This window comes from Bubalus kerabau, chromosome 1, assembly GCF_029407905.1.
Source record: "Bubalus kerabau isolate K-KA32 ecotype Philippines breed swamp buffalo chromosome 1, PCC_UOA_SB_1v2, whole genome shotgun sequence".
Classification (NCBI taxonomy): domain Eukaryota; kingdom Metazoa; phylum Chordata; class Mammalia; order Artiodactyla; family Bovidae; genus Bubalus; species Bubalus kerabau.
Genome location: NC_073624.1, coordinates 200,463,957 through 200,608,135, shown reverse-complemented (window position 1 = coordinate 200,608,135; position 144,179 = coordinate 200,463,957). Strand labels below are relative to the sequence as shown.

General features: G+C 36.8%; 1 protein-coding gene and 1 long non-coding RNA gene across 2 annotated transcripts; both read left to right on the top strand.

Moving 5' to 3' along the window:
* Positions 1 to 79,310: 79,310 nt before the first annotated feature.
* SRFBP1 (serum response factor binding protein 1) lies at positions 79,311 to 140,809 on the top strand. Its single transcript, XM_055549795.1, has 8 exons — positions 79,311 to 79,576; positions 92,360 to 92,448; positions 93,464 to 93,536; positions 116,114 to 116,185; positions 131,043 to 131,124; positions 132,114 to 132,825; positions 134,322 to 134,359; positions 139,506 to 140,809. Exons 1-8 carry the CDS (start codon positions 79,541 to 79,543, stop codon positions 139,688 to 139,690), a joined length of 1,287 nt encoding a protein of 428 aa, XP_055405770.1. The 5' UTR covers positions 79,311 to 79,540; the 3' UTR covers positions 139,691 to 140,809.
* On the top strand, positions 94,073 to 99,953 carry LOC129629670 (uncharacterized). The gene is made up of 2 exons (XR_008703309.1): positions 94,073 to 94,649; positions 99,614 to 99,953. It is a non-coding gene; the product is annotated as an uncharacterized LOC129629670 (long non-coding RNA).
* Positions 140,810 to 144,179: the final 3,370 nt, after the last annotated feature.

The following is a 144,179-nucleotide window of genomic DNA, read 5'->3' as shown; positions in this document are numbered from 1 at the left end:
GTTGCTGTCATCTTTTTTCTAAAGTTTTGTGTTCTCAAGCAGTGTTATCCAGAACTCTTAACTTGCCTAGCTCACTGGAGTCACTGGGAAATACAGACTGGGTCTGCCAACAACCCCTAGCCAGGCTATATCATCAAGTTCAGTGGCCGCTTTAAAAGTAGAAAGTACTTCCAAACATTTTTATTAAGTCCCTGGCAGAGATTGCATGATCTTGGTGACAATTCAATTATAACCCTCTTAAATCATTTCAGGTAGGTTCAGTGGTCTTATCCCATGTGAAATACTGAGGGGAAATACCATTTCTCTTCTCTAATAGGAATTAAATAGCAAGCTGGCATAACTTCTACACAGTAAAATACTTTTCAAAAATTTTTACAAACATCACATGTTAAATTCCTTTGTTCTAGTATGTATAATATTTTAACAGATTTTAGCAGATTTTACCAAGGAAAAATAGTATGGTAAACTCCTTTGTTTCCCATGAGAAAAATAAACTAATATGTCATCTTATTAAAGTGACCAGAGATTTTTCTGAAGTTCTCCTATAGAGCTATAGATCATTACAAATAAAATGCAAAATATTAGTTCACTGAAGAACACACTGAAGGAGAAACAGTTCTTCATTTTTACCCCAGCTGCCCAATTCAGGCCATAAAGGTTCATGATTGTACAATCTCAACAGCTTCCAAGCAAGTCTGATGGCTTTCAATTATTCTTCACATGCTAATAATCTCCCACATCACCATTTTTATTTCTAAAAATGCAGCTTTAAGAATATTATTCACCCACTTAGATTTTTCTCAACTACTCCCTCTTATCTATGGGATGAATTTCAACTTCTTAGTGGAGTATTTTAGACCACTGTTTGACCTAGGTCTAATTCATCTTTCCAGTTACATTCTCTTTCATTTTCCACTAAATGTATCAAGCTGAACAACTCACACTTCTCCAGGAAAAAAAAAAAATCTAATTTCAAGTTTATTCTTTTTTATAACACGCTTATTTGGAAATTATGGGATTTGTGCTGGAGATAACTTTTCAAGTCACGTGACTTTGGGTCACAAAATAAGTCTAGAAGGCAAGTATAAACAAATCATATGTTTGAATATTCATAAGGCAGGAACACCAAAATTTTGTAAGAGTGAGAGAACATGATCCAGTTGCTAGAAGAGTCTAGGATGAATAGAGACACGGGTGAAGTCTAGAAATGCTTGGCAGATGGGAGATTAGTGATACAGTGAAGCAACTAATCTGGGTCAGGAAGATCCCATGGAGAAGGGCATGGCAACCCAGTCCAGTATTCTTGCCTGGAGATTTCCATGGACAGAGGAGCCTGGGAGGCTATAGTCCATAGGATCTCAAAGAGTTGGACACAACTGAAGAAACTTAGCGCGCACGTACGCATGAAGCAACTAATGGTCAAGGGAAGGACAAGAACAAGTTCTGGGGCAGAAATAAAAGAAGAAAGCTTTGAGATTAAAGACATGCGATCTTTCAACTTGAGCGGTTGTAGGTGATGACACGTTCCAAATGCTAAGTAGAAATTGATGAACTGGAACAGATTTCTAAGATTTTCAAACTAGAGAAAGTCAAAGGATCATAAGGCTAGAGTTTTGAGAAGGTCAAACAGATCAAATGACCCAAGCAAAGGCAGAGGATGGAATGAAAAGGAAAATTTTGTCTTAACTGCTAAGTTCAGTTCAGTTCAGTTGTGTCCAACTCTTTGCAACCCCATGAATCCCAGCACACCAGGCCTCCCTGTCCATCACCAACTCCTGGAGTTCACTCAGACTCACATCCATCAAGTCAGTGATGCCATCCAGCCATCTCATCCTCTGTCGTCCCCTTCTCCTCCTGCCCTCAATCTTAACTGCTTAAGTCCTTCCTGAATATAGAGGATGTCTCTTGAAGAGGGTGAGAAAGTTCATTTTGAAAAAGTATAAATTATATGATTAGACGACATGGACCTCAGCTTACTGAACAACCTGAAACCAAGCAGAAATTAATTTAATTTAATTTCTGTAGCTAAAATACATCTTAAGAGGTTTACTATTTAAAAATGATCCCTCAAAAATGTACCCACAGAGTTTATTTGTATTTTTATAGTGGATTAAAAATGAAAGATACATTTTTAAGCAAACAATGGCTGGAAAAAGGCATCTTCTGGACAAAATATGCAAAGTGTGAGGCTTTAAATTTATTAATAACTATATACAACTCCGCACAGTAAAAAACGATTGCTTGTAATGTTAAGATAACTAAGCATTTAGCTTCTTGACAAGATATAAAAGGTATCAATAAAAGTGATTGGCAGATTTCAAAAGAGATAAGAAAGAGAATGCCAACCCCTGCTATCTGAGTCAAATTTTTTCTCAAGGGTCTTTTTTAACAAGAGGGTCACTGATGACACTCAGCCTTACTCCAGGCTTTGAGTGTGCCTACCCAAAGAGACAGGAATAGATTTTTATTAGGCATATATTAAATAAACTGAAAATATTCTAGATTGTATGTCAAAGAAAAGAAAGGTGTCATAAATCATTATGTTACAAGAAAGAAAAATGTAACACAATGAAGTTTCCTGGAACACATGAATGTGATGTGTTTGGGAACTCCCTCACTGTGGCCAGTAGAATGCTCTTGGGGAAGATTTCTAGACCTGCAATTGAAGCACAATGTATATACAAGATAAGAGGAGGCTGTAAATGTCAAAGCAAGGGATTCATACATATTCAGCCAATGAAAAATGAACCAAATTTCCTAAAGTCAGAATTTTTGTACAGATGTATTTATGAACACTGCCAAGTTAATTAATACATACTGTCAAAAGTTATTACATGAGACTTCTCAGACTGGTTCTATGCTAATAAAAGGTGAAAATACAAGATGAAGTTTACCCTTCCTGGCTCCTAAAATAACAGTCAATGTAATCCACAAAGCTGAGCACACAGTAAATACTCAACACATGGTTCTTAAATTTTAAATGAGTTTTAGTAATGTAATGTAAAATAAGTATGTATGCATAAAAATTTACCTTATAACCCTAAGCACTATGTTGTCCAATAGTTTAACCTTTCCCTACTCTAGTAGCTTACAAGGATGTATGATTAGAATTTATCTCCTCTCTTTTCTTCTATTAGGTTCACTAATAAGCAGAGAAATAGCAAAACAAAATAAAAAGTGGATGGGATGACGGGCCAAAGGAAAAGTCAGTAAATAACAAAGAAGCAAGTCACAAAAATGAATAATCATTCCTTTAATAATATAAGTTGATTATTCAGTATTATGGATAATCACACTTTCAAAACCATTTAGCAGTGAAAACCATTTGCAATCAGCTATCACTTGAATAATCCTAAAGGGCTCACATCTCAATTGCCTCTAATTGTACTTATTACAGCCAAACTAATGCATGTATTACACAGGACTGGAGCCTTCCCTTAATGTCAAGGATAAGACAGGGGTACATGACAGTGCATCCAGTGTTAAATACTTTTGGGAGGCAATAAAAAGTGGATATATGCATAGACTCAGAAGCCAGACATCCTGGGTCAAAGCCTGACTCCACCACTAGCAGGCTGTCTGAACTTAGGCAAAGTTTCTTAATCACTCTTGCCTGAGGTTCTCATCTAAAAAATGTGGATTAAAAAGTGTCTTCCCATAAAGTATGCATAAATTTATATATGTTAAACACTTACAGAGGTATTAAAAACATGATAAAAGTCAACAAAGGTTAACAATTAGAATTAGCTATGTTAACAAATGATAAAGAATTTCCAGAGCAGGAATTAATCACCTTTCTATGTAACAAGGGGTGGGAGTCAGGAAAAACTTCAAAGCAGATATAATGATTATATCTAAAGTTTTGCTATGAAGTAAAATGGAGAAAAGCAACTCAGGATGGGAAAAGCAGAACAAACAAGTTTGAGTCTCTCTCAAACTTTAAAAACCTTCAAGAGCTCAAACTGTCTGAAGTTTGGTGGCATTTGAGATCCTTTCTTAACTCCAGCCCAACCTCCAAGTATCTAGGTTCATTCTGCACCATGACAAGTCTTCTCCCCACTCTTGGAATACAAGTACCTTCCTGTCCCTTTGGGCTTCTGTCATAATTCAGTTGGTAAAGAATCTGCCTACAATGCAGGAGTCTGCCTGCAATGCAGGAGACCTGGGTTCAATTCCTGGGTCTGAAAGATCCCCTGGAGAAGGAAATGGCAACCCACTGCAGTATTCTTGCCTGGAAAAACCCACGGACATAGGAGCCTGGCAGGCTATAGTCCATGGGGTCGGAAGAGTGGGACATGACTTAGAGACTAAACCACTATATATATATATATATCCAGGAGGAGGGCATGGCAACCCACTCCAGTATTCACTTTGGGCAGCATTATAAAGGCTACTCAAGGTGAACGTGAGATAATTGTAGCAGCCAAATTCATGAAAAGATAGTGTACTTATGAGGCTATCATTGCTAGTAATTTAACATATTAGACACCAAGCTAGGAACTTTATACAAAGCATTTCTAAATTTTCTAGCACAAGTAATAAGCTTCTGGAAGAAAGAAAGGTGTTTAGTGAGAAAGATAACAGGAAAGTTAAATTCAGAGCTTTAGTAGGTTTGAAGTGCATATGAGACATCCATTTGGAAAGATCAAACTGGCATGTAGAAATAGAGCTTCAATCTTAGCAGAGCGACTAACCTGAAGTGAGATTTTCAAGATATCAAGCTTTGTGTGATAGCTGAGAATAAGGAAAGAAAGTTACACACAGGGAAAATATATAAAGGATTAAGAGAAAGAGAAGGAAAATCTTCTGTTAAAGATATTGGATTAAGTCTTTCAGTTCAGTTCAGTTCAGTCGCTCAGTCATGTCTGACTCTTTGCAACCCCATGAACTGCAGCACGCCAGGCCTCCCTGTCCATCATCAACTCCCGGAGTCCACCCAAACCCATGTCCATTGATCAGTGATGCCATCCAACCATTTCATCCTCTGTCGTCCCCTTCTCCTCCTGCCCTCAATCTTTCCCAGCATCAAGGTCTTTTCAAATGAGTCAGCTCTCCACATCAGGTGGCCAAAGTATTGGAGTTTCGGCTTCAACATCAGCCCTTCCAATGAACACCCAGGACTGATCTCCTTTAAGATGGACTGGTTGGATCTCCTTGCAGTCCAAGGGACTCTCAAGAGTCTTCTCCAACACCACAGTTCAAAAGCATCAATTCTTCAGCACTCAGCTTTCTTTATAGTCCAATTCTCACATCCATACATGACCACTGGAAAAACCATAGCCTTGACTAGATGGACCTTTGTTGGCAAAGTAATGTCTCTGCTTTTGAAAATGCTATCTAGGTGGGTCATAACTTTCCTTCCAAGGAGTAAGCGTATTTTAATTTCATGGCTGCAGTCACCATCTGCAGTGATTTTGGAGCCCAGAAAAATAAAGTCAGCCACTCTTTCCACTGTTTCCCTATCAATTTGCCATGAAGTGATGGGACCGGATGCCATGATCTTCGTTTTCTGAATGTTGAGCTTTAAGCCAACTTTTTCACTCTCCTCTTTCACTTTCATCAAGAGGCTCTTTAGTTCTTCACTTTCTGCCATAAGGGTAGTGTCATCTGCATATCTGAGGTTATTCATATTTCTCCCGGCAATCTTGATTCGAGGTTGTGCTTCCTCCAGCCCAGCGTTTCTCATGATGTACTCTGCATAGAAGTTAAATAAGAACAGTGACAATATACAGCCTTGACGTACTCCTTTTCCTATTTGGAACCAGTCTGCTGTTCCGTGTCCAGTTCTGACTGTTGCTTCCTGACTTGCATACAGGTTTCTCAAGAGGCAGGTCAGGTGGTCTGGTATTCCCATCTCTTGAAGAATTTTCCACAGTTTGTTGTGATCCACACAGTCAAACTTTGGCATAGTCAATAAAGCAGGAATAGATGTTTTTCTGGAACTCTCTTGCTTGTTCGATGATCCAGCGGATGTTGGCAATTTGATCTCTGGTTCCTCTGCCTTTTCTAAAACCAACTTGAACATCTGGAAGTTCACAGTTCACCTATTGCTGAAGCCTGGCTTGGGGAATTTTGAGCATTACTTTACTTAAGTCTTTAGTCGTTGAACAAACAACAACTTTATGTAACAGAAAGGATGGCAGAGGATAAGATGGTTAAATAGTATCACCAACTCAATGGACATGAATCTGAGCAAACTCTGGGAGATAGTGAAGGACAGGGAATAATCACATGCTGAAGTCCATGGGGTTGCAAAGAATCTGACACAACTTAGAGACTAACAATAACAACAACTATATTCTCAGTAGTGAAATGCTTTGAAAACATGCAAAACATTGTTTAAATTTACCACTCTCTCACAGAATTCTTTGTCCATCAAACTCTCTCTACAAGAAAAAGGCAAGAATAGCAATAATAGCCATAGATTAAAATTCTGTGATGCAAAATAGGAGCTCTGCAAAATTACTGGTAAAGCTGATCATAGATTCAGCTCTCCCTATTTTCCCTCCAGAGCATTATATAGTGAAGTGATTGCATCTGTTGACACAATGTGCGTCTGTCCCTCCTCGGGAGTGAATAGAACCCAAATCAATTCACACTGTTGCCTTAATAGCTCTAAAATTATAATTGCTATTTAATCACTATTAAATTGGACTTGGCCTTGATTTCTTGGCAAGTTTTATTTCATTGGAAGTTAACTAAATTTCTTTCTTTTTTTATTATTTTCTATCAAAGATTTCTTTCTAAAATGACAATATGCAAAGTATCATTTTTAAAAATAAAATTATGACTACAGTGTAAGGAAAGTAGCATTATAGTTAAGCACCCTTTTTCACTTAACTGAAAGAATGTTATCATTCAGCATCATAAGCATCTAAGACAAGTGCAATAGTAATGAAAATCTTTCCCAAGTACAAATTCCCTTTTGCAAGGCAAAATCAACTTCACTAACATGTAATATGCAAATTATGAAACTGAAATATATCTCACATTTGTGCTTAAAGTATATACAATTTCTGCTTTAAAAAACACATGTGTTGCTACTAGCTTTCTTGGTAACCACATTCTTACAGCCAGCATAGAGAAAGAATTATACTGTGCTGTACTGAACTAAATCACTTCAGTCGTGTTCAACTCTTTGCAACCCCATGAATTGTAGCCTGCCAGGCTCCTCTGTCCATGGGATTCCCCAGGCAAGACTACTGGAATGGATTTCCACACCCTTCAGAACAGGCTAATTCGAAGGTAGGTACCTCAGAAAAAGTGTTGAGAAAGTGTTGAATTTACTGAACGGATAGGCCCCCACCCAGGGTGCCTCAGACCCCCCTGTAGGACAGACAGGGCGAGTAGTGGTGAGAAGTCTTAAAGGGGCTTGAGAGAAAACCCGGTTTTTATTGAAAGTGTCAAAGGGGTTTGAGAGAAAACCCAGTTTCTAGAGTTAAAAAAGGTTGAAAGAAACCAGATTCTTGAGAACTGAAAACTAAATCTTTTTCTATACTTAATTTCCTTGACATGGGTAACTCTGAATCAAATGAAAGACAGCTCTTTATAGGAGTAATTTTGCAGTTATTAAGTAAGAGAGGAATCAAAGTTAAAAAATCTACCATTCAATCATTTTTTTCATTTGTACAAGAATAGTGTCCTTGGTTTCCCAAAGAGGGTACTGTTAATTTAGATACTTGGGTGAAGGTAAAAAAACAACTAAAAACTTATCCTATAAATATGATTAAAAATGTTCTGGACCCCTGTCATGAGGCTGTTGGATAGCCCATGGGAGAGGCTATAGCGGTGGATGGTAGTGGGTCTCCACCTTCTGCGCAGATCATATTTTCTGCCATTGACGAAGAAAAGGAGGGAGACTGTGCTCTGCCTCCCGAGGAGTGAAAGGGCTTACAGGACGCTGCGGCCGGGCGCCCTGGCGAGCCCCCTCCCCCTCTACACAAATCTTTAAAAATTTATCCAACAATTTCTGATTTAAGGCGACTACCCCACCTCCGCTTGCACCTCCCAGGGCCTAGGAATTCCCCAGTTTACATCCAAAGCCTCCCAGACCATTTCCTAAGGCTGAAAAAGGTAAAAAAATTTTCTTTTAAACAAAGGAGCTTTTAAAGAATACACAATATACAGAGCCTGCTCCTTGCAGAAAAACCCCTCGGGGGGGCCTCACCCAAGCCAAAAAAAAAAAAGAGAGAGAGAGAGAGAGAGAGAAATAAAAAGAAAAAAGTGAAAAAGAAAAAGAAAAAAGGAAAGAAAAATAATCGTAATAGAAAAGGATTCTACAAATAAAAAATGTTTCTCTTATGACCAAGCAGAACGGTAAGGGGATTTAGCAACAGTATTAACCCCTGACGTGCTGGTTGCCCGATTCCAATGGGAGTGGCTGGCCCCCTGCCTGAGGGCATTGTAAGATTTGTGCTGGGGCATAGCTCGCTTTCTTTAAAAAAAAGAAAGAAAGAAAGAAAAGAAAATTTCGGTGGTGCATGGTGTAGTAGATTCTGATTATATTGAGAAATTAAAGGTTTTGATCTCACCACCTACTAAAACTGTGCAAATTAATAAAGGTCAAAGAGTAACACAGCTTTTGCTTTTAGCTTACTATCAGACAAGAAAAACCTTGACTTCTCAAGCTAAGAGCCACAGAGCGTTTAGATCTAGTGATCTAGCTTTTGGGGCACAGGAAATTACAGCTTCTAGGCCTTTAAAAATTTTTTTTTTAATTCAAGAAAATAAAATGTCAAGGCTATTAGACACAGGAACAGACGTCTCTTAACATTGCTGGGAAAGACTGACCCAGCTCCTGACCAACACATACTACTGAAAATGAGTTGGTGGGATTAGAGAAAGTGGTATGTGGGGTGGGAATGCTGTAGAGAAAAGGTGAGGGAGAGTTTAAAACCTTGAAGAGTAGTGAGTTCCCCGTTGCTGGAAGTATTCAAGCAAAGATTAGATGGTTGCTTGTCATCTAAAAAGCTATAGACCAAATTTAGGTTATAAAACGATAACTGGAGAAGCTTATAAAGATGTTGTGCAACACCTCTTTACTTGCTTCTCATATTTAGGTCTGCTAAAAGTTTTGAAAACTGATAATGCCCCTTTGAAGCTGCGGAGAGATTGTTTACTAACTTTAAATAATTTCCAAAAATTATTAGGGTACATTAATTGGATACGCCCACATTTAAAACTGACTACTGCAGATTTAAAGCCTTTGTTTGATTGCTTAAAAAGCAATCCTAATTCCAGTTCTAAGAGAAAGTTGACTAATGAGACAGAGTCGGCTCTTGTTAAAGTAGATGAGACTTTAAATGATCAGTTAATTAGGATTAATATTACCAGAAGATGAGATTAAATTATTCTTCCCACAAAACATACACCTACAGGGTGCTTGTGACAAAAAGGCCCATTGGTTCCATCTACCAGTGACCCCAAGAAAAATAGTTTTATCTTATCCCAGCTTGGTGGCACAATTAATTATAAAAGGAGGAAAAAAGAAGTGTGGAACTTTTTAGAAAAGAAGTAGCGAATATAATAATTCCATTCAATAAGGATCAACTACAAGTCTTCTACAAAATAGTGATGATTGGCAAGTTGCCCTGATAGATTTCACGGGTCAAATTTTGTTTCATTTGCCCTCAAGCCCCCACAGTAGTTAAAAGTTCAAAAATGTTAGATTGGCAGTTTGAGGATACCTGTGGAACTTTCCAACCCTATGTAGTTCCTACGCTCCCCTTTACCCTATGGGGGAGGGATGTGCTGTCTCAAATAGGCGATACTCAGAGAAGGGTTTTCTCAATTTCTGAGTTATCAACAGGCGGTACAATTAACAATACTTTATATATTGTTATAAATACATAATATAAATATATTTGCCTAATTAGTTTGCCTCATTAGGTATGGGTATAAATAAAACATAATAAAGGTATACCTAATTCTATTTATAGATCTATACTTAATTAATTTGTATATAAATTAATATGTATACTATATATGCATAGTATATATATACTTGTATATATTTAAATATATAAGTATAATATATAAGTATAATTAAATATATATTGCAGTAATATAATGTGTGTGTGGCTGATATTAATTGGTATGGATTGATGTGCTGTGATGATATATGTTCTATATACTGTATAATTATATATGTGTGACATGTATTATTGCAGTACATTGGCTTGTGTTGGTTGGTATTAGCTGTGTACGTGTTGTATTGCTGTAACATATATTAATTAATATATTAATTATAAAGATTAATTCAAGTATATTGATTTATATATATGTCAATAAGTTTATACTTGTTGCCATATATAAATACATTTTGCATTTAGGTATATCTGTATACCAAAATGAGATAAGGAGGTTATACATTTGTTATTTAAATTTATACAGAGACCTAAACTAAACATTAGACCTAAATTAACATGTCTCTAAATTTATGTTGTTAAAATGTATATTTTAAAAATTTAAAAAATTAAATTGACAACTGCTTGACAATTCCTTTGCCATAAAACCCCCATAGGTGTAATTGGGGTGGCCAGACAAAAAATTGGTTTTATGGCAAAACGGCCCCCTAGAGTGGGTCCATCTTCCCGCTCAAACTAAAAAAGTAGCGGCTTCTTATCCAGGATTGATAGCTACTTTGATATTAAAGGAAAAAAGCGGAGCATTGAATTATTTGGTAAAAAGCCATCAGAAATTGTAATTCCATATAATAAGGAACAGCCTGATGCTCTTCTAATGTTTAAAAATTGACAGATTGCTATAAAAAACTATTTTGGTTACATTTTTACATCATTTACCTTCACATGTTCACTTGTACAGGGGAAGCAATTAAAGATGTAATACAACATCTCTTTACTTGTTTTTCATATTTGGGCCTACCAAAAGCTCTGAAAACTGACAATGCTCCTGCTTACACTTCTAAGTCTTTTCAGGAATTCTGTGTAAAGTTTCAAATTAAACATAATACAGGCATCCCTTATAATCCCCAGGGACAAGCCATTGTGGAAAGAGAACATCAAACATTAAAAATCCAAATTCAAAAAATTAAAGGAAGGGGAATTTAAGTATAGTTCTCCCCATCAAATCTTGCAACATGCTCTTTTCGTAATAAATATTTTAAATACTAATTCAGCCGGGACTACCGCAATGCTTCACCATTTGTGTCCGGAGCAATTGAATGCAAAACCATTAGTCAAATAGAAGGACCTCCTCTCAGGACAATGGAAGGGTCCTGACCCATTATTAACTAGCGGTCGAGGATGCGCTTGTATTTTTCCACAGGATGCAGATTCTCCAATTTAGATCCAGGACAGGCTGATTTGCCATGTTGCAGTCCCCCAGACATCCGGTTCCCCCATTGCTTCTATCACAAAAGAGGAGCCCGCCAGAAGGGGAGGCAAGATAAACATCGAGATCCCGGCGAGACTGACGGGGCTGCTGCAGCGCGAACTCCATCCAGAAAATAATTCTACTTATTCTGTTTTGGCTTGTCTACCCTCTCCTTATGTTTTTCTCTTTACCAATGATTCTGGAAAACTTAATGTACGTATGACTTCCACTGGTGGACCCAATGTAGTGACTTGTGAACAATGCATGCTCTCATCTTGTTTAAACCCTCAATATAATGTTTGCTTCTTTGTAGTATTACAACGTCCACCTTATCTTATGATGTAACCACTTACTGATATGATAATTTTGGTCTTGCTGTATTACAACAACTACAGGATTTAATGCGATCGCGACAGTTTGTAGGCTTGCTTATCCTAGGAATAGCAGCTTTAATAACCACAATTGCTTCTGTTACTGTGGCAGCAATATCATTGACTCAACAAGTGCATACTGCCCAATATGTTGATACCGTGTCTAAAAATGTTTCTCTAACTCTAGCAACACAGGAAGCTATAGATAGGAAATTAGAGATGAGAGTAGATGCCTTAGAAGAGGCAATAATGCATACTGGGACTGATTACAGGCTTTAAAAGTGAAAATGGCTCTGTCTTGCCACGCTGATTACCGGTGGATATGCATGACATCTTTAAAGGTAAACGAGACAGATTATGAATGGGAAAAAATAAAAAATCATATCTCAGGTGTTTGGAACAGCTCTGACATTGGCCTGGACTTAGGGAAACTTCATAATCAAATATACACCCTGGAACACGCTCGACTGGATTTTACCGCCGCTGGAACAGCTAATGACTTTTTTCACACCTTCTCTAACTTTATTTCTGGAAAAAACATTCTGTCTAATCTTCTCATAAGCATTCTTCCTTGTATTGTCAGGATTCTTTGGCAGAACATTCAGAAGCTCACAACTGAGCTGCATCTGGCTGTTTTAAGAAATAAAAAAGGGGGAGATGCCGGGAGCAGAAGCTCCACCCCTGGCAAAGGTCATGAGAAAGGAGGCTCGGCATACACAAAGGCAGGATCGAGCCTCAGGAGTCCCCCTGGAAATTCTCGAGCATCTGTCCCCAAAACCAGAGTCTGCCTACTTTCTGCTTTGTGCTCTCACCTACACCTCTGACTTTCCGGGGGGCTGTCCCCCACTACCTCTCTCTGAAAAAAGAGTTAACTTACAGCTCCAGTTAATAATTCCTGGGTGTGACAGTGTTTCAACCTACAAACTCCTTTGGAAGTCCTCTAGCCTGCCTGAATAGGTTTTTCCGGCCACATGTGATTGTTCAGAGCCTCCCAACTGTGAGAGGAATGAGATGTTCTAAACTAATCTGTTCTAAACAGATTCCTTTGAGCAGTTAAAAGATTGATTAGAAATTGTATTGATGAAGGGTTTTTCACTTGTTGGGCCAATGTTTGCTGCTAAGTTTCCATATCCCTTACCTGCTGTGTCCCTGGCAGTGTATTGATTAATATAATTGGTGTAAGTAGTAGCTTTAATGTTTGTAATCTTGGACCCTTGAGTTAATTCTTTTTCTTGTTACAGCCCACCACACCTTTGCCCTATAGAAAAGCAACTTTAATGCTTTTGGAGGGTGGCGCCTGACTAATCACCTTTAGAGAAAAATAAGTTTTCTGAAGAAAGGGTCTTAAAATGTTAACAGGCCTCTGGGCCAGAAGATGATGCAAATCACCTAAACTTTTGCATATGATAAGTTTGCAGGAAGAAAGCCTGGCTTACTGCATGACTCTACCCCTTTCCCCCATTATCCTCTATGCATAACGTACAGTATAAAAACTACTTTGGAAAATAAAGTGCGGGCCTTGTTCACCGAAACTTGGTCTCCCCATGTCGTTCTTTCTCTCACCTTCTGGCTGAATTATTTCAGCCTCTTTTCTCCACTGAATTTCCTCACTGAGCTATCCTTATTCTATTACTCTTTATATCCTTAATTAACGTTTAATTAAGCAGTTGTTTCCTGATCCTCACAGACGCCATCCCTGCTTCAAATTCCCTGGATCCACCGGGGCTGGACCCCAGCACTGGAGGATCTTCCCAACCCAGGGATCAAACCTATGTCTCCTATGTCTCCTGCACTGGCAGGTGGGTTCTTTACTGCTAGCGCCACCTGGGAAGCAAATAAGAAAAAAGAAAAATTGTGGTTTGATTGTGGTTTTCTGATATCTATTTAGGAGTAGTGAATCACATACATGTGTTAATTTGTTTTAGAATTAAGAGAGCTTTTTAATGGCATTAAACAATAAAGAGTTAAACTGTAATCTTGACTGAATCTTTCTAACTTCTAGCCCTCAGTTTTCTCAACTATAAAATAATTTACTCTAAATTAATTTTGAAAACTTTTCTAGATCTAATATTTCAGTATGACACAGTAGTAAGATGTCCTATTATGGGAGAAGTTTTAGATCACATTTGGAATAGGACACAAGACTACTCTCAAATGAACCAACCAACAAAGTAAAAACAGTGGCCTACTATGAGAATTCTATGCACAGAGGAGACTGGCGGGTTACAGTCCATGAGGTTGCAAAGAGATGGATACGACTGAGCCACTAAACACACACACACACACAAGAGCAACATGATGCCAAATCACAACCCACCCACACAGCAAGATTGCAGTCCCCAAGCTTCCCTGAGGTAGGCAGAAAAGAGCTGAACCATTCACAGTCTTAATTCTTCAGTTCCAATAATTATTATATGCATTGGTTGACAAGACTTGTACCAAAACAAGTATTTGTCAATCAAGGAATATTTTAAAGCACATTTTCCTAATTATAAAAGGTAAAGGAGCATTTTACCTTCTTTTCTATAATCCAAGACAACTAAAAGAAATGTTATAACTTTCTTTCCACTATGAACATTTTGGATTTTTTCACACCAAAACTTTACCGACAGTTGTGGTTTAAAAGGTTTGGTATATCTCCCATGAGGAGACTGGAGTTCTGCTAATAAAACTTTCCTGCATGTGTCACTGACACATGCAACTGAAGCACTTGGGAGATAATTCTGTATTTAAGAGACAGAAGAAGTTGAACTAAAATATGCATATTGAGAAGCACTAGATGGTAAATTATTTGCCCAGATTCTGTAGCTAGAAAACTGGAATTAGCTAGTGCCCTGGGCACTGTACATTAAAGTTTTAATATAAAAATTCTGCTTATGATTTTGCCCTGATGACTTCTTGTCACTCATATGCCCAAAAAAGGCCATATGGAAAAGCACACTAGGGCACGGGTGATAAGTAATTAACTATATCTCACTTAAAATCATTTTATCATACACGGCAGAAACTCTGACTCCCAATGACATTAACTTACTTAAAATGAATAATACATGGCAAGGAATGGATCCCTGAAGTTCAGAAAAAGGATTTGACTCTTTATCAGTGCAGACAAGGTAAGAGCAGTTCTCCTTCAAGAGTTGAGTTCCTAGTCCTAGATAGATGAGGCACAGAATAATTACACATAACTCCCAAAAGATCAAGGACATTAATTATGTTGCCTCATAAAAGATCAAGACTGCAGGAAGTGATTACAGCATTTAGCAATTGTCTCTAAATGTTCCTGCAAGGGATTTGATTAAATTTTTATGATATTCTGCAAGTTTTCTTCTCATTCATGTATTTGGAAAAAATTGCTGACTATATAATGGGCTAATGGGAAGATGAAAATAAAGGAGGGAATCATTTTCATTCCTTTCTATTAAAATAACTCCATCAATTTCTTAAGTATGTAATATATTACTTCATCATTAAATACCTAGTATATTCATTTAAATAACATCAAGATTATTTTTTAATGGGCAACTACTAAGCAAAATCAAACTGAATACTAATCTCAGTTATAAAGTAGCGTGTTATCTTTGAATACTGCATTGGCAAGTTTAAGCATATCTTAGACAAGAATTTGAAGATTTCTGGAATGAATATTTTATAACGCTCACTTTGGTGTTTTAATATATCTTAACAGTTTACAAAGTGCTACATGATATGCCAGCAAATTTGGAAAACTCAACAGTAGCCACAGGACTGGAAAAGGTCAGTTTGCATTCCAATCCCAAAGAAAGGCAATGCTCAAACTACTGCACAATTGCACTCATCTCACATGCTAGCAAAGTAATGCTCAAAATTCTCCAAGCCAGGCTTCAACAGTACGTGACCCATGAAGTTCCAAATGTTCAAGCTAGATTTAGAAAAGGCAGAGAAACCAGAGATCAAATTGTCAACATCCGCTGGATCATAGAAAAAGCAAGAGAGTTCCAGAAAAACATCTATTTCTGCTTTATTGAATAGGCCAACCTTTGACTGGGTGGATCACAACAAACTGGAAAATTCTTTAAGAGATGGGAATGCCAGACCACCTGACCTGCCTCTTGAGAAACCTGTATGCAGGTCAGGAAGCAACAGTTAGAACTGGACATGGAACAACAGACTGGTTCCAAAGAGGAAAGGGAGTAAGTCAAGGCTGTATATTGTCACCCTCCTTATTTAACTTATATGCAGAGTACATCATGAGAAACACTGGGCTGAATGAAGCACAAGCTAGAATCAAGATTGCCGGGAGAAATATCAATAACCTCAGATATGCAGATGACACCACCCTCATGGCAGAAAGCGAAGACAAACTAAAGAGCCTCTTGATGAAAGTGAAAGAGGAGAGTGAAAAAGTTGGCTTAAAACTCAACATTCAGCTCCTGGAGGACAGGGACCGCCTCTACTAAAAATAAAAAAGTACCTCCCCTGTCTCGCACAGTGTCCCAGGACCCTGCGGGGCGGTGGAGGCGCACCAAAAAAAAAAAAAACTCAACATTCAAAAAACTAAGATCATGGCATCTAGTCCCATTAGTTCATGGTAAGTAGATGGGGAAACAATGAAAACAGTGAAAGACTTTTATTTTGGGAGGCTCCAAAATCACTGCAGACGGTGACTGCAGCGAAAAGCTATGACCAAACTAGACAGCATATTAAAAAACAGAGACATTACTTTGCCAACAAAGGTCCATCTAGTCAAAGCTAGGGTTTTTCCAGCAGTCAGGTATGGATGTGAGAGTTGGACTATACAGAAAGCTGAGTGCTGAAGAATTGATGCTTTTGAACTGTGGTGTTGCAGTTCAAAAGCAGTCTTCTACTCTTGAGAGTCCCTTGGACTGAAAGGAGGCCCAACCAGTCCATCCTAAAGAAAATCAATACTGAATATTCATTGGAAGGACTGGTGCTGAAGCTGAAACTCCAATACTTTGGCCCTGATGCAAATAACTAACTCTTTTGAAAAGACCCTGATGCTGGGAAAAATTAAAGGTGGGAGGAGAAGGCAACGACAGAGGATGAGATGATTGGATAGCATCACCAACTCAATGGACATGAGTTTATGTAAGCTCTGGGAGGTGGTGATAGACAGGGAATCCTGGCATGCTTCAGTCCATGGGATCACAAAGAGTCAGACACGACTGAGCAACTGAACTGAACTGAACCATACCTCCTAGCTATCTCCTGGTCCTCATGAATAAGCTAAACTCAATGCAGAAGTTAAGACTCACTCTTTCAGCTTCATACCATCCAGTGCTTCAACAACAGTTCAACCCAGTTGGTTATGGAATATACAAGTTAACAGTACATATAAATAGGATGAATTTATTACATTGCTGTGTCCTGAAGAAAGGTATGACACATGACATAAGGCAGAACATGATGTTAGGCAGTGTAGAGCAAACCCAGATATGAGGTCTACAGAGAAGCTTATTAATATCACACAGCACCTAGTACCCAGGTTAATAGCTGTTAGCTCATCATCACTAGAAACTATCATCAGAAATTCTAATGTTTACTTAGAAAACTTTTCTTTTTTCATTTCAAGGTAAAACAGAAAGAATGGTTGTGCTTTCCTATCATCAGGTATATTGTTTGAATGTAAAAATATTAACACACTGGTAGTTAACTCATTAAGCACCAATATGTAAAAAGAAAATTTATTATTAGAAAAAGATACATTTTGTGTGATCATATTCCCCCACTCTAAACTGATATTGTTTTAGTAGAGATTGAGAAGTGACAAATAATAATTATTTCTTTTTGAGCATTTGGACACATATCATATCCAGCTTTGATTCATTATGGCTGAGTTTTAGTACAATTATGTAACTAATTTTCTTTATCGGAAAAAAATTAGAGAATGAGGCTTTAGTCAAACAAACAAACTGTCTTGGGGTTAGGTAAACAATTTCCTTTAAATTGGATCAACGAAATATCTTAAAAGGTCTTCCTCTTATAGCCTCAATTGTACAGATATCTGTACAGATACTGTATCTTCTCTCTTTAGAGACAGTTATCCTCCATCTCGGGCTTCCCTGGTGACTCAGATAGTAAAGAATCTACCTGCAATGCGGGAGACATGGGTTCTATTCCAGGGTTGTTAAGACCCCTGAAGGAGGCGTAACAACCCACTCCGATGTTCTTGCCTGGAGAATTCCCTGTGCAGAGGAGCCTGGAAGGCTACAGCCCTTGGGTCACAAAGAGTCGGACGTGACTGAGTGACTAAGTACAGCATAGCATAACAAAGGTAAAGTCAATCTGGTATATTACCCGCAGAGGGTTAATCTAAAGAAGTTAATCGCAGAGATTAACCTCAAATATCAGTGGCTGAAACTCCCCTAGAGAGCTGGTTACAAGGACAGTTTCTGGGTTTTACCCCGAGAGATTCTAATTCAGTAGATGTGGGGTTGGATTCAGGAATTTGGTTTTAATCTGTCCTTCAAGTTGCTGATTATTTGGGGCACACTTTGAGAAATATTTTTATTAAAAGCTAGAAACACCTGGGTAATTCATACATTACCTATCTATTTATACTATCCACATAATTGCGTAGGTTAAGACTTGTTGATATATATTAAAATTATGGAAAATTTTTGTAGAAAGCATGGTAACCTATTCAATGTTTTAAGGCTTCAGCTTTCTTGTTTCCCTCTCATCTTGTGTGTGTGTGTGTGTGTGTGTGTGTGTGTGTGTGTACACACACTAATTGTTTATTTATTGTCCCATTTAACACTTTTTAACTTTAATTTTAACTTTCAAAATTATTAATAAGGAGCTTTGTGCTTTAAGAGGAACATCTGGTTTTGTGAAATGTTTGGGTATAGCTGACTTCCTATTAATCCCAATTGAAGTGACCCAGAAAGTACAATATAAAATGTAAAAATATGCATTGGAATGTAGGAAAAAGCACACTTATTAAATCTGAAAACTTCAAAAAGCCACTGTTACATAGTGGGAAGATGGAAATAGGCCAAGAATTGTATGTACAAAACATGACAATTTAAGTGAAATGAATAAATTCATGGAAACAGAATTTACAAAGATTGGCTTAAGAAAAAATAGAATTCTGAATAGTCCTGTGTTTATGAAATAATTGAATGTATAATGAAACATTTTTAAACAAAGAAAGCTTCTGGCACAAAAGACATTACCAATCAACTAAGAATATTTTAACAAGAGATCAAATATATTTCAGTCAATCATTTTCAGAACAGAAAATGAGACCACTTGAATTCACAATACTAGCATAACTTTGATAGCAATCACTGAAAGTCCCATTAAGAAATGAAATTTATAGGCAAATCTCTCCCAAGAATGTAGGTACAAACATCTTAAACAGTGTATTAGTGAACTGATAAGACACAAAATGTGGGGGAAATGACAATGCTGCATTTATTTCAGGAATGCAAGGTTATTTTAACATTTGAATTTAGGTGTTTCATAACATTAATATTCTAAAGGGGAAAATTACATGATCATCCTAACTACCCATTCATAATAAAAATTAGTGGAATTAAGAGGATAAAGACCATTGCTAATATAATAAGGAGAATCCTATGTAGAAAGAAATCTACATTGTACTTAAAGGGAAATACTGAAAGCTTTCCCTCAAGAAATTGGCAATGAATGTGATTATTGCTCTTTCTAGACTGTAATGAAGATTGCAACCAGTGCCATAACATAAAAAAATAAATGACTGGAAAAGGAGTAATCTGTAGTTATTCACAGATAGATCCAATAGACAATTGTGCACACAGAAAATTTAAAAGAATTTCCAGAATGACTATGAGAAGTAATATGTAAATTGTGGCTAAGAATTAGAAGGTCAATGTTTAAAAAATCAATTTATTTCTGAATAATGCCAACAATGAAAATTTTAAAAATGTTAAGTGTTATTTTACATAGCATTCAACATAACAAATATCTAAGAACAAATCTAACAAAATATGCATCAGATCTTATAAAATTATAAAACATTAATGAGAAAGATTAAAGAAGACCTAAATAATTGGAACTATATATCATATTAGTGACTTCAGACTTCATATTGTAAAGATTTTGGTTTTCTTCAAAGGTAATATAGATTAAATTCTGCACTCATAAAACTCCCAATAAAATTTTTCTGGAAATATTGCAGTTCAGTTCAGTTCAGTTCAGTCGCTCAGTCGTGTCAGACTCTTTGCGACCCCAAGAATTGCAGCACGCCAGGCCTCCCTGTCCATCACCAACTCCCGGAGTTCACTCAGACTCACGTCCATCGAGTCAGTGATGCCATCCAGCCATCTCATCCTCTGTCGTCCCCTTCTCCTCCTGCCCGCAATCCCTCCCAGCATCAGGGTCTTTTCCAATGAGTCAGCTCTTCTCATGAAGTGGCCAAAGTATTGGAATAAAGCAAGGAACCATGAACAGCTCTCTCAGATATCTCAACCAGAGTTTCAAGAGAGGACTAAACTCTAATGCCCTAAAAGTTCCATTTCATGAGTTATTAATAACTTCTCTCCTGTGCATTTAGAATGGTAACATATTTGAGAGAATTGATAAAATTTTTACTCAAATTATTTTTTTCCCTCTATTCAGATGAGGACATGAATTGAGAAAGTCTGGCAGACAGTTTTGAAGAAACAGAACAAGGAATGATATCAGCAGATAATAAGATTAGTTCTGAAACCACAGAAATTAAATCAGGGAGGGTGCTGCAGGGAGAGATAAACAGGCTAATACAATAAAACAGAATGCCCTGAAACAAGCTTGTGCATTTATTGACCATTAAGGTATAACAGAGATGCCGCTGAAGAATAGTAGAAAAGAATGATCTATAAATTCTGCTGGGTTAATTGGATGTCTATATATATCTTGTCTAAGGATAGTTATAGACAGATGATGATGATGATGCTAGATACATAGATAATTTTACCCCTATTTTTCTTTGTTGACCAAAATCAATTCTACATGGTGTGTACATCTAAAGGTACAAGGTCAAAACAATAATACTTGTAGTAAATAACACTAAGAGAATACCATAATTAACTTGGGATAGTTTTTAACAGAACTCAAAATTAACATGAATGGAAATTTTAATAAATTAAGCTACATTAAAATTAGACAGTCATATTCATCCAAAAAAAAAAAACAACCCCCACTAAAAGTGTGAAAATACAAGCCACTGACAGGATATCTGCAATAAATATATACAACTACAAAAGGGTCTGTAACACATGAAGAGATGTGTATTCCCTTTAAGACAGAACTCACCCATTACTAAGAGTATGGGTAGCTGTCAGCTTTCAGCTATTAATACCTTCAGAGTCTCCTTCAGCTTGTGAACTGAGATCATGCTTTTTTCAGCGTCATACTGACCAAGAATGCAGTAGCTCAGGTCATGTTCTTCTTGGGATGCATGTGTGTGTGTGTGTGTGTGTGTGTGTGTCTGTGTGTGTTAGTCGTTCAGTGGTGAGGTCCCTATCTAATGACTTTACAAGGTGTTACTCTTTAATAAAACTCACATGTTTCACTCTGGGTATCTGCTTCCCCAGAACACAAACTGTGATGAATTCATGAACGAACTACACAGGGAATTTATAGAAGTCAATAAGAAAAGAACAATTACTTTTTTAAGAGGCAAACTCATTTTAAAGTGGGCAAAAATATGAATAGGCATTTCATGGAGTAGGGAAAGGGGACACATGCACTGTTGGTGGGAATATACATTGGTACACCACTGTGGAAAACAGTACAGAGGTGTCCCCAAAAACTAAAAGTAGCACTACCATATGACCCAGCAGTTCCACTCCTGGCTGTATATCTGAAAAAATGGAAAACATGAATTCAAAAAGATGCACACATGCCTGTTCATGGCAGCATTATTTACAGTTGCCGAGATACAGAAGCAACCTAAATGCCCATCAGTTCACTAGCCTTCTAATATTTCTCATCAGCAAAAATGTAATCTCAACTATATTTTGTTAAATGCTAATATTTCTAGGTTTTAAAATATACTTTTTTAATCATTAGTAATGATTAAAGAAATCATATCTTACCTAAAGAATCTTCTATAGTCTGTGAGAGACATAATCAGCTATGAATCGCTGATAGGTGAGGAACCAGAAGAGAAAACAAATGAAATAGAAATTATCATAAAAATGATTATGTTCTTAGCAGATTCATTTGCACCTCTCAGAAATTTAATTTTTTTCAGATTTTCTAAAGATTCTGTAAATAACTTGAAAATCCAGGCATTTATACCATTTATTGATCACAATATTTATCCTGATATAGTATCATACCTAGCAATGCTGTAGAGATTTTAACATAATTTGCAATGACAGCCCAATCTTGTTTTACAGCTTTTTAAACTAGAGATTTATAGATTTTCTAGAATATAGAAATATAGGTTTCTATATTTATACTAGATAATTACTTTTCAGGAGAATCCAGTTTTCATTGATATTATGCTGTACATTTTAATGTTACATGAAACTAAATTAAAAGATATTGTTTTCATTTACATAGGAATAGTCTGACATTATCAACAATAAAATTTAAATAAAGGATGGGCATATGCCTTTTTGAAGTTGAAAGTCATATTTCGCTAGATCATTTTAAATGTTTCAGTTTCTTAAAAACAAAGGAGGAATATGTCTGTCAGATTTAAATGCAAATATAGAACATTATGTTCAAATGATCCCTGAGCATTCTCCTTACAAAATACTAGAAGATATATGTATATATCTCTCTCCTATTAGCATCAATTAAATTCGTAGGCTATTTCGTTGATGACTTAGAAATGTCAGACTTGTTGAAAATAAAAAACCCTTTGAAAATCAGTAAGTCTGACAATATAAACAACTGGGTATCCTGGACCAGGAGGAAGTAGTGTATAATCATGTCAATAAAGTTGTAATCAAAGATTATGTTACATACATAATTATATATTCTTAGGTTGCTGCAAAAGTGATTGTGGTTTTACATTGTTGAACTTTGTCATTTGATATTGGAATACATTTTAAACAAATTTGGCTATATTATACATCATTTCAATGCATATTTCTCACTTTATTTTTTTGCTAATGACATATTACTTGTTATTTATTTTATACTTATTTTGTGCTACATGTGCAAAGTCACTTCAGTCATGTCCAACTCTTTGCCACCTTATGGACTGCAACCTGCCAGGCTCCTCCAACCATGGGATTTTTCCAAGCAAGAATACTAGAGTGGGTTGCCATGTCCTCCTCCAGGGGATCTTCCCAACCCAGGGATCAAACTCATGCCTCTTATTCTCCTGCACTGGTAGATTCTTTACCATTAACACCACCAGAGAAGCCCTTGAGCCTAGTCATAATGATTTAAAATTCATCATTAGAAACCGCAATTACTTTTGTATCAACCTAATATATACTACATACTGTATATAGTGATATTTAAGAGACTAGAATTTTCTGAAGTCATGGAGAGGTTGGCATTCTAGATCAAGGAAAATTAATGTGCAAATAAATGGTATAGTCTAGAAAATCTAGGCAATTCTAGATTGCTGCATTAAGTCTGGGATGGTATTCTTTGATTTTTCTAGGAAATAATAACTACAGTGTCAGTGAAAGAGCTGTTCATGTGTTTGACTGTGAGTGCTGGACTGGCTAGGAAAACAATGGTCTTCAGGAGACAGCCACTGAAGTGTGAGATAACGAACAACTTGATACTGTGTCTGAGAGTTAACACATCAGGTTTACACTTGGCTGAATTTGAAGAAATAAATTAATACTCACTTTAAAAATATAGAGTTATTTTTTTTCTTTCATGTAAAGCAAGTCCAGAAATAGACAGTCCAGAGCTGATAAGAACAGTCTAAGAATCAGGGAACCAGTCTCCTACTCTCTTGTCCTTCAATCATCTTCAACTCATGCTTTCCTTCTGATGGTTCAAAATGGTCCAGGTACCACATTTGTTGTCAAGCCAGGAAGAAGTAGGAAACAGAGCAATCTCTTGCCCCAACTCCCTTTAAGGACAGTTTTACACAAACTTTTGCTTATCTCTTATTGATCAGAACTGTCATTTGGCTAAGAGATAAGAAAATCTAGAAAAAAGTATTTCTTCGGGGACTTCCTTGGTGGTGCAGTGGATGAGAATCCACCTGCCAAAGCAGAGGATACAGGTTTGACCCCTGGTCTGGGAAGATTCCACTTGCCGCAGAGTAACTAAGCCCATGAGACTCTGTGCCGACAGCTATTGAAGTCTGTGCACCCTAGAGCCTTATTTACTCTGCAACAATAGAAGCCACTGCAATGAGAAGCCTGAGCAGCTCAAAGAAGACTAATCCAACTCACCACAACTAGAGAAAGCACATGCAGCAACAAAGATCCAGTGCAGCCAAAAATAAAATTAATTAAAAATATTTCTTCTAGATACTTATGTTTACCACAAGTCATGGGTTTTATGCTTAAGGTGAAGGAGAAAAGTATTGGTTGCTAGGTAACTAGCAATCTTTTCTATGTTAGTATTTAGCATTTTAGAGATAGAGCCTTTCTGGATGATGATAATGTTCAGGAGTCTGCTAGTCATCCTAGAGAGGTGGGATGAGGTGTGGGGTGGGAGGGAGGTTCAAGAGGGAGGAGACAGATTTAGGCTCAAGTGGTAAAGACTCCGCCTGCAATGCGGAAGACCTGGGTTCGATCCCGGGGTAGGGAAGATCCCCTGGAGGAGGGCATGGCAACTCACTCCAGTGTCCTTGCCTGAAGAACCCCATGGACAGAGGAGCTTGGCAGGCTACAATTCATGGGGTTGCAATGAGTCAGACATGACTGAGAGACTAAGCACAGCACAGCACATGGCAGAAATCAACACAAGACTACAAATAAATTATCTTCCAATTAAAAATAATTTTAAAAAAGAAATTACCTACGATAATAGTAGGATTTGCAAAGAATAGGTACCAAATCCATTTCAATATCCCCACTGAATTTTGGGAGAAAACTGAATGTCGAGTAATAACTTCATAATCATAGAGTGTGAATTTTCACTGGTAGGGTGATTGTGTAACAGGATAAGAGAATCATGATATAAAGTTAGTAGGCTTTTAACTTTATCCCTCCAAGTCAGGGATGCAGAAGGTAGGGAAAATTAAGAACTATGAACAACACTTGTAGTGAAAGAGTGTAGTTCTACAGCTTTGAGTTTTAATTACAACTTTGTCATTCACAAATTTTGTGATTATTGGCAAGGAACAAAACCATGTTGTTTCCTTGTTTATGAATTGGGAATAATTTCTATCTCAAAAGTGTATGGTAAATATTAAACAAAATAACATTAAAACATTGCTGGACTCATAGATTCTCAAAAACTAACCACATGCTCTCCTAAATCCTACATTCTCCAATCTTTCTGTAACAGGAGGGTATTTTTGTTTTATTTTGAGATTATAGACTTTTCTAGAAAATTTTAGGACAGAAAAGAAGAGTACCATAGATTGAAAATACATTAAATAAACTTCAGTTATGAAGGTTTATATTAGACATAATTTATAATGAATGGGGACCCTCTGTTAGGTCATAAGTATAAAAAACAAGCCACTTGTTTATCTTAGTACTCTGTACTAGACATTAGGGGAGAGGATGCTGTGTGTCTCAATGCCAGGCATGAAAAATAAGCAAATATCCTCCCAGGATGCCACTTTGCTAAAAGCCTACCATATGTCCACAGAGCAGTGAAGCATTAACAGCACATCTCATTTTATATCTCCACTTGACAAGCCCAGTGTAAAAGCAAGGGTGAGTTTACACTACACACACTTATCTAATTTCCATTACCGCTAATCATGTGCGCACAGCAGCAAGACCAGAGCTCTTCAGAATGAGGCTTACTTTTTAAGAGACAGATTATGAAAGTCAGTGAACTTTCACATTTCTTACATTAATTAGCACTTTATATAACTGTGGATATATTATTTCATAACCTTAACTGTTAGTTGTGGCCACATACCCTCTACATGCTTTCAAAAAATAACATCATTTTTAATCTATTGCCTGGCAGGACCTGTAGACAGTTTGTCTTCATGAAAAACCCCCCAAGCCATTTTCTGAATTGCAGAGTAGAAACACTGTCTTAAGGCGAAGATGCACCAGTGAAAGGAATGAAATATTTACATAAAAAGAAAAACCGTCCACTATGTTTCTATTTGAATTTTACTAAACTAGAGCATGCCCTTTTTTAAAGGAGATAAGGAAACTTTAAACAGCCTTCCAAGTGATTTTCTCTTTTGATCTTTCTGATAATACAAGGAAGTACTTATGAAATTCTTCAGCCAAAACAGCACAATGCCTGACATTATAGGATACGCTACAAACACATTTCTCTGTGCAATTTCCCCCAGGATTTTTATAAGGCAAACAAAAGTGAAATTGAATAACTTTTTTCAGTATTTCACCCTGGATTATATCTTTTTAAAGCGTTTAAGAGTACAGAATATTGGAAAGGAAGTGTATTTTGATAAGATATGAGAACACATTGTCAAAACTACAGAGTTTCACATCATCCCTATATTAAACCAACTAGAGTGTATTATTTCCACCAAATCTGCCTATATTTTAGAGAAACCCATTTTCCTGTGGAATATCCCATAGTAAAAATTTCTTCCACACCACTATACAGGTAGCAAAATAAGCCAAAATCCAATACTTGGAGATATATAGAGTTTACATTTACCTCTTTATCCCTAATTGACTGAATATACCATCTTAATGTTATCCAAGTCCCAATTCAACTGACAATCTCTGAAAACTGCTAATGTTACTCTGCTTTCTGCCAAATGATCTTTCGTTAGATTTCCAGTCTGTGGAAGTTCTTCTTGAGGTTTCATATTTTCAGCCTCTCCTTTTAAAATTGTATCATCAGGGGTGTTTGAAGCATTTCTATGGAGGGAAAACTCTGCCAAATGTTGCCTTTAAAGAAAATTTTCATAAGAGTGTGCTCTCAATCAAGTGAAGCATGATTACTACATTCAGTTCACAGGGAGGGTAAATAAGTGCCACAGGGGAAAGAGGATAGACACAGGTTCAAGTTCATGCACAGTAAGGCTTGAACAACTTTTCTTTATAGCGTTGTCCTTATTCTCTTCAATTACACATGATTTCATCTCCATCATCCTCCAAATGGAAAAATATCAAAGACAAAAACAACATGCTTTCTCTTATTTAGCTGGTTAAGTCTTTCTATTACTGTCACCAAATGATTGTATGGAAATCTCAATTCAAAAGCAGGTTAATTGTGAATATAAAACTGACCCCAAAACTTCAATTAATTATAGCAGTTGAACTTTTTCTTTAAAAGATTCAGAAGATGCACTCCTAAATACTGAGAGAACATCTCTATTTATTTGGCCCCCTATGTCCACCCAAAGTGGGCTCCAAAAGCTGCTCCAAGCTAAAATTAAAACCCTCTAATCTGCTAGGGGACAGACACATAAGGATCTTGTAAATGGTGGGGGAGGGGGGTATTTCCTGGAACAGCATTAGGACTATTCCTAGAACTGTCCAGCAAAGCATTCTCCTATCACAGTCAATAAAAACAAGACCAGGAGCTGACTGTGGCTCAGACCATGACCTCCTTATTGCCAAATTCAGACTTAAATTGAAGAAGGTAGGGAAAACCACTAGACCATTCAGGTATGACCTAAATCAAATCCCTTATGATTATACAGTGGAAGTGAGAAATAGATTTAAGGGACTAGATCTGATAGATAGAGTGCCTGATGAACTATGGAATGAGGTTCATGACATTGTACAGGAGACAGGGATCAAGACCATTCCCATAGAAAAGAAATGCAAAAAAGCAAAATGGCTGTCTGGGGAGGCCTTACAAATAGCTGTGAAAAGAAGAGAAGCGAAAAGCAAAGGAGAAAGGAAAGATATAAACATCTGAATGCAGAGTTCCAAAGAATAGCAAGAAGAGATAAGAAAGCCTTCCTCAGCGATCAATGCAAAGAAATAGAGGGAAACAACAGAATGGGAAAGACTAGGGATCTCGTCAAGAAAATCAGAGATACCAAAGGAATATTTCATGCAAAGATGAGCTCGATAAAGGACAGAAATGGTATGGACCTAACAGAAGCAGAAGATATTAAGAAGAGATGGCAAGAATACACAGAAGAACTGTACAGAAAAGATCTTCACGACCCAGATAATCATGATGGTGTGATCACTGACCTAGAGCCAGACATCCTGGAATGTGAAGTCAAGTGGGCCTTAGAAAGCATCACTACGAACAAAGCTAGTGGAGGTGATGGAATTCCAGTTGAGCTATTTCAAATCCTGAAAGATGATGCTGTGAAAGTGCTGCATTCAATATGCCAGCAAATTTGGAAAACTCAGCAGCGGCCACAGGACTGGAAAAGGTCAGTTTTCATTCCAATCCCAAAGAAAGGCAATGCCAAAGAATGCTCAAACTACTGCACAATTGCACTTCTCACACGCTATCAATAACCTCCGATATGCAGATGACACCACCCTTATGGCAGAAAGTGAAGAGGAACTAAAAAGCCTCTTGATGAAAGTGAAAGTGGAGAGTGAAAAAATTGGCTTAAAGATTAACATTCAGAAAACGAAGAGCATGGCATCCGGTCCCATCACTTCATGGGAAATAGATGGGGAAACAGTGGAAACAGTGTCAGACTTTATTTTTCTGGGCTCCAAAATCACTGCAGATGGTGACTGCAGCCATGAAATTAAAAGACGCTTACTCCTTGGAAGGAAAGTTATGACCAACCTAGATAGCATTCAAAAGCAGAGGCATTACTTTTCCAACAAAGGTCCGGCTAGTCAAGGCTATGGTTTTTCCTGTGGTCATGTATGGATGTGAGAGTTGGACTGTGAAGAAGGCTGAGCACCAAAGAATTGATGCTTTTGAACTGTGGTGTTGGAGAAGACTCTTGAGAGTCCCTTGGACTGCAAGGAGATCCAACCAGTCCATTCTGAAGGAGATCAGCCCTGGAATTTCTTTGGAGGGAATGATGTTGAAGCTGAAACTCCAGTACTTTGGCCACCTCATGTGCAGAGTTGCCTCATTGGAAAAGACTCTGATGCTGGGAGGGATTCAGGGCAGGAGGAGAAGGGGACGACAGAGGATGAGATGGCTGGATGGCATCACTGACTCGATGGACGTGAGTCTCGGTGAACTCCGGGAGTTGGTGATGGACAGGGAGGCCTGGCGTGCTGCAATTCATGGGATCGCAAAGAGTCGGACACGACTGAGGGATTGATCTTATCTGATCCAATAACTGAGAGTCAATTCACTAAACTTCCACAGTTGACAAAATGTTAATGCAGGTTGAATGAACATGTTAACTCTATCCATATTACAGGGTGAGTGGAATAAGACTTTCCAGTCTTATTATGAATGAATAAAACACAATTGTGGACTAGCAAGACATTCTTCTTAAATTGTAAAAGTGCAAAATAAAATAATTTTAAGAGGCCTGGAATTGGTTCAACTGGCTGGTTATTATAGACAGAGTGGGATTAGCTGTTGCTTCTTTTTAAATGAATTAAGTAAACACTCCTTAATTGTTCGGGGTCACAAATTAAGCTTCTGGAAGAAGAGTAAACAAGCCACTATATATCGTGTAAAGATGCTTCATTAAAGGGACAGGCAAGCTACCTGGTTTTACCCTACCCTTTGACTCATATTACTGAACCAGAGAGCTGCCAGCCTCTCCCTTGGGGGATAGCCATTAAACTGCTGGCTAAGTGGCAGGAAGTACACTATAAATAATCTTTCCTACATACTTCTTCCCTGTCTCTTTAACAACCCTAGAGTGTTAATAATTTTGGGAAACAAGAAAACAGGAAAAAAATGTTTAAAAATTAATGTGATACCTAAAAATATAATTTATATTTCATTCATATAAGCAGATTTGCAGAAAAAAAACTACAGTTTTTTTTCCTCTACTTTTGTATTAAATGAAATCTGTCACATGAATTTATTCATCCTGTCTACCTATTAGATATTACTGCTTCTTTAAAAAAAAAAAAAAAAGCATTTACTTAGCTGAGGTTCACAAACCCCATTCACGTCTCAGCAAAAGTTTAAAAGTTTATCCTTTTGTGTGAGTCTTGTAATTCTTTTTTTTTTTTTTTTTTTTTTTGGCCATCCCCTTGTGGGTTGAGGGATCTCAGTTTCCTCATCAGAAGTCAAACCCATGCTCTCTGCAGTGGAAGCACAGAGTTCTTACCCCTGGACAGTCAGCAAATTCCCTGTGTCCAGAAATTCTGACACTGGCTTCAGACAACCAAAGCCTGGAAGTCACTTTTGCCACTCCACTTAACCCTTACATCTAACACCAACCTTCCTTCCATTTCCACTGAGGTTACTCTCGTTCAGACTTCTCGAAGTTTCAGTAACACCTCCACTGTAACTTCTCTGACTGATTCCTCACAAACACATTGTTTACATTCATAAAAGAGTAGCTTTTTCTTGTCCTGCTTCCAGTACACCCCCGGCTCAAATGACTTCAACAATTACTGAACATCAAAATGAAGTTCAAGTACCTTGGTAAGTATTCATTAAAGGCATTCAAATCCAGACTCTGTCTGACCCCAACTTCTCCCATGCTTTTTCCCACTGCTTCCCCTCAAATCATGCCATGATTCTGACAATTAGATGGCTCTCTTGGATCTGCCCTGGAAACTCTCCTTCTTTTGCTGAGTCCACTGTATTCACTGCCAAGATTTTTACCTGAGGTCAACATCCCCAATAATGCCATAAACTAATCCCTTGCCAGTTCAACCTAGTAACCTAGCTCCTTTAGATCTCTGCTCAGATTCCATCTTCTCAGGGAACACTTTGTTAAAAATTCAGAGTAGTTTAGGTCTTCTACTTCATATTCTCCTGACAGTGTGTTTCTCCTTTGTGGTGTTCATAAGCATGTATGATTAAATACTTGCATAATTACTGGTCCACCTCTGTTTCTGCTACAAGACAGAAAGCTCCATGAAGGTAAAGACTGGTATCTATTTTTTCTCTATATTAATAGCACCTGGGGATGCAATCATTCCCCCTTCTTACTTCCTATGTGCAAAGTTTCTATTCCTATGCTAATGCACAACTGTGCTAAGTCACTTCAGTTGTGTCCAGTTCTTTGCAACCCAATGGACTGTAACTCACCAGGCTCCTCTGTCCATGGGATTCTCCAGGCAAGAATACTGGAGTGGGTTTCCATGCCCTCCTCCAGGGGATATTCCCTACCCAGGGATCAAACCCACTTCTCTTAAAGTCTCCTGCATTGTCAGGTGGGTTCTGAACTACTAGAGCCGCTGCCTCACTTCTCTTGTCACTGCAGTAATATGCCATGATAATGTGTATACGTATCTTATCTGCAGCTTTCTTGCTCTGTTTACCTTTGTCTCATTGCAGCACCTTGCACAAATCTGTGCAGCTAGCATTCAATCTTTGTTCAATCTACCGGAGTGGAAAAATTATAAAATGAGTGTTTTTACACACTGTAAAACCCATATGTAAGAGTTGACCTTTGACAGATTGGGATTATTAGCTCTGACTTCAGATAATCAGTATAAATTCTTGTCTAAGTGAGAATAAATGAAGTCTACATTTTTTGCCATTTCAATAAAGGGAAGGTCTTAAACCCTAAACTAACCATTTCTAAGTAAATTCATTTTTATTTTTATTGTGTTTACCCTCCAAATAGAGTTTATTTCACATTTGTGTAGTTCAAATTCTTTTCATTCAAAGTCAATTAAACTCTTTTTGGCATGTAAATGTACTAGGCTTCTTCACAGAGAAATATGTCAGTTTGCTAAAAGGCCAAATTTTTTTCAGCAACATGCAGGTCTTCTCATGTCAAATCACCCCAGCCAGCTTTTCTTGAGGCTTGGCAAAGTGCCAGCAGCTCTAGAATTTCCACAGAAACTCACCAATTTCTACTGGAAATACAGCATCATGATTCAGTGTGTACCTATGGGACTAGTCTTAAATGTACAATTTCATAATAAGTGTACTATTTTATTTAAAGCCTATGTCCATTTGGATTGGCTTGAATGGAAGCTAATGTAGACTGCATGGAACATATTCTTGTACCACCAACTGATGGTGCTGCCAGATGGGTCAAGACAGACCTCATATTACTACACTTAGAGACAAATTTTCATATCGCTTTAGAAACAAAAATTAGACAACCATTTTTCCCTAACTTCAGGAATAATTCACAGATATAATTGTACATATTTAAAGTGGGCAGCAAAGTTATTTGATGTACACTGTGGAATGACTACCAATATTGAGATAATACATCTTTCTTCACATAGTTAACGTGTGTGTGTGTGTGTGCGTGTGCGCGTGTTTGGTGAGAATGCTTAAGCTCTACTGTCAAGTATACAATGCCATATTATTAACTACCATTACCATGGTAGGTCCTCATTAGATCCTCATAACTTATTCTTATAATTGGAAGTTTGTGTTGTTGTTGTTCAGTTGCTAAGTCATGTCTGCCTCTTCTCGACCCCATGGCCTGCAGTATGCAAGGCTTCCCTGTCCTTCACCATCTCCCGGAGTTTGCCCAAGTTCATGTCGACTAAATCAGTGATGCCATCCAACTGTCTCATTCTCTGTAGCCCTCTCCTCCTTCTGCCTTCAATTTTTCCAAGCACCGGGTCTTTTCTAGTGAATCAGCTGTTCGCATCAGGTGGCCAAAGTATTGGAGCTTCAGCACCAGTCCTTCCAAAGAACATTCAGTGTTGATTTCCTTTAGGATTGACTGGTTTGATCTCCTTGCTGTCCAAGGTACTTCCCAGCACCACAATTTGAAAGCATCAATACTTCAGTGCTCTTCCTTCTTTGTTGTCCTGTTCTCACATCTGGACATGACTACTAGAAAAACCATAGCTTTGATTATACATACCTTTGTCAGCAAAGTGATGTCTTTGCGTTTTAACACACTGTCTGGGTTTGATGACAAAGAAGCTTTCCTGCCAAGAAGCAATTGTCTTCTAACTTCATGGCTGCAGTCACCATCCACAGTGATTTTAGAGCCCAAGAATAGGAAATCTGTCACTGCTTCCACCTTTTCCCCTTCTATTTGCCATGAAGTGATGGGACCATATGCCATGATCTTAGTTTTTCTAATACTGAGTTTTAAGCTGGTTTTTTCACTCTCGTCCTTCACCCTCATCAAGAGGCTCTTTAGTTCCTCTTTGCTTTCTACCATTAGAGCGGTATCATCTGCATATCTGGAAGTTTTTAACCCTTTGACTACATCTCCCCATTTCACCCTCTTCCCAGCTCCTGGCAGCTCTCTCTGTTTCTATGAAGGTAGCTTTTTAAAAAAGATTACACATATAAGTGATACCATATGATCCTGTCTGTCTCTGTCTGGCTTATTTCACTTAGCATAATGTCCTCCAAGTTTATCCATGTTATCACAGACAAGGGCGGAATTTTCTTCCTTATAATGGCTTACTAATATTCTATTTTATATACACACACACACACACACACACATCACATTTTTTTTAATCTATTCATTTGTCAAAGGGCATTTAGGTTGTATCCGTATATTGACTATTGTGAATAATGCTGCAATGTGTGCAACACATAATGCAACATGTGTGTGCTGATATTTCTTCAAAATACAGATTTAATTTCCTTCAGAGGCAATCATTCTTTATTCTTCTCCAAACAACAACCTTGTAAAGAGGGTTGTATGTTTACTAACAAAGAATTGGCTCTCTATTACACCTTGAAACAAACTGCTTATTCAAAGTTCAAATTTCAAATAATTTGTTAATAACAATTGTTTCAGAACCATCCAAGGGGCTTCCCTGGTGGCTCAGATGGTAACGAATCTGCCTGCAAAGCAGGAAAACCATCCGAGTGTGAACCAGGATCTATCGCATGTATAATTTCATGATAACTGTCTTCTCTTATAAATAAATGAAAGTCTACTATTTCTTGAGAAGGAGTTTTCCTGATTTGCATCAACAAATAATATATAGTAAATCATCTTATAAAATGCGTAGTTTCTCTCATTCTTTTCTACCTAATAAAATCCTTTGTAAAAGAAAAAGAAAATTGATCAGTGCTGTGTGCATTCACTAAAGACTACTGCTGCTGCTGCTGAGTCACTTTAGTCATGCCCGGCTCTGCCTGACCCCATAGACGGCCGCCCACCAGGCTCCCCCGTCCCTGGGATTCTCTAGGCAAGAACACTGGAGTGGGTTGCCATTTCCTTCTCCAGTGCGTGAAAGTGAAAAGTGAAAGTGAAGTTACTCAGTCGTGCCCAACTCAGCGACCCCATGGACTGTAGCCTACCAGGCTCCTCCATCCATGGGATTTTCCAGGCAACCAAGTTCAAAAAAGAAAGAAAGGAGAGCTATGCAGAGATGTAGGCAGTGTCCTGCTCATAGTGATTATCTTTCCTATCCTTCTATCCTTCACCTGCCTCTTCAATCAGACTGCCCAAAGCAGTGCCCAATTAGGATATGTGATTTCTATTCAAGACAATTCTTTTTATTTAATGTGCTTATTTTGATAATAATCTAAGATTTTATACACAAGAATATTCCAGATAGCTGCCTTATACTTAAGAGTAGCTTTATCATTTCAACAATTTTGCATTTGTCTATACTATCACAGTGAAACTAAACAGCTTCATTTGTTGAAGCTAATGACAAAAGCACAGATGTGGACTTAATATACAAATATTTTCATGCCAAATGAAGGTTAGATGGTTATCACTAAAGTTTCTGAAAGCAATGGTTATGAAGTTGTCTCAGTGAAGAAACATGAAGGAGATTTTGAGGTAGCTCTGAGCATATGGTGATATAGACATCCCAAACTTAAAGGAAACTGCCTTGTAGCAGCTGGTTTCATATTTATGTTTTGAGCAATGATTAAGTGTCAGTAAACAAGGTCATCTGTCACAGGCAAGCAATGTTTTAAGATAAAAATATTATGTTCTCTTTTAGTTTTGTTTGCATTTGATTGGTAAGATAATTTTGAAGATTACACAGGAGGGTAGTATGGAAATTATGGGAAACTACTCTCCACCCTTAGCTACCAGTTGACAGCCCCATTGGGAAGGAAAACAGAAACACAGTATTACTGTACTATTACATGTAATTTTCCATGTTGTTTTAAACCAAGAAACAAAAAATAGTGATCACGTTTCTATCCTTCCTCATCCAACAAACTTATAAAAGGAAGTAGTATATTTCTTATAAGCATAAAATGTTTGAACATTTTAAAATATTTAAAATCATGTTGAAGTGAAATAATTTTAAACTACTCTGAGGAGAGCTGTGATCATCTTTTTATTATTTAAGAGGCCATCCATGTCTCAACTTTGAGAAACACTGTTCTTATATACCCAGCATCCATTGTCCTGTAATTGACTAAAAATTACTCTTTTCACTCTTGCCTTGAAAAACCATTCCTCTACTCCATGTGGTTCTAGGAGAACTATAAATCATGCTGCTATTTTTCCCTTATCCTAGGTATGGGCACATAACTCACATTGGAACAATCAAAATTCTCTCTCCTAGGAATGTGAATATTGGATGGCGACATATAAAAGTTAGAAGACAGAACTGAGTTATTTCCAAGGAAAATGATTATGGGTCCTCACTGCCAAGATCACTGGAGAAACAGTGGGTTTCTGTTCTTTCCCAAAGCCTATGTTTTTGAACATTCATTTTCCGTTATGAGTAATGCATTATGTGTCCTTTAAATTCCTTTTGTTTGTTGCTTAAGTTAATCAAAGTCAGTTTCCATTGGTCACCACCAAGAATCCTAATTGATTTGCTAACCTAAACAAAACAAATCCAAACTTACGCAAACATCATAAAACCAAAAAGCATTAAAGAGTTGAGAAAAGGAATATAAAAGAAGAAAACAAGACTGTGCATAATATTTTTTTCCTTTCTTTGAGTTTGGATCCACTTAGTAATATATTTTAAAACTGGCATGTAGTCAGCTCTATATCACATATGACTAAGCATTTCTTGAAAGTAAGACCAAAATCTTTGTCATGGTCTCTCTAGCCTCTCACAAAATGCTTGGCATACATACTAGGTAGTCAATAAATATGTTCTGAACTGACAAAAGTTCACAGATATATGAATATGTCAACAAACACAGAGCTTTTAAAATTCGTTGAGTTTATTGTAGAGAGACACAAATGAGTTTTCCAGTTCCTAGAGAATGTTCTTTAGAAAGGTAATTATTGCTATCATGAACATCCTTCACTCAACAATAAGCTCCTTTAAGTTAGAAAAGTTTCTATTTTTATATTTCCAGAACTCTAAAAGTGACTGGTACATAGCTGTCATCCAATAACTGTTTAATAAATTAATGTATATCAAAATTAGATACAACACTCTAGAATCTGCATGATATAAATTAATGTGACTTGATTTTGTAGACACTATTTGTATCTTACTCTGCTGCTGCTGCTGCTGATGCTAAGTCACTTCAGTAGTGTCCGACTCTGTACAACCCCGTAGATGGCAGCCCAACAGGCTCCCCTGTCCCTGGGATTTTCCAGGCAAGAACACTGGAGTGGGTTGTCATTTCCTTCTCCAATGCATGAAAGTGAAAAGTGAAAGTGAAGTCGCTCAGTTGTGTCCGACTCTTCCTGACCCCATGGTCTGCAGCCTACCAGGCTCCTCCGTCCATGGGATTTTCCAGGCAAGAGTACTGGAGTAGGGTGCCATTGCCTTCTCCGATCTTACTCTAGTTTATACCTAATATTCTGCCCAAACTATCTGTATTACTCTTACAAAATTCTCTCCTTAAAGCTATCATGTGTGTCATGGAGTAGCACCAGTTCTTCCAATTATCTAACAATAGCTAGGTTTGTTGAGGTCTGAGAGCACTATTAAATTGATTAGTAGTGCTTATTTCTGTCAGAAGTACTGCCATTATCAACATCTTTATTAAGATATTCTCAGTCCTTTTTGCTGAACCAAAACTTTTGTGACCTAGGTTACTCTTTCACAGAGCTTTAAGAGCCAGCTAGCCTTAACACTTATCTGTAATCTATCTGTTTCTCACTATCCTGATCCAAATGGGCCACCTTGATGAGATGCTCCACTGAGTGGAGACTTGGTCTTTTACATGTTCCACTTAAAAATGGATGTTGGTATCACTAATTATTAGAGAAAACAAATCAAAACTACAATGATTTATCACCTCATACTGGTCAGGATGGCCATCATCAAAAAGTCTACAAAAATAAATGCTGGAGAGGGTGAGGAGAAAATAGAACCCTCATAAACTTTTGGTTGGAATATAAATCAGTACAGCCCCTAAGGAGAACAGTATGAAGCTTCCTTAAAAAATTAAAAATAGAGTTACCATATGATCCAGTGATCCCACTCCTGGGCCTATCTCTGGAAAAAAACTGTAATTTGAAAAGACACATGCATCCCAATGTATATTGTAGCACTATTTATATTAGTTAAGACTTGGAAGCAACCCAAGTATCCACTGACAGAGGTATGGATAAAGAAGATGTGGTACACATATACAACTAAATATTACTAGCCATTTTAAAAAAAGAAGGAAATAAAGTTATTTGCAGCAACATGGATGGACCTAGAGGTTATCATACTGAGTGAAGAAAGCCAGAAAGAGAAAGATAAATATCAGATGAAATTGCTTATATGTGGAATCTAAAAAATTGATACAAATGGACTTATTTACAAAGCAGAAATAGACTCGCAGACATAGAAAACAAATTTCTGGTTACCGAAGGGTAAAGGGATGGAGGTGCTTTCACATATTAGGAGTTCAATATATGAATTAATGAATGAATAGATAGATGGATGGATGAAAAAATAACATTGTTCTAATACTGGTGGCTTTTTAATTATTGAACAGCATATATGGTAGATATTATTCTACAGATATAAAAAACCTCTGGAATACCAAGATTCTTGGTATTCCAGAGGTTTTTTATATCTGTAGAATAATATACCTCTTGGTATCATTACAATTGTATTCAAGAGGATTTTATGTCTGTACAATAATATTTACCAAATGTGCCATTTTATCATTAAAACACCACCAGTAACAGAGCAATCTGTGATTTTATTCTGGGTTTCCTGGTGGCTCATTCATTCATCCTTCCATCCATCCATCCATTCATCCATTCAAGTGAAGGAAAGAAATCCAGCCACATCCTTTCCTCTTAAAAGAGGACTACATGCAAGATCTATTTTTTCTGTGGTTCTTCAGTTCAGTTCAGTCGCTCAGTCGTGCCTGACCCTCAGCGACCCCATAGACTGCAGCCTTCCAGGCTCCTCCATCCATGGGATTTGCCAGGCAAGAGTATTGGAGTGAGGTGCCATCGCCTTCTCCGATTATAAGGAAAAGGCTGAAACATTACTTAGTTTTTATTTTCTATTTAAAAGTTATTTCAAAAAATATTAAGTAAATACTAGGAGCGTGGTAAGTGGACAGGTCAAAACTTATAACTCTATAAGAATTACCTAAGGTTGAAAAACAGGTATTTTAAAATAATTGAAAGTTGACTATGCTCCAAAGAAGTATCAAGATTAGGTCAACCTAAATTACTATAACCAATTCATAGTTGTTATTGAAGCTTAAAAAATTGAATAATTTGGTTCCATATTAGAGGATAATATCTTCAGGCATATCTCAAAGTTAAAGTTTTATTCAATGTGACATTATAAGCATTATCTTTTGCAAATCAAGCAAAAAAATAAAATATGTAACTTTTTAAATCATGTATAATATTTACAGATTTTTCTCCCACTCAACTATGTATTTTACTCTGTAAAGAGAAAAATACCAAGACCCTGAAAAAACTTATAAATGCTTCTTAAAAGGCTTTCTAGAAATTTATTTGAGACAGAAATATTAGGAACCATGTAAAAGAAAGTAAAACTGAGAGTAGATTCCATTCTTGATGCTACACTGTAATAAGAATATGACAAAAGGCAGGTTCCATTTAATAGGTACAAAGGTAAACGTAGTAGAATTAATTTCTGTAAGTCAGATTAGGTGAAGTTCTTATTTTGCCCACCCTCAGCTCCTTCAAATTCTGTGAATTTGTGAGTTTTTTAAATTTAGTAGAGGAAAATTAATAACATTAATTTTTAAAAATAAAATTCCTAAAACATGAATTATTTCTCATGAACTGTTTTTATTTTGGACATAAGCTTTCACTTTGAGACATTCTTTTCAGGGAAAAATGCAAAGTTATAAATACTATGAATATAAAGCAAATATAGACTATATTAAATTGTTCCAGATGCAAGAGCTTCAACGCCAAAACCCAAGAGGAGTGTACTCTGTGCTTCAGTTGTTCATTCATGTCCGATTCTTTGCGACCTCACAGACTGTACCCCACCAGGCTCTTTTGCCCATGGGATTTTCCAGACAGAAATACTTGAGTGGGTGCCGAGGTCCTGCCCCGGCTGATCCAGGGTATTCGAAGGGGAGACGGCTAGGCGACTATTTCAAATGTTAATTAGAGATATAAAGAGTAATAAAAAGAGGATAGCTCAGTAGGAAAATTCAGTGGAGAAAAGAAGCTGAGTGGCTTGGTTTACGCGAAAAATCAATATAACCCGTGACACCAGGTTAGCTCTGACCACGGAGGCCACAGGCACCCTCTTGAATAGCGGAGGTGCCCCACCTTAGACACCTTCTCAAGTGGGTCTTAGAAGCCCAGGCAAATAAATGGTTGCAGAGGATATCCAGATGGATACTCAGCTGGAGGTTGAGGGGAAGAATGACACGGGGAGACCAAGCTTTGGTGAGCAAGGCCCGTAGCTTTATTTTCAACAGGGGCTTTTATACCCTAAGTTACACATAGAGGATAATAGGGGATGCAAAGTCAGCAGTCTTTGATGCTTATCAAAAACCAGGGTTTCTTTCCTGCAAATGTATCGTATACAAATGGTTTAGGTGATTTACATCATCTTCTGGCCAGAAGGCCTATTAACATTTTATGACTCTTGACAAGGACTTATCAACAAAGACTTGTTTTCTCTAAGAGTAATTATTTTAAGGTTTGGCGCCATCTTTCGAAGATAAAATTGCATTCCTATAGGGCGGATGTGAATGGGTTTACAACAAAGGAAAGAATTTATTACCTTAAGGGTCTAAAGTTACTAACACCAAGGCCACTACTTATTTTTCTACATACCAACTATATTAATTAATACACATTCAAGGATACAATACAGGGGATGTGAAAACTTGGCAACAAGCATTGGCTCATCAATGAAATCTTTTACTAGTTTTATTTTGACAGTTTCTAACTCTCTGAGAGGCTCTAAGCTATTTGAATATCTTAAGCTTCCCGTGCCTCTCGAGGCTGGGAGACTGTAAACAATCCTATGCATAGCTGTAGGAGTCCGGGTAAACTTGTCAGGCGAGTTAGAGAGCCATCTGAGGGGTTTGGATTTAAACACTCCTAATTACCCAGGAACTTAATTAATTGGAGCTGTAAATTAGCTTTTTGACAGAGAGAGCGAGATGGTGGTGGGGGACAGCCCCCAGTAAAGTCAGAGGTGAAAGCACAAAGCAATAAAGTAGACAGACTCTGGTTTTGGGGGGTAGATGCTCGAGAATATCCGGGGGGACTCCCGAGGCTCGATCCCGCCTTTGTGTATGCCGAGCCTCCTTCCTCATGACCTTTGTCACGAGTGGAATGTCTCTCGCCGGCTCCTGGCAAGTGGGTAGCCATTCCCTTCTCCACGGGATATTCCCAACACAGGGATTGACCCTAGTCTTCTGCATTTCAGACGGATTCTTTTGGAGACACCAAGGAAGCCCCAAGAGTATCGCAATTCAGAAGCGAATCACACATACGTGATTCAACACCTAAAATTTGTATAGTTTAATGTATGTAGTGGTACTTCAGTAATTTAAACTCACTTAGAAAAATGATAGAAAGATACGTAGTAAAACTGAAAGGAGAATTACAGAATTAGCTAACTACTGGTAATGGTGAGCACTGGCTGGAATAAATTTCATGCAAGTAAGCCAAAAATGACAAATAATACTTTAAAACTCTCTGTCACAAAAATTGTGACAGACAGTAGCTGATGGGCAAATTAGAGAGCTGAGCCTCAGGCACTCTAGTTGGCTTGTAAGATTAATCATATATATGTCCAGTGAGACTCAGATGTATACAGCTTCAATACAGCAAAGAGATTGGCAAGGTCACTAAGGCTAATTGTTAGAGTAATACAACATGTATACACAACAGTCGTCAGCAAAACTCCATCATCTTGATCTCTTGCTCACTATTCCCAGAGGAGTGGCCAGTGTGAAGAACTAACGCAAAAGTTCTGTTGGCTCCAATTTATTTATTTAATCAAAGTAGTTGATTATAATTAGCTTCTGGTGTACAACACAGTGATTCAATATTTTTTACAGATAATACTCCATTTAACATTATATTCTGGCATATAATTTGTGCCTCTTACTCTCCGACCCCAGCCCCTCCCTCTTCTCTCTCCTCACTGGTAACCACTAGTTTGTTTTCTTTATATATTGCCGGGGTCCAGCCCTGGTGGATCCAGGGAATTCGAAGAGGGGACGGCGTCGGCGAGGATCAGGAAACAATTGCTTAATTAAACATTAATTAAGGATATAAAGAGTGGTTAAATAAGGGTAGCTCAGTGAGAAAATTTAGTGGAGAAAAGAGGCTGAATAACTTGGTTTACGTGGAAAGCTAATAAAATTCCAAAACAAGGAATTTTGCGTCACCTACGTAGGCCACAGGCGTCCTCCTGTTCTCCCGAAGGAGAGGAGACACTAAGGCCTCCCCGGTCAGATCTTAGAAGCCCAGGCAAAATTAGTAGGCTTGATGAGCCTCCACGCCCCAGATGGAAAATTCAGCCAGAAGGTGAGAGAAAGAACGACTTGGGGAGACCCAAGTTTCGGTGAACAAAGCCTGCACTTTATTTTCCAAAGTAGTTTTTATACCTTAAGTTGTGCATAGGAGATAATGGGGGAAGGGGTAGAATCAGCAGTAAGCCAGGCTTTCTTCCTGCAAACTTATCATATGCAAAAGTTTAGGTGATTTACATCATCTTCTGGCCTGGAGGCCTGTTAACATTTTAAGACCCTTTCTTCATAAAACTTATTTTTCTCTAAAGCCTGACTAATCAGTCAGGCGCCACCCTCCAAAAGCATTAGATGAAGTTGCATTCCTATAGGGCAAAGGTGTGGTGGGCTATAACAAGAAAAATAATTAACTCAAGGGTCCAAGGTTACAAACATTAAAGCTACTACTTACATTCCTATACACCAATTATATTAATCAATACACTGCCAGGGACACAGTAGGTAAGGGATATGGAAACTTAGCAGCAAACATTGGCCCAACAAGTGAAAAACCCTTCACCAATACAATTTCTAATCAATCTTTTAACTGCTCAAAGAAATCTGTATTTAGACAGTTTAGAACATCTCATGCATCTCACAGTTAGGAGGCTCTGAACAATCACATGTGGCCAGAAAAACCTATTCAGGAAGGCTAGAGGAGAAGGGGACGACAGAGGATGAGATGGCTGGATGGCATCACTGACTTGATGGACGTGAGTCTGAGTGAACTCCGGCAGCTGGTGATGGACAGGGAGGCCTGGCGTGCTGTGAATCATGGGGTCGCAAAGAATCGGACACGACTGAGCGACTGAACTGAACTGAACTGAGAGGACTTCCAAAGGAGTTTGTAGGTTGAAACACTCTTGTCACGCCCAGGAACTTTATTAACTGGAGCTATAAGTTAACTCTTTTTTCAGAGGGAGGTGGTGGGGGACAGCCCCCCGTAAAGTCAGAGGTGTAGGTGAAAGCACAAAGCAGAAAGTAGGCAGACTCTGGTTTTGGGGGTAGATGCTCAAGAATTTCCAGGGTGACTCCTGAGACTCAATCCCGCCTTTGCGTATGCCAAGCCTCCTTCCTCATGACCTTTGCCACCGGCGGAGTTCCTCACGCTGGCTCCGGGCAATATATGTCTGTTTCTGTTTTGTTATATTCATTTATGTGCTTTGTACTATATATTCCACATATATGGAATAACACTTAGTATCTGTTTTCTCTAACTTATTTCACTAAGCATAATACCTCCTAGGTCTATCCATGATTTTGCAAATGGCATCATTTCCTTTTTTTTTTTTTTTTCTTATGGTCAAGTAATATGTGGTGCTAGTGATAAAGAACTCACCTGTCAATGCAGGAGATGCGCAAGGGATCCCTGGGTCAGGAAGATCCCCTGGCAAAGGGCATAGTAACCCACTCCAGTGTGCTTGCCTGGAGAATCCCATGGACAGAGGAGCCTGGTGGGCCACAGTCCATAGTGCTGCAAAGAGCTGGACATGACTGAAGCAACTTCGCACATACACATTTCATTTTACATATATTTATATAAATGTGTGGTGTCTCTATATACATATACACACCACATTTTCTTTATCCATTCATATTTTGGTGGACACTTAGGTTACTTCCATATCTCAGCTATTATAAATAACGCTGTCATGAATATTGGCGTGCTTGTATCTTTTCAAATTAGTGTTTTCATTTTCTTTGGATGTACACACAGGAGTGGAATTTCTGGATCATACAGCAGTTCTATTTTTAGTTTTTTGAAAAATCCACACTGTTTTCCACAGTGATTGCACAAATTTACATTTCGAACCAACAGTGTACGGGATTACTTTTCTTCACGTCCTTCACAACTTCTATTATTTGGAGATTTTTGATGATAGTTTTTCTAACAGATATGAGGTAATAAATCATCCTAGTTTTGATTTCTCTGATAATTAGCAAAGTTCAGCATCTTTTCACACACCTCTTGACCATCTATATGTCTTCTTTGGAAAAATATCTATTCAGGTATCTGACTATTTAAAAATTGTGTTATTTTTTTATATTGAGTTGTATGGGATGTTTATATATTTTAAATATTAACCCTGTATTCATCATTATCATTTGCAAAGAGTTTTACACATTAGGTAGGTAATCTTTTCATTTTTGACAATGGTTTCTTTTGCTGTGCAAAAGTTTTTAAGCTTAATTAGATCCCATTGCTCAGCAATCAATGCAAAGAAATAGAGGAAAACAACAGAATGGGAAAGACTAGGGATCTCTTCAAGAAAATCAGAGATACCAAGGGAACATTTCATGCAAAGATGGGCTTGATAAAGGACAGAAATGGGATGGACCTAACAGAAGCAGAAGATATTAAGAAGAGGTGGCAAGAATACACAGAAGAACTGTACAAAAAAGATCTTCACGACCCAGATAATCATGATGGTGTGATCACTGACCTAGACCCAGACCTCCTGGAATGTGAAGTCAAGTGGGCCTTAGAAAGCATCACTACAAACAAAGCTAGTGGAGGTGATGGAATTCCAGTTGAGCTCTTTCAAATCCTGAAAGATGATGCTGTGAAAGTCCTGCACTTAATATGCCAGCAAATTTGGAAAACTCAGCAGTGGCCACAGGACTGAAAAAGTTAGTTTTCATTCCAATCCCAAAGAAAGTCAAAGCCAAAGAATGCTCAAACTGCCACACAATTGCACTCATCTCACATGCTAGTAAAGTAATGCTCAAAATTCTCCAAGCCAAGCTTCAGCAATACGTGAACTGTGAACCTCCTGATGTTCAAGCTGGTTTTAGAAAAGGCAGAGGAACCAGAGATCAAATTGCCAACATCCGCTGGATGGAAAAAGCAAGAGGGTTCCAGAAAACCATCTATTTTTGCTTTATTGACTATGCCAAAGCCTTTGACTGTGTGGATCACAATAAACTGTGCAAAATTCTGAAAGAGATGGGAATACCAGACCACCTGACCTGCCTCTTGAGAAATCTGTATGCAGGTAAGGAAACAACAGCTAGAACTGGACATGGAACAACAGACTGGTTCCAAATAGGAAAAGGAGTACGTCAAGGCTGTATATTATCACCCTGCTTATTTAACTTATACACAGAGTACATCATGAGAAATGCTGCACTGGAAGAAGCACAAGCTGGAATCAACATTGCCGGGAGAAATATCAATAACCTCAGATATGCAGATGACACCACCCTTATGGCAGAAAGTGAAGAGGAGCGAAAAAGCCTCTTGATGAGAGTGAAAGAGGAGAGTGAAAAAGTTGGCTTAAAGCTCAACATTCAGAAAACAAAGATCATGGCATCCGGTCCCATCACTTCATGGGAAATAGATGGGCAAACAGTGGAAACAGTGTCAGATTTTATTTTGGGGGGCTCCAAAATCACTGCAGATGGTGACTGCAGCCATGAAATTAAAAGACACTTACTCCTTGGAAGGAAAGTTATGACCAACCTAGATAGCATATGCAAAAGCAGAGACATTACTTTGCCAACACGGGTCCGTCTAGTCAAGGGTATGGTTTTTCCTGTGGTCATGTATGGATGTGAGAGTTGGACTGTGAAGAAGGCTGAGCGCCAAAGAATTGACGCTTTTGAGCTGTGGTGTTGGAGAAGACTCTTGAGAGTCCCTTGGACTGCAAGGAGATCCAACCAGTCCATTCTGAAGGAGATCAACCCTGGAATTTCTTTGGAGGGAATGATGCTGAAGCTGAAACTCCAGTACTTTGGCCACCTCATGTGAAGAGTTGACTCATTGGAAAAGACTCTGATGCTGGGAGGGATTCAGGGCAGGAAGAGAAGGGGACGACAGAGGATGAGATGGCTGGATGACATCACTGACTCGATGGACCTGAGTCTGAGTGAACTCTGGGAGTTTGTGGTGGACAGGGAGGCCTGGCATGCTGCAGTTCATGGGGTCGCAAAGAGTCGGACATGACTGAGCGACTGAACTGAACTGAACTGAACTGAGGTCCATTCGCTTATTTTTGTGTTTACTTCTTTTGCCTTAGGAGGAAGAACCAAAAAAATATGTTGATACAATTTATGTCAGGGAGTTATGTCAGGGAGTATTCTACCTACGTTCTCTTCTACAAATTTTAAGATTTCAGGTCTTACATTTAGGTCTTTTATCAATTTTGAGTTTATTTTTGTACAAGGTATGAAACAATGTTCTAAACTCATCCTTTTATGAGTCTGTCCAGTTTTTCAAGCTCTATTTATTGAAAAGGCAATGGCAACCCACTCCAATACTCTTGCCTGGAAAATCCCATGGATGGAGGAACCTGGTAGGCTGCAGTCCATGGGGTCGCTAAGAGTCAGACATGACTGAGCGACTTCACTTTCACTTTTCACTTTCATGCATTGGAGAAGGAAATGGCAACCCACTCCAATGTTCTTGCTTGGAAAATCCCAGGGATGGCAGAGCCTGGTGGGCTGCCGTCTATGGGGTCGTGCAGAGTTGGACATGACTGAAGCGACTTAGCAGCAGTCCAGTTTTTCCAGCTCTATTTGTTGAAAAGACTGTCTTTTCTACACTGTATATTCTTGTCTCATTTGCCATAGATCAACTGACAATAAGTGTATGGGTTTATTTCTAGGCTCTCTATTCTGTTCCATTGAGCTATGAATCTTCTCTTGTGCCAGTACCATGCTGTTGTGATTACTGTAGCTTCGTAGTAGAGTCTGAAGTTAGAGAGCATGATATCTCCAGCTCTCTTCTCTCTCAAAGTTGTTTTGACTATTTGGCATCCTTTTGTTTCATATAAACTTCAGAATTATTCTAATTCTATGAAAAATGTGATTGGTATTTTGATAGGGATTGTACTGAATCTGTAAATTGCCTTTTGCAGTACAGTCCTTGTAACATTGTTAACTTTTTCAATCCATGAACTTGGTATATCATTCCATCTGTTTGTGTCATCTTCAATTTCTTTCATTAGTGTTTTATAGTTTCCTGACTACAAATCTTCTACCTTCTTAGCTAATTTATTACTATATATTTCATTTTTTGGATATAATTGTAAATAGGTGTGTTCTTTTAATTTCTCATCTGGATAGTTCATTATAAGTGTATAGAAAGCAACATATTTCTGTGTATTAATATTTTATCCTGAAACTCTACCAAATTCCTTGATGAGCTTCCGTAGTTTTTTGCTGGCATCTTTAGAATTTTCTATTCTATGTATAATATCATGTCACCTGCAATTTACTTCTTTCTTCCCAACTTAGATTCCTTTTATTTCTTTTTCTTCTCTGGATGCTGTGGCTAGGACTTCCAAAAATATTTTGAATAGAAGTGGTGAGAATGGGTATCCTTATCTTGTTCCTAATCTTGGAGGAAATAATTTCAGCTTTTCATCATTGAGTATGATGTTAGCCATGTTATGATCATAAATGGATGTTGAATTTTGGCAAAACTGACCTGTGAAGCTCCTTGATCCTGGTTGAACTTTTTTGATTACTGATTCAGTTTCATTGGGCTTCCCTGGTGGCGCAAACGGTAGAGTCTGCTTGCAGTGTGGGAGACCTAGGTTAGATCCCTGGGTTGGAAAGATCCCCTGGAGAAGGAAATGGCAACCCACTCCAGTATCCTTGCCTGGAAAATTCCATGGACTGAGAAGCCTGGCAGGCTACAGTCCATGGGGTCACAAAGAGTTGGACACGACTGAGCAACTTAACTTTCTTTCTTTCTTTCAATTTCATTACTGGTTATTGGTCTGCTTAGGTTTTCTATTTCTTCCTGATTCAGTCTTGGAAGCTTGTATATTTCTACATATTTATCCTTTTCTTCCAATTTTACTCCAGTTTGTTGGTGTATAACGGGTCATAGTAATCTCTTACTTTTTAAATTTCTGTGATATCGGTTATAACATCTCCTCTTTCATTTCTGATTTGCTTTATGTGAACATTTTCTCTTTTTTTCTTAATGAGTCTGGCTAAAGATTTGTAAATTTTCTTTATCTTTTCAAAGAACTATCTCTTAGGTTCATTGATTTCTTTTTTTATTTTCTATCTTACAAAATATCACTCTATTATGTCCCTCCTTTTACTAACTTTGAGCTTGGTTTGATCTTTTTTAGTTTCTTTAGATGTAAAGTTAGATTGCTTATTTGAGATTTTCTTTGTTTTTTGAAGTAGGCTGGTATTACTATGTGGAGAAGGAAACGGCAACCCACTCCAGTATTCATGCCTGGAAAATCCCATGGACCAAGGAGCCTAGTGGGCTACAATCCATGGGGCCACAAAGAGTCGGACATGACCGAGCAACTGCTTTTGTTACATCCTATACATTTTGGAAAATTGTGTTTATATTTGTCTCAGGTAGTTTTTTATTTTCTTTTTGATGTCTTCATTGACTCATTGGTTATTTCGTAGCATGTTGCTCAGTCTCCATATATTTGCGATCTTTCCAGTCTTATACTTGTAATAGATTTCTAGTTTCATATTGCTATGGTTGGAAAACATGCTTGATATGATCTCCATCTTCTTAAGTTTACTGAGACTTGATTTGTGGCCTAACACGTTAGCTATTGTGGACAATGTTCCACGTACACTTGTAAAAAGTTTGTACTTTCCTTTTTTTTTTTTTTTTTGGATGAAACATTCTGTAGATATCTATTAAGTTCAGCTGATCTATTGTTTTATTTTAGACCACTGTTAACTTTTTAATTTTTCTGTCTGGATGATCTCTCTATTGATGTAAGAGAGGTATTAAAGTCCTCTACTATTATTATATCACTGTCAATTTCTCCCTTTGTGTTTGATGGTAATTTCTTTATAGATTTAGAAGCTCCTTTATTGAGTGCATATATGTCAATGAGTCTTCTTGTATTGATCCCTTTATCATTATTTAAAGCCCTTCCGTCTTTTTTACAGGGCTTCCCAGGTGGCTTAGATGGTAAAGAATCTGCCTGCAATTCAGGAGACCCAGGTTTGATTCCTGGGTTGGGAAGCTCCCCTGGAGAAGGGAATGGCAACCCACTCCAGTAGTCTTGCCTGGAGAATTCCATGGACAGAGGAGCCTGATGGGCTACAGTCCATGGGACCGCAAAGGGTTGGACACAACTGAGCAACGAATAGACTTTTTAATAAAGTCTAATTTGTCTGACATGAATATTTCTATCCCCCTTTTTTGTTGTTTCCATTCACATTACTATCTTTCTCCATCCCTTGACTTTCAGTCTCTGTCCTTCTTTCTGAACTACATATAGATGAGTTCTTTTTTTTTTTTTTTAATCCAATTAGCCACCCTATATTTTCTGGTTAGAGGATTTAGTCTATTGACATTAAAAGTAATTATTGATAGGTATATACTTATTGCTACTTTAGTACTTATTTTCCTGTTGTCTTTAAAGTTCTTCTCTGTTCTCTTCATCTTATTTTTGTTTCTTCCCTTGTGGTTTGATCAGTTTCTTTTGTGCTGTGCTTAGGTTCCTTTCCCTCTGATTTTTGCCCAACTATTGTAGGTTTGTGATTTGTGGTTAACATGCAGTTCATAAATGTTGACTTATAATTATATCTACTTATTTAAATAGGTTTTCCTTTAAGTTCAAACTCACCCTACACTTGTTCTTAGCCAAAAGGCTGAGAAGTGATCAAACTCATTCTATAAGTTCTACGTTTTCATTCCTCTCCTCCACATTTTGGGGCTTTCATGTCATATTTTAAATCTTCATGCTTATTATACTAATTGCTGCTTTTATAATTTTTTGTCTTTTAATCTTCATACTAGTTTATATAAGAGGTTGATCCCCAGTATTCATCATATATTTACCTTCACTAGTGGGATTTTTCATTTCCTCTAGTTTCTTGTTTTTATTGCCTTTTTTCAACTTCAAGACCCATTACTTCTTTTAGATTAACTTTAGTATTGATGAGTTCTTTTAGATTTTACTTATCTAAGAAGTTCCATATTTCTCCTAAAATTCAAATATAATCCTGGGGAGAGTAACCTATGTTGCAGGTTTTTCCCTTTCAGTAGTTTGAATATATTTATGCCTCCTTGTAACTGGCAAAGTTTCTGTAAAGAAATTAGCTAATAGCCTTATAGGGAATCCCTTGTATATGATTGTTTCTTCTTGCTGACTTTAGAATTACATTTACCTTTGACTTTTATCATTTTAATTATATCTTGGTGTAGGTTCATTTGTGTTTATCTTGTCTAGAACCCTCTCCTTTTGTACCGGATTATCTGTTTCCTTCTTCAGGTTTGGGAAGATTTTGGTCATAATTTTATCAAATATATTTTCAATCCTCTCCTCTTTCTCTTCTTCTGGGACATGTATAATGAGAATGTTGGTGTGCTTGATACTATTTCAGAGATCCCTTAAACTTTTTATTAATTCTTTTTTCTTTTTGCTGTTCTGATTTGGTGACTTCCATTTTCCTATATTGCAGATCACTTAGATGTTCTTCCTAGTCTGCTATTAATTCCTCCTAGTGTGTGTGAGTGTGTGTGTGTGTGTGTGTGCATGTTTTAATTCCAATAATTGTATTCTTCTGATTTTACTATTTTTTTAAATTTTCTAGTTTCTTGTCCAATTTTTTCACTATTTTCATCTATTTTTTCCTAATTCAGGTAGCATTCTTATTACTAAGGATTTGATTATCTGGTAAAATGTCTATTTCTATTTCATTAGTTGTGTTTTCGGGGGTTTTCTCTTGTTCTTTCTACTAAAATAAATTCCTTTGTCATCATTTTGCTTAACCGTTCTGTCTACAAAATTATGTGAAACAGTTAGTTCTGGTGGTTTTGAATGGGTTTCCTTATATGAGAGCATCCCTATATAGTCCGCATATGCCCAGTACTTTGATGGGAGAGCTGGAATTGGTGTGAACACCAGTCACATCTTTCCTCTGGTATGCTGCCAGCTATCACCTTGGTGAGAAGTGGGGCTAGAAATGGAAGGACTGGCGCCAGAGCCAGTTGCGAGCTGGGGCTAAACCCTCTCCTCAGTGGCTATCACCAACTTATCAGGAGAAGGGATAGGTCCCAAGTGTCATGAGAGAAGCCCAGACAGTCATGGCCAAGCAGGTGTGTGTTTTTCCCTCTCCTAGCACCTGTATCCTCACCCAGAAGAGGAACACTGCTGGAGAAAGAGGGCCTGGTGTGGTTACTTGGTGCATGTCCAGGAACAGGCTGCAGAAATCTGACCTGGGTCAAAGATCTAGCCTGCTTCTGATGCGTTGCTTCTATAAGTGCCAGTAATGGCTGGGCCCAGATGGCAAAGAATCTGCCTGCAATGCAGGAGACCCGGATTCAATTCCTGAGTCAGGAAGAACCCCTGGAGAAGGGAATGGCTACTCATTTCAGTGTTCTTACCTGGAGAATTCCATGGACAGAGGAGCCTGGTAGAATACAGCCCACGGGGTTGAAAAGAGTCAGACATATGACTGAGCAGCTAACACTTTCACTTTCTCCTCCCTTTTCACTTTTCCATTCTATTCATATGCAGTTTGGGGTCTGTGTCGCACAGTCAAACCCTTGCCCCAGTATGGAGTTGTTTTGTGAAGCATCAGGCTGGACTGTTTGCTTGGTTCAGGCTGCAGCATTCACCAGGGCAATCACAGATCCAACCACTGGTGCAATTTTCAATCCAACTTCTCTGCCCTGCTTTGGGAACAAGAAAACATGTATGTGCTTCTTATGAACAAGTTCAGGCTTCCCACAGCCCTCTTGTTAGTCTCACCAGCTTCCAAACAACAAAGGGAGCTTGTATGCACTGTGTTGGGCCCCAGAGCTTAGGCACTCAATATGTGGCTTGAACCACTCACTCTCCAGGAAAGATCCCCACCCATGTAATCTCCCTTTTCCTCTGAGTCCTCTCCCAGGAGCAAAGGTTCCAAGTTGATTGCTTCTCTTCCCTTCTTGCTAAAATCCACATGGATCTTTTTTTATAGCCTTTGTTGTATAGGAGTCTATTTGTCAGTCTCCAGTTACTTTTTAGTGAGAATTGTTCCACATAAAGATTTATTTTCCATGTTTTCATGGAGAGAGGTGACTTTCACATCCTTCTACTCTGCTATCTTAATCTCTTCCAGAACATTCCATCTTCCCAGCTTCTAGAGGCTGTCTGAATTTCTTGGCACCTAGCACTCTTCTTTCCACTCTAATACTCTAATATTTGTGTTTTAATTATTATATACCTTGGTGTGAATCTCTCTGGATTCATCTTGTTTCAGACTTTCTATTATTCCTGTACCTGGAAATCTGTTTCTTTCTCCAGGTTAGGTAAGTTTTCCGCCATTATTTATTCAAATAATTTTTTTGCCCCCTTTTTCTCTCTCTTCTTCTATAATGCAAATGTTGATGTGCATCATTTTGTCCCAGAATTCTTGTAAACATCCTCATATTTTAAAATTATTTTTTCTTTTTTGCTCTTATGATTGGGTGATTTCCATTATTCTGTTTTCTAGATCACATATATTTTTTTTGGTATAACATAATCTACTACTTATTCCCCCTCATGTATTTTTCATTTCCATTATGGTCTTCATCTCTGATTAGTTCTTTCTCATATTTTCTCTTTGTTAACATTCTCACTGTATTCCTTCATTCTTCTCAACTTGGTAAGCTTCTTTATGACCATTAGTTTGACCTCTCAATCAGATAAATTATTTAGCTTCATTTCATCAGGGTTTTTTCTTTTTCTTTGAATGTACTCCTATGTTTCTTTATTTTGTTTGACTTTCTGTGGTTGTTTCTATGAAATAAGCAAAACAGGTACATCAGTCCAGTTCAGTTCAGTTCAGTCACTCAGCCATGTCCAACTCTTCACAACTCCATGAACCACAGCATGCCAGGCCTCCCTGTCCATCACCAACTGCTGGAGTCTACCCAAACCCATGTCCATCAAGTCAGTGATGCCATCCAAACATCTCATCCTCTGTCGTCCCCTTCTCCTCCTGCCCTCAATCTTTCCCAGCATCAGGGTCTTCTCAAATGAGTCAGCTCTTTGCATCAGGTGGCCAAAGTATTGGATTTCAGGTTCAAATCAGTCCTTCCAATGAACACCTAGGACTGGTTTCCTTTAGGATGGACTGGTTGGATGTCCTTGCAATCCAAGGGACTCTCAAGATTTTTCTCTAACATCACAGTTTAAAAGCATCAATTCATCGGCATTCAGCTTTCTTCATAGTCTAACTCTCACATCCATACATGACCACTGGAAAAACCATAGCCTTGACTAGACGGACCTTTGTTGACAAAGTAATGTCTCTGCTTTTTAATATGCTGTCTAGTTTGGTCCTAACTTTCCTTCCAAGAAGTAAGCGTCTTTTAATTTCATGGCTGCAATCACCACCAAATATGATTTTGGAGGCCAGAAAAATTAAGTCAGCCACTGTTTGCACTGTTTTCCCCATCTATTTGCCATGAAGTGATGGGACCGGATGCCATGATCTTAGTTTTCTGAATATCGAGCTTTAAGCCAACTTTTTCACTCTCCTCTTTCACTTTCATCAAGAGGCTCTTTAGTTCTTCTTCACTTTCTGCCATAAGGGTGGTGTCACCTGCATATCTGAGGTTATTGATATTTCTCCCAGCAATCTTGATTCCAGCTTATGCTTCCTCCAGCCCAATGTTTCTCATGATGTACTCTGCATATAAGTCAAATAAGCAGAGTGACAATATACAGCCTTGATGTACTCCTTTTCCTATTTGGAACCAGTCTGTTGTTCCATGTCCAGTTCTAACCAGTCCATCCTAAAGGAGATCAGTCCTGGATGTTCATTGGAAGGACTGATTTGAAGCTGAAATCCAATACTTTGGCCACCTGATGCAAAGAGCTGACTAATTTGAGAAGACCCTATGCTGGGAAAGATTGAGGGCAGGAGGAGAAGGGGATGACAGGATGAGATGGTTGGATGGCATCACCGACTCAATGAGCATGAGTTTGGGTAGACTCTGGCAGTTGGTGATGGACTGGGAGGCCTGGCATGCTGCAGTTCATGGGGTCGCAAAGAGTCGGACATGACTGAGCGACTGAACTGAACTGAACTTGCCTATGAAATATTGATCAACCAGGAAACAGTTCCAACACAAATGTTACTCTTAAAAAATACAGTAACAAAATATCTAATGTCAATAATAAAATCTAAGGGTGCTTATGAGTTTAGGCTAAGTTTTAAACTGTTGTTTTAAAAATGTTTAAAGTCAGAACCCATTTTCTGCTCTATGTTAATTTACCATTTTGTCTTGCTACTTCTAACAATCCAGTCATACTATATATGATGTTATGATTAAAATAAGGACTCATGATGTATTTTCTTTATTTTTAATAAAAAGAAATAATTACATATAAATAAAATTATACCCAACTTACACAGCTAAATTGAAACCACTACTTACCTGAGTCCTTTAAACACTCATTTAAATAATATATGTTTTTAATAGTAACAGTTACATGCTTACTGAGAGAGTTTAATTAAGAAATACAATGATGAAATTAGAAAGGTACTAAAGGAAGCCATTTGGGCATTTAGTTTCTTATCCCATAGACTATTTGCATTCACTTTATGTTTTTAAAATGCATTTAGGAACAATTTAGTGAGCAATATAGCAATACCAGATGTACTTGAGAAGCTGATTATGAAGCAGATGGTTTTACAATCACACTTGTGTTTTGAAAGGTGTTATTCTATTATATAAGGTTTGCATTTATGACACATGCTTCTTGTTTAGTATTGTGGATGGTGTCATCCTGTCAGAGCATCTCACACATTTCTCTTTCTTTGCATCTGTTCAGTAAGTAAGCTTACTGATTCTCTTAGCAGGAGGAATAAATTATACAATTACATTGTTGAGAGTATGGTACATTACACAGCCTAAATTTTTTCATTAACAGGATGACATCAATATAACTTATACTATAGGCAACCATGGAAAATCAACAAGATGTATAAAAGCCAAGATAGATTGCATTCCGTTTATTAAATACCTGATCCATGTAACCTAACAAGATTTGATGTGAACATTTTATTTGTTAATGGTATCTTTCTGTTATATATGATATAGTTTTGCTTAACAAAGCCCAAAGGGAAAATGCAGTCTGGAAGTAATTCTACATCAAGAGGCTATAACTATAATTATTCTGGGCATACCAAACTAATAATACAAATATTAGCCTCTACTTAGCTGTAATAGAAAATTAATGTTATTACAATAACAAGCATGGCTTTTTGAAGAAACCAATTAAGGATTATGTCTTTTGACATGTAATAAATTTCAATTTTGTCACTTCTTCAGGATGTAATGAAATGTAAGAAAAGTGGTTCAAGAAAAAACCTGATTTGTCTATGAACTCATCCTTAAGTGTCCTAATACACTGGCAATGTTCTCTGCCTGATTTGTCAAGATAATCTGATTCTGGATTTGAGTGATCTGGTAGGATTTATCCTATTATCTTACCTTGGTATTGATATTGGTATTACTGTGAGATGAGACCTTCATTCATTCAACTAGTATTTATTTACTACCTACTAAATTCTCTTTCCAAAGCCTTTGACTGTGTGAATCACAATAAACTGTGGAAAATTCTTAAAGAGATGGGAATATCAGACCACCTGACCTGCCTCTTAAGAAATCTGTATGCAGGTCAGGAAGCCACAGTTAGAACTGGACATGGAACAACAGACTGGTTCCAAATCAGGAAAGGAGTATGTCAAGGCTGTATATTGTCACCCTGCTTGTTTAACTCATATGCAGAGTACATCATGAGAAACGCTTGGCTGGATGAAACACAAGCTGGAGTCAAGATTGCCAGGAGAAATATCAATAACTTCAGATATGCAGATGACATCATTCTTATGGCAGAAAGTGAAGAACTTAAGAGCCTCTTGATGAAAGTGGAAAAGGAGAGTGAAAAGTTGGCTTAAAACTCAACATTCAGAAAACTAAGATCATGGCATCTGGTCCCATCATTTCATGGCAAATAGATAGGGAAACAATGGAAACAGTGAGAGACTTTATTTTGGGAGGGTTCCAAAATCATTGCAGATGGTGACTGCAGACATGAAATTAAAAGACACTTGCTCCTGGGAAGAAAAGTTTTTAAAAAACAGAGACATTACTTTGCCAACAAAGGTCCGTCTAGTCAAAGCTATGGTTTTTCCAGTAGTCATGTATAGATGTGAAAGTTGGACTATAAAGAAAGTTGAGCGCCGAAGAATTGAGCTTTTGAATTGAGCTTCTTATTGGAGAAGATCCTTAAGAGTCCTTTAGACTGCAAGGAGATCCAATCAGTCCATCCTAAAGGAAATCGGTCCTGAATATTCATTGGAAGGACTGATGCTGAAGCTGAAACTCCAATACTTTGGCCACTTGATGTGAAGAACTGACTCATTTGAAAAGACCCTGATGCTCGGAAAAACTGAAGGTGGGAGGAGAAGGGGACGACAGAGGATGAGATGGTTGGTTGGCATCACCAACTCAATGGACATGAGTTTGAGTAAGCTCCAGGAGTTGGTGATAGACAGAGAAGCCTGGCATGCTGCAGTCCATGGGGTCGCAAAGAGTTGAATATGACTGAGCAACCAAACTGAACTGACTGAAATTCTCTTGTGTTAGCCCTTAAGAATACAAATATAAGTGCATACACTCAAGAAGATCATGGTTCTGTTTTAAAGCAGAAGCAGAATGCAAATATTCATAATTATGTGTGTGTGTGAATTACTATTATCATAAATAAATATTAAATTACAGTTAGTGATATTTATTCTACAGTATTAAAGGAGTTTTACTCATGCCTGCAATTTATTTTGAAATGCACTAAAATAAGATGAATTAATGATGCAGAAAGGGATCGGTGGATAGATAGCTATATTGTAAAGCAAATACAATAAAATGTTAATGATAGAATCTAAATGTGGATATACAGATATTTACTGTAAAAATTCTTTTAACTTTCTGTATGCTTGAAAACTTTTTATAATACAATTCTGGAAAGGAAAAGAAAGCAGTATGCTTAAACATGAAAGCATGGAGGAAGTACAGTTATTGGTTACAGGTGGTTTAGAGTAAGAACATGAAAGCTGCCTGTTTTAAGATGAAAAATATGGTTAATAAAGGAAAGTCAAAGAATTGAGAAACCAAGACCAGGAAATGGAAAGTCTACCTACTTGAATCTATATGGATACTGAAATGATAAAATATTTTTTGTATTTGTTGTACTGGGGTGTGACAGTGAACCAGTACTTAAGTATTCAAGAAATGGGAGAGACTGGTCTGTGTGTAGCTAACAGAAATAATAATGAGTGACACATTCTGAATGCAGGAGCTTCAGTGTTGAAGGCTTTTTGGAAAGAAGGAAAAGCAATATTCTGAATACAACAGAGAGAATAAAAATGGCCATTTATTTCTATTTCAGACTCAGAATCACAAGGGCCATAGGAGAAGAAAAAATAACCACTACCTAAGAGACATAAATTAAAAAAAAAAATGTAATAAGGCTACAACCAAATCTTGGTTAGAGCACTAAGGTAAAGGAAGTGCTTAATTAAGAGGTTGAAGATATAGGATGTTTTCATAAGGACAAATCACAAGTTCCATAGGGTGATCTATAAGAATCTAGGAAATGAAAATGAGAATATGGGTAAAAAGTAGAATCAGATAAGGTTGAGCATAAGCCATATGGGATAGAGTCCAGGGCTTCCTTTGGGGACTAGAATATGCAAAAGTCAAAGGTGTGGTGGGAATGGTCTTGGTGGTCTCAAGACCAACTGAGTTGATAAAGTTCTGAATGAAGGAAAGGAGTTGTAGGTATCTTTCTAAAAACATGCAGAAAGAGTAGATATTTAGTAGGCAGACAGGTTAGGAAGGGATTTCTAAGTAGTGGGAACAGTTGAGCAAGATTCAGACATTTGTAAGTTTGATGTTTCAGGGATTTCAAACAGTTGAACATATGTGGTATATTACAAGTGCAAAGGTAGGAGTTCTAAAAGTTAAAGCTGCCGAGAAAGGCAAGGTAATATTTGCTATGTGGAAAGGGTTTCAAATGTATCCTGTAAATAGTGGGGAATTATTGAAAAATCATACAGAAGGAAGTGACATTGACGTGATAACATATCCTGGTTACAAAGATTACTCTGGATTCAGGATAGAACTTGGATTGGATGGCATCATTCTAGAAACAGAAAGACCAGTTAAAAAACTGTTTCAAGGACAGGTGATGCACGATTAACGCCTAAGCTAGAAATTGGCAGTAGGAATGGAGAAGCATGGAAATAAATGAGACATGTTTAGGAAAAAGGACCAACAGTCTGTAGCAACTGATGCAAAAAGTAAGATAAATTGAAAAATTCATGACAGTCTCAGGTTTCTGGGATGATCATGGAGCCCATAACTATTCAGGACAGGAAGTAATGAAAGTTGAGGACATAATGGAAGTCGAGAGGGCTTGGAATAAAGGAAATATTAGATTGCTTTTGTAACATGAGGTTGAATACAAATGTGAACTTGTATAATGATAATTTGGGTTTTAGAATCAGGGAATGAGTGTAGATTACTAAGTAGCTTTTATACATTGAACTAAAATTTGATCATTGCCTGCCTGTCTACTACTAGCCCAAACATTACAGTCAAAGAATGCAAATTACCAGGAAGGAAACGGAAATCAAGAGAGGTTTACAAGATTAATACATTGTAAGATGTTCTCATTTGAAAAACAAAATGTAGTATTCAAAACAGTAAAAATTGCAAATAGCTAGAAAAGAGTAGTTCTGATGTATTATCTCAATATTTTTGTTTTAGTAATACTTTTAAGAACCATAACTATAATCATGAGCCTATTACCAATATGTACCTTGATATACTTATGGAGTCAACAAAACTGGAAGCATAGTCTTCACTTTCTTAGAACAGCTGCAGAGTTGAACTAACAAAACTTAATGTTATTTCAATACCTTTGTTTGCATTACCTTAGGAATTCACATGGCTCCCTTATTTTACAAGCAATGATGACCTAATTTTTTGGCTCTGGCATCAGAGGGGTCCTCTCCTGAAAATCTCAATGCTAAGCCAATGAAGAATGGACTTAAACTCTAGTAAATACAATAAATATGCCTGACCATAGGAAACTATTGCTTAAATAAAAAATTAAGAACCATTTCATAAATGCATTTTTATTTTTGGTATCATATTCTAATACATTTAGGATATAAAATTTCTCTGATCAGTGGATCCATGTAGAGATCATTTTTAAGAATATACAATCATATAACACTGAAATTGATTCCTACATTTTAAAATACTAATATTATGAGATTTTCTTGTGTTAAATAATAAAAGCTAAAATTTAAAGTTCTTTCCCTTCTTGAAAACTGAAAAATAAAGTCATATTTATTCCAAAGGGAAATGCATTTCTTTAATTTGCTATGGAAGCTGTCTTGCAAAAATTCCTAATTACAAGGTAAAGTCAATAAAACTATAGCTTTGGGCTTCTTTTTTTTGGCACAAAAATATTATTATAGATGAATAAGGCATAATTCTGCCAAGTTCATGAGTCCATTTTTCCCATTTCTGTTTAGATACAGCATTCTATGCTAGATGGACATAAAATCATTTAATGCTAGAAAATTGTCAAAATTCTAATCAAAGCTGACATTTTTTTAAACCACTTCTGTCACTATTTGGATTTGACATACTATTAGCAGTAGACACATTTAGCCTTCTCACATAAAATACATTTCTTTTCAAACCTTTCCATGACTTTTAATCATCTAGCTTTTTTCTGCCTGTTCAAACTTGATCTGTCTCCACTGGAAGAACATCATTTATACTATTGCTCTTTTTGCCTCTATTGAATTTGCAACTGGGGTAGGGGAATTTATTTAATTATTAGTATTTCTTGTGTGTTAAGGACATATGCTAAATAAGACACAATCCTCTTTTGGTTACAAAAGATATAACAACACAAAGGCAACTTTAAGAATTCTAGTGGCTTCCTTCATTTTTAGCATTGCATTAGTGCTATTGACGGAGAAGGCAATGGCACCCCACTCCAGTACTCTTGCCTGGAAAATCCCATGGGCAAAGGAGCCTGGTGGGCTGCAGTCCATGGGGTCGCGAAGAGTCGGACACGACTGAGGGACTTCACTTTCACTTTTCACCTTCATGCATTGGAGAAGGAAATGGCAACCCACTCCAGTGTTCTTGCCTGGAGAATCCCAGGGACGGGAGAGCCTGATGGGCTGCCGTCTATGGGGTCGCACAGAGTCGGACACGACTGAAGCAACTTAGCAGCAGCAGCAGTGCTGTTGAAGCTTAACATTGAAAATAAAGGATTTGTAACATGGCAGGCTGATGATGTTGTCAAGCAATTGTTATCCATTCATCTAGGATTTCTGACAAGAGGTTATTATTCATGATTGTTTAATTTAAGTACTATTAGAATTAAGTCTTTTTATCATCCAAATAGTAAAAATTGGAGCAACTCCATTTAAAACTGAGCTCTATTCTGATAAAGATATACACAGCATTTCAATCAGCATATAATCAAACATAATCAACCATCTCCCAAAATCTGAAATAAATTAGGCCACCCCAGAATAAATTGAGGGCTGAGCACTTCAGCATTTTAAGGATTTTTTTCCTCCCACATATTTGTAAGTCTTGTGCAACTGTCTCAGTGAAAGTAACCCTTGGATTCTCCAACTTTTTAAAAGCAATTATCTTAGATTTTTGGACTTTGCCTTTGATCTTGCCCTTCTCTTGATCCTAGGGCCTGTGTGGCCTCTAATATTCTTTTCTTACCGCCTGTATTTTGCCCAGTCATCACTTCTAAAACTTCATAACAGAGCTTAGTTTCCTCTCTTGTACCTTTTCTGTGGTCTAAAACACTATTTTCTCCCTCTTTAGGTCTTTCTACACTAGTTCACTCTGGGAAATCAATAGCTTGATCAAAGAGCCATGTAACTACAGACTCCCTCAACAACCTGATGGGTTTGTGAATCCCCAGCTTAAGATAATCCATATCCCTCTGCCTACCTATCCTATTTTTCCCCCTAGGATTCTTATTCCTGTCACTTTGTTTTTTTCCTAGGAAAAAAGAAAACTATTAAGGAGCAGTAACATTTCAATTTGCCTGAAGTGAGTCTATGAAAAGAGAGGAAGTAATTGAGTAGCCTTTACATAACTTCTGATAGCAATAGCAAACAATGGGATCTACCTCAACTTATTTCCTGACTATCTGGTCATCAATCGGTCTTATGATTAAGACCCCAGTGAAGGCTTCTCTGGTGGTCCAGTGGTTAAGAATCCTCCTTGCAATGCAAGAACACCAGATCCAGGAAGATCCCACATGCCACCGGGCAACGAAGCCCATGCCCCACAACGACCAAGCCCACACTCTGAAACTACTGAAGCCCACCCACCCTAGAGCCTGTGCCCCACAACAAGAGAAGCCACAACAATGAAAAGCCCGCACACTACAACAAAGAGTAGCCCCCGCTCGCCAACTAAAGAAAGCCTGCGTGTAGCAAGGAAAACCCAGTTCAGTCAAAATCAAATAAATAAATAAATATTTTAAAGAAAATGACCCCAATGAGGTAAATCTTCCCCCAAAACTGGTACTTGTTTTCTAAAACAAGCATTTAAAAAACCAAAAGAACAAAACCCCAGAAAATTCTCTAGTCAATTTTTTGAGCATGCTGGGAAATCAATTCATTTTTAAAATTGAAAAAGTCTAGCAAGTATTTACTTTGTCTTTCCTATGTGACTGTGCCCTAATATGATCAAATAATCCAAAAGGAAGTTTATTTTTATAGAAGTAAGAAAACTCCTAAATAAACTAACCATGAAATTAAAATACCACCATTTTGGAGCCATTAGGAAATTAACTGAACTAATCAATGATTATAATAACTACATTATGTCACAGGAGTCAAATATCCTTGCCTTCTTATGGAGGTACACATTATTACAAATTAAGTATCTTTATTTTAAGAAAAATAAAAATTCTATTTATCTAAGTACCAAATTATAAGAAATATAAGAGTTAGAGGACAGATTAAATGATACTATGATATTTAGATGTGATTTTACTACTATAAAAAAACAAAATAAAATAATTTAAAAACTCAAAATATTCACAACATAAAATATGTCTTGATCTTGTTGTTCAGAAGAGGTATAATTAATACTAACTCTGAGAGCATAAAAGAACATCTTAAATTAGGTGTATATTCGTTTACTTTCTTTCAGTGATTACAGTCCTGTGCTCCTATTGTTCAATGTACAAAAATTATATATGAATTATATATATAATTTAATATATTTCACACAGTTTTCTAGTTTTTTACATCTGAAAGTAATATCAGATCCTGTTAGTCTCTCAAGGCTGGAAGATGAACATTCCTCTCCCCACTTTTTTAACTTAATCTTTAATATTTTGAAAAAATACTTTCATGAATTTAAACTTTCAATGCCCTTCAGTTGTAGAACACAAAATATAAACATTCTTTTAAGGACAGATAAATAGTAAACAACAGGAAAAAATGATATGTTCATTATAAAAATTTTGAGAATATCTTCATTGACATGATGGCTTCAGGGAGGAGGAGTAAGCTAAGGTTGGTTCTCTGTTATCTTTGTATTAGTATTAGTTTGTATAGTTGGATGGCATCACTGACTCAATGGACATGAGTTTGAGCAAACTCTGGGAGATAGTGGAGGACAGAAGAACCTGGAGTACCACAGTCCTCAGGGTCACAAAGAGCTGGACGTGATTTAGTGACTGAACAACAGATATTTCTAAGCAACAAGACATATTTTATGTTATGAACTTTTAAAACATCAAAATTACTGTATTTCTTCCTGTATATTAACACTACAATCTTAGATTTTAACTCATGGCTTATCCCTAAAAAATGTGGCATCCATTTAGAATATAACCAAGGTTCTGTTTCCATCTTATTTTCTTCCATTTCTTTTCCATTTGCCTTATTGACTTTATAAATTTATCCTACAACAAATTGTATATTTGTAAACTTCAAAACAGTTCCACTTTGTGTGCAATTTCAAACTGTTTTCATTTGTCTTACCTTGAACAGAGGCAAGGTTTACTTTCATGCTACATTTCAAACTTCAGGGTCCAGGTCTCCCACTATACATTTGCAGAGGCTTTCAATTGTCCTGAGCCATCAGAGAGAGGGTTGCCTTTAAACGATATATCGGATAGAGATGTGAGACTGGCACAATCAAGTTTTAATTGAAACCTAATATTCCATAAGCTAAAGCTGGCTTTTGATCGACCCAGGGATTGAACTCTGGTCTCCTGCATTCCAGGCAGACGCTTTAACCTCTGAGCCACCAGGGAAGCGCAATCAAGAAATAGTTTTTTGTAACTCTGGCAGAGGCTCTTAATTTCTCCAGCACATTCTCTTTTACCCCATGTTTCTTTCAACTCTTTCTCTCCTCTGCCCATGCACTTTATTTAGCTTATGTAAGTAAGAAAACTAACATTAGATGTATATATCCTAAGATTTCTAAACTCTGCTTTGGCCGGTGGCTGTTATTTTTTTTATAAAAATTCTTTTCATTTGTTTGTTATTTTAATACTTTCTCTAGCCTTTATGCTCTACTCTTGAGTAGTTCTTGTCCTTTTGACTGGGAAGAGAAGAAGTTTTCAGGGTTCAGATGAAACTATTACAGGAGATTGAAAAAGGAGGTACATACTCATATTAATACTACATAATTTTGATGTTTTATAATATCCCACCACACTGCATTGAGTTCTTTTGGATAGATATTGATAGGTAATGTATGGGAAGAAAAGTGACAAATGGGTAGCTAAATCAAATGAAATTTCTTAAAAATGTGGTTATTATTATATCAGAGAAAATTAAGTTCACCCTCATGTTACAAGAAAAAAAAAATCCAAATTTAAGTGGCTCAAACACACAAATTTTGTCTTATAATTCTTTTCACTCAAGGAATAGCCCTATCTTGGGCTATGTCAGTTCAATGAAGTAATCAAGGACCCAAACTCCTCCAAATTTTGACTTCATCATTATTTTATGTAGCCTTTATTTATATGTTTTTAAATATTGCTGGAGTTCCTGCCATTATGTCAACATTCCAGTAAAGGAGACAGAGAAATAGGCACATTCACTTCAACATAAGCCGTACAAACCACTTTTCATTTATGACCCTTTGGTCACAAATTGATAAGGTGGCTAGACTATCTGTAAAGGAAGCTTAACAGAATCTATACTTAGGTGACTGAATAGATTTTTAGTTTTCTAAGCTTAAAACATCAGTGATTCTTTTACAATATCAGATGAGGAAAAGAAGTTACAGAACAAACTCTCAGTCTCTGTCAGTTATTATGGAATTATCAATATAGGATATTGTACACTGAAAGATGTAGACAAACTGGAAAGTTCAGCAATCAAAACTTTCAAGGATTAAAAAGGTGAGACCAATTAGAGACAAGGTACAGAGAAAGGCAATATTGAGTAAAAAGTGGTTGATGGCTTAAGAACTAACTCAGTATATGCCGAACACCTCAAGGATCTACTGTGATGTTTCATGGGACCAGATTTGGCCTTTTAAACAGAAGAAGCAGAAATATAAAGTAGGGCACACTACATTATCATTGATCAATGGATCTTTTAGATTAAGGAGAACATAATGATGGTAAGTAAAAAACTGCCACTGCTTCTTGCAAGAAGTGTGAGATGGACTTCCAAGGTGTTTGAGGTGGGGGAGAATTTGCTGTATCTTTTATCTTACAGAATTAAGATAGTCTATGTGGAGCATTACTAGAGCACTACCCTAGTTTTACAGGTGAGGATTCTAGGGTTCAGGAAAGTGAATGCAGAGTTCTCAGGCACAGAGCTACTAAGTTTTAGTATTAGTACTAGACATATCATTCTGACTCCTATTTCATAGGCCTTAAATCTACTTAAATATTATCTTGGCAGGATATAATAAGTTATCAAATTTTAGCTTCTCAACGTTGAAAAAGTCTCAGCACAACAATTTAGAATTCTTATTTTCAGATCTATGTTAACATTGATTCAGAAGGGTGGTCTAACTATTGTCATTTTATATTAGCTACATTGTGTACTTTTACAAGGATTCATTTAATTCATTGCTCAATCTTTTTATTTGCCTTCAATATTAATCATAGTTGGATATTAAGAAAGTCTGACTTTGAGTATTTCCAATTCAAAATATTTTGAACTTAACCAGGTACTCAGTTCAATCCTGCACCTTTTATATAACTAAGTAGTCTATGTTAGCAGTCTGAATATTCTGCTTGATGGTGGAGAATGAAATAGTGAAAAAACAAAATATGGTGCCTGCTGACTCTGAACTGAAGTTTAGTATGGAGACAGATATTAAACAAGCATGCTAATTGCCATATAATTTTAAAACTTATTTAGATGAATAACATGGCCCAAAGAAAACACATCATAAATAATTTCAACAAATATTTATTGAATGAATTTTAGGGCACAAACCATATATGGTGACAGGACTGTGTGTGAAGTGAGACTGTAAAGATATATCAAATTGTCAAGGACATTAAATAAATAGCAGGGTAGGTACTTATACAATGCATAACAAAATGTGTAGATAAAGTAAGCCATTAAGTTTGTAAAATGGAGGAAGGACATGATTTTACTTATGTTTTGGGAAGAAATCTTTGACAATAGGGAAAGGATAACATGACTGGCTATAAAACAGAATCAGAAAGATCTGTTTATTGGCAACTGCAACTCTTCAGGTAAGAAATAATGAGGGCCTGAATCTAGGTATTGAAATAAGAGGTACAGGAATGATTTTGAAAAATATTTCATGGGTACTTATGGTTGAAATTGGTGATTAATAATCCTCTAAAATGTCAGGAGATTAGCAACCCACTCCGGTATTCTTGCCTGGAGAATTCCATGGACAGAGGAGCCTGGTGGGCTACACAGTCCATGGGGTCACAAAGAGTCAGACATGACTGAGTGACTAACACCTTCACTTTCACTTCCAAAGTGTCAGGAATATGAGAGATGAACATTAACCATATGTTTCTTGTTTGGATGACTAAGGTTATCTTAGTTAATAATACAAAACAAAGAACAAGTATTGTAAAGGATTTAAGGAAAGACAAAATAGCTCCTGATATTGGAGACCTGTTCTTAAACACACAGGTAGGCCTTGGTGTTACTACAAGTCCTTATGATGCTAACAGCTAAACCATGGTGTTCTGCTCTTGGACATAAACAATCTCACCAAAGATGAACATCAAACACAAATAACTCTGTAACCATGACTAAATAAGACAAAAAGATGATTATTGGGAAATCCACAAAATACCAAATATTTCCCTCCCTCAGCTAAAATAAGTGACTGTTACACCTTTACCAATTATAGCTTTATTCTCACTCTATCCAGCCCTCTGACACAAAAATTTTATTGAGATACTCAGTCATAGATTTGCTCTTTTTTTCTGGCAGCACCCAGTCTAGAGCTAGCCTCTACTTCCTTAAGTCCTCTTCAAAATTACTCAAATTATATTAAAATCTTACAAGTTCTAACATACTCTTTGTGAGACACCCTCTTTCACTATGTTTTGCATTTTCCCTCACTGTAACCAGTAATAAATTTAATTCATTTAACTGTAAGTGTATGTTGGTAGTCTTTGGCTTCATCTCATTGCTAATATCAGACTATATAAACTTCTGGGTATGTAAAAGACAGTTGAAAATTCAGTCCTGGATTTCAGATAAAAGGAAAGATTGGATACATATATTGGAAAGTTATCAACTTTTATGCTAATATTTCTGAAACTCGTATATACAGTTCTAGTAGATTTGGTAAATGCACAGTGATCTACACTCCAATGAGATTGGAAAAGATTAGTTTCAACATGGTTGAAAGTTTCATTATTTCAGAATTATAGGATTTAGTTTACATTATGAATGTTATTTTACATTATAAATCATATAGAAAATTCTAAATGTATTTGAATATAGACCATTTTTCTAGCTAGACCTAATGCTGTGAAATATTGTATAGAATATTACTTGGGAAATGTTTCAAAAGAAAGGTGAAACATTGGGGGCAGATGATATTCCTCAAAGAGTAAACATACACCAAAAAAGGAAAAAAAAAAAAAAGAATATAATCTGTTTCAAAACATAATCATTATTAAAATTTAATTTATGTAAATTTATTATGAAATAAACTGTATTAGCAACAAAGGTAATAGATACTCAAAACTCAACCTTTTCTATTTTTTTAAATTACATCATACTATTATTTATGCAAAGAGTTGACTCATTGGTAAAGACTCTGATGCTGGGAGGGATTGGGGGCAGGAGGAGAAGGGGACGACAGAGGATGAGATGGCTGGATGGCATCACTGACTCAATGGACGTGAGTCTCAGTGAACTCTGGGAGTTGGTGATGGATAGGGAGGCCTTGCATGCTGCCATTCATGGGGTCGCAAAGAGTCGGACACGACTGAGTGATTGATTTGATCTGATCTGATCTGATTATTTATGTTTTTTATCTTCTGTTTGACCTGTATGGTGGACAGTGAAGATTTTAAAAGAGAATTAAAATGTTTTAATTTATAAGGTAACACATATTTTGTATGGAAACACACCTACTCCTTTTAAAAAGATACATATTAAATACAATACAGTACTTACCTACTAGGGTAGAGGGTGGATATAGGAGTGGAAGCTGAAACTCCAATACTTTGGCCACCTGATGTGAAAAGCTGACTCATTTGAAAAGACCCTGATGCTGGAAAAGATTGAGGGCAGGAGTAGGAAGGGGATGACAGAGGTTGAGATGGTTGGATGGCATCACTGACTCGATGGACATGGGTTTGGGTAGACTACGGGAGTTGGTGATGGACAGGGAGGACTGGTGTGCTGCCGTTCATGGGGTCACAAAGAGTGGGACACGACTGAGCAACTGAACTGAAAGGAAATACATAACTCAAATAAGAAAGAAATTTTGTCCTGACCAATGATGAAAATGTATACAAACTGAGGAATATGACTAACCCAAATCTGAGATGACCCCAATTTCTGACGGGAAAATTGCATTAGAGTTAAATAGTGCAGAAAGAGGAGAGTGAAAAAGCTGGCTTGAAACTCAACATTAAAAAAACTAAAACCATGCCATCCAGTCCCATCACTTTGTGGCAAATACTACAGATCGGGAAGAAGTGGAAGCAGTGACAAATTTTTATTTTCTTGGGCTCCAAAATCACTGTGGACAGTGACCGCAGCCATGAAATTAAAAGATGCTTGCTCCTTGGAAAGAAAGCTATGACAAACCTAGACAGCGTATTCAAAAGTAGAAACATTCACATTACATATAAAATAGATAGCCAATGGGAATTTGCTGTATGATGCAAGGAGCTCAAACTTGGTGCTCTGTGACAACCTAGGGTGGGAGGTGGGAGGGAGGTTCAAGAGGGAGGGGATATATGTATACCTATGGCTGATTCATGTTGATGTATGGCAAAAACCAACACAATCTTGTAAAGCAATTATCCTCCAATTAAAAATAATGTTTTAAAAAGAAACAAAAAAAGCAGAGAGTCATTTTGCCAACAAAGGTTAGTATACTTAAAGTTATGGTTTTTCCAGTAGTCATGTACAGATGTGAGAGTTGGACCATAAAGAGGGCTAAATGCTGAAGAATTGATGTTTTTTAATTGTGGTGCTGGAGAAGCCTCTTGGGAATCTCAGAGAGCAGGGAGATCAAACCAGTCAATCCTAAAGGATTGGAATATTCATTGGAAGGACTGATGCTGAGGTTGAAGCTACCATACTTCATCCACCTGATACAACAGCTGACTCACTGGAAAAGACCCTGACACTGGGAAAGATAGGGGGCAGGAGGAAAAGGATGTGACAGAGGATGAGATGGTTGGATGGCATCACTGACTCAACGGACATGAGTTTGAGCAAACTCCAGGAGATAGTGAAGGACAGGGAAGTCTGGTGTGCTGCAGGCCAGGGGATTGCAAAGAGTTGGACACAACTTAGTGACTGAAAAACAACAAAATACATGATTTGACAAACTCCTGAAAAGCATTTTCTGCCCCTTACTGGTTATGGAAGCATTTTCCCTGCAAAAAGTTGTTGAGATGCTTGAAGAAGTGGTAGTCAGTTGGCGAGAGGACAGTCCTGAGAATCTGGTGGATGAGGCAAAACTTTGAAGCCAAATTCAATAAACTTTTGAAGAGCTGATTGTGCAATGTGTGGGTAGGTGTTGACATGAAGAACTGTTCCCTTTCTGTTTACCAATGTGTTGAAGTTTTCAGTGCATCTCATCCTTCTGCTGAGCATACTTCTCAGATATAATGGTTTTGCCAGCATTCAGAAAGCTGTAGTGGATCAGACCAGCAGCAGACCACCAAACAGTTACCACGACCTTCTTTGAGGGCAAGTTTGGCTTTGGGAAGTGCTTTGGAACTTCTCATTCCAACCACTGAGCTGAGCTGGTCATCACTGGTTGTTGTATACAATCCACTTTTCATCTAATGTCACAATCCAATCTAGGAAATGGTTCATTGTTGTTGTGTAGAATAAGAGAAGATGACACTTCAAAATAACGATTTTTTTGATTTGTGGTCATGTCATGAGGCACCCACTTACCAGCTTTTTTCACCTTTCCAATTTACTTCAAATGCCAAATGACCTTAAAGGTCGACATTGAGTTCTTCAGCAACATCTCGTGTAGTTTAAGAGAATCAGCTTTGATAATGGCTCTCAATTATTGTCACCTTCCAAGGGCCAGCCTCTATGCTCCTCATCTTCAAAGCTCTTGTTTCCTTTACAGAACTTCTTGAACCATCACTGCACTGTACGTTCATTAATATTTCCCGGGCCAAGTGCTTTCTTGATGTACGAGTTGTCTCTGCTGCTTTATGATCCACTTTGAACTTAAGAAAATTGTTCAAATTTGCTTTTTGTCTAACATCATTTCCATAGTCTAAAACAAACAGCAAGTAATGTCATTAGTAAAAAAAAAAAAAACATAAATTAAGAAATTCACATTAAAGTGATGTATAACATAACCACATTTATTTAGGATGCGATTCATGGGGTTGCAAAGAGTCGGACACAACTGAGTGACTGATCTGCTCTGATCTGATCAACATAAAATGGCAAATTTCAACAACACAAAAATCACAATTATTTTTGCACCAAATACTTTGCCAACAAAGGTCCATCTAGTCAAGGCTATGGTTTTTCCTGTGGTCATGTATGGATGTGAGAGTTGGACTGTGAAGAAGGTTGAGCACCAAAGAATCGATGCTTTTGAACTGTGGTGTTGGAGAGGACTCTTGAGAGTCCCTTGGACTGCAAGGAGATCCAACCAGTCCATTCTGAAGGAGATCAGCCCTGGGATTTCTTTGGAAGGAATGATGCTAAAGCTGAAACTCCAGTACTTTGGCCACCTCATGCGAAGAGTTGACTCACTGGAAAAGACTCTGATGCTGGGAGGGATTGGGGGCAGGAGGAGAAGGGAACGACAGAGGATGAGATGGCTGGATGGCATCACTGACTCGATGGACCTGAGTCTGAGTGAACTCCAGGAGTTGGTGATGGACAGGGAGGCCTGGCGTGCTGCAATTCATGGGGTCGCAAAGAGCGGGACACGACTGAGCATCTGAACTGAACTGAACATATTTTAAAAATTTAAAAAGTTTTAATTTCTATGTCTGCCCAATAATGTTTTTGGAAACTTTAATACTTTCTAAACTTAAATTATTATAGATTTTCTTGCATAATCTTTGAGCCTATCTTGGGCTAATTGGTAATAATTAAAATAAATCATATATGTGTTGATTTATAGTTTATAAAATACCTTAGCTCATTCATTAATTGCTTAAAAAAAATCAATAAACAATTAGGTGAATGGGAAAGAATAGCAGTCATAAATTATTAATGTAATTTATACATTCATATACAGTTGTTGTAAAACTGCCACCATCAATTTTATGTCAAGATACTTGGATTGCCCTCTTATTACCTCTTTGATCTCAGGCATATTTCTTATTCATTATACATGCACTCTTCATATGTACCAAGCCTATCTTCCAAAGTCACTGTCAAGATCAATTTGTATAATGGAAAATAATAGCAGATTAAATTATTGAGAGGTAAATATTCAACTCTAGATTGTGTTTTCATTTAAACATCAAACAATCTTATGAGGGTGATTATCATTCCCATTTTTATAAATAAAGAAATCTTGTCACAGAGAGCTGATATAATTTGCCCAAGGGCATATAGCTACTAAGAGACAGAATTAGAATTTGATATCAGTCTGATTGCACAGCCAAAGCTCTTAGACAAAGTGCTAAACTGCTAAATGTCAACTCCATCCCTTCAGATTTTGTAAAACTTGACTACATAATATTAACTAGCTATTTTAAAATTTTCTAAGACCTAAAATTCCTACAACAGAAACTTTTCTTTAAATTTTCCAGAGATATAAAGTAACAAATCTAACCAAAATACTCCATAAACACTGACATGCAATTTAGGGAAAAAAATCTGTTAGACTGGAGGATTGACTTAGTAAATAAATATATTAGTCTAGTGACTTGCCAACTACTTGTCTCTTCAGTATGTTATGTATATAAAACATTGAATCAAATACATCCATTAGTGGCTCAATTTGAGGATTTATTATTGCCTGGTAATTCACTTCAACTTAAAAATTGATACCAGAGCATTAAAAATATAAAATCTGAGGGATCCATCTCTTTTCCTTTTAAGTCAAAAATGCTATCATCATAAACCATTCATTCAGATGGCTTTCTTTAAGATGTCAAATTTCTATTGTAATGTGAAATTTGGAGAACAACACTGCCATCCAGGGGATAGAGGATTGAAAGTGCAGAGCCAGAATAACTGAGAAACTTAATGCAGTGGTTCTTAACCTGGGATTGAAATACTCGGTTGTGTTGGAATCTGTGGTGAGGTGAATTAATAACAATAGTTCAAGTACTAAAGATTGTAAACAACATGCTTTCAAAAGATGACAGGTTTTTCAATAGTAAGTTCTCTTTATCCACTTATTCAAGTGAGAGAAAGGTATAGCATTTCTCTTTACTCTTTTATACCCCATAGTTGTCTTTTCTAAAAAAAAAAAAAAGAAAAAAAGTATTGAGGCATAATTGACATACAAAAAGCTGTAAATAATTAATATATACAACTTGATGACTTTGGAGAGACGTATATACTGTGAAACTATCAACACAATCTATGCCATTAGAATATCCATCACCTCCAATAGTTTCCTCCTGCCCTTTTTATTATTTTTCTGATGATAAAAACACTAAAATGTTTTCAAGATTCATCTTCTTGGCAAATTTTAAACATAAAATAATGTATTGTTAACTGTAAGTAAGAACTATGCTGTATAGTAAATCAGTTCAGTTCAGTCGCTCAGTCGTGTCCGACTCTTTGTGACCCCATGAATTGCCGCACGCCAGGCCTCCCTGTCCATCACCAACTCCTGGAGTTCACTCAAACTCATGTCCATCGAGTCGGTGATGCCATCCAGCCATCTCATCCTCTGTCGTCCCCTTTTCCTCCTGCCCCGAATCCCTCCCAGCATCAGAGTCTTTTCCAATGAGTCAACTCTTCACATGAGGTGGCCAAAGTACTGGAGTTTCGGCTTTAGCATCATACATGCTAACTGCTAAGTCACTTCAGTCGTGTCCGTCTCTGTGAGACCCCATAGACAGCAGCCCACCAGGCTCCCCCATCCCTGGGATTCTCTAGGCAAGAACACTGGAGTGGGTTGCCATTTCCTTCTCCAATGCATGAAAGTGAAAAGTGAAAGTGAAGTCATTCAGTCATGTCCTACCCTCAGTGACCCCATGGATTGCAGCCCTCCAGGCTCCTCCGTCCATGGGATTTTCCAGGCAAGAATACTGGAGTGGGGTGCCATTGCCTTCTCCAAGCATCATACATAGTACCTATTTATTTTGTATAACTAAAACTTTGTGCCTTTTGACTAATACTTTCCCACTTTTCCCTCCCTCCAGCCTCTGGCAATCATGCTTCTATTCCGCTTCTATGAGTCTGACAGTTTTAGATTCCTGATATAAGTAGTATTATGTAGTGTTAACTTCCAGATGTTCAAGCCGTGTTTAGAAAAGGCAGAGGAAGCAGAGATTAAATTGCCAACATCCGTTGGATCATAGAAAAAGCGAGAGTTCCAGAAAAACATCTACTTCATTTATTATGCCAAAGCCTTTGACAGTGTGGATCACAACAAACTGTGGAAAATTCTTCAAGAGATGGGAATACCAGATCACCCTGCCTGCCTCCTGAGAAATCTGTATGCAGATCAAGAAACAACAATTAGAACTAGACATGGAACAATAGACTGGTTCCAAATCGGGAAAGGGATACATCAAGGCTGTACATTGTCACCCTGCTTACTTAACTTATATGCAGAGTACATCATGAGAAACGCTGGGCTGGATTAAGCACAAGCAGGAATCAAGATTGCCAGGAGAAATATCAATAACCTCAGATACACAAATGACATCACCCTTATGGCAGAAAGTGAAGAAGAACAACTAAAAAGCCTCTTGATGAAAATGAAAAAGGAGAGTGAAAAGCTCGCTTAAAATTCAACATTCAAAAAACTAAGATCATGGCATCTGGTCCCATCAGTTTATGGCAAATAGATGGGGAAACAATGGAAACAGTGAGAGAATTTATTTTGGGAGGCTCTAAAATCACTGCAGTTGGTGATTTCAGCCATAAAATTAAAAGACGCTTACTTCTTGGAAGGAAAGTTATGACCAACCTAGACAGCATATTAAAAAGCAGAGACATTACTTTGCTGACAAAGGTCCATCTGGTCAAAGTTATGGTTTTTCAAGTTGTCATGTATGGATGTGAGAGTTGGACTACAAAGAAAGCTGAGTACCAAAGAATTGATGCTTTTGAACTGTGGTGTTGCAGAAGACTCTAGAGAGCCCCTTGGACTGCAAGGAGATCCAACCAGTCCATCCTAAAGGAGATCAGTCCTGAATATTTATTGGAAGGACTGATGTTGAAGGTAAAACTCCAATACTTTGACCACCTGATCCAAAGAACTGACTTCTTAGAAAAGACCCTGATTCTGGGAAAGACTGAAGGCAGGAGGAGAAGGGGATGACAGAGGATGAGTTGGTTGGATGGCGTCACCAACTCAATGGACGTGAGTTTGAGCAAGCTCCCGGACTTGGTGATAGACAGGGAAGCCTGGTGTGTTGCAGTCCATTGGGTCACAAAGAGTCGGACATGATTGAGTGGCTAAACTGAAATTATGTAGTATTGGTCTTTCTGTGTCTGGCTTATTTCACTTAGTATGATGTCTTCCAGGTTCAACCATGTTATTACAAATGGCAGAATTTCCTTCTTTTTAAAACTTGAGTAATATCTTTGTGCTTGTGTGAATCACATTTTCATTTTCCAGTAATGCACTGATGAACATTTAAGTTGCTTCCTTGTCTTGGCTACTGTGAATAATGCTGCAGTAAACATTGGCTGCATCAATTTACATTCCCACAATGTGCAAGGGTTCCTTTTTCTACACATTAGTACCAATATTTGTTATCTTCTGTTTTTTGTTTATATAAATCCTAACAGATGCAAGGTGATATCTCACTGTGATTTGAATTTGTGTTTCCTGGATGACTATTGATGTTAAACATATTTTCACATACATGCTGGTTATCTGTATGTCTTTTTTGGAGACATGTCTATACAGGTCCTTTGCCCTTTTTTTTTTTTTTTTTTTAACTTGGGCTGTTTTCCTTTTGGTATTGAGTCATATAACTTTCAAATATTAACCCTTTATCAGATGTATGGTCTGAAATTTTCCCATTTTGTGAGGTACAGTACTCTTGCTTGGAAAATCCAATGGACGGAGGAGCCTGTTAGGCTGCAATCCATGGGGTCGCTAAGAGTCGGACACAACTGAACGACTTCACTTTCACTTTTCACTTTCATGCATTGGAGAAGGAAATGGCAACCCACTCCATTGTTCTTGCCTGGAGAATCCCAGGGACGGGGGAGCCTGGTGGGCTGCCGTCTATGGGGTCGCACAGAGTCGGACACGACTGAAGTGACTTAGCATGTTAATTTTGATGATTTCCTTTGTTTTGCAGCTTTTCAGTTTGCTGTAATACTACTTATCTACACTTCTCTGAACTTTTAGGTGATATATCCAATATCATTACCAAGGCCAGTGTCAAGAAGCTTTTTCCTTATGTTTTGTTGGTTTAAGGAGTTTTGTGGTTTAAGGTCTTTTTTGCAGGTAGATATACAGTTTTCACAACACCATTTATTGTGAGAGTTTTAAAAGAGTTTTTCTTTTTTAAATCTTTTCTCCAGTGTATATTCTTGGCATCTTTGTAAAAAAAATCAATCGACTTTGTATGTGTGGGCTTATCCCTGGAATATTTATTCTGGGGTGTGTGTGTGTGTGTGTGTGTGTGTGTGTGCATGCGCGCGTGCATGCTTTTACCATACTGTTTCCATATTGTTTTGATTACTGTAGCTTTGTAGTATATTTTGAAAAGGATGGGTGATGCCTCCAGGTTTATTATTCTTGCTCAAAATTGTTTTGGTTATTTAGGGTCTTTAATAATTCCATATGCATTTTAGGATTGTTTTTTCTATTTAAAAGCATTGAATTTGCTTTGGGTAGTATGGGCATTTTAATAATATTTATTTTTCCAGTCCATAGACACAGGATTGTCATTTCATTTATTTGCCCTGCTTTAATTTCTTTCATCAGTGTTTTATAGTTTTTAGTGTACAAGTTTCACACCTCCTTGATTTCATTTATTTTAAATATCTTATTCTTTCTTCTGCTATTTTAAATGGGATTGTTTTCTTAATTTGCTTTTGGGATAGAACATTGTTAAGTGTACAGAAACACAATTTTTATTTGTTGATTTTTATCCTGAAACTTTACAGAATGTGTATATTATTAGTTCACTTTTTGTGTGTGTGGAATTTTCAAGGTTTCTACACATAAGATCATGTCATCTGCAAACAGAAATCATTCTACTTCTTCTTTTTTAATTTTGATGCCCTTTATTTCCTTTTCTTGCCAAACTGCTCTGGCTAGGATTTCCAGTATTGTGTTGCATAGGAGTAGTGGGAGTGAGCACCCTTGTCTCATTCCTGACATCAGAGGAAAAGTTTTCAACCATTTAGCTGTTAGCTGTGGGCTTGTTACACATGGATTTTATTATGCTAAGGTACATTTCTGCTATACCCAATTTGTTGAGAGATTTTATGATGAAAGGATATTGAATTTCTCATTTTATTAATATATTGTTTTCTTGATGATATTTCATTTTATGTGTCTGCTCTCTTTTAGCTCACTGAGGTTAATATAAGATGATTATTTTGAATTCTCTGTCAGGAAAATTGCTAGTCACCATTTCCTTAGGGTCGGTTACTTGATTTTTATTTTGCTTCTTGGGTGGTATGATGTTTCCTTGATTTCCATTATCATAGTAGCCGTGCATTGTCCTCTAATAGACGTTCCAATCTGGCTTCACAGGAAAGTCATTCACCAGGCAAACTGCCCAGAGATACTGGGTGGGCCTACTGGCAGGGTCCACAGGAAGGATGGCTGGTGAGGGCTGTGCATGGGACACAGATGAGCAGGCCTACTGCTAGGGTCCACATACAGGCAGGCCTGATGCTAAGGTCCACACCTATACCTTTCCAAAGGCCACAATAAAATTAGAACATATGTGGGGGAAATGCTTTAAAGGGAAAAACACACTATATGATCAAAGCAAAAGAAATTGAAAAAGCACATGATGAATTTCATCAACCATTTCTACATATCAAAAAAAAGGCTAGACAAATACAAGAAAACTACCTGAGTTTTATTAAACTATTCACTACAACAAACACAAAATGTAACTTCAAATGGTAAAATATTAAAGCTATTCCCATTAAAATCAGGAATGATCTAGAATATATTAGAAGTTCTAGCAAATGTAAGAAAAGAAATTTCTGTTGTTTAAGTCACCCAGTCTGTGCTATTCTGTTGTAGCCTGAGTAGACAAATACAGTGGAATCTGAGAAAATCTTAAGAAACTTCAAGTTGGAAAACTTGAGTCCCCATTGTATACGTTTGGGAATCCTTACTTCCACTAAATGGAACACTATAATAAAGACAAAAGAGGTCTCATACCAGTTGCTTTTAATGGTAATAGTATTGCTGTTTCATATCTCTGACAGCATTTAACTGATCCAGCTCAGTTCTTCAAAAATAAAACAAGCAGGTACTGCTTTCTAGAGAAACATGTAGCCTGATTAACACAAATATTAATACATTATTATTATTAGAGGACATATTCATTACTAGAATCACCTTTGTAAAGAATCAAAATTTTTGAGATTGCAGCATCAAAAGACAGAGATGGATAGATGGGGAAGTGATACATCAGGGACAATGAAAAACTACTAGTCACTTTAAAAATGATATCTAAGTTTACTGAGAGCTTATCACATAAAATTAGCCATGTGGTGCTTAGCCATGAAATTAAAAGATGCTTACTCCTTGAAAGAAAAGTTATGACCAACCTAGACAGCATATTAAAAAGCAGAGACATTACTTTGCTGACAAAGGTCCATCTAGTCAAGGCTATGGTTTTTCCAGTAGTCATGTATGGATGTGAGAGTTGGACTATAAAGAAAGCTGAGCACCAAAGAATTGATGCTTTTGAACTCTGGTGTTGGAGAAGACTCTTGAGAGTCCCTTGGACTGCAAGGAGATCCAACCAATCCATCCTAAAGGAAATCAGTCCTGAATGTTCATTGGAAGGACTGATGCTGAAGCTCAAACTCCAATACTTTGGCCACCTGCTGCAAAGAACTGACTCATTTGAAAACGCTGGGAAAGATTGAGGGCAGGAGAAAGGGACGACAGAGGATGAGATGGTTGGATGGCATCACCAGCTCAATGGACATGACTTTGAGTAAACCCCAGGCATTGGTAATGGACAGGGAGGCCTGCTGTACTGCCGTCCATGGGGTCACAAAAAGTTGGACATGACTGAGTGACTGAACTAAACTGAACTGATCACATAAAAGAATAAACAGTACATAAAAAATTTGAAAATAAAAGTAGAAAACTGTAAATAAAAATAATTTAAAAGCATTATGGAATCATACTAAAAACACCTTTTTCCTGAATTAGAAGATAGATTTTCCATAAGCTCTACATTTATCTTTAAAACATCCTTTCCTATATATTTTATGACTGAAGTGCCTACTCCCCAACCGGGGTGAAAAGCCCCTTCACTCCAGGAGATCAGTTTTGATAAGAAGAACTAGCTGAATAAGAAGATAATTACAATTTCAACATATGATTTATGAATACAAAAACTACCTTTATGCAACACTAGTCAAACAGGAAGTCAGGGTAAATCCAACTGTGCCCAAATCACACATTAAAGAATACCAATCCAAAGAAAAGACTAAGTTGTAAACTTAATACAGACTCAGGAGTCAAGAGCATAGACTCTACACAGCACCCTCTTCTTGGGTGGAAGCTCAGAAGTGGGTCTGGTTTAAATTTTCTTTCATTACAGTATTGAAATTCTTAATAAGTTTGAGAATTTGAGTTTTGTTAAGTGAAATCCAGTGGGACAATGGAACATATGTCAAGAGCTTAGTCTCAGATCAGTGTGGTCTTTCCTATCACTTACTCCCATTCGCATTCTCTGGCTTCCTACTTCCAAGTCTCTGCCTAGCAATTGCTGCCATCTTGGTCCACTACAGGCACCCCTCCCTGGGTCCTCAAACATGGGTCCCAGGCACCTGTGAAGGTGTGTACTAGCCCCAAGGCATCCCTGTTGCTTGAAGGAGCACCACATTAAACACCAAATAAAAAGCACATGACAGGTCAAAAGAAACCACAGAAGAAAAGAAGAAACTTTCCCCCACTTTTTGAATTGGGCCGGGGGCAGTGGGGGGGGGCGGGGAAGGGGGTTGGGGAGTGGTGTCCTGCATTTTCATTTTGCCCTGGGCCCCTCAAATTATGTCACCAGCCCTGAGGTCCTGTAGCAGTGGTGGGCTCCAGCTGGGCAACTCTTGGTAAGACACTTGGTTCCTCAAAAGTTAGTTTCCAAATCTGTAAAACAAGAATAATAGTTCCTATCTCTTTAGATTTGACTATTTTAGAGATAATACACGTAAAGCGTTTGTCCCAGCACTGGACCCCTTATAAAGCTCAATACCACCAAGTGTTACCTATTAATAATGTTATTTAATTCCGACTCACTCCTTGGTTCTCTGCATGCACATTATACTTCAAAACAGCCATTTTCACAAGCAGCAGCAACTGTACATCCTCGTTTTGCTTATATGTTCTCTATATAAATTTAAACCTTTCAGTGTGCAGAAAAATATGGCCATGCCTATACCGTGAGGATAGGAAAAAAGGTGAATCTAACAAAGGTGCTTGTCAAAAGCGCAGAAATCTTCACAGAAGCTAGGTAAAAATTCGGGGCAAAACTGGTCGCTCAAGTGATCCTTTCATAAAGGTTTTCATTCCCATTGAGACAAGAAAAACAAGGTCCTTACAAAGCTGGAACCATTCTGCAAAGGAATATAAGAAAATCAGCATCTTGAAAAACTTCTGAAGAAGGCAATAACTTGCAGAACACCCTCTCAGCCACCACCTGCCTGGTTTCCATAGGAACACGCAAGTCCGGTACCGCGCACTGTACGCAGGAAGTTGTTCTTCGTCACTTCCGCTCCTCCCCTCAAAGTCAGTATACCTTTTACTTACGCGTCTGCTTGAGCAGACGGCAGATGCATTTTGGGCCACTGAGGCCGCCGTTGGGGGCGTGAGGACGCATTCGCGTTCCGGCAGCTACAGTTCACGTGCGGCAGCGGCGGATCTTCTGCTAAGAGCTACCATGGCCGAGCCGGGGACTTTGAACCTCAATAATGAGGTGAGCACGGAGGTCTGGAAACGTGTGGGGCTGATCTTTAGGGGCCTCAGGACGGCTTTTCTGCGTCTTTTGGAAGGGTCTGGGACGAGGCGGGAAGTGCGCCTGATGGCTCAGACGGATTTTCCGGAACTCAGAACTGACAGCCGTAACTCCCCACCCCTACTCTTCCACCTCCTGGTTTCTAGGTGGCTGAAATGTCTTTGGCTGTCGGTTGTCTTGAATTTTTTTCCATGGACCTTGGGAAGATCATTTAATTTATTCAGTAACCGTCTGTAAAAGGAAGCTCATGGTAGTACTTTTCCTTGAGGGATTGAGAGCGGTGGCTTTTCCTAGGAAATTGCTCGTCTTGAATGAGACCGTATCATTTATAAGGATGAATGCTTCCTCAGTACCTCATTTCTTCTTTCAGCTTTTGTTCCATTTCTCTGCTACCATTTGCAGCGAAGTTTTAATACTTGCTGCCCCCAAGTTTTCATCTCAACTCTCTTAAATCCAGTCTTATCAGACATTTGCCCTCATCACCTCCACCCTTACGGGTTAATTTCACTAGCTTACCGTTTCTGTCATTATCTCCTTTCTGGTTTCTGGTTCTATTCAAGAAATTCAAAAGTCATCGAAGAATTGAAGTAGGCTGCTGGAAAGCGGGGGTCAGTTGAGAACTTTACAGCTCCAGCAAAGGAAGTTCTTCGTATTTATTCAGTGGTTATGTGTCTGCTCTTTAGACATACTTTCTGTTTTTAACCAACCTGTATTCAGGTAGGAAAGGGTAATCAGCATCCATCAATGATACAGAATACTCACAGGAAAAAAAAAAAAAAGATACTTAGTGCAGAGAAGTTTCCTAAGAAAGCAAAATGAAATGAGTGATATTTGGTCTTGATCTTTAAGGATCTTACACAAGATTGCATTTAGTGATTCAGTGAAGGGGAAAGAAGGCATTCTAGCCAGAGGGACACATAGGCGAAGAAAGAATGTTTTTGGTGTTAAAAGAAAAAAAAGGTAATATAAATATGGCAATGGTTGAGAATTATGTTTTTATATAAAGCATATTAAATTCTCTAAAAGTATCGGGGAGTGGGGGAAGTGGAAGTGGGAAACACCTTGAGTTATACAGGAGTAAAGAACACTCTACTCATGAGAACTTGTGAGATGAAGTAGGAAATAAAGCTAGTGTATTACTGTCTTCAGTTCAGTCTTTCAGTCGTGTCAGACTGCAACCCCATGGACTGAAGCATGCTAGGCTTCCCTGTCCATCACCAACTCCTGGAGTTGACTCAAATTCATGTCCATTGAGTCGGTGATGCCATCCAACCCTATCATCCTCTGTCCTCATCTTCTCCTCCCGCTTTCAGTCTTTGCCAGCATCAGGGTCTTTTCAGATTAGTCAGTTCTTCACATTAGGTGGCCTAAGCATTTGGAGTTTCAGCATAGCATCAGTCCTTCCAATGAATATTCAGGACTGGTTTCCTTTAGGACGGACTGGTTGGACCTTGAAGTCCAAGGGACTCTCAAGAGTCTTCTCTAGCACCACAGTTCAAAAGCATCAATTCTTCAGTGATCAGCTGTCTTTATAGTCCAACTCTCACATCCATACATGACCACTGGAAAAAGCATAGGTTTGACTGGATGGACCTTTGTTGGCAAAGTAATATCTCTGCTTTTTAATATGCTATCTAGCTTGGTCATAACTTTTCTTCCAGGGAGTAAGCGTCTTAATTTCATGGCTGCAGTAACCATCTGCAGTGATTTTGGAGCCCCCCAAAATAAAGGCAGCCACTGTTGCCATTGTTTCCCCATTTATTTGTCATGAAGTGATGAGACCAGATGCCATGATTTTAGTTTTCTGAATGTTGAGAACTTTTTCTCTCTGCTCTTTCACTTTCATCAAAAGGCTCTTTACTTCTTCTTCACTTTCTGCACAAGGGTGGTGTCATCTACATATCCGAGGTTGTTGATATTTCTCTTGGCAATCTTGATTCCAGGTTGTGCTTCACCCTGCCCAGCGTTTCTCACAATGTGCTCTCCGCATATAAGTTAAATAAGCAGGGTGACAATTTACAGCCTTGACATACCCCTTTCCTTATTTGGAACCAGTTTGTTGTTTCATGTCCGGTTCTAACTATTGCTTCCTGACCTCCAGATTTCTCAGGAGGCAGATCATGTGGTCCAGTATTCCCCTCTCTTGAAGAATTTTCCACAGTTTCTTGTGATCCACACAGTCAAAGGCTTTGGTGTAGTTAATAAAGCAGAAGTAGATGTTTTTCTGGAACTCTCTTGCTTTTTCTATGATCCAGCATATGTTGTCAATTTGATCTCTGTTTCCTCTCCCTAAATCCAGCTTGAACATCTGGAAGTTCACGATTCATGTACTGTTGAAGCCTGGCTTGGAGAATTTTAAGCATTACTTTGCTAGCATGTGGGATGAGTGCAATTGTGCAGTAGTTTGAGCATTGCCTTTCTTTGAGATTGGAATGAAAACTGACCTTTTCCAGTCCTGTGGCCACAGCTGAGTTTTCTAAATTTTCTGCCCTATTGAGTGCAGCACTTTCACAGCTTCATCTTTTAGGATTTGAAATAGCTCAACTGGAATTCTATCACTTCCACTAGCTTTGTTTGTAGTGAGGCTTCCTAAGGCCCACGTTACTGTCTTACTGCCAGGTTAATAAGTCTGGATTTCACTTGACAGTAGATAATGGGGTATATTGAAGAGAACTCTTGAAGGTATTTGGTTTTTATTAATAACCATATGTTAAGCTCGTGCTAATTACAGAAAGTATTTGGTGGTCTTTTTTCCTGTTAGGTTACAGGTGAGGTATAAAAGCCCGTAATGTGAGTGATGTCCTTGGAAATTCACTGCAAATACTAGTGCATTTCCTGTTCGATTTTGAAAGTACTCTGAAGAGTGGTGACAGTCATTCACTCTACTCTTCGCTTAAAGGTTCTTTCTTTTTCCTTTTAGCTACTTTCCAGCCCTCTTCAGAACAGTTAAAATTTGACCTTTAGGATGTCATCACCAATTCATCTCGGTATGAGCTAGGTGTCCATTCTTTATGCAACCAGGATGCTTTCTATGCTGAAAACATTTGTTTACCTGTTCCTCTTTTTTTGTGTGTGGGTCTATCACCTGCGCCATGTGTGGTATATGAATGTTTGCTGGGTGATTGAATGAACTAATCAAATTAGTAAGTTTATACATCCCATACTAAAATAAATCTTATATGTTATAATATGAAAGTAGGGGAAAAAAGACAAAGTGGTGATGGTGGAAGAAAAGTGTTATAATTTAAAATTAATAGGAGAATGACCTCAAAGGGAAAAACATATTGCTTACATAAAGATTCAAAAACCCAGGGGGAAGAAATGAGACAACCAGTTAGAAGAAAAATACAGTAGATATGACAGATAAATGGGTAATGTCATTACTATAAAATAGCTTAATGGAAACAAAGAGAAATAATCTCATAGGAAATTGGTTAAATGAACTAACTTCTTTAAGGAAGAAATATATATATGAAAAAGAGTTCAAATTCACTGTTTTCTTTCATGTCTTTCCATTACTTTTTCCCCCTTTTAAAAAAATTTGTTTATTTTGAATTGGAGGAGAATTGCTTTTCAGTGTTGTATTGGTTTCTGCCATACAACAACTCGAATCAGCCCCCTCCTTCTTGAGCCTCCCTCCCACCCCCATCCCACCCCTCTAGGTCTTCCTTCATCCTCACTATCCAAATCCAAGCTCTGTCTCCCAGCAGAACTACTGTCATTGCCTCCCAACTACTTGACCCATCTTCTAATCTCATCTCGGTAGTACAGATGGAGTGGGATCTTAAAAACATGCATAATCATGTGTTTTCTTGCTTAAAACTGATGTGGTGGTTTCCTGTTGCTTTTGGTCAAGACCAATCTAAAGAAGGCCAATCTCTCCACTATTACACCACACCCCTCAGCTGCCTCAGGCACTGTACTTAAGCCACACTGGCTTTCTTCCCTGTCAGTCACAGACCTACCATGTGCATAGATGGTATTCCTTTTATCTGTAGCTCCTTTTCCTCTCAGTACATTCTATACTTCTTCTTTGTTGCTTTATCAGGGAAATGGTTCTTGACTTCCATTTGCTCCTTTTGTGAGCTTTTGTAGCATTATTTACTTCATTTTAGCATTTGTAAGAATTGCTTAATATGAGGGGCATGTGAACATGAGAGATTTCTTATGCCCTCAACCTGACTAAATTTTTGCTCATCATCATATCCTCAGTGCCTGTGTGTTGACTGAGTAACTTGAGACAGTTTTTTTGATCCTTGACAACTGAATAATTAGCTCTTCTATAACTGGGATTCAGGAAGATTTCAGGGATCATATAACTGCCTGAAATTATGTGCAGTTTGTTGTGCTTATGCCTGTCTCTGGGGGGCAGAGGTTTTGTCATATTTGCAAAAATTTGTAAATTTCTGGTATTATCTTTGAAATATTGATACTCATATCTGTGGTTAATTTGATTGGAATCCTTTTTCAATAATTTTTAGTTATAGTCTTTTCTTTTAAAAACTTGTATGGCCAGCTAATTTACAGTATATTTAATTTCAGAATGTCTTTTGTGAAAATAAAAGCCTGACTGCAGACACAACTATTATATTATGCAAACTTTCAATGTGTTCAGCCCTAATTCTTTTTTTTTTCCCCAGTTGTTTTCCACGGCTGACAGCTGACAGTTACAGAACACTTCCTGACTCTAGGTTCTTAAAATACATGTAGTCTTCTGAAAGAATATAAGCTCCTACCTTTACTTTTTAAAAAAATAAAATAATCACTTTTTACTTAATCTTATGATTATTTGTTGCATATGTTATCTTCAAAAGTACTCATGTGGACTTTGAAAAGAGAATATTTAACTGATTTATTATAGTAGCTTCCCTAATCTTTAACATAGTTCCTTGTGTATGGGTAATAATAAATACTATATACTTAATGGGCAGATAAAAGTATGAATAGCTCAACTTGAATCACTTAATGCTTAAATGAGGGGGAGAAATCTGCTAAGTGTAAACTTTTTTTTCCCTTTCCATTAGAACCAGAAAAGGGATGTATAATTGAAAACAATAGTGCCAAGGCATTTACTGGGTAAAGAATTTGTGAATCTAGAGCTGGATTTTCTCCAGCCATTTGTTTCTTTAGGCTGCAATGATATATAAAAATGAGAATTAGAAGGTGAAACATTCTGATATGGTAAAGTACTTTAATTCCACAGGAGGACCAAGGGGCTTCTATATGAAACTGACATTATTTTATTCTTGATAGCAGATTATCAAGGAGTCTATTAAAAAATTGCTTTCCATGTCCTTTAAGATAGTAGAAACTAAAATGCCAGAGAACAAGCTGATTTGCAAAGGCTTATTGTCAAAAACTGATTTTGTATATGTTTTTAAAGTTGCAAAGCTCCAGTTTCATAATTAAATATGTGATAACTTTTTAAATAATTTTTAACTGAAATCCTAAACTAGGTTCGGTATAAGAGAATCATTTTGTGTTCTGTTCTTTAACAGTTCTAGGAAATTATGCTAGGTGGCAGCATATACTCAATCATGATTAAGTTGTAGACAATCACCAAGCACTCCAGAATTTTTAAATTTTTGCTCGTCAGAAATAAAAGATATAATTCAGTAATAAGATATCATCCAATTGGTCAGATTAGAAGTCCTCTGTATAAAGCTGTAGTTAATGTTATTAACTATGAAATAGTTCAAATGTATGGAAAAATGATACAAAAAATATCCTTGTAATCTACTTCCTATATTTAGCAAATATATCAGTATGTTGCCATATCATAGTGCTTGATTCCACCTACCTTCCTTTGAGCATTGGAAGTAAACATTACTCATTCTGTGTGTTTTCTCATATGTATTTTATAGTTTTTGTAACATATACTCATATTCATAACCAGTGTATAGTATTACACTTTACATGTGTGATATCATACTGTATAAACGCAGTTATCATACTATGTATTATTCTAAAAGTTACTTTTTCACCTAACAGTATTTTCAGAGTTTATCCATAATACATATAGATCCATGCATTGATCTAAAATTGTACATTGCTTATGCTTTGTTTATGTCCGATATTTTCTCTCTTATGCAACATTTTGTAAGAGTGCCACATTGAGTAGCCTTTTTCTAAAGCTGGAGGTATGTCTTCTGGACAGATTCCTGGCAGTGGGCTTTAGTTAGATATTGTCAGTTTCCGCCAGAAGGAGTATACCAATTTGCATTCTCACCAGCAATGCATGAGTGCCTTCTCAAAGTCTCACGAGCAGAATGTTATATTCTTTTGTATTTGCTAGTCTGACAGGTGAAAAATGAAAATGAAAGTCAATGAGTCGTGTCTGACTCTTTGCAACGCTGTGGACTATACAATCCGTGGAATTCTCCAGGTCAGAATACTGGAATGGGTAGCCTTTCCCTTCTCCAGGGGATCTTCCCAACCCAGGGATCAAACCCAGGTCTCCCACATTGCTGGTGAATTCTTTACCAGCTGAGCCATAAGGGAAGCCCAAGAATACTGGAGTGGGTAGCCTATCCCTTCTCCAGCAGATCTTCCTGACCCAGGAATTGAACCAGGGTCTCCTGCATTGCAGGTGGATTCTTCACCAACTGAGCTATCAGGGAAGCCCTAAGTAATGAGTAAACAGAAGTTTAATATGTCTTACAAAACACAGGACTACTCAGATTTTTCTTGGCACTGCAAGCTTCTCCATAGCAGCTGGATCTTTGAATAATTGTTTTCTAATAACCATGTGTTTGTGTTATAAATTAATTCATATATTATGTAAACAAATTAAGCAATGTACTATTTTAGATCAACACAAGACATCTGTATGTATTATGGATAAACTCTGAAAATACTGTTAGGTGAAAAAGTAACTTTTAGAATGATACCTGTTATGATACTGCATTTATACAGTATGATATGTGGGCTTCCCTGGTGGCTCAGACAGTTAAGCATCTGCCTGCAATGAGGGAGACCTGGGTTTGATCCCTGGGTCAGGAAGATCCCCTTGAGAAGGAAATGGCAACCAACTCCAGTACTCTTGCCTGGAAAATCCCATGGATGGAGGAGCCTGGTAGGTTACAGCCCATGGGGTCGCAAAGAGTCAGAACACGACTGAGTGACTTCACTAATTCACATATGTAGCAAAGTTACTACATTACCAAAAGAGGTTGGCTAATTGACTGACTAGCAGATAGCCAACTAGGCATAATTTCAAAGTACCATTTACATTTACCACAGCAAGGGTTTTAGTTGCATGATTCAGTGTTGGGCTGTGATAAGATCTGTCCCCATAATTGAGTTATTCCCATCCAAATTGGAGTTCCCAAGGCTCTGAGCTGGGGAACCTTTCTCTGGAATCTTCTTGATTCAGATACTGCCAGCTTTTGCTCTTTGTGGTTCCCTTTCCCGTGTTTATATTGAGTCTTGCCCATATGTTCACTTGGTCTTTTTCCGAGCAAGTATATTAGCTTTTCATTTAATTATCATAATTTTTCTACTATCTACATAAGAGTTGATCCAGGTTTACATTACTGTGTTCAGGTTTCACCAGGTTAACTGAGGGCATCTCTATGCCCAGGTTCTAGGTGATACCTCACTTTGAGTGCGTGTGTTTTGTGTGGCTGTGGATGTTTATGTGTCTTAACTCTTCTTCTTGTGCTCTTGCAGTTACTGAATGCATTCTTTTGCAGCTTAGAAGCACTCAGTGTGGGCTTACCAGTCTTGGTAATGATGAACTACAGAGTTTTGTCCTTCAGTTTTTGACTTCACACTCTTTTACTTCTTTTTCATTGTGTCTCTTTCCTGTCAGCACATTTCATTATTATTCCTGTTTTGTTCTTTCTCACTTTATTTCTCTTTCCTTCTTTTCCTCCCAAACAGTGCTATACTCTTTTCACATTTGTAACAATCACAGTTATGTTTGCTTTTGGTTAAAGAATTCACCAAAGTGTGTTGCCCTTAAGCAGTGCATTGGCCTTCTGACAGTACTGGGTGTCTAAGGACTGTTTGTTGATGTCTGGGATATCTGTCAACCAGCTTCATAATTCCTGGGTGACAAATGAATTGGCAGCCTTTTAAATTCTAAGTAAAGGGCTACTGGTAGCTGTTTGTCAGTTGTGCAAAAATAAATTTAAATGCTTGGAGAAAGCTAAGTGTTTGAGACAAATAGTATGAGGAAAATAAAAGTAGTAATTCCATTTTTATATGAAGTGAATATATGTATTTTTTTAGTATACTAAACTTACCAAATAACTGAAAAATTTAATAGGCTAAAAAAGCATTTTTTGGCATCGGCATGAAACTAAGCACATGAAGCATTCCCTTTGCTTTTCAGAATTCCCTTATGCAGTAATGACAAACATAGTGCTTCTTAAATTGGAGTTTTAAAATTGGAGTCTAGCTTTCCCATGATTGGAATGTAACTGAGGACCGGTTCTGCTTCCTGCAGTTTATTAGTTAAGTTTGGTTAACAGCAGTTAGCAAATGGATAATCTTCTCCTGCACCTGCAGGATACAGCAGTTGGAAACATTTGTTAATATATTTTAATGCATAATTTATCACTTGCTATTCATTTTATGAATGACCTGACTTTCAGAAATGGATCATAATCCACTATTAGGCTGCTTATGAAATGTAGCAGTTCATTTTGCACTTAAACCTCATCTCAGTGGCTTTTTGTTTATGCAAGTATTTTTTTTTTTTCCTAAATAGATCTAACTTTGAAACAAATTCTAAAGAGGTTAATGTAGACAGTGGAAATCTGATTATATTCTGTTAAAATATTACTGTTTAGAAACAGTGAATGATCACTGGAGCACTGCTCCTTTTCTGTTCATTTACTTAACAAATATTTATTGAACACGTGTTGTGTCATCTGCTATGCTCACTGTTAAGATACAATGTTGAATAAAACCAGATATTTTACTTTCATGGAATTTATAGCCTTGTGGGAGAAAGACACATTAAACATTATCAGATTAAAAGTAAAATATTAAAATAAGGGTCAAGATAATTCTATAAATACTTTTTGACCCTCTGAGGGAGGCCAGGAGACACTTTACTGAGAAATGACAATTAGGCCAAATCAGATAAGATGTTAACAAGCTAACATGAGGAGAAAGAGTACTCCTAACAGAGAAGACAGCAGATGTAAAGATTGGTGGTAGTTGTAAGCATGGTGAGAATGGACTAAAAGATGGCGCTTGTGGCCATCCTAAGAACAGTTGAAACCACTGAACTGAAGAGAGATAAGTAAAGGTGTTACATCAGATCTAAGTGTTAAAAAATGTATTCTGATTGAGTTGTGGATAACTGATTGGAGAAGGACAAAAATGGATATTGAGAAACTAGTTGGCAGTAACTCAGCCGAGAGAGCCAAGAGAGTTAAGATAGAAGGAAAAATGGTACAATTTGGGAGATAATTAGGAAATAAAATTATTAGGACTTAGTAATAGATTCATTGTGAGGGATTTAGAAAAGAAAGTTAGGTTTATAATTGAAAAAATTGTTCTATTCCCTTAAATATGAAAGACCAAAAAAGAGATCCAGTTGGGAGTGAATAGCATGGGTTCAGTGTGAGTTGGAGATGTTTTTAAGCATACTTGAAATGTTAAGTAGGCAGTTACACATTTAGGTCTGGAGCTAAAGTGGAGATCTCAGCTAATTGTAGAAATTTTTGAGTCATCTTTCTTAGGTGGCAAATTAAAACTGTATATACACATAAGATCACTTAGGGCTAAAAAATATATCTTGAAAGGAAGAGCTGGCCTAATCAGTTCAAGACTGATTAGATGTGGATGTGTCTCCAAAGAAGACGAAGATGAAGTGGCAGAGAGGAAGAAGGAAAACCAAAATAAGTATTCTGGTATACAAGCCAAAGAGGAGTATTTTAAGAAGAAGAAAGTATTCATCAATATCAAATGCTGCTGAAATTCAAGCAAAATAAGTCTGAAAAATTCCTGTTGGCTTCGGGGACTTTTAGAAGTCATTGGTGTCTTTGTGACAGCATTTAGTAGACTGGTGGAAAGGGAAATTAAACTGGAATTGTGTGGTATGCATATAGGGAGTGATCTGTTTGAACATCTCTAAAAAACCTGACTCTGGGGCAGTTGAAGAGAGACGATGCTTCCTGTAAACTTTGTAGTGAGGTTGTTTTGTTTCTGTTTTTGATGAAAATGACTCAAACATGATCAAAAATCAGTGTGGACAAAGGGTGGGGACGGATGTGGGGGATGAATTGGAAAATTGGAATTGACATAGATAAACTACCATGTGTAAAATAGATAGCTCGTGGAAACCTGTTGTGTAGCACAGGGAGCTCAGCTCAGTGCTCTGTGGTGACCCAGATGGGTGGAATGGGGGGAGGGAGCTCCAAAAGGAAAGGGAAATATATATATACACATGTAACTGTGTCACTTTGTTGTACACCACTAACACATCATTGGAAAGCAACTGTACCCCAATTTTTTAAAAATGAGTGAGAAACATCCATTTAAGAGATTGACAATGCTAGAGTAAATGCATAGTTTGCAGTAAGCATTCTAGGAAGGCAGAAAAGGATGAGATCCAAAATACAGTTAGAAGATTAACCTCAGAAAAGTTTAGTAATATTTCTTATATTGTAACTTTATTAAGTGCTTCCCAGGTGGGTCAGTGGTAAAGAATCTGCCTGTCAGTGCAGAAGCCACAGGAGCCACGGGCTTAATCCCTGGGTTGGAAATTGAAGGAGGAAATGACAACCCACTCCAGTATTATTGTTTGGAAAATCCCATGAACAGAGGAGCCTGGCGGGCTTATAGCCTTTGGGTCACAAAGAGTTGGATATGATTGAGCATGCACATAACTTTATTAATAGAGGGGATGGGTGATGCAAGTAAATTTACATTCATGATAGTAGAAAGATGATGGTTCCCATCTGATGTTTATTTTCTTCATGAAATTGAGAAGGAGAGGAAGAGAAAGGTTAGATGTTTTAGGAAAGCAGGCACAGATTTAGAATAATGATTGTAAAGTGAATTGACCAAAGTATGTATTTATGTATGATAAGAAGAGTAAGGACTCATTCGAGGTTAATTATGATAGATATCTAGTAGATAGAATATCTCAAATGTTTCATGGCTCTTGGGGTACTGTGATAAAGAACTCAGAATATTGTTTTTATCAAGGATTCATTAACCAGAAGGATGAGTATAATATATTGGCAAGTGTTGGTTATGTACCTAAACTAGATAAGAGAAGGAAAATTGAAAAGGACTAATCATTTGAGGAAAAGTAATAGGGTCAGTGAACTGGTGGTTCCAGTGAAATCGTTACACCTTTGTGGTGGCTGGGGTTGAACATGCAAGCTGAAAGCAGTTTTGATCTCAGTGTATAGAATTTAAATTGATGGTTTTAGAAATGGAATAATCATGAACAATGACAGGGACTACAGTGTGACCATGAAAGTGGGTGGCTGTGATGGAACAGATTAAGCCATTAGAAAGAGGAAATCAAGGAATGAGGGTATAATATTGGGTAGATTATTCAAGTGGACATCTGCATCACCCAGAATAATGGCAAAACTTATGGTGGAGAGAAATTGTGGGTTGGTCACCCATATTGTCAATGAATAAGGGGATGAATGATATTAATGAAGGGTAAAAAAGTAACAGCTAAATACAAGAGCCTTGTAAAAACAGAATGATGTTGCTACTGTTATTTTGGCAAGAAGAATTTGAGAACTGTACATGCCAGACCCTCTTGCTTGCAAGGCACAGAAAACATTGTGTAAATATTGCAAGGGCCCGGCCCTTTGGGAGGTTATAGAAAAAGACCGCTTTGTGAGCAATTAGTGACAGTGCCATGGTAGGCGCTTCCTACAGGTATAGTGGGAACTCCAGGGAGAGGATGACTCTCCTACTGAAGAAGTCATTAAAGATTTCACAGGAATGATTTATCCAAACTGAATTTCATGTAGTTCTTAAAGTGGAGAATGGGATGAAGGACATTACAGGAGGAATTATATATGTATGCCTCTTAACAATGATGGAGAAAACAGGAACTCAGAATGGTAGCATCCCGTTGCACTAATAACATGTAGTTGTTTATCGTTAGAATATTTCTTTCTCTTGGCCAACAGTTTTTTGGTTTTTTTTTTTGATTCTTAGAGCTCAGCATTGTTCTCTAATGGGGTAATTTAAAGTGTCTGTGTGTGCCTGCATGGTGTCTGCCCTTGTGTTTTTCAAGTTATGCTTAAAATGATTTGTTAAATATAAATGAAAGGGATGTGCTAAAAATAAGTAAAATAAAATCACTTTCATGCATTTGCTTTTGTTAATACAAATGCTCATTCAGTAAATTAAATTCCTACAGTTTATAGGTGAAGCTTTGTTTTAAACCACAAGGATTTAGAGATAACTATGATGGTCTGTGATCTCAGTGAGTTCACAGTTTATTGTGTGCCAAACCCAACAAGATATAAGTGTAATTTAAAACACTAGCCACTGGGAATGCTGTGTTTTGTTTTGTGTTTTAAATCATAAGATGTTTCTCGTAAGTCCTCATACACTTGTTTAGAATGTTGATTTATTTCTTATTCCTTCACTGTTACGGAAGAAGTTAGATTTCATCAAGCTATAAATATAGTTAAACGAAACTCTGCCAAAATGGCAGGCATATTCTGTATTATTAGTATTCCCTATAATAAGGTATATTCCCTCTTGAATTAAGACTCTGTCTAATTTTGGCTTTATTCCTTGAAGGTTGTGAAGATGAGAAAAGAAGTGAAGAGAATCCGAGTTTTGGTTATCCGAAAACTTGTCAGGAGTGTTGGCAGACTGAAGTCAAAAAAGTTAGTCATTTAACATTATGGTCCTGTGACTAACAAAATGTCGAAAGTTGTTTTTGTTCAGTATTTACAAAATCTGAGGGTGGGGCCTAGAGGAGTAATTAAATTTCTTACTCTTAGAGCACTTTGTTTTATATATGGATAGATCTTGAGTGAGATAAAATGTGCTGTGTCAGCATGTGCTTACATAGTTCAGACCATATTCACTTAAGATATATGATAAATTCTGTTTTCAAAACTCTTCTTTTGGCTTTGTCAAACTGAAAAGTCTTTGAAGTTATTTATATAGTTTATGTTATTAGAAGTTATTCTTTTAAGATGTTTTTCATATAGGTTAGCAAATCAAGTGATACTCTGAATCAATTATGAAGATTTTATATTACTGTATTCCTTGAATTGCTGATTAATTTGAAATCTTTAGTACCTTTTGGAAGTACATGTCAAAACATTATGTTCCATATAATTTTTTTGAAAAAATAATGTTTTTTATTTTTGGTATCACTAGTATGAGAACAAAAGTATGTTATTTATACTTCTTATGCTTTAAAGTATGGATACTTACAAAGTCTTCAAACATGTTTTGTTTCTGTTTAATTTCTTATTTTTGTGTGTGTGTTTCATAAGGTAGCTCTCCTCTGATACAATTATATATTTAATTTCTTTAGGTATTTATTTAATTCCAAAAACCAAATTTTCATTTAATTATATCCAAGCTTATCGCTTACATGAAATGCTATGTGCTGTTAATTGACTGGAAAGTGTTATTTGGCTTTCCTATTAAGGAATTAGAAGACAAGCTATCAGTGATAATAGTCATTAATATAATGCCAAAATCTTGGGTTTGTTGATGGAGTTGGAGTATGTGTTGGATGGGGGAAAGGGCAGTGCAGGATGACAGAATGCTTGTTATTTAGAGATTATTAAGCTTTTCCAAAAGAAATGGAGAGACTTTTTATTATGATACTAGTCTAAAATAAATGCTTTTTTCCAGCTACATATTATAATGTGTCTTTTGCAGGGGTACCGAAGATGCACTGTTGAAAAACCAAAGACGAGCACAACGATTGCTCGAAGAAATTCGTGCCATGAAGGTAAGAACTTACGTGGAGTTGTGTATATGTGTGTTTCCATGTCTCCTGTCAGCTGCATTTTGTGTATGTGTGTTCGGTGTTATTTATTGAATATAACTGAGTTGGCTAAGGCTTGTTTGTGTGGATCTGTTTGGTGAAGAATGTGGCACTACATTTAGAAAATTAGATTTGTTTGCATTATTTTATGTTTTTTACTGAAGTTGTTAAAGTACTAGATTAATTTGAGTCAAAACTGCCAGATTAAATTCATCTATATTTAATAATGCTTCATGCCTAAGGTTTTTATTTTTACTAAAAGTTTAGGCATGAAGTCTAAGTTAAGTTCCTGTTGTTTGGTAATGTGGATGGTGATATTGGTGGCTGACATCATGCTTTGCCTATTGCCAGCTCAATAAATTTTTGTGTGGAGGCATCACCATTTTATTCAGCTCTGTAGTAACTTGAAATAAAATTAGTATTGGACCAAAATGATCCGTATTTTCGTTTCTTTCAGCCAGACTCTTTGCTAGCATAATTTTTAGGTCTTCTCGCTGTTCTTTGTGGAAACTTTCATTTACCAAATGACATACTATTAAATGTCTGGAAGACTGTTTTATTGAAGAACTTAAAAACAACATTTGGTACCAGCAATTACCTTAATTGCAGGGTCATTTTGCATGTATGTTTGACTATTACATTTTGGTAGAACTTCTAAGTTTTGAGATAAAAGAGCAAGAGGAATCTCTAACAATATTTTAATTGAGTTAGATTATCAAAACTTCTCACTGTTTTTTCCTTTTGAAAGGATGATAAAGTGTCCTATAAGACAAAGTTACCATGGTTAATCTGAATAGAAACAGATATAGGACATGATTCTTTGGTATGAGGTATGGATTTTGTGGCTTTTTTCCCTTAATTTGTATTGTTTTTCACAGGACCATAAAATTCATGGCATCCATTTGATATGTCATAAGTTTTAATACTCTTACTGTCCAGCCATTCATTCAAAATATTCTATATTTGACTCTTAATTATTATTTGTATCACTTTGTTTTATATATCATTTAGACTTTTTTTCCCATAACATTCCTATGAGAAATAAAATCTTTAGAGATTTTTGAGGATAACACTAAGGTAAGAAGTTATGATGTGGGCTGTTGTCTTTCACTTTCTCTTAACCAAGCTCCTTACTAAATTACATTCCTTACCTAAATTTTTCCCTGTAATTTCTTCTGAATAGTCATTTTTGTAGTCCTAAATTATTCAGAGGCTTTGAGCTACTATATAATTGCTGATTTTATTTTACCGTGGAAAGGATGGATTATATACAGTAAGCCTCTGTGCATTGTATCAGGAGTTTAGAAACAAAAGATATTCATTAATCTTTAAAATACATGCCTTCCATAACTCAGTAGTGAATTTAATTTAGTTAATTAGAAACAAAGTTGTCCTATTTGATCTATATGTGAAACTTGTTTTCTGTAATTCTTAAACCTCATCAGCAGTAGAAAATCAGACTCACTGATAAAGTTCATAGGTTTATAAGATTCCTGTCATGATTATAGTTTTTGTTTGTTTCTATTTTTCCTTGTGTTTATAAAAGACCACTATGGAATTGTTGCCTCATAGAAAGCTAAAATTCACTGCCTGATATAGTCCTTGAATTCATAAAATAAATAGTACATATATTTCTTGAGTCAATGTCAGTGGTTAGGGTAGTTTAATTGGATACTCCACCTTCAACTTTCACAGTGCTGTTTAAAAAATGGATTAAATCTAAATATAAAAACTAGAAAAAAAGTAAGTCTATATGTTTGCTTTCCTTGCATGTCAAATTTCATTCTTCAGTTATGGTTCTTTTACAAAATTGGTCTACTTTTCTTTTTAAAAGAAGCAAATACATAAAACAGTTTTAAATTGAAAGATCATTTGTAATTTCTTAAGGGAATGGTTTATCATGTACATGGGAGTATCAAAGAAATAGTCACAAAACAGAAAGCTCACAGTCTCAATTAAATTTGAAGAAAAAACCTTTTCTTACTCATTTTTCCACATGAATTTTTTCTTCGGCTCATATACCACTACATTTTTATGGTCTTGTCCTATACTTGCTTTCTATGATAATAGGGTATTTTGTTGCAAGAGGACTTCCTTAAGAAGAAAACCTGAGATATTTTTAGAAATAAGAGTTTGTTTTTTCTGGTCAAGGAAAAAAATTGCCTGGTCTTTATGATACTATAAAATGATAGATTCCAGTTTTATAGCCTATAATGTATGAATGTGAAAGAAATCTTGCTGCCTTTTCTAATAGTATTCACACTTTTAACTTTGATTTTGGTATATATACACTGGCTTCTGAAACAGTTCTTTTCTCTTTGGATATTAAGGTAGTTTTTTGACTTAGATCTCTAGGTTGTTTAGCTAGAGAAGGAGATAGTAAAATTAAAGCATAGAATAAAATTAATAAAAATGTACAAGAAATCTTTGTTCTCAATAATAAGGGTTAAATAACTAGCTTTTATTCTTTAGTATGTGCCAGGCACTGTATTGTGTGTTTTATATTCACGATCTCATGAGGTAGATATCATTATCTCCATCTTCCAGAGTAGGAGACAGGCTTAGAGAAGTTCAGCAGCTTGTTCTCGGTCAAATAGTTGTTAGGTAATGATCTAGTTGTAACTAACTATAAAGTTGATAGTGTTAGCCATTTCACTATACTCCTTCATTAAAATGAGAACTTCAGAAATATATGTAGACTCTATCTCCTATAGATTGGATGAGTTAGTCGCTCAGTCGTGTCCGACTCGTTGCAACCCCATAAACTATAGCCCACCGGGCTCTTGTGTCAGGGGATTTCCCAGGGGAGAATACTGGAGTGAGTTGCCATTTCCTCCTCTAGGGGATCTTCCTGACCCAGGGATTGAACCTGAGTCTCCTGCATTGGTAGGCAGATTCTTTACCATACCATCTGAGCCACCAGTAAAGAGGTAATATAATAAGCATGAAGCTTTCTCTCTAAGGAAAAAAGGTCCAAAGATGTGTGATAAGTTTTCAGATTCTTTATTTCCTCACAGCTAAATATACCCAGTTAACTTTTTTTTCTTCACTTCTCTGAGGCCATTAATTTTCTTTACGCTAAGTATTCGTATACAATGATAATTTATATGTGAGATCTTGCTCTGTCTGCTACTCTTCTCTGTGTTAAAACTCTTTCACCTTTTGTTCCATTCTTTTTCTGTTTTTGCATGTTTCAATCTCTTATTAAAAGCATCCTTTGCGCTTTATCAGCTGTTAGAATTGCTTTGTTTTGTGCTCCATCATGGCCTGTTTCTAAGTTATATGCAACTTATACCTAGATTTTCAACTACACATTAAACTCCGTCTTCTACCTTTCTTTGAGTTTCTTCCTGGTAAGAAAAGTGAACAGATGGCAAGGCAGCTGTTTTAATTCTTCCCTCTCTGATTTGTAAAAATACACCTTCTTGCAATTTTTTTCCTTTTGTTTGTATTTCCCTCTAACTTTTTGGAAAATATTTCAAAACTAAAGGAAAATTGTAATGTTACGGTGTAATAATAATAATACATTGTATCACATACATGTTTATCTCTTACTGGCAATGGTGAGTTCCAAACACTTGGTTTAGATGTTGTCTGACAGATTCCTCCCTTTTAAAGGCTCCTTTTTCTGTTTTAGCATTTGTTAACTCATCTGTAAAATGGTAGCTTTGAGACTGTGTGAATATCCTGTGGTCTTTTCACCCAGTGACTGATGTTCTGTGACTGAATCAGTTACCAGTTTTTTTGTTTCTGTTTCTGTGCTGGGATTTTTTTTTTTTTTTTTAATTTATCTCATAAGATTTTAATCTATTGAAAAGATTTTCTTCATTTTTTTTTTTTTTTGGCATCATGCTGCTGCTAAGTCGCTTCAGTCGTGTCCGACTCTGTGCAGCCCCATAGACGGCAGCCCACCAGGCTCCCCCGTCCCTGGGATTCTCCAGGCAAGAACACTGGAGTGGGTTGCCATTTCCTTCTGCAATGCATGACAGTGAAAAGTGAAAGTGAAGATGCTCAGTCGTATCCGACTCTTAGCGGCCCCATGGACTGCAGCCCACCAGGCTCCTCCGTCCATGAGATTTTCCAGGCAAGAGTACTGGAGTGGGTTGCCATTGCCTTCTCCTTTTAGCATCATAGGATAGGGATAATAGCCATTTTTGCTTTGGGAGAGGAAAAGATGGTTGTTTTTGTTGGTTCTTCATCTGCTGAGTAATTTGAGGGGGTTTTTGTTTTGTTTTGTCTTTGGCTGCACTGTGCAGCATGCTGCAGTATCTTTATTTCCTTATCAGAGATCGAACCCATGCCCCTTGCCAGTGGAAGCATGGAGTCCTAACCACTGGACTGCCAGGAGTCCTAACCACTGGACTGTACCATATGCTGGATAATTTTGCATTGTACTCTGAACTTTACAAAGATTAAACGATAGAGATTCAGGGTTTGGTTATTCTTCTCCAGTGAATGGTGGCTTTTTCAGTTAACTTTTGGAGTAGGCTTTTATTTCAAACTGTGGCTCAGCTGGTAAAGATTCTGCCTGCCATGCAAGAGACCTGGGTTCGATCCCTGGGTTGCAAAGATCCCCTGGAGAAGGGAAAGGTTACCCTTTCCAGTATTCTGGCCTGGAGAATTCCATGGACTGTATAATCCATGGGGTCGCAGAGTTGGACATGACTGAGTGACTTTCACTTGAATTTCAAACAGTGTTTCTTGGATAGCACTTTTAGCTTCAGTTCGGATCTTTTGCCTTTTGGTGAGATGAACTGAATCTGTTTCTTTGATGAGTTGTTCAAGTTTCAGAACCCCTTGTATGGTTCCATCTCTTCTGGGTTTCCCCTACTCTCTGAGCGGGTAATGTACCTAGGCTTCACTGTTCCACGTGTTCCTTGGCCGCTGCTTCTGAACCATGAAGAATGCAGTTAGTTTTAGGTTACATTGTGAAGAGATTGTGACTTATTTGTACAGCTTTCCATCTGTATTCCTAGTGCGCTTTGACACTGCATCAGACTCTGCCTTCTTGCATTTACTCTGCTTTACCTTCAGAGAAGGTTTTTTGTAGTGTGCCCAGTTTTCATTTTTGCTTTATTTTGTTTTTTGAAGAAAGGGTTAATCATGTTATCTGCTAGTACCTTGGTCTGTCATTCCCAGAAATGGAAGTAGCCAAAGTTCAAAGTAATTATAAATTGCTAGAGAAGAGGACTGAGCACCCCACAACACTGTAAGTTTAGATCTTAGAGAGACAGAATAAATAGACTGAGAAAGTGTAGATAGTGAAGGAGAAAGAGAACCAAGAGAGTATGGTATCTAGGAAACCAAGTGAAGAAACTGTTTCAAGAGAACGGAGTGATGAACTAAGTGTTTATATTGATATTGTTGTTCTTGTTTTCAAAATTAGCAATATTATTTGTAAAGTGTAAACTCACCTATTAGATCCTAATCATTAATGAATTTTTCAAGTTGTCTCAATTCTAGAGTCTAGAATACCTTGCAGAATTGTGCTGATAGAACCAGAAGGGGTTTTGTTCTTGCTCATGTCATCCTAAGCATGCCTTCTATTCTTTCCCTTCCCTGTCTTGATTCTTTCTGTAAAATGATATTAAAATCTCAAAAGTTTGAAATGTTTCCACATTCATATTTTCTTCCTTTATGTCTGAAACCTAGAAGCTGCAAACACTGGTCCAAGTATGAAAGAGGCATAATGTTTCTGTTTCTTGTGTGGTTTCCATACTCAAGCATAACCCACATTATGGTCTTCTATAGTTACAGGTTCAGCACTATGACCTGTGAGTCTCTTATAAATCTGTACTTTTTATTTAGATTATTTTTCTCTAATGCATTGTAGAAATCAAGTAATAAATAATTTTTTAAACCCTTAGGTAACTTTAAAGATCCTCAATAAAAATTGTCAACTTAGGATAGTGTGTTTTTGTTTGTTGGTTTTAATGTTAATTATCAGAAACCAAAGAATGAATAGGCTCTTCATTTTATAGTCAGCTTAACCAGCACTCTTAAGACCATTTAACTTCTAATTCAGTTTTGTTTTTTTTAAGGGAGAACTTTTATTGCTTCTGAAGGCAGAGCAGGATGCCCTGATTTAATATCCTTCTGTACTCAGCTTGTGACATTTGAAATGATAAACAGGAAGTCATAGTGGTATTTTAAAAGGGCAAGGGACCAGTATATACTGCTGTCCTCACACTCATACAACATCATTTAGTAACAGATCATCACATTGGAATTCCAGTTTGCTTTCTTGGCATGTGGATCCTGCAGCTTGAAGCCAGTATTTTGAATAGTTCATATTCCTGAAATCCTTAGCAGTGTTGCATTTTTTAATATGTAGGAGTCATGGTTTTCATTGTAAGCTGCTTTGATATTAAAGATGTTATGTCAAGTCTGTGGTGGCCTTAAAGTATTTTTGTGTTTTAAATAAGAGCAGTTGTAGCAAATAAAAGTGGTACCCATTCCCTGCTTCTTAACCTCCTTGCTTTTATTTGAAAACGAAAAGGTACAGGTCCTTGTTGGTAAAATTGATGAAGTGCTGTTACCACTTACTGAGTCGTGTACACTTAATTTTAAAATGAAAAACTTACTTTGGAATTGCTTCAGTCCAGTTAAGCCTAGTTCAGAGGCTACTTACTTAGAGTGTAAACAGGATTTAGGGGTAGGAAGGAAGGAGTATCATATTAATTTGTTTTTCCCCAAAATGTATATTGTTTTTTCTGTTTTGTTTTGATTTGATTTTTTAAGTTTTGTAATTTTGGAAATTTGAACTTACAACCTTGGCAAGACGTTCCAGCTAACTGTGAAAGTACCCAAAGCCCCTTTCAACTATTAATTTTTAAAAATTTAGACACCAATACTACTGTCCGAATTCCAATATGGAATAATGCAGTGATTGAGAAAAGGAGCAAGTATTACAGCATTGTTGGAAATACCCAGTGGGAGACAAAGGGCCCCAGAGAAAAGCAGCAATAAGGATAGTAAGTAACTGTTCTTTTAATGAGGTTTTCTTTCTATTCATCTGGGATATCACCTGAATTTTGGGTTAAATGGAGACAGATTATTTTTAAACATTTAAACTCCTTACTTTGAACATATATTTTATGTTGCTAGATTTCTATTGTAATGGAAGCTCTCTCTATATTTTTTTCTATGTTAGAATACCTCGTGTTAGTGGCTTGCTGTTCAATTAGTATTTTGTGACAAGAGAAATTTTTTCTTGCCTGTGAAGAATTTTATTTTTTTATCTACCTGCCACTAAATTATGTAAACTATGTAGTCTTCCAAGAAACAAAAAATAATCCCGAGTAGTGATTAATTCAATTAAAAATGTTTTTTTAGCAATTTGCATTGAAAATATATATTTCTCTTTTATTCTCCCCTTCTATAAAAACTAAACTCCTTAAAAGGCATTTTAATTTTATATATGAGTGAGGTTGAGAGAGAAATTCTCACTTTTTAAACTTCTTGATTTTTGTTGAAACTTGGTATATTAAAATATAGTAGAACTTATGAATTTTGGTTGTAGTGAATCAATAACTATAGTTTTCTGCTGTTCATCACAATCTAAGATAGCATCCTAGTTTATTAATGATCATATATCTTTAAGACCCATGAAATTTGCAACCAGAAAAGAAGAAAGTATAAAGAAAAAAAAAACAATTAGGAATTTACAGTACAGCTGTTATAAATTCCATATTGTATACTCAAGTTGGTTAAATGTATTTTAAATTAGAGCCTATTATATGTGTAGATTAATAGATTTCTGCTGTCAGGGAACACATTGTTCTCTGGGGAAAAAGCATGTTAGTCTCTATAGTATATGCCATACCCTGTTACAGTCAAAAAGTTGTAAGAACCTAGAGAAAGGATCAATATACTTAATTACTTTTAGGACTTAGGGAAGATCTTACAGAATTGTGGCACTGAGTTGGAACCTGAAGAATAAGTATGATTCTGTTTTCAAAAAGGTAGACTAGATAAATAGAGCACAAGAACAATGCATACAGATCTGCAAGTACCTCCAAGTTATGATGAGGTCTTTGACAATTATGGAAGAGAAAAGATTGCCTTTAGCTAGTAGTTAATTGAGGAATGTTTCTTGGGAAAGTTTAATTTAAAATTACTGATTTTTCAAACTGATGTGATTTCCTTGATAGTATTTAATTGAACCCCAGTTAGACAGCAAGGATAGTGTTTCATGGAACAACTTCACATCCAAGACTTACATATTATTTATAGCACTGTGAAGCTCAATTTCAGATATAAGGATACTGCTCATAAATAGCTTAGTAATTTTAGTTATTATTTAGCACTTGCTCTATGTCACATTTTCTGCTACAATCTACATGTATTATTTGTAATCTTATTAACTCATAAAGGTTCCTGTTTAACCCCGTTTTAATGAGGTGGAAACTGGGGATTTAAGTGTTAATTGCTTTGCTCAGGGTTTTTCAGTCTATGTCTATCTATATCAATAACCTGTGTTCTTAACACTCTACTAACCTAACCTCTCTTAAGAATTAAGTACACAGTTTTTTTATCAAGATTGATAAAGGTATGATAAATGTGCTTTTGCATTGTGTTTTTAATAGAAAAGTAAAAATACTGGTGAAATACTGTATCATCATTGCTCCTTTGAGTTGAAAAATAGTATTCATTTTTAATTTGGTATAATTAGAATAGTTGGCACTTCCTAAAGATACAGAATGTCTTGTTATCCATAAAGGCTTTTGTGTGTAAATTTAATATTTAGAAATAATGCCTGGAAGCTAAATACCAAAATAATCAATTCCCTTGGGATTATGTACTGATAACGGTGATTATATTTCAAAAAAGTTTTATTCCTTACTCAGTTTGGCACTGTATTTCCCTTGTGGCTCAGCTGGTAAAGAATCCTCCCACAATGCAGAAGACCTGGGTTCGATCCCTGGGTTACAAAGATCCCCTGGAGAAGGGAAAGGCTACCCACTCCAGTATTCTGGCCTGGAGAATTCCATGGATTGTAGCAGTAGTCCATAGTCCGTGGGGTCGCAAAGAGTCGGACATGACTGAGCAACTTTCATTTTAAAAACATACTTGAATGTAACATCCTATTGATACAGGTTCCTTAAGCTATTAACACTTAGAAATATAATTAAGAAATGAGTATGTATTTTGTTATCATATATGCCCTTGGAAAAGTTTGCTTCAAATTTGAAGGTTCTAGAGAAAATACTTTGAAGGAATTAGAACTTGTAATAACAAATAATGTGACTTTCTAGAGACTTTGAAAGATTGTTCCTTATTCTTTCAGTTAAAGATTGCTCTCTTTCTTAATACATGCCTATAACCCTTTTAGAACATCCCTATATCTAAGTCATAATTCTAAAATTACAGAGAAAGACTGCCTCAGGCACCTAATACAATTTCCCTAACAATTTCCTGCCTTTTGATGCATTTTCTAGGTGCTACACTGTGGGGAATATTTGCTATGAGCTTATATAATTATTCATTAAATTTGAGGTTTTGTTTGTTTCTTTGTTTCCTTAACTCTTTGTTGTTGGGTTAAGAAATCTAAAGTTGCAAAGGTATGTAGATTAAAAAAAATTCAGGAGTAAAGTGCATTTATTATATTCATTCCAAGCTATAATTTTGTCCTCTTTTTGACATACTTACTAAATAATAAAAAATAATACCTATATATTATCTCACCTTCTCTAATTGTTCTTATTCTCAACATGTTATTCTAAATATGGTGTTTAAGTATTTTGTTTACTCCCTAAAAATTTGCCACGAAATAATGCCCATTTAAACAAATGTTTGGATTCCACTCAAAAATGATTAACTTTTATCCCCAAAGCCAGCCATTTTGTTAGAAAAGAATCTCTAGAATGAAAAAATCTGTTTACTCTGACTTATTTTAGAATGCAGAAGTGTTCTGTGTAGAGTCTCTGGGTTGATATAATTACTCTTATCTCATTCTCTCTGCCTGCCTCTTTGAACATGACAGAAGTGAGTCATTTTATGTGCCAAGAACAGTTTAGATCAGGGGAAAGGAGGATAAAAATGTCCTATTCTGTTTTCTAAAAAGTGTTTCTATTGTGAGGGATACGGTGGTTTTAGAGTTTCATTTGACTAAATTATTTGATGATGTTTATGCTTAGTTACTATTTTTAAGTGAAATGCAAATGTTTGGACTGTCGAATTGTTCAAGTTGTTTTTAGCACACTGAAATTGTAATTATTTTTGTGTCTATTTTCATATCTTGAAAATAATTTATAGTTGAAAGATGAATTCTGTTTTTAAAATACAAAACTTCAACTTTAAACATGAATGAAAGTCAAGATGGAAGTAAAGTCAGGCAGTATAATAGTCCTTTATCTGCATACATCCCAAGACCCTCAGTAGATGCCTAAAATGGCAGATGGTATCCAATCCTATGGACTTCCCTGCTGGCTAGTATGGTAAAGAATCTGCCTGCAATGCAGGAGACCCAGATTTGATCCCTGTGTTGGGGAGATCCCCTGGAGAAAGGAACAGCTATCCTCCAGTAATCTTGCTTGGAAAATTTCACGGACAGAGGAGCCTGGCAGGCTGCAGTCCACGGTGTTGCAAAGAGTTGGACATGACTGAGTGACTAACAGTTTCAAACCAATCCTATAAATATTGCGTTTTTTCCTAAATGTAAATACCTGCAGTAAAGTTTAGTTTACAGATTAGGCACAGTAAGAGATTAATAGTAACTAATAATAAAATGGATCAATTTTAACAGACTGTAATAAAAGTTATGTGAATGTTGATCTCTCTCCTTTATCAACCTCTTCAACTTGGCCAAAAATGTGACAGAGGCTTCTTCATTGGCAAATGCAGCTTTCCAGTAATTTTTACATTTTTCAGTCCAAACCTGTTACTGAATCTGTGTAATCGTCCCTTACTTGCAGTAAAGCTAGTGTCACCTGTTTCAGTAAGTCTCTGGCTGTGGTCTTCCTGTAGGCTCAGGGCTTCCTGGTGTAGCCCATGGCCATCACTTGAAATGTGTTTTGTGTTCCTGTTGTCCATCAACAAATTTAACACCTTTTCCATTTTAACTAGGCACTTATCCATGATTTTTGCAGTTTGAGGCTCAGCAGCAAAACTAGCTTGAATTTCTTTTTTTTTTTTTTCTGTCATAATTTCATGGATGGAAAATTTGTTCTTAGTGTGGATCTTACCAACCTCAATATAGGATTTATTATTATTATTATTTTCAAGAACTTTCACGTTTTCACTTAAAGAAAGCACTTTACTGCTTCTCTTTAGCATATCCAAATTGCCAGTGTCACTGCTCCGAGGCTCTGTGATACCTCAGCACTCAGTCTGATAGGAATGGCTTTTGAATGACTAATGAGCATGAAACCTGGACAAACAGATGATTGATGTACCAGGCAGGACAGATCGGAATGGCACAAGATTTCATCACCCTACTCAGAGTGATGGCTCATCATTTAAAATTTATGAATTGTTTATTTCTGGAATTTTTTATTTTTGAGCTGCCATTTACTGTGGGTAACTGAAACCGCAGAAACCAAAACCACAGATAAGGGGAGAGTACTGTACTATTAGTATATTAGTATAATATACTTTATATATTATATAAAGATCAGTAGAGTACTGATCTTTAGTATATTCTTTAGTAATGCTTTGAACTGGCTGCCAGCAAAAACCTGAAATTGGTAAAATTTTCTAATAGTAAACCTACTTTGTTTTGTTACATCATTCTCATAATAATCAACCTAAGTTAGCTTTTCCTGTTGTCTACCAGACCAGATCTAATTCCTTGTGGGTATTTAAAGGTTTTTATCAGTTGGTCTCTCTCTTCCTGATCATTTTTGTCTGCATATTATGGTTGGTGTTGTATCTCCTCCACATACTTTGTACATTATCCTGTTTTTAAGTTTCATGGGCTTTATTTGATAACAAGGCAGAATTCACCAACTCTTACATGCTCTTTACAAAACTAGAGTGAATCATTTTCACAGCCTTCACTATCCTCTATAACAGTGGTTTTACTGGGGGAGGCAGGGGATAAATGCATAAAGATTCATGCCTGGGATGCATATCATAATGGATGGGAAGTTTGGCCAATTTGAGAAAGGTTCCCAGTAATTTGAGTATCTTTTTATTTTCCCACCATTGAGAGCTACAACACTGAGGAGACATTGCCCTGCTACTTCATCTTCATATGTATAGTTCTTAAGTGATAGTTTTTAACAGTCTGTATTTTAGTGTATCTTCCCTTGTGTTATGTCAGGTCATTTGCATGTTATTTTAAAAACTATACTCTTTCTGGTTATTTGTATTTTTAAACAGCGCCTGATATTTTGCACAATAGTAACATGTTTCAGATATTAATAACAGATCTATTACAGATAGATATTTGAAGAGGTAATAGCAAAGTGCACATCTATTATAAACAGCTATTTGAAGAGGTAATAGCAAAGCGCCATTAAATTTTTCTAATCAAAATGAAGATAGATCTCTATCAAAGTTGTTTGGTATGTTTTGTTTCTTTTTCTTATTTTCTATCTAATGCTAATGTTTGAGATTTTATTGTTGAAGAATTTTGGATTTAAGAATTTGAATTTCAATAGTTTTTTGAACTAAAATCAACAGTAAGTTCATAACTTTTAAAATGCGGAAGGGTGTAATTCTAACAGTGAAGAAGAATAAACCATTTACATTATTTCCTGAAATTTTTAACAAGTTGGATTGATACTGTTTTTGTACCATTAACTAATTTGTGTTCTTGAGTCTGTTTCTTCACCTTAAATTTGAAATAATTCCTGTCTGAACTATTTGCTGTAGGAATTAAATAAAATATGCCACATCAATGTTCCTAGTATGGTACTCTTTTAATTTTTCAAGATTTTGAATCTCTGTAGTCTTTTACTCCATATAATTTGCATGGATGAAATATTATTTGAGATAGCCATTGTCTTCAATACCATTTTTTTAAAGGTAGGCCAAAACTATTCAATGACAGAGTTCCTGAACCAGAGGTCTTTTGGAGACGTAGCATACCACACAGTCCATCATCATTGTCCATGTTGCATTATGACTTTAGACTAGTGCAGAAATCATTCTTATCCTTTTACTTTGTACTGTAGGATCCAAAAATGAAAGTTTTACCTGGTATGTTTAGAACTGTACTTTGCCTGAAGAGTTTGCACATTTTTATAATGACTTCAGAACCTTCCAGATGGCCAAAGCACTTCATTTCAGCTCAACAAAAACGTACTAGGTCTGTACTTTGTATGCCAAATACTGTGCTAATTTACAGGTATATAGAAATCAGTATGGCATTTGCCCTTGAGAAACTTGTAGTCTGATGAGCGACATGGACATGTAAACAGTTTCAGTCCAGTGTATTGAACACAATACATCTACTGGTAGATGTCTTGGAGGAGCACCACTTAGTACTGCTTTGAGGACTCAAGAGAAACTTCCTGTAATATGAAACTGACTCTTAAAAAGTGACTGACTGTAACTTCACAGGTTACAGAATGGAGACTTAAATTTATATGGCTTTATTGTGCTTGTTTTGAAAATTTGTAAAGGAAGTACTTGTAAGATCAAGAGTTATAAAGTTTTTAGATTATTTTACAAGTTTGCCTAAATGAAGTTATGTTAACTGTGATAGTGATTTAGATTCACATCTCAGTGTAGTCATGGATAAAGATTAATGGGGTCTTTTGTTTTTAACTTAGAAAATTAAAAAATAACAAATGTGAAGGAAAGCCATAGTTCTAAGTGCACTCTCTTGTAGTTCCTTCAGCTCCTGAGCAGGAGCAGGGTTTACTAGCAGGTCTGGCATATATTATACCCAATACTGAGATAGCAGGTACTTAGTTTAGCAATTTATAATGCCTAATGGGTAAAAATAACTTCAGTAGCTATTCTGTTAACAAGTATTTCTGAACATTTACCAAATGACATGCCCTTTTCTAGGCGCTTAAAAGACACCTGATGCGCCTCAAGTAAGAGGAGTTCTGAGGTCTGCTCATTAGATTTAGCAGTGTGGAGATTGGTGAAAACAAAAATGAGATTGATGGGGATAATCATGCTAAAAGTCTGCTTGCAGTGGCTTTAAGAGAAAAAGAGCATTTGGAGATAGCAAAAGTCGGCAAGTGTTATGATTAGGGATTTCCCTGGTGTTCTGGTAATCATCACTTGTCCCAGCATTATTTTTACTAGAGCCTCATTTCACTCTCAGATGGGTACTGGTTTAAACGCTACTTATATGGTCAGTGTGGTTATGATTCTTTGCTGTCATTATTCTTTTGACACCCAAATTTGACCAATAGTATCCTTTCTAAGCTACCTTTTATGAGTTTTTGAGAGAACCCAATTTTCTTTCCTGACGTAACAAAACGTTGCATGGATTATACTTTTTTCTGCCTTAGATTCTAATCAGCCATGTCTCTAAGAAGCCTTGCTTCATTTCAGTGACACTCAGAAACAAAGAGTTGAAACATTAATAGATCTTGATTGGGAAAAAAAGAGTGAGAAAGCCAGGTGACTGATAAGAGAAAGGCATTTTGCAATAAAAAATTTTAAAGCACTCAGCAAAGATACTGGGGTGGGAGAATAGGAAACTTATTCAGGGAATTCTGTGTAAAGCTGAATGAATGCATATAAGACTTATGGAAAAAGAGTATTATAGTGTTAGAAAGAGGCACCGAGACCAGATAATGAAAGGATTTCAACACCAGAATAAAGGTTTTGGTCTTCTTTCTGTATTCAAGACAGTGACATAATGGTCCTTGGAATTACTGGTTGTGGAGGCAGGAAACTCAGTTACGTTATTATAACCCACACAATCCATAATGAAGTTCTGATTCTGTGGGTAAAATAATGGTAATCCAAAGGAGGAACTAAATTCAAAGACACCACAGCAGAGTAGTGGAAAGGGGGATGGGAGCATAGCAGAGGCGTGACGAGGAGGCCCGCAGTATCAGATGACTCTGAGCTGTCTAACCTGAGTAGCAGAGGCTGGAGATGCCATTAAATGCCGTAGATAACACAGGGATAGGTGAAGGACAAAGACAGAGATGTTTTATTTGGAAAAATCTCTTGGCGATATGGTGACAGAGTATAACCTTATTGAAGTTCCATCTGGTACTGTATTTAGGAGACAGTAGAACAGTATATAGGAAATAGGGTTTTTGTTGTCACTGAAGGGTAACCATAATGACATTCCCATCTGTGGAAAAGCATGAATTTGGATGTCAATAGCTCTCTCACGAGTTATTTCAGGTTCTTTATTTCAGAGAAATGCATTTATTGCTTCATTTCCAAATAGACAAAAAATACCTCCAAGAATCCAGACTTTTCTTGGCACTTTGTAAGTCTCTGGTATTAGAGATTAACCCCTCGTACTCTAAAATATCATGTTCCAGTTTTAATCACATTTTGGAAAGTACAAACATGTTTTATATTTTATTACATTAAAAGCCCAACCTTAATGAGAGTCTCTTGGAATTAAAAGCATCAGCTTGATTAATGCCTTCAAGTTATTTTTTGTCTTAGTGTCCCTCCCCACAGCCTGATACAGAATAGTTTGGTTGCAAACATACTTTGCCCACTCAGCCAGAGACAACATCACACTAGTTTTATGTTTAGTTATGAATCGGTATATTCATTTGTTCAAACGAAAGCCTTTGGAGAGAAAAAAAGACAAGGAGATAGCCAAATAATCAAAATTTGAGATTAGCTAATTCCCACCGAGTTTGCTGCGTAGCATCTGGCACTGTGGAATAAGGAACTGAAATGTTCTGCTGGGTCTGGTTATTAGTGAATGGCTATCTTTAATGTGGGAAACTTGAGCAATGTTAGTATAAATTAATGAGTTTCTTAAACTTTATTGGCTTCTCATTTTCTCTTTTTAAAATTGAATGGTTGAGGGTCCCCAAGGTTGAATGATTCACTGGAAGGATTCACAGGACTCAGGAAAAAAAAAAACAAAAAACAACTTTTATACTCAGAATAACAGTTTATTTATATTCAAGGATACAGATTAAAATCAGCAAAAGAAAAAGGCCCCTGAGGGAAGTCTAGGAAAAACCAGACATAAGCCTGTAGATGCCCTCAGCCAGTATAGCATGGTTGCATGGACACACTCCTAGCAGAGATGTATGCCAACACTTGCAAAGTGTTGCCTACCAGGGAAGCTCACTTGAGCCTTGGTGTCAGGGGTTTTATTGGGAGCCAGTCACAGAGACATGAATCACCTGCATGACTCCTCCCTACTATGCGGACTCCAACTCCCCAGAGTGAAGACTTAGTCACCATAAATCACATTACTAGGGTAAACTACCTGCTCAGCTTGGTAAGCCTGTGGCCCAAGGGCTCAGAACTTAATTCCTAGGAACTGGCCAAAGGCCAGTCCTGAAGAAGTTAGGCCTTCTCAGGAATGTGCAGTTGGAGCAGCCCACGCCTGCTGACTTTAACCCTTTCCTGCACAGGTGTAGAATTATGTGATAGCTGAAGTCCCTAATAATTATGATGTTTTATGAACAGATTAGTAACTCATATATTGTAAAGTAGTTAATGTTTTATTTCATCTTTAAGAAGACTTAGATAATCATAACTATTTGAAACCTGAAATAAAACAAGTTATGCCAATGCTAGAAAACAAAGCTGAATTGAATGTCGAAAAACAAAAGAATGTGTGTCTTATACAAGTCAACACAAGCCCTGCTCACTAATGAATAAGCTTACAAGTCAGAAGATGAACATTAAGGAAATTAAGGAAGTGAACATTAAGGAAATCTATGGAGGAAAAAATCACTTAAGCCCAGTTTCAGAAGCTTAAGTTCACTTAGCATTTGATTAGCAAATTATTGATATTTTTAATTTCTCTAGCACTTATGATAAATTTAAACATCTTTTTTTACTGAAAAATTTTTGCAGCATTTTTGTACAGTTGTGTAAAATTGCTCAAGTTCTACTTGTGTAGTTTAATGTTAGTCTCTCACTCATTTTAAACTTGTTTAGTGAAGTATTCAATATTTAATACCTTTTACATAGTTCCGGTATCTTTATTTTCCCATTGTTTTTTCTTCATCCATGGTTTTCTAATTGAGAATAGTTTTGCATTTTAATATTGTTATTCTTTTTTTTCCCTTTTAATGTGCTTGGGTCATATTTAAAATTTCTTTGATTTAAAAGTGTTCAACATTTTCTTTTCATAAGTTGAAATATACCTGCTGCTGCTGCTGCTAAGTCGCTTCAGTCGTGTCCAACTCTGTGCCACCGCATAGACGGCAGCCCACAAGGCTCCCCCGTCCCTGGGATTCTCCGGGCAAGAACACTGGAGTGGGCTGCCATTTCCTTCTCCCATGCATGAAAGTGAAAAGTGAAAGTGAAGTCGCTCAGTCATGCCCGACTCTTCGTGACCCCATGGACTGCAGCCTACCAGACTCCTCCGTCCATGGGATTTTCCAGGAAAGAGTACTGGAGTGGGGTGCCATTGCCTTCTCCTTGAAATATAGGCGTTTTTTTTTTCCCCCAGAGTCCATAATGTATGACTTTGGTATAAAATTTGCAAATTATCATCTGTAATAATGCATCTTGTTCTGCATTTAAAGTTGCAGAATTATTTGAAATGGTTAAATTTAATATAAAGTAGAGAAAGCTCTAAAATTTAAGAAAAATACTTTTATCTGAAAAAAGATACTAGAATTAGTTTTATATAAAAGAAAGCTAAGTGTTCCTGTCTTAGTCATTTTACTTATCATTAACCCCAAATACTATAAATGGCATAGTGTAAAATTATCATATAAGCACTGAACTGATGTCTTTTCTTTCACATTTTTACCGGTATTTTCTTAACCATGTTGAGGGCTTCCCTGGTGGCTCAGACATTGAAGAGTCCACCTGCAATGCATGAGACCTGAGTTTGATCCCTATGTCAGAAAGACCTCCTGGAAAAGGGAATGGCACAGTCTTCTTGCCTGGAGAATTCTATGGACAGAGGAGCCTGGTGGACTACAGTTCATGGGTTGCAAAGAGTTGGACATGATTGAGTGACTAACACTACGTTTAAGTATAGTGCATGAGGGGATCATACGACATTTCTACACTGAGTATGTATAATGTCTTTGGAATAGGAACAGAGCTGTTGTGTAAAAGTGTCTTTTCCTGGGTCTAGAAATGAATCTTAATTTTTGAGTTAGTATGAAGTCTTTTCTCACAAAGAGCAGTCTTGTCTTTTATGGCACCTGCCTGGCTTATTAGCTAGTGTGGTTTCCTGGCCATTCAAGATACAGCTATGTGTTTCAGTGAGTTCTTAAGTAGTATTTAGCCTTTTCCTGCTATACATAAAAATTAAGGTAGTGTAGAATACTTTTGAGCATAGTATTCTACTTTGCAACACTCTAGTAGGTCCTAGTAGTTTTTTTTATAGTACTTGTCTTTGCTTTTCTAAAGAAAAAGCCCACATTGGCATCTAAAAATTCTTTGGAAATTCTGAATTTGACTTTTCTGTTGATAAAAGACTTCACTGACCTCACACTGAGGAATAAGCATTTTAAATTTCTTGTCCCTGGTCCATTTCTGTTGAATAAATGTCATTGTACTAGGATCAGATAGTCAAAGATGAATAAGAAACCATTCTCACCCTTGAAAAACTTATATTCTAGGCCCTTCATTCCATTTTCCCATCAAGAAAATGAAAAACAAGATTAACATAAACATAAATTATTCCCCAATGTTTTTATGTAGTTCCTCGGACCTTTTGACCAGATGGCTTATTGCCTAACCATGTTCAAGCTAGCTTCTTCCCATGTACTTGAAGTGGAAGTGTTCCCAAGATGCTGGTTAGATTATACTTCAATTTCTGAATAGCTAGCCTGAAAGCTGAAATTGTTGAAACTCTTTCATGACCAAGGGTATAAATACCACTTGTCTTTTAGAGTTCTCTACTTTTTACCTAAATGAGGGCTTTTTGGAGTTTTATGTACAAAGCTTTCAATCTTACATGCTTTTCAAACTCTTATGGGAAGCCATTCATTTATAATGAAGAAAGTAGCTGAATGTCAGGTAAGGTACTACAGTCACAACTTCCCATCCCATTTACTGCAGTAAAAAATTCCCATCATCCAAGGCATTCTTTGAAAACTGTGGATTACTTCAGATCTTGTATTAAAAAAATATTATACTATTCCCTGTAGCTTATATTACTGATCTGTTAGACCCTAGTGAATTTTGCTATAGCAACTGTCTTTCATAATCAATTTGAAGGATAATTTATTCTTACAATATGAGTAAATTGAGTTTTGTGGCTAGATTATAACCTATCATTAGAACTACTAAATCGAATGCAAGAATAATGAAAATAGTTTCTTAAGACTTCTTCCTTTAAACATATATTAGATATACTGAGTCAGAATAGATACAGATTTAGAATTTGGAGCAACAATTTGAAAGTCTTGGGAGTTTACCATGAATTTCACAAATAGACTGCATAGCTGACTCTTAGAAGAATTGAGAAAGGCTGTCAGTTAGATTTCATCTTATCTTCTAAAAGGAATAGTAACATTTGAGGTGCTGCTCTCCATTTGGAATAATATATCAAAGAGTCTTTTCTGAAAGGCAGTTCCTGATCTTTTCTGAATAAAACTGAAGGGAGGAAAGAATAAGTTCATAATTTATATATTTATAATTTATTTTTTATTTTATTACCAAATGAACTGCTTGATTTATTAAATTCCTCAGCATCTAATTAGGATAGTTCTGAACCAAAATTCCAGTTATGGCATAGCATTTCTATTTATACAGTGTTACTTAAACACCATTTAAAAATTTTGTATGATGTCATAGGAGATATGGTTATATTTAAAATTAAGTTAAAAATGAATTGACCCAAAACACTGAATTATGCTATTGTTGTTGTTCATTCGCTAAGTCATGTCCAACTCTTTGCGACCCATGAACTGCAGAACACCAGGCTTCCTTGTTCTTCACTGTCTCCCAGCGTTTTCTCAAAATGTGCATTGAGTCAGCATTGCCATGCAACCATCTCATCCTTTGTCGCCCCCTTCTCCTCTTGCCGTCAGTCTTTCCCAGCATCATGGTCTTTTCCAGTGAGTCAGCTCTTTGCATCAGGTGGTCAAAGTGTTGGAGCTTCAGCTGCAGCATCAGTCCTTCTAGTCCTTCCAATTAATATTCAGGACTGATTTCCTTTAGGATTGACTGGTTTGATCTCCTGCCTGTCTAAGGGACTCTCAAGAGTCTTCTCCAGCGCCACAGTACAGAAGTGTCAGTTCATTAGTTCTCAGCCTTCTTTATGGTCCAACTCTCACATCCAAACACGACGACTGGAAAAACCATAGCTTTGACTATATGGAGCTCTGTTTGCAAAGTGTTGTCTATGCTTTTTAATACACTGTCTAGGTTTGTCATAGCTATTATTCCAATTATTCTTTTAATTTTGTGGCTGCAGTCACCATCTGCATTGATTTTGGAGCCCAAGAAAATGAAAAATGAAAATGAAATCTGACACGGTTTCCACATTTTCCCCATCTGTTTGCCATGAAGTGATGGGACTGGATGCCATGTTCTTCGTTTTTTGAACGTTGAATTTTAAACCAGCTTTTACACTCTCCTCTTTCACTTTCTTTAAAAGGTTCTTTAGTTCTTCACTTTCTGCCATTAAAGTGATATCATCTGTGTATCTAAGGTTGTTGATATTTCTCCCTACAGTCTTAACTCCATCCAGCGGGGCATTTTGCATGATGTACTGTGCATATAAGTTAAATAAGCACAGTGACAATTTACAGGCTTGACATACTCATTTCCCAGTTTGGAACCAGTCTATTGTTCCATGTCCAGTTCCAACTGTTGCTGGTTGTCCTGCATACAGTTTTCTCAGGAGACAGGTAATATGGTCTGGTATTCTCATCTCATTAAGAATATTCCAGGAAAAAAAAATATTCCACAGTTTGTTGTGATCCATAGTCAAAGGCTTTAGCATAGTCAGTGAAGCAGAAGTGGATGGTTGTGTTTTTTTGGAATTCCCTTGTTTTTTTCTGTGATCCAGCATATTTTGGCAATTTGATCTCTTGTTCCTCTGCCTTTTCTAAATCCAGCTTGTACATCTGGAAGTCCTCGGTTCATGTACTTTTGAAGCCTAGTTTGAAGAATGTAGAGCATAATCTTGCTGTCATGTGAAATGATTGCAATTGTATGGAAATTTGAACATTCTTTGGCATTGCCTTTCTTTGGAATTGGAATGAAAACTGACCTTTTCCAGTCCTGTGCCCATTGCTAAGTTTTTCAATTTGCTGGCATAATGGATGCAGCACTTTAACAGCATAATCTTTTAAGATTTGAAATAGATCAGCTGGAATTCTATTACCTCCACTATCCTTGTTCATAGTAATGCTTCCTAAGGCCCACGTGACTTCACACTCCACAATGTCTGACTAGGTGAGTGATCACATCATTGTGGTTATCTGGGTCATTAAGAGGTTTTTTGTACAGTTCTTCTGTGTATTTTTGCACCTTTTCTTAATCTCTTATGCTTCTGTTAGGTCCTTGCCAGTTTTATCCTTTAATGTGCCTATCTTTATATGAAATATTCCCTTGATATCTCCAATTTTCTTAAAGAGATCTCTAGTCTTTCACATTTTATTGTTTTCCTCTATTTCTTTGCATTGGTCACTTAAGGCTTTCTTACCTCTCCTTGCTGTTCTCTGGAACTCTTCATTCATTATGTTTTCTCCTTTGCCTTTCACTTCTCTTCTTATCTCTCAGTGGTTAACTCAGGCAACCACTTTGACTTCTTGAATTTCTTTTTTCTTGGGGATGATTTTGGTCATCACCTCCTGTTCAGTGTTATGAACCTCCGTCCATAGTTCTTCATCCACTCTGTCTACCAGATCTTGTCCCTTGAATCTATTCATTACCTCCACTGTATAAGTGTAAGCAATTTGATTTAGGTCATACCTGAATAAGCTTGTGGTTTTCCCTGCTTTCTTCAATTTGAGCCTGAATTTTACAATAAGAAGCTGATGATCTTAGCCACAGTTAGCTCCAGGTCTTGTTTCTCCTGAGTATATAGAGCTTCTCCATCTTCAATTGCACAGAATAGAATCAGTCTGATTTTGGTACTGATGATTCCTTAGTGGAATGCATATCAAACTTAAACTCTGAAAGAAGCTTGTAGAAGGATATATAATAAAATTATAATTATGTAAACATTGCCAGTAATTTTATTTACTTTTCTTTGTTTTTCTGTGTTTCTTAGTTTTCTAAAATAAAAGATTTATCCTTTCCAGAGTAGAAAAATATTTGTGGTTTAGATTTTTTTAAATCAAGGATTAAAATTAAGTATTTCTCTGTAAGTATCAGCTTTTCTTTATAAATTGATAGAATTTCCAGTGTCCTGAAATATCATTAAAATAAGTAATAATTTCTTTAAATAACAGAGTCCTTGAAAGCAAAACACAGGAAGAAATTCAACTCATAATATAATGACAGTTTAAAGTTAGGGTCATAACTAAAATTAATTTATTCTTTTACAGGAGTTGAAACCTGATGTAGTAACTAAGTCTGCTCTTGGTGAAGATATCAACTTTGAAAAAATCTGCAAAAAGGTAATTTTGCAGTAAGTTGTATTTCTTTGGGGAATAGTTCCATATTTATATTCTTGACCTCATTTTTTCTTTTAACTTTTTTTCCTTGAATAAACCAGTTACTATTAGTGTATGATGATTTTCTTAATTTGAGCTCTACTGTTGCTACCAAAAAAGTTTTTATAATTAATGAATTTTACTTTATTCTTATATCACACCTCCAGAGACCTTAAAAGGTATGTTGAAGTTAATGTGGCATTTGTGTGCTAGACTGCAATTAGTCTGTTAATCTTATTATTTAGAACACAGATTTTTTATTTTTTCTGCATACTAGTTTTTATAAATATTTAATCTCTGCATTTATCCTATGGAAATTATTTCTACCCCCTTTTTATAAGTAAGGAAACTGAAGCTCGGAAAGTAAGAAGTGAGCTAAGTAAGAGTACACCACTGTTACGTTCAGTTACTTACATGGACTTTTACACAGAGCTTCTGCCCCTTGCGTTTGCTACACTTGCTTCTTGCTTTTCCCTCTTTTTCATTTCTGCCCACTTTTCTGAAGCCTACATAACAGTTCCACCAGGGAACAGTTTTGAATTAACTGATTTTTTGTAACTATTGGTTTCTGTTTTCACTTTTATTCACATTTGCTGTAATCTGTATTATTTCCTCCTCTTGCATTTGTGTATACTTGCTCTTTCCTCTGGTTTCTTAATTTAGAAGCTTAAATTACTAATTTAGACATTTCTCTTTTTTTCTAATATAAACATTTAATGCAATAAAATTCCCTCTAAGCACTGCTTCAGCTACATCTTATATATATAATATGTTGTATTTTATTTTCTTTGATTTTAAAATGTTTTAAATTTCTCTTGAAACTTCACCTTTAACCTATGATTTAATTAGATGGATATTATTTAATTTCTGAACAATTAGAGGGTTTGGGGTATCTTTTTGTTTTCTTTATGATCCATGAGCATAGTTTTTATGATTGTTATTCTTTTAACTTTAGTATTTATGTTATTTGTTCAAAGTATGGCTTATCTTGGTGAATATTTCATGTGCACTTGAAAGCAATATTACTATATTGAGATCAGTGTCCTGTAAATGTCATTTAAGTCAAACTGATTGATGGTGTCGTACAGATGATTTACAACTTTACTGACTTTCTTCCTGCTTGTTTTATTGATTACTAGGAGAGATGTATTGGAATCTACAACTATAAATGGTGGTTTTCCTATTACAGCTTTAAGAAAAAAAATACTCTTAACTCCACATTTATGTACACTAGTACTCATTTCTCTGCAATTAATTGATATTAGACATTAGAATTTTAAAACATTTTATTGTAAGAAGGGCAGAAAATGAAAGGTTGTTGTATGTTTGAAGAAAGGGAACATTTGTTTTTGTTGTTATGGTCCTTGTCAGGAAAGCAACACCAAAATGTCAGGAGCATGATTTTACAGCTTCCTTATTTTGATTCTACCTGATTCTACAGTAAATATTCTTACTTCATAGCATTCATTCATAGAGAGGAAAAAAATTTAGTTCTGTAATACTTTTTTACTTGGTGTATATGTTTCTGACAAAACAATGACGTGTTAAATAGAATAGTGGTAATTGTATAAAAATATGGTAGAATATATTTGTTTTCTCTTGAGAGTTTAAAAAAATAATAATTTAAGGTTTTTACCAGAATAAATTTTTTTCATTTTCTGGTTGCTGCACCCTAAAAGTATCTCAGTAATATTTAATTTATGATGGGAATAAAAACCAATTTCTTTTTGTTGCCTAATATCGTGTTTCCATTTAAATTTCAGCACTGAAGCTTGACAGTATTTTTTAATTGGAACTTGAAAATATCCCAAATAATATATCTTTGTCTTTTTTTCTTTGAACTTTTCAGTCTGATTATTTTCACTTGGAAGGTTAGTTAATGTATGTGTAGTGTTTGAAAAATCAGGTTTCTTTAGTGCATCTTATTACATTTACAATCTTTTGTTTAACCTTCCAGTGTGTGAAATGTCATCCTAAAAATGGGGAAATGCATCTGTATTTGCTTATCATTTATATTTTCTGAATAGTAATTTCATTTGCATATCACTAGATTTATAGTCATGAGATGTATTATAAACATGTAGAAAGTTGGGCTCAAACTGGAATGTTGTCAAGCAAAAAAAAAAAAAATTTCATTACATTTCTGCCCTTTCGGTACCTTCCTCCAAATGAAAGGAAGGAAAAGGAGGTGGAGAAGGACAAAGGAAGACAGTTCTGTTTTATAGTTCTTGATGGAACCCTTGAGGATTTAGAGCCAAGGGAAATTGCCTTGCTTAAGAATGGTTTCAGATTCCTCCTGAGCTATTTGATTTCAACTATTTTGTTACTGTTTTATTTCACTTATGATATTCTTCCCATTGAATTAATGTTCTCCTGTATCAAAATATGTTAATAAATTAGCTGAGTGTCATGGAGAGAAGACTGATTGGTTTGCCACAGGAAGGGAAGTTAATTAAAGATGACCAAAGAAGTAGTATAAGGCTATTACATAGAGCTTATACATTTGAAGCTGTCTGACCATCAGAATAGAGCAGAACAAGCTGATGTGTGTAACTCCTTAGAGCTTGCTTAGTTCTTCCATATACATTAGTATCTCAGTTGATCTTACAACATTGATTTCAAGTGAAAACATTCATGTGTGCACATGCATGTGTGTACATGTGTGTGGTAATACTAGCAGTATCTTCATTTTCCAAATTCAGAAATGGTTAGAAAGATTAAGTAGCCAGTTAATATTTGTATGAAAGTTTTAAAACTATAGAGTTTGGGCACTAGAACTGTGACATTTCCAGACAATTATTGCCAGAATTTCAAGGACTTCTCAAGTCCAAATGTCTATTATATGCAGAACAGTTGGCCAGGCACTATGTAAAAAAGGAAGGGGATAGAACATAGTTATTTTAAAGGATTCAGTTCAGTTCAGTTCAGTTGCTCAGTCGTGTCTGACTCTTTGCGACCCCATAAATCACAGTACACCAGGCCTCCCTGTCCATCACCAACTCCCGGAGTTCATTTAGACTCATGTCCATTGAGTCAGTGATGCCATCCAGCTATCTCATCCTCTGTCGTCCCCTTCTCCTCCTGCCCCCTATCCCTCCCAGCATTAGTCTTTTCCAATGAGTCAACTCTTCGCATGAGGTGGCCAAAGTACTGGAGTTTCAGCTTGAGCATCATTCCTTCCAAAGAATCCCAGGGCTGATCTCCTTCAGAATGGACTGGTTGGATCTCCTTGCAGTCCAAGGCACTCTTAAGAGTCTTCTCCAACACCACAGTTCAAAAGCATCAATTCTTCAGCGCTCAGCTTTCTTCACAGTCCAACTCTCACATCCATACATGACCACAGGAAAAACCATAGCCTTGACTAGATGGACCTTTCTTGGCAAAGTAATGTCTCTGCTTTTCAATATGCTATCTAGGTTGGTCATAACTTTTCTTCCAAGGGGTACGCGTCTTTTAATTTCATGGCTGCAGTCACCATCTGCAGTGATTTTGGAGCCCCCCAAAATAAAGTCTGATATTGTTTCTACTGTTTCCCCATCTATTTCCCATGAAGTGATGGGACCAGATGCCATGATCTTCGTTTTCTGAATGTTGATTTTAAAGGATAAGAGGAAGCAAGTTAATATTTGCTAACATCTACTAGTAGCTGACTTGTTAGATACTTTATATACCTTAGCTTTCTCATTAAGATGATAATAATCTCATTTAACAGATGAGACAGTGGGCCCAGAAAGGTCAAAATATACCTGTGATCAATCAGTAGGAAATGTTAGATCCAAGGCTTAGACAAGCAAAGTCTCTGCCTGCAAAATGAAATTTTAGGACAAAAGGATAGAATAAGTGTCTATATATATAAGCATTTTGGAATCATGGGATTTTAAGAGTTTAATGAATACAGAAAAATCTCCTGTTCTCCTAAATGTGGACTCTAAGCCCTTTACTTGTTACAATTCTTCTGATTCAGCTAAAAGGACTGTTTCTTATTATATTTCTAAATGTTTTTAATAAATACAAATATGAATGTGTTGACTTCTATCTTTAGGTAAAACCTAGAATTGAAGTCGAGTTAATGTTAAAAGTACTGCTACTAGCTTTCTACCTGTACGAGTTCCTTTGGTCAGTTTGATTTTTATTTTTAACTGATGGAAGATTGCTTTACTATGATGTTTACAGCACATTGCAATCTATTCATGCTGCCTATGGCAGAAACCAACACATCATTGTGTATATATATATATACCCTCCCTCTTGAGCCTCCCTCCACTCACTCCAACCCATCCCTCTAGGTCATCACAGAGCACCAGGCTGAGCTCCCTGTATTTATAGCATTTCCCATTAACTGTTTTACACATGATAGTATGATACACATGATAGTATCAATATATATACAAGACAACAAGTGTGGACACCAGTCCATTCTATACTAAGTAAAAAGTATCATTTTTCTAGATTCCATGTATGTGTGTTAATACATGATACCTGTTTTTCTCTTTCTGGCTTACTTTACTCATATAAGAGGCTCTAGATTCATCCACCTCACTACAACTGACTCAAATTTGTTCCCTTTTATGGCTGAGGAATGTTTCATTGTATTTATGTACCACATCTTTTTTATCCATTCATCTGTCGATGGATATCTAGCTTGCTTCCATGTCCTAGCTATTATAAATATTGTTGCAGTGAACATTGGGATACATGTGTATTTTAGAATTGTGTTTTTCTCAGGGTATATGCCCAGTAGTGGATTTGCTGGGACATATGGTAGATTTATTTATAGTTTTTTAAGGAGTGTCCATACTGTTTCCAGTAATGCAGGAGAATTCCCTTTTCTCCACACCGTCTCCAGTATTGATTGTAGATTTTTTGGTGATGACCATTCTGACTGGTGTGAGGTGATGCCTCATTGTAGTTTTGATTTGCATTTCTCTAATAATAAGTGATGTTGAGCATCTTTTCATGTGTTTATTAGCCACCTCTATTGGGGGCAGGAGGAGAAGGGGACGACAGAGGATGAGATGGCTGGATGGCATCACTGACTCGATGGACGTGAGTCTCAGTGAACTCCGGGAGTTGGTGATGGACAGGGAGGCCTGGCGTGCCGCGATTCATGGGGTCGCAAAGAGTCGGACACGACTGAGCGATTGATCTGATCTGATCTGATATTTTCTTTGTGGAGAAATGTCTGTTTAGGTCTTCTGCCCATTTTTGATTGGGTTGTTAGTTTTTCTGATATCGAGCTGTATGAGCTGCTTATATAGTTTGGAGACTAATCCTTTGTCAGTTGCTTCATTTGCAGTTATTTTCTCCCATTTTGAGAGTTGTCTTTTCATCTTGTTTATGGCTTTCTTTGCTATGCAAAAGCTTTATTTTTTACTTTTATTTAAGTTTTATTAGGTCCCATTTGTTTATTTTTGTTTTTATTTCCATTAATCAAGGAGGTGGGTCAGAGAGAATATTGCTGTGATTTATGTCAGAGAGTACGGCCTGTGTTTTCCTCTAAGAGCGTTATAGTTTCTAGTCTTAACATTTAAGTCTTTAATCCATTTTGAGTTTATTTTTGTGTGTGTTGTTAGGAAATGTTCTAATTTTATTCTTTTACATGTAGCTAACCAGTTTTCCCAGCACCACTCATTGAAGAGGTTTTCTTTTTTCCATTGTATATTTTTGCCTTCTTTGTCAAAAATAAGGTGCCCATGTATACATGAGTTTATCCCTGGGATTTCTGTCTTATTTCATTGGTGTATATTTCTGTTTTTGTGCCAGTACCATACTGTCTTGGATGACTGTAGCTTTGTAGTTTAGTCTGAAGTCAGGGAAGTTGATACCTCCAGCTTGGTTTTCTTTCTCATGATTGCTTTGGCTGTTTGTCGTCTTTTGTGTTTCCGTATAAATGGTGAAATGTTTAGTTCTAGTTCTGTGGAAAATGCCATTGATAATTTGATAGGAATTGCATTGATTTGTAGATTGCTTTGGGTAGTACAGTCATTTTGAAAGTATTGATTCTTCCAATCCAAGAATATGGTCGAGTTCTCCATCTGTGTCGTCATTGGTTTCCTTTATCAGTGTCTTATTCTGCATGCAGGTCTTTTGTCTCTTTAGGTAGGTTTATTCCTAGGTATTTTATTCTTTTCGTTGCAATGGTGAATGAGATTCTTTCCTTAATTTCTCTTTCTGATTTTTCATTGTTAGTGTATAGAAATGCAGGGGATTTCTGTGTATTGATTTTATATGCTATGACTTTACTAAATTCATTGATTAGCTCTAGTAGTTATTTTGTGGTGTTTTTAGGGTTTTATATGTGTAGTATCATGTCATCTGCAAACAGTGAGTTTTACTTGTTTTCCAACCTGGATTCCTTTATTTCTTTTTCTCCTTTAATTGCTGTGGCTAGTGGCAACCCACTCCAGTACTCTTGCCTGGAAAATCCCATGGACAGAGGAGCCCGGTAGGCTGCAGTCCATGGGGTCGCTAAGAGTCGGATATGACTGAGTGTCTTCACTTTTCACTTTCATGCATTGGAGAAGGAAATGGCAACCCACTCCAGTGTTCTTGCCTGGAGAATCCCAGGGACAGGGGAGCCTCGTGGGCTGCCGTCTATGGGGTCGCATACAGTCAGACACTACTGAAGTGACTTAGCAGCAGCAGCAGGACTTCCAGAACTATACTGAATAATAGGTAAGTGTTCCTGATCTTAGAGAAAAAGCTTTTAGTTTTTCAGTGTTGAGAGTAATGTTTGCTGTGGGTTTCTTGTGTATGGCCTTTATTATGCTGAGGTAAAAAGTTCCTCCTGCAAATTTTCTGGAGAGGTTTTTTTTTAATTATTATTATTATTATTATTATAAATGGGTGCTGAATTTTGTCAGAAGCTTTCTCTGCATTTATTGAGATGATCATATGGTTTTTATTTTTCAGTTTGTTAATATGGTGTATCACTTTGATTTACTTGCATATATTGAAGAATCCTTGCGTCCCTTGGGTAAACCCCACTTGATAATGGTGTTTGTTCCTTTCAGTGTGTTGTTGGATTCTGTCTGCTAGAACTTTGCTGAGAATTTTTGCATCTATGTTCATCAGTGTTATCGGCCTGTAATTTTGCTTTTCTGTGATATCGTTGTCTGGTTTTGATATCAGGATGGTAATGGCCTCATAGACTGAGTTTGGGAGTTTTCCTCCTTCTGCAACTTTTTAGAACAGTTTGAGCAGAGATAGGTGTTAGTTCTTCTCTAAGACAACAACATTTCAAAGGAATGAACATTGCATGTAAGAGAGCTGTTCCACTTTTAGACTCTTGTTTATATTTACATGTACATTCTCAAAATTCTTTTCAAAATTGAGCACCAAATGCTTTGTGTTCACAGAAATACCCATATGCCAAAATAAAATTTTTCCATTCCAAGATGAGGTGTTTTCCCTTTTTGATTTAATTTATTAGAAATGGAAGAAACTGGAGGTGTGTGAAAACCACAGTTTCCTGAGAATGCTCCAAGGCAAACACTGTGTCAACTTCAAATAAGGAAAATTGTGGTTTCCTGCATATCTCCCAATATTGTGATGACTGTTTCTTGCAGGTGTGGAAGAGAGAGTAACAAATCTCTATTTGTTAATAGAGATTGCTTAGGCTTTTACGCTTCAAAATATTTTTATTTAAATTTAAGATGTTTGACTATATTTTAATTCTTCTATAAACCTCCACAACATTTTCAGTCTCTCCTGTGAAGTTTATCACGTTCTGCTTTGGATTAGTTATTTGTGCATTTGTTTTAAACTTTTAAATTAGTGAAAGATTCTGAGCCTCCAGAGATGATATTTGTATCCTTATGTGTAAGATTTCACCTTCACATAATAAAGCATACTTATATATCAGTCATTCAATTGAGTCACATCTGACTCTTTGAGACCCCATGGACTGCAGCACACCAGGCCTCCCTGTCCATCAGCAACACCCAGAGCTTGCTCAAACTCACGTCCATCAAGTTGGTGATGCCATCCAACCATCTCATCCTCTGTCATCCCCTTCTCCTCCCGCCTTCAGTCTTTCCCAGCATCAGGTGGCCTAAGTATTGGAGTTTCAGCTTCAACATCAGACCTTCCAATGAATATTCAGGACTGATTTCCTTTAGGATGGGCTGGTTGGTTCTCTTTACAGTCCATGGGACGCTCGAGTCTTCGCCAACACCATAGTTCAAAAGCATCAATTCTTCGGTGCTTAGTTTTCTTTATAGTCCAACTCTCACATCCATGATGACTGGAAAAACCATAGCTTTGATTAGATGGACCTTTGTTGGCAAAGTAATGTCTCTGCTTTTTAATATGCTGTCTAGGTTGGTCATAGCTTTTCTTTCAAGGAGCAAGCTTCTTTTAATTTCATGGCTGCGGTCACCATCTGCAGTGATTGTGGAGCCCAAGAAAATAAAGTCTGTCACAATTTTCATTGTTTCTCCATCTATTTGCTGTGAAGTGATGGGACCGGATGGCCTGATCTTACTTTTTTGAATATTGAGTTTTAAGCCAGCTTTTTCACTGTCCTCTTGCACTTTCATCAAGAGGCTCTTTAGTTCCTCTTCACTTTCTGCCGTAAGTGTGGTGTCATCTGTATATCAGAGGTTATTGATATGTCTCCAAGCAGTCTTGATTCCAGTTTGTGCTTTATCCAGCCTGGCATTTTGCATGATGTACTCTGCATATAAGTTAAATAAGCAGGGTGACAAATTACAGCCTTGTCTTACTCCTTTCCCAGTTTGGAACCAGTCTGTTATTCCATCTTCAGTTCTAACTGTTGCTTCTTAACCTGCATACAGATTTCTCAGGAGGCAGGGGTAAGGTAGTCTGGTATTCCCATCTCTTGAAGAATTTTCCAGAGTTTGTTGTGGTCTATACAGTCAAAGGCTTTAGCATAGTCAACAAAGCAGAAGTAGATGTTTTTCTGAAATTCTCTTGCTTTTTCGATGATCCAGTGGATGTTGGCAACTTGATCTCTGGTTCCTCTGCCTTTTCTAAATCTAGCTTGAACATTTGGAGTTCACGGTTCACATACAGTTGAAGCCTGGCTTGGAGAATTTTGAGCATTACTTTGCTCTAGTGTTTGTGTTTTGTTAGCTGTATATATTTATATATAAATATCTGTAAATATAAAGAGGGGGAAACTTAAGTGAGGAAGGAAAAGGATGAGAAAGAAGTAAGGAAGTTAGATAAAGAATTGGAAGTCCCTTATTTCAGGGACTGTTGTACTTACTCTTGTGAGTTCCTACACTTAACCTCAGTGCCTTAAGGAAAATGTAGACATCTCTTATTGCAGCACAGACCCCAAACACTGCCAAAGGTATAAACTTAACCCACTTGATTAATCAGCCTCTTTTTGTTTTTATGTTTATATTTAATTTCTTTACAAAAAGATTTGAGGGTGTCTTGGAATTGGGTCACAAAATGAAGGAAAGTTATTTGAAATAGTTGAGAGAAAAGCTTGTTGAGAATACTAGATTGAATTTAGAAACCTGATTTTGAGTTCTCACTTGTTCCTAACTGGCTAAGTGGTCTTGAAATCAAGTCAATACTGTTAATTTAATTGTTGATAAAATCTGTGATCTCTATTCTGTTTACTTCTTTAATCTCTTGTTAAAATTTGAACTTAAAAAATTAAATGAATGATTTCTAATTGCTTTCTTAAGAATAAAGTTAAAAAAAAGTTTAAAGTGTTAAATTTGACAATTTTTTACTTAGAGAATTTTATGAATTTATTTAAATGTTTGCTGTAATATAAAATTTGATATTTTTAACTAAGACTTTATCCAAATCAAACATTTTAAGAACTGCTGGCATACATTGAGGATACTGGGTGTTCAATTTCAGACCACCTCAATAAAGCAAATAACCACAGTAAAAGAGTACACAAATTTTTGGTTTCCCAGTGCATGTAAAAGTCATGTTTGCACTACTGTAGACGATGAAATGTATAATAGCATTATGTCTAAAAAAATGTACATAGCTTTATTTAAAAATACTTCATTGCTGAAAAGTACTAGCCATCATCTGAGTCCTCAGCAAGTTGTATTCTTTTTGCTGGTGGAGGGTCTTACCTTGAAATTTATGACTGCTGACTGATCAGGGTGGTGGTTGCTGAATTTTGGTACTTTAATAATGTTCCCCCTTCACTTTTTTTTTCTGAAAGAGTTTGAAAAGGATTGGCATTAGAGAAACCATTGATTAGAGAAACCATTAGAGAAACCCATTCATCTCCTTATGTTTTTTTAAGCAGAATTGTGTTCCTACCAATGGAGTAGTGTTTATACTAGCTACTGTTAAGGACATGGACACTGCCTCATAGTACTGGACACTGCCTCAACAAGCCAGCTTCCTCTGTCCATGAAATTCTCCAGGCAAGAATACTGGAGTGGGTTGCCATGCCCTTCTCCAGGGAATCTTCCTGACCCAGGGAGCGAACCAGGCTTGCCCACATTGCGTTCTTTACCATCTGAGCCACCAGGGCTTGTCATCACACACTAGCTGTCAAGCTAGGAAGCACAAAGAATGCAAATTCATTATATATCTTTATTTTAAAGTAATTACTCATCATCAGTATACTTTCAGAAGAATAATAAAAATTTTATTTGCTGATACCATTAACTGTTTTCTTTAAAACCACAAATACATATAATCACAAAACCTAAAGCTGTGATATACCTAATTCTACTTATTGTTACATAATCGTACCTGATTAGTAACTACGTAGTTTTATAGACCCGTGTAGCTTGTCAACTCAGGCCTTAATGTTTTTGTTTGAATTCACTGCTTACATTTGGGTGCATAAGCAATATACTGTACAACTCCAATTGTGACAACTAGTGTGAGTGCCAACCCTAGGGTTATGGAATACAATGACTCCTTTTTACTCAGTCTCACTTCTTAATAACCTGGTATTCTTCCCAAATAAGTCCACTGCAGAGGCTGCAGCGTAAAAATACAGTTAAACAGTGATATGTAACAAATAAGAATAACTTCATTTATTAGAAGTGATATGTAATTATACAATTTTAAATCATATTCTAGGGCTCTTTTTTTATTTAAATAAAATTTACTGAAATTGGATCACTAAGTTAGATTACTCTGAGATATCTTCCAGAGAACAGAAGTAGCATTGCTAAGTAAATTCAAAGTAAAGTGATTCTTATCAAGGTGGTGTTACTTAGTATCTACACTTGATATGCATGTACTACCACTGTTCTTTTAAACTTTTTCTGACTAACTGGAAAGATGCAGCTAGCTCTGGAAAGAAAAACGCCCAGGTCGTTAAAACTCTTTGCAAGTTGTCAAAACAGAGATTTGGAAACAGTAATAAATATAGCTTTGAACAATTATACATGAATACATTAGTCAAAAATCTATTTTGGATTCCCAGAACTTCTTATCTAAAACATGTGAAATTAACTCACATGATAAAAATAGTTTCTTTCTAGTTTTTCTGCTTTACAGATACAGTTGTTCATATATCATCAGGAATTTTATTTTAAGTGAATTGAATTTTTAGTAGCTACCCAGGGAAAATGTAATTTGCACCCCACTCCAGTACTCTTGCCTGGAAAATCCCATGGACGGAGGAGCCTGGTAGGCTGCAGTCCATAGGGTCACTAAGAGTTGGACATGACTGAGCGACTTCACTTTCACTTTTCACTTTCATGCATTGGAGAAGGAAATGGCAACCCATTCCAAAGTTCTTGCCTGAAGAATCCCAGGGACGGGGGAGCCTGGTGGGCTGCCGTCTGTGGGGTCGCACAAAGTCGGACACGACTGAAGCAACTTAGCAGCAGCAGCAGCAGTCCTGAGGATTAAGAATAGTGCCTCTGCATTGAACACCAAATTGTTCCTACTAAGCCAGAATATCTTATTATATCACAGTTCAGGAAGCACATTTACTGCATTTAGGGCTATAACCCATTGCCTCAATTTGGCAGCAAAACTGTCAGGGCAGTGTTTTTGTTTTAAATTCAAGTTTTAGACATCATGAGCTTGCTTTAAAAAACAAATGTTTTTTCTGTTTTCATCAGTTTTTGGTTGATCCCCACTGAAGATTCTTCTTGCATGTAATATAGAGCAACATTGACTCTTTCCATAAAGGACCATATTGTAAATATTTTAGGCTTTCTAGGCCTTACAGTCTTTGTCACAACTACTGAACTATACAACGGTGACATAGTGCAGCCATAGATGAATGAATTTGGTTTTATATTCCAATAAAACTTTATTTTTAAAAGCAGATAGCAGGTGAGAAACTGGCATATGAGTTAGCTTGCCAGCCACTGATTTTGAAAATCAAATACTTCTACAAGATTTGTGTGTGTGTGTGTGTGTGTGTGTGAGAGAGAGACAGAGAGAGAGAAATGACAGTTCTCTATTGGTCATCCCCCACCTTCAGTTACAGTTGATTCTTATGGAATTTACCCCCACATCCACATGTTTATATTAATACATTTTAAGCACTAGCTATTGACTTCCTGCTGTGGTTTACAAGGATTTAGATCTCTTTCCTCCTTCAGCCTCTGTGTCATATATGTACCCTCTTTATCTCTTCTGTCTTCCTAATATGCTTGGGTCAGATTTAGATGAGGTGAACATTTAGTGATTATGTTACTTTGGCTATGAGTCATTTAGTGAATGTTTATTACTTTTGTTTTTCTGTATAATATTTCTACTTATAGTTTATAATTATTATGTTTATTTTGTTGATTGTGTATTCTATGTAAAACCAAATTCCTCAATGGTTTTTGAAATCTCCTCTCAAGATATTTAATAACACTAGGTATTCTAAATCTAAATCTAAATCCCCTGTCACCATCCTGGGCATTTCTCTTGCCTGGATTTCCCATTTCTCGTATCTATACCTTCCTCACTCTTTTGGTTGCCTTCCTCATTTTAGTGGAGCCAGTAGCTTCTTCCAACTTGGCTTGTGGGAGGCTACCTCTAACCTTTACTTCAGTGTTATTCCCTTCCTGTCTCCTGTGTCTCTGTATCCAAGTGTCTTCCTTGTAAGGACAGCAGTCATAATAGATTTAAGGCCCATCCTAAACCAGTATGCTGTCCTCTTAATTATATCTGCAATGCCCTTGTTCCTATTTCCAACTAGGATCACGTTTGCAGTTTCTTGTTAGGTATAAAATGTGAGGATAATACCATTTGACCCAAGATAAAAAAGGTAATTAGGCAGCAAGTGATCCTAGCACAGGATTTGCACCAGGTCTAAAGTTGTTTTCTGAGTGATTTTTACCTAGATAAATTCTCCAAACAGAATAGATTTCAAGCTATTATCTTGCTTTCCCTTAGGTACTCATCTGTGTTTAATACTGGGAGGAAAAATAGCCTTATTGGGCTATTAACAATGAGGGTAAATATAACGATGTTTAAAGCTGATAGCTCTGCTCTCACACACTAGTGAAGTTTTTACATGCTTCAGGGAGTGTTTATTGAATACCAACTATTATCAGTTATTGTTTTAGGCACTAGGTCCACAGGAATGTGGAAGACAGAGTCCCTGCCTCTTGTGATGTGAAGTAAATGGTGATGAAAAGTGTTGTGTTAATTCAGATAACATTTGAGCAGAGACCTGAATACAATGAAATGATCAGCCAAGTAGAGAAGAACTTGCAAAGGGATAGCTTAAGCATCAGAAGGCAGTAAAGCTTTCAGAAGAACCCATAAGGAAGTAGCATGATCTGGTTACATTTAAACTTCACTGTAACTGCTATATGGAAAACAGTCTGTGGAAGAACAAAAGCCAATGGAGAATGACTAGTTATGGGCTTATTGCATTGGTCCAGGTGAGAGGTGTTGGTGATTTGGTCAAAGGAAGTAAGTAGAAAAGGAAGTAAGTAGACTGGTTCTGGATAGATTTTGCAGATGAAATCACAGGATTTGCTGAAGGATTTATTGTGAGCTATAAAGAAAGGAGAAACGTAATGGAAGAATCATGAGTTTTAGCCCTTAACCAACAGAAAAATTAAACTTATATCTAATAAGATGGGAAAAGGTTTAAAGTTTCAGGAGAAAATCACAGAATTTTCTTTTAACATGTCAAGTAGGTAGTTGGATATATGAATCTGGAGATCAAGTTAGAGCTTGAGGTAGAAATTTGGAAGTTTCAACCACAGATGATATTTATTTAAAGTAGTCTGAACTATGAATTTTCTCAATGAATAAATACTATGTATGTGTGTGTCTGTATGTTTGTGTATGTGTGTGCACACACACACACACATATATCATTATATGTATATAATCCCATTCAGTCATCATCAAACATCTACAAAGTGTTGGCTATAAGCCAGGCACTGGTGAAAAGTTCTGAGAATGAAATAGTGGTATTAGTCATTCAACATAAAAATATATAGTATTTGATAACTTTAGGTCTCTAGTAAATGGAACTTCAGGCGTTATATTAGTCATGGATTATATCACACAGCTTAGTACTAATATGTTACTTGATTCGTTCATGTTATTTTAGTATTCTATACTAGATTTTTAAACTCTTTGACTGCAGGATCTATATTACATTTTTTAAAATATCACACGTGATGCCTACCACAATTCTGGAACAATATTAATTACTCAAAGAATATTTGTTAATTGATTACATAATTTTAACTGTCAAGAACAGTAGTATTTTTTTCAGCATGTTATCTTTAGAATGCATTATGTAGGTGAGTTACCTAGTTAGAATATTAACAAATTTCTGTTCCCTAACTCTTAACTTTTAAAAATTATAATGAGTTGCATTTTATTCACTTCTTAGTAGTGTTAGTTTTTATTCCCATGTGTTTATTATTTCAATTTGCAGCCTGATTCGACTGCTGCTGAAAGAGCAATTGCTAGGCTAGCAGTGCACCCTCTTCTGAAGAAAAAAATAGATGTGCTGAAAGGTATGAATTAAATGACTTAAGCCATTTTCAGTAAATAATTTGAATAAATGGCCATTCATTTATTTACTTTTATGATTTTTTTTTAACTTTTGAGGATCTTTTACATTATAAATGTCTTTTCAAATGCTTCCAAATGTAGAAAACTACCTGAAAATTTTTTTATATCTAAAAAATTCTGTTTTTTCTAAATTCCTAAATTTTATAAATTCTTAAAATAGATAATACTCATGGTAATATTAAATACAACTGACTTTCTAAATATTTTGCTGTGCTTAGTCACTCAGTTGTGTCCAACTCTCCAACCCCATGGACTGTAGCCTCCAGGTTCCTCTGTCCATGGAGATTCTCAGGGCAAGAATCCTGAAGTGGGTTGCTATGCCCTCCTCCAGAGGATCTTTCCAACCCAGGGATTGAGCCCATGTCTCCCGCATTGCAGGCAGATTTTTTTTACCATCTGAGCCACCAAGCCCTTTCTAAATATTGATGTAATTCATATTATTACTTACCTTGCCATTTAGTCACATAATTTTTATTTATGTTTGTATATTATAAAATACAATGAAACAACTAAATGCTTCTGACACAGATTAGAAGATAATTATTTTTATGCCTGAAAACACAATTTATAATACCCTGAAATTGTATTAATACATTATTGCTATAGAAATTAAAGTTGCCATTTTATTCATTTATATTCAGTGAAGTTTTTACTGTTCTTAACATCATATATGGAAGAATAAATTTAATTTTAGAGATTTAAAAAAAATTTTTTTTTTAATTTTAGAGATTTAAAATGGATATCTCTGAGCATTTCATAAGTGTTCTGGTTTTCTTCTTTGTGAATTTGCACCTATTATATATATGTAATTTAAATTCCAACCATTCTGTTAAGTATTTCCAAATAATTTAAGAAATATGGTACTAAAACAGTGATGTTTTTTATTATTTGTTTCAGTGCTGAAACAAGTCATGTGCTGTTTCTCTTGCAGCTGCTGTCAAATCCTTTAAAGATGCAAGACAAAATGTTGTTGAAGTTAAGTCATCAAACACTGCTTCAGAAGAAAATCATTCCAAGGACACTTTGTGTTCAAATGATGATGCCAGTAAGTTACAGCATGAAGGAACTATTATCCGTGAACAAAAAGAGAAGGAAGCCAAAATATTGGCAAAGAAACCGATAAATAATTCAAAAGAAAAAATAGCCAAGATGGATCATGGACCCAAAGCAATGGATGTCCCAAATTCTCTATCAAAGCCTTCTGAAAAAGATTCTCCGGCTCCCTCAGCATCCCAGAAGACACCTTCTGACCCCAAAATGAAAGCATTAAGTAAAACCAAAAAAATGAAAGAGTCCAGTAGCTCACTTGATGTTGACAGTGATGGAGACGAATTATATGAAGAAGAGAAGGAATATTTTGATGATAGCACAGAAGAAAGGTTTTACAAACAGTCTTCCATGTCTGAGGATAGTGATAGTGGTGATGACTTCTTCATTGGGAAAGTCAAACGGGCACGAAAGAAGGAAAGCAGTTGTCGTTTTTCAGATAAGGAACAAAACCCCCCCAAAAAATTGTTGCTTGAAGAAGATATACTTGAAACCCATCAAAATTTACAAAATGATAAAAACAAGCCACGTACAGAGGCAAGGAGGTTTGAATCAGTGTTTTTCCAGTCTTTATCTGGATCTAAGAGCCTTGAAAGGTAAGAATATTTTTTCATTCTGAAATAATTATTAATTCTTAATTTGTGAAAGGTATGAAATAGCTACACATCCTGACATTGAGATGACTATCTCTCATACATAATTCTAGTTTGTACAGAATTTGTCTTTAGACTTGGCCCTCTCCAACTTTATATTGGAGTAATATATTCAAATACACGTATGATAATGCCAAATTCTTCCAGCCTCATCAGAAAATGAGATAGATAAATAATTTATCTAATTTAATATGTAGCTAATTTAAGTTTATTCCTTCACTTACCGAAGTTTTGAAACTTTTGAGTTAACTTTTGGTGAAAACTTTTGAAAATGTCTCATGTATTTCACTTTCTAAACAGAACTTTTTGAAAAGACTGTGGTGAATTTTTGTTTTGTTTTGTTTTTTCTCTTGTTGACCTAGAGCATTATTGTAAAACAATTGTTTTATACATTTTCCTGTTTCAGTATATAAGGCTGCTTGCTTGCCCTAACACCAAGTATCTCCAGACTGCTTTCTATTTGGTGGTGCTTATACTAGGTGGTCATCCTTATCCCTTCTGTAATCACTGCTTTTTCCAGCGGTCTTGTTGTAAATCAATAGGTTTAATTTCATTTGTAATTCTAATGTTAGGCGATATCTTTACATTTTAGAATAAAAATCATGGTTAGCTATCTTCTTCAGTAAACTTTTTCTATAATAAATAGGTTAGGCATAATTTTTAATAAAACAGAAAAAAAGTGATGTTGAAATTTTCCCAGAAAGTAAGAGTATTAACATATAAACCATCTTTGAAGCCTTGAAAATTATTAAATTAGTCCTTGTAGCTCCCAACTCTGCCTTCAAAAGATTTATTTTTTTTCCTCACTTGAAAATTACACACCACTATCCCTTTCTTTTCCCCAAAATTGCTAACTTACTTTTTGTTACATGTGATTCATTGTTCTAGTAAGAAAATTTTTGAAATTCTTTGTCTAGATAGTTCTCAAGCATCCAAGGTAACCAAGACAGGATATTTTATAGCCAAAAGTCATGATAAGGATGTTGAGAGAAAGATTCCTACATACTTCTGTAGTGAAATTGTGCTCAGTCCCTCAGTCATGTTGACTCTGCAACCCTATGGACTGTAGCCCGTCGGCATCCCCTGTCCATGGGATTCTCCAGGCAAGAATACTAAACGGGGCTGCTAATCCCTACTCCAGAGGATCTTCCAACCCAAGGATCAAACCCATTTCTCTTGCATCTCCTGCATTGGCAGGTGGATTCTTAACCACCTTTACTGGTGCCACCTAGGAAGCCCATAGTGATATTGGGATCTAACAAACCTTTGATGCAGCTAAAACATGGGGTTTTCATTTTTTAATTGTTTCTAGTGGGGGAGGTAAAGGAGCATGATAGTTTTTAAAGTGAGTTTTATCAACATTCTTATTATGTTGTCTTCTTAAAGTCAGAAGATTTGTTTCAATATTAAATATCTTAATGGTGTTTTTCTTCTTTTAGAAATCACAGAGAACAGGTTCCAAGAAGCAAAACCCTGGGTATGTACTAATAACTGCCTGACTTCCACATACAGTTGAGCAGTTCCTTTCTGAAGAGGAAAGAAGAAAAACTCTGGTTGCTTACTTGTTATTTAGTCATGAAGTCACGTCTGAGACTTTTGTGTCTGAGTCTTTTGTGACCCCATGGACTGTAGCCTGCCAGGCTCCTCTGTCCATGGGATTTCCCAGGCAAGAATACTGGAATGGGTTGCCGTTTCCTTCTCCAGGGGATCTTCCCGAGCCAGGGATTGAACCTGTGTCTCCTGATTCTTAACCACTGAGCCACCAGAGAAGCCTGGTTGCTTAGTAGTCTGAATAAATTCTGTGCCCACAGAAATGAAAATAGAGCATCTTGTAATTATCAGTATAGATTTTTGTTTTTTTATTTTATGTGGTTTTTTTTAACTCTCTATGTTCTGCCAGTAGGAAAGATACAGACAAAACTTATCAGTAATATTGAGTCTGTTTGATTTCAGTTCAGTTCAGTCACTCAGTCAAGTCTGACTCTTTGCGGCCCCATGGACTGCAGCACCCCAAGCCTCCCTGTCCATCAGCAACTTCCCGGAGTTTACTCAAACTCATGTCCATTGAATTGGTGATGCCATCCAATCATCTCATCCTCTGTCATCCCCTTCTCCCGCCTTCAATCTTTCCCAGCATCAGGGTCTTTTCTAATGAGTCATTTCTTTGCATCAGGTGGCCAAAGTATTGGAGTTCCACCTTCAGCAACAGTCCTTCCAATAAATATTCAAGACTGATTTCTTTTAGGATGGACTGGATCTCCTTACAGTCCAAGGGACCCTCAAGAGTCTTTGCCAACACCACAGTTGAAAAGCGTCAATTCTTCAGCACTCAGCTTCCTTTATAGTCCAACTCTAACAACCATACATGACGACTGGAAGAACCATCGCTTTGAATAGATGGACTTTTATTGGCAAAGTAATGTCTCTGCTTTTTAATATGCTGTCTAGGTTGGTCATAGCTTTTCTTCTAAGGAGCAAGTAAAGTAAAGTGAAGTCACTCAGTCATGTCCGACTCTTTGCGACCCCATGGATTGTAGCCCACCAGGCTCCTCCACCCATGGGATTATCCAGGCAAGAGTACTGGAGTGGGTTGCCATTTCCTTGGGGATCTTCCTGACCCAGGCATCGAACCCAGGTCTCCTGCATTGTAGGCAGACGCTTTTGCAAGCATCTTTTAATTTCATGGCTGCAGTCACCATCTGCAGTGATTTTGGAACCCCCAAAATAAACCCTCTTTCTGTTTCCATTGTTTCCCCATCTATTTGCCATGAAGTGATGGGACCAGATGCCATGATCTTAGTTTTCTGAATGTTGAGCTTTAAGCCAACTTTTTCACTCTTCTCTTTCACCTTCATCAAGAGGCTTTTTAGTTCTTCACTTTCTGCCATAAGGGTGGTGTCACCTGCATATCTGAGGTTATTGATACTTCTCCCAGCAATCTTGATTCCAGCTTGTGCTTCATCCAGCCTAGCATTTCACATGATGTACTCTGCATATGAGTTGAAATACCAGGGTAACAATATATAGCCTTGACGTACTCCTTTCCTGATTTGTAACCAGTCTGGGGAAACAGTGGAAACACTGTCAGACTTTATTTTTGGGAGCTCCAAAATCACTGCAGATGGTGACTGCAGCCATGAAATTAAAAGACGCTTACTCCTTGGAAGGAAAGTTATGACCAACCTAGATAGCATATTCAAAAGCAGAGACATTACTTTGCCAACAAAGGTCCGTCTAGTCAAGGCTATGGTTTTTCCTGTGGTCATGTATGGACGTGAAAGTTGGACTGTGAAGAAGGCTGAGTGCCGAAGAATTGATGCTTTTGAACTGTGGTGTTGGAGAAGACTCTTGAGAGTCCCTTGGACTGCAAGGAGATCCAACCAGTCCATTCTGAAGGAGATCAACCCTGGGATTTCTTTGGAAGGAATGATGCTGAAGCTGAAACTCCAGTACTTTGGCCACCTGATGCAAAGAATTAACTCATTGGAAAAGACTCTGATGCTGGGAGGGATTGGGAGCAGGAGGAGAAGGGGACGACAGAGGATGAGATGGCTGGATGGCATCACTGACTCGATGGACGTGGGTCTGGGTGAACTCCGGGAGTTGGTGATGGACAGGGAGGCCTGGAGTGCTGCGATTCATGGGGTCGCGAAGAGTCAGAAACGACTGAGCGACTGAACTGATTGACTGACTGACTGCTGTTCCATGTCCAATTCTAACAGTTGCTTCTTGACCTGCATACAGATTTCTCAGGAGACAGGCAAGGTGATCTGGTATTCCCATCTCTTGAAGAATTTTCCACAGTTTGTTGTGATCCACACAGTCAGGCTTTAGTGTAGTCAATAAAGCTGATGTTTTTCTGGAATTCATTGGTTTTGTCATGCTCTGATGGATGTTGGCAGTTTGATCTCTGGTTCCTCTGCCTTTTCTAAAACCAGCTTGAACATCTGGAATTTCATGATTCACGTATTGCTGAAGCCTGGCTTGGAGAATTTTGAGCATTACTTTACTAGCACGTGAGATGAGTGCAATTGTATGGTAGTTTGAGCATTCTTTGGCATTGCCTTTCTTTGGGATTGGAATGAAAACTGACCTTTACCAGTCTTGTGGCCATTGCTGAGTTTTCCAAACTTGCTGGCATATTGAGTGCAGCACTTCCACAGCATCATCTTTTAGGATTTGCAATAGCTCAACTGGAATTCCATCACCTCCACTAGCTTCGTTCGCAGTGATGTTTCCTAAGGCCCACTTGATTTCGCATTCCAGGATGTCTGAGTCTCGGTCAGTGATCACACCATTGTGGTTATCTGGGTCATGAGGATTTTTTTTGTACAGGTCTTCTGTGTATTCTTGCCGCCTCTTCTTTAGTATCTTGTGCTTCTGTTAGGTCCATACTGTTTCTGTCCTTTATTGTGCCCATCTTTGCATGAAATGTTCCCTTGGTATCATCTTTAATTTTCTTGACGAGATCTCGAGCCTTTTCCATTCTGTTGTTTTCCTCTGTTTCTTTGCATGAATCACTGAGGATGGTTTTCTTATCTCTCCATGCTATTCTTTGGAGCTCTGGATTCAAATGGGTATATCTTTCCTTTTCTCCTTTGCCTTCTGCTTCTCTTCTTTGCATTTATGAGAGAGCCATACCTTTACTCTTAGCTCTGCTACAGGGCTACATCTCTGTAGGTCATTACTGCTTAAAATCTTTCTCTATCTTATCTCTCACAGTTTGGAGTCCAAAGGCTTTTCTAAACCTTAAATGCCAAATATCTGTACCCTCTTTTCCCTTTTGTATCTGCCTGTGAACTGGCCAGTTTTTTTTTAACTGTTCTCTTTTTCTTTTTAGTACTTTGCCAAAGAGCCATCAGTACACTAATCTTTTTATTCTTTCCAGACACTTACCTTGTGCTGCAGTTCCATAAGCATGTAGCCTGCTTCCCAAGTTTTAACTAGCAACAGTTTTACTTTTTCCTGACACATAGGATACTCACTAACACATAGGATACTCACTTGTGACACATAGGATACTCACTTGCAGCCTTAGATATAGTTTCCTTACTACCTACTGCTGCTGCTGCTGCTAAGTCGCTTCAGTTGTGTCTGACTCTGTGTGACCCCATAGACAGCAGCCCACCAGGCTCCCCCGTCCCTGGGATTCTCCAGGCAAGAACACTGGAGTGGGTTGCCGTTTCCTTCTCCAATGCATGAAAGTGAAAAGTGAAAGTGAAGTCACTCAGTCATGTCTGACTGTTAGCGACCCCATGGACTGCAGCCCACCAGGCTCCTCCATCCATGGGATTTTCCAGGCAAGAGTACTGGAGTGGGGTGCCATACTACCTACTACAGAACTGCAAAACCCATGCCACATTTTTATGTTATTTTAATGACTGTATAAAGTCATTGGGAAATATGTGGTCTTATATTTACAAATACAGAATAGCTGCAAATTAAAAAATTCCCACATCTTCCTAATGAGAAGACACAAGTAGAACGTGTTTTTGTTTCTACTTAGCTTATAAATTTATGATATTTAATTTATCCATTTATTTTCACATCCAAGTATGCTTTACATAGTTATTAAAATACATATCAGTTTAGAAATACTATCTTATTTAAATTTTAAGTTACATGAAATGGTTTCATTTAACATTTTAATTCTTCACTCTTTATCACTATAGGCACTCTTGGAGTATTATAACAGATTTCTAGAGCACATGTGATTTGTACAAGATACGGGATGTTTTGAATCTGTGTGCAGTGATCTTTGGAAATTTATCCCAATTGTACACTTGTTTCAATAACATTATGATATTTTTTAAGATCTTTAAAAGGCTTCTTGACAATGATGGCTAACTAGCAGTGGAGAAATTATGCACCCCTAGGACTGATTAATAAATCGGTATTAAATTTTTTGCCTTGTCTTTCTGATCCTATAAATGTGCATTGATTCAGTCCATCCAGGCCCGTATGTCTCCCAGTACTTTGTTCAAAATAATGTAATAGAAGTTCCTCATAATGAAAGAGTTAAGAGCTAGATTACAAATTGCCACCCTCATATTTGCTGGATAACTTTATGGTCAAAAAGAACAGTGTCTTAAATTTGAGTAGATATAGCAGTTACTTTGCAGTCACAAATTTTTTGTTCAGTAACAGAAGGGAGTGGAATCAATTAATAGCCCTTTAAACAGCTCACCCATCAACGCTGTTGAATTCAATATTTTAGTTAAAACATGTGAGTTTTCTGGCTGCATTGCTTCACACACAGATATCATATGCCAATGAATCATATTCCTTTAAAAATACAAAATACTCCCCTTCTAAAATTTTGTTTCCTTATGTGTTGTCTGGACTGTTACCTTTCTTAATGTCAATGTAAAAAGGTAGAACAGCAAATACTAGGAGGCATGCAACAAACATCTATTGACAACAGAAAGCATGTGTCCCAAAATTCACTGGCCATATGTGTATTTCAACTTCAGAGTTCCCAGTAGGGCTTAGATTTTTTAACAGTGTGAGGTATTCTACTTAAGTAAAACTAAATTTCTTCCTTAAGTACTGGTTTGAGAAGATAAAATGTTTTTGTCTTCTATGCTATTTATGTATAGACTTAATTTTGTTTTCTCCTGCAGATTTTCAGCACATTGAACCTCAGAACAAGAATCAGTTTAATAAGAAAGCACAAAGAGGATTTGAAAATACAAAACAGAAATCACAGCTGCCTCTTCATCCTTCATGGGAAGCAAGCCGGCGGCGAAAAGAACAGCAATCCAAAATTGCTGTGTTTCAGGGGAAAAAAATTACCTTTGATGATTGATCTGTACTATATTTTTGTTAACTTCTCTGTCTAAGTTTGATTTTCTTCTTATTTTTTAAACTAGCTCATTATTAAAATATATATATTTAAGTAAGTCTCTGAATGGGTTATAGAAATGAGATGGTTTTGTCTTTATTTTTTTAAGTGTGTTTGTGTACGTTTAGGCTTCTGTTGATCAAGTACATACTTAATTTTAAATATGTCTAGACTGCTGTCCCTCTATAAAAGAATTTTGAGATGATAGCTATCTCACATTTTCTCATTTGGTTTTATCATGAAGTGTACTTCACTAGGTCAGCTCTGTGTTTCGTTACTTTGAAAATAAATGTTGAGTGATATTTGAAATAATAATGCAAAAATATGAGGAAAGTGTAGCTCTTTAAAACAGACTATTTTTACTGGAAGATACTCTTGGTAGCAAAACTAAGATGATAACTTTTATTATGGGTATACAGATAATAAGTTATATAAGTAAATATTAGTTTTTATTATAGTTTTAATTATTTGTAATTTTTTAGTTTTTGACTGTTTAAAATAGTTTCCAAGGAAATTTTTGGATTTCTGAATTATGTTTAGTTATTTGGGCAGCATTCATGTTCAAATGTTACAACCAACCAAAAATTGGTTTTACTGCATATAAAATTTCTGTCAAATCATAAATATATAACATACTAGACATGTGTTCTTCATAGAAACAGTTTTTGAGGAATCATAGGTTTGGAATTTACAAGAGCAAATTCTGAAGGAGATATGATTACAGAAGCATTTTCACTAATAGCTAAGCAGAGGTTATAACTCACTGAAGATGGGACTGCTTTATATTTCATAGTACTGTTATTTAAAAGGAAAACAGAATTTTAAAAATCCCTTCAAATGTTTCACTTCTTGCTACTGGGAGAAATTAAAGTTCTTGGTTAACTAAGTAATGCTAACTAAATTCTATGTTTTCTATGCATTGATCCTATTAATGATGAAATAAAGCTTTCTGGTGGTAGGAATTCAGGAACTCTGGAAAGTCATTTTTATCTTTTTCAAATGCTTAAGAGTTTAGATAATAAAGCAGTAGAATTCAAGAGGTTATACGGAAATAAAATTATTTTTGCTGTATTAAATGCAAAATTTGTTTTTTCTTTTAAGTTTGTTTACAGTTATGTACAAAATTATGTCACATTGAAATTAATTTGAATTGAAAGTTTAATTATGAAAAACTACTCCAAAAAAATTGAAAAATAATGTTTCTGTCCCTACCCAGATTTAGCTAAACCGTGAGGTTGAGAGCACTATTCGTCGACCCAACACTTCTAACCCTAACTTCAAGGAGTTAGGGTTTGACTACAAAGTTAGAAGAAAGAGGCCATACAAGACTGCTCACTTCTGACACCAACTGCAGGTTTGGAAATTGCAGGGGAGGGCTCCCCAAATACTCTCAGATTCAAACGTGTGCTTGCAGAACTCAGTAAAACCTATTATATTCCTAGTTACAGTTCATTATACAGTTCAGCGACTGAACAACAACAGATAGTTCATTACAAGTAAAGAGTACAGATTATAACCAGCCAAGGGAAGAGATGCATAGGGCAAAGTCCATGAGGGTTCTAAAAGCAATGTTTCTATTGTCCTCAAGTTGCATTACCATCGTTGCATCAATATGTACAGTGTTGCCAATCTGAAAAGCTCACTGGAGTTTTAGTGTCCAGAGTTTTTATTGTATCTTTCATATATAGACATACTCAGTTGATTGCCCATGTGATGGTTTCAGATGGATTGATAATATCATATGACTCGAAGACTCATCCTAAATGAGGTCTTTTGTAGTGCAGCCAACCCCTGCTGTAAACAAGGACACTCCTATCAGGTATGACATAGAGTGCCTCATGAAGCTGAAGGCAAAGGCCGTTTCTCTCTTTGGGCAAGGCCAAGTTCTTTACTACACAGCATCCATCACCCAAATTCCCCCAATATTAACATTTTTCTGTATCTACTTTACCTTTGGCTCTCATACTCCCTTCTCCTTTTTTCCTTCCTTTTTCCCTTTCTCTCCTTCCTTTTTTATAATCTTTATCCCTTCATCTCTCTTTTTCTCATTTTATCCCTGTCTCCCTCTCCATCTGCTCTCTTCCTCTCATCCTTTTATCATTTCTTCTTTTTCTCTATGCTGTTTATAGCCTCTCTCTAAAAACAAAGTCATTCTTTGTTCTTTTGTATGACCACACTTCAGTTATCAAATGTTAAGATTTTGCCAATTGTCCCAGTGTCTTTTTATGGCAACAGAAAAATCCAGCATCAAGCCTTACATCCAATTGTCACCTTACATTCAGTTATCTCTCGTTGGTTGGAAAAAGTACCTCAGTCTGTCTTAGGATTTCATGACATTGACCTTTTTCAAAAGTGCACGTCAGTTATTTTGCAGTGTGCTTTTATTTGGGCTTGTCTAATATTCACATTTTCATATTCAAGTTATGCACTTTTGGCAGGAATGTTGCAGAAAGAATGTTGCATTTATCCTGTTGCATCATATCTGAGGTTAGGTGATGATGTTGATATGGCTGGGCCTTTACTGGTGATGTTAACTCTGCTTACTTGTTTTAAGTGGTATTTGTACGGTTTTTCCACTGCAGGATTACTATTTTCTCTTTGTCATGAATAATTATCTTGTGGGGAGATACTTTGAGACTGTGTGAAACTGTCTTGAAACTTTCATGCACTAGTTTTAACATTCATTCATAATTCTTAACCTGAAATAATTATTGCTATAGTGGTTTAAATTATGATTTTTTTTATTTCACTGTTTTTCTACACTTACTAGATGGCTTTTTAGAATAAGGGAGAATCTTACATTTTTTTCCTGTTAATTGAGCTTTTAAATGTATTTCAGTATTATCTCATGGGTACTTCTCTTTTCTCTTTTTCTATTTTTTTTTATTAATTGGCTATTTTTATTCATTTTATCAATTATTGGATTATAAGATTTATTATAGTATACATCTCAAGTAGTATTTATACCACTTTACATATGATCCAAACACCTTACTGTAGTAAATGTCACATTTCTCCCCAAGCTTTTGTACTACTGTTTATATACATTTTGCTTCTACGTTTAACCCTGTAGTGCATTGTTATTGATTTTACTAAAATTTCTGTTTTTCTTTGTATCATGTTTATGTTTTTCTCTACTTCCTGGAATATTAATAGCTGTTTTAATGATCTTGTCTGCAGTGATTCTCTTGGGGCAGTTTGTACCAACAAGGTATATTTGGCATTGAGACAGTGGCACCCCACTCCAGTACTCTTGCCTGGAAAATCCCATGGACGGAGGAGCCTGGTGGGCTGCAGTCCATGGGGTCACTAAGAGTCAGACATGACTGAGCGACTTCACTTTCACTTCTCACTTTCATGCATTGGAGAAGGAAATGGCAACCCACTCCAGTGTTCTTGCCTGGAGAATCCCAGGGACGAGGGAGCCTGGTGGGCTGCCATCTGTGGGGTCGCACAGAGTCAGACACCAATGAAGTGACTTAGCAGTAGCAGTAGAGATACTTTGAGTGTCACATCTGGGAACAATGTTGCATCTAGTGGATATAGGCCAGGGATGCTGCTAAATATTCTATTATATATGCAAGAAATAATTATCACACCCAGAATTTCAGCAGTACCAAGGTTATGAAATCTTGGTCTGGGGCTCATTTGGTGCCACTGCTGAGGCATTACCATTCTAAGAACTCTGCCTAATTCTTTGTCTGTTAGGAAATTTTTCTGTTGTGTCTGGTGAAAGCAGACTATACCTGGACCTATGTTAGGATGTTTCCACTAATTCTTGTCTAGTGACTTTTTTCCCCTGGCCCTATTAGATTCTTTGTATACTTGATGCAGATCGGTCTAATAAGATTGATTTCAGGGAATCATTGTGTAGACCTCCAGAGCACTTCCTCCTCTCTGTGCATCTCTTTCCTCTTTTTTTTTGCCTCACAAATTCTAGTCACATAAACCTACCTAAATTTTGAACTGTCTCCTAAGTAAAGCTGTTGGGCTATTTGGATGTCCCTCCTCTTGCATTATAATTTGGAAACTCTTCACCAGCGAGCTGTGCACTTACAGCACTCATTTGTGTTTTCTCTCAAGTATTACTATCCGGTACTGCTCTTTGTCCATTGCCTGAAACCTTTGTTTCAAATCTGTTTTGTCCAGTTTTCTAGTTTAATATAGAAAAATAAATCTAATTCCTGTTATTTTGTAATGGTAGGAAATAGAAATTCTTTATATCGATGCTTGGTTTATCCTTACTTTGGTTAGTGGAAGCCCCTTCAAGTTGTTTCCTGTGTTTTTTTGGCATGTAAGTCCTTTCTGTAGTAGTGAGGAAGGTGGTTTCTTAGTTTCCACAATATATTTATTTTCTCAGCCCTAGAGTACACAGAAGTTCAGTTCAAAATTGCTGGTTGATACCTCTGCACAACACAAGTTTATTAGCCAAACTAATTTATGTTTGAAGTTC

Coding starts and splice junctions, on each gene's coding strand:
- SRFBP1 (XM_055549795.1), top strand. CDS start 79,541: ATGGCCGAGCCGGGGACTTTGAACCTCAATAATGAG. Junction 93,537..116,113: donor AAGAAATTCGTGCCATGAAG/GTAAGAACTTAC, acceptor ATTCTTTTACAG/GAGTTGAAACCTGATGTAGT. Junction 116,186..131,042: donor TTGAAAAAATCTGCAAAAAG/GTAATTTTGCAG, acceptor TTCAATTTGCAG/CCTGATTCGACTGCTGCTGA.